The sequence below is a fragment of the Eschrichtius robustus genome, chromosome 6 (genome assembly GCF_028021215.1).
Source record: "Eschrichtius robustus isolate mEscRob2 chromosome 6, mEscRob2.pri, whole genome shotgun sequence".
Classification (NCBI taxonomy): domain Eukaryota; kingdom Metazoa; phylum Chordata; class Mammalia; order Artiodactyla; family Eschrichtiidae; genus Eschrichtius; species Eschrichtius robustus.
In genome coordinates this window covers 46,736,285-46,880,463 of record NC_090829.1, presented here as the reverse complement: position 1 = coordinate 46,880,463, position 144,179 = coordinate 46,736,285, and the positions used below count along the sequence as shown (strand labels likewise).

The following is a 144,179-nucleotide window of genomic DNA, read 5'->3' as shown; positions in this document are numbered from 1 at the left end:
CAATGGGGGATTAAGGTTGCGGATGGAATTAAAGTTGCTAATCAGATGACCATAAAATTAAGAAATTATCCAAGTGAACCCATTGTATTCACAAGGGTCATTGAAAGTAGAAAAGGAAGGCGGAGTAGAATCAGAGGATGATGTGACTATGGAAGAATGATCAGGATACAACTTTGCTGGTTTTGAAGATGGAGAAAAGGGGCTCAGGGTGAAGCAAGGAATGTGGTTGACCACTGAAAGCTAGAAGAAGCAAGGAAATGGACCTTCTCTAGACCTTCCAGAGGGAAATGCAGCTCTGCCAACACCTTGAACTTAGCCATTTGAGACCCATGTCAGATTTCTAACTTACAGAATTTTAAGGTAATATCAATACATGTATATTGTTTTAAAGTCACTAGGTTTATAGTAGTTTGTTACAACAGCAATAGAAAACTAATACACTTCTCAAAGTGAATTTTTGTGTCCTTTGCTTCTCTCCATGAAGGTAACTAATCCAGCACCCAGCATGTTCCACAAACACCACTATTAGTAGGTCATTACTGTATGTGCTACAATTATAATTCTTGAAATCAACAAATCTTTACTGAATACCTATCTTGTCATGCAAGAAACTCAGACTCTGGGGAACATCATGACATCAATCAGACAGAAAGTCTGATATCAGTGGGGATCAACGGGTATAGGCTACCATGCAAATAGATTTGAACCTTTAGTATCTCATGTTTTGATGTTAAAAGTTCGAAAAAAGTTTAGAAAATTGTATAACTAGGCTTTTGGTGTATTATAGTAAATGCTGGCATATATTAAAGAGAGTGCATCTGGAATATCTACTGTAATGAACAATTATTGGTTTTGCCTTCCCTATTAGTTTGCTAGGTCAGCTGAACAAAGTACAACCAACTGGACGGCTTAAGCAAGAGAAATGTATTGCCTCATGGTCATGGAAGCTAGAAGTCCAACATCAAGTTGTAAGCAGGGTTAGTTCCTTCCGAAAGCTATAAAAGATAATCTGTTCCATGCCTCTCGCCTGGCTTCAGGTAGTTTTCTGGGACTCTTTGGCATTCCTTGGCTTGACTTGTAGAAGACTCATACCACTCTCTGAGTTTATCTTCACATGGCACTCTCCCTGTGTGAATATCTCTGTGTCCAAATTTCCTCTTTTTATAAGGACTCCAGTCACATTGAATTAATGCCAACCTAATCATCTCATTTTAACTTTGTATCTGCAATGATCCTATTTCCAAATAAGGTCATATTCTGAGGCTTTCAGCACATGAATTTTGGAAGGGACAAAATTCAACCCATAACACCTTCCCACAATCTGTTCTTCCTGGTTATAGCAACATTAGCTCACTTTCTTTTTAGGAACCAATTTCAGATGCTTGAGTGTGAATGAATCTTATCTACCTCTGCAGAAATGGACATATAATTTAGGCCAGGCTAATCAGTGCTGCATCCCCAGCCACAGTGACTGTTTTGGAGACTGGAATATGGCCAAGCTAAGCTAATAAGTACCATCTCTTGAAGTTTTGCTCAAAGTATGGGGAAAGAGACACTCTCATGTGGTTTGATGTTAGAATGAAATCTTGGAGGAGCTCTTGATTAATTTATTTGTTCTACCATGTGAACACAGGTTGGCTGATAGTGAAGTCAACACAGAGAAAATTGGAGCACTGAAAGAGAAAAATAGCATCATGATACATTTAAGTGTTTGTATCTGTCTGTATCTGAAAGCTTTCCCTTGAACTCTCCATTATAAATAAATAAATTTCCTCTATGTCTTGAAAAAAGTATGATTTGGATTTCTGACATCTAAAACTGAGAAGTGCTCTGCCTAAAATAATTTCCTAAGTGACACAATAACACAAAAACTTACTCAGATAGAATATCTATTCGACAGTGAAAACTCAGTGACATGATTAAATATACAAATATCATTTGAAGTGTTTTTGTGTAAACATTTCATATCCTTTTGATGTTCAGTCTCCTACTCAATTTTCAAAAAAAAAAAAAAATTACATTTCCAAATAAAATGGAGGACACTTGAAGGTCCTTTAATGTACTATATTTTACTTAATTAGCTATTTGCCTAAACTGTTATTATGGGAAAACTAATACTATTCTATTCCCTTACTACGTTGTATATTTTTATATTAACATAGAGCCAACCAAGAATTGCACTTCCTAGAATCTGCTTCCCCTGTATGGTTCTGAGTTATAGTTGGCCAAAAGAAACCTTGCAGAAGATTTGGATGGTGATTTTAAGTAACAACTATTATTTTTTTACACATTTATTGGAGTATAATTGCTTTACAATGTTGTGTTAGTTTCTGCTGTATAGCAAAGTAAATCAGCTATACGTATACATATATACCCTCCCTCTTGAGCCTCCCTCCCACCCTCCTTATCCTAGCCCTCTAGGTCATCACAAAGCATCGAGCTGACCTCCCTGTGCTATGCAGCTGCTTCCCACTAGCCATCCATTTTACATTTGGTACTGTATATATGCCAATGCTACTCTCTCACTTCATCCCAGCTTCCCCTCCCGCCACCCTCTGTGTCCTCAAGTCCATTCTCTACATCTGTATCGTTATTCCAGTCCTGGCCCTAGGTTCATCAGAACCATTTTTTTTTTTTTTTTAGATAACATATATATGTGTTAGCATACAGTATTTGTTTTTCTCATTCTTACTTCAATCTGTATGAAAGACTCTAGGTCCATCCACCTCACTACAAATAACTCAATATCGTTTCTTTTTATGGCTGAGTACTATTCCATTGTATATATGTGCCACATCTTCTTTATCCAGTCATCTGTCAATGGACACTTAGGTTGCTTCCTTGTCCTGGCTATTAAAATTAGTGCTGCAATGAACATTGTGGTACATGACTCTTTTTGAATTATGGTTTTCTCAGGGTATATGCCCAGTAGTGAGATTGCTGGGTTGTATGGTAGTTCTATTTTTAGTTCTTTAAGGAACCTCCATACTGTTCTCCATAGTGGCTAAGTCAATTTACATTCCCACCAACAGTGCAAGAGGGTTCCCTTTTCTTCACACCCTCTCCAGCATTTACTGTTTGTAGGTTTGTTTATGATGGCCATTCTGATCGGTGTGAGTTGATACCTCATTGTGGTTTTGATTTGCATTTCTCTGATGATTAATGATGTTGAGCATCATTTCATGTGTTTGTTGGCAATCTGTATATCTTCTTTGGAGAAATGTCTATTGAGGTCTTCTGCCCATTTTTGGATTGGGTTCTTTGTTTTTTTTTGATATTGAGCTGTACATGCTGCTTGTATATTTTGGTGATTAATCCTTTGTCAGTTGCTTCGTTTGCAAATATTTTCTCCCATTCTGAGGGTTGTCTTTTCATCTTGTTTAGGGTTTCCTTTGCTGTGCAAAACCTTTTAAGTTTCATTAGGTCCCATTTGTTTACTTTTGTTTTTATTTCCTTTTCTCTAAGAGTGGGTCAAAAAGGATCTTGCTGTGATTTATGTCATAGAGTGTTCTGCCTATGTCTTCCTCTAAGAGTTTTACAGTGTCTGGCCTTACATTTAGGTCTTTAATTCATTTTCAGTTTACTTTTGTGTTGGTGTTAGGAAGTGTTCTCATTTCATTCTTTTATATGTAGCTGTCCAATTTTCCCAACACCACTTCTTGAAAATGCTGTCTTTTCTCTGTTGTATACTCTTGCCTCCTTTGTCAAAGATAAGGTGACCATATATGTGTGGGTTTATCTCTGGGCTTTCTATCCTGTTCCATTGATCTATATTTCTGTTTTTGTGCCAGTACCAAACTGTCTTGATTACTGTAGCTTTGTAATATAGTCTGAAGTCAGGGAGCCTGATTCCTCCAGCTCCATTTTTCTTTCTCAAGATTGCTTTGGCTATTCGGGGTCATTTGTGTTTCAATACAAATTGTAAAATTTTTTGTTTTAGTTCTGTGAAAAATGCCATTGGTAGTTTAATGGGGATTGCATTGAATCTGTAGATTGCTTTGGGTAGTATAGTCATTTTCACAATGTTGATTCTTCCAACCCAAGAACCTGGTATATCTCTCCATCTGTTTGTATAGTCTTTAATTTCTTTCATCAGTGTCTTGTAGTTTTCTGAGTACAGGTCTGTTGCCTCCTTAGGTAGGTTTATTCCGAGGTATTTTATTCTTTTTATTGCGATGGTAAATCGGAATGTTTCCTTAATTTCTCTTTCAGATTTTTCATTATTAATGTATAGGAATGCAAGAGATTTCTATGCATTAATTTTGTATCCTGCAACTTTACCAAATTCATTGATTAGTTCTAGTAGTTTTCTGGTAGCATCTTTAGGGTTCTCTATGTATAGTATCATGTCATCTGCAAATAGTGTCAGTTTTACTTCCTCTTTTCTGATTTGGATTCCTAATATTTCTTTTTCTTCTCTCATTACTGTGGCTAAAACTTCCAAAACTGTGTTGAATAGTAGTGGTCAGAGTGGACAACCTTGTCTTTTTCCTGATCTTAGAGGAAATGGTTTCAGTTTTTCACCACTGAGAACAACGTTGGCTATGGGTTTGTCATATATGGCATTTATTATGTTGAGATAGTTTCCCTCTGTGCCCACTTTCTGGAGGGCTTTATCATAAACAGGTGTTGAATTTTGTCAAAAGCTTTTTCTGCATCTATTGAGATGATCATATGGTTTTTCTCCTTCAATTTGTTAATATGGTGTTTCACATTGATTTATTAGCGTATATTGAAGAATCCTGGCATTCCTGAGATAAACCCCACTTGATCATGGTGTATGATCCTTTTAATATGCTGTTGGATTCTGTTTGCTAGTATCTTGTTGAGGATTTTTGTGTCTATGCTCATCAGTGATATTGGTGCCTAATTTTCATTTTTTGTGATGTCTTTGTCTGGTTTTGGTATCAGGGTGATGGTGACCTCATAGAATGAGTTTGGGAGTGTTCCTCCCTCTGCAATTTTTTGGAAGAGTTTGAGAAGAATAGGTGTTAACTCTTCTCTAAATTTTTGATAGAATTCACCTGTGAAGCCATCTGGTCCTGGGCTTTTGTTTGTTGGAAGATCTTCAATCACAGTTTCAATTTCAGTGCTTGTGATTTGTCTGTTCATATTTTCTATTTCTTCCTGGTTCAGTCTGGAAAGGTTGTACTTTCTAAGAATCTGTCCATTTCTTCCAGGTTGTCCACTTTATTGGCATTCAGTTGCTTGTAGTAGTCTCTCATGATCCCTCGTATTTTTCAGTGTCAGTAGTTACTTCTTTTTCATTTCTAATTCTATTGATTTTAATCTTTTACCTATTTTTCCTGGTGAGTCTGGCTAATGGTTTTCAATTTTGTTTATCTTCTCAAAGAACCAACTTTTAGTTTTATTGATCTTTGCTATTGTTCCTTCATTTCTTTTTCATTTATTTCTCATCCGATCTTTATGATTCCTTTCCTTCTACTAACTTCGGGGTTTTTTTTGTTCTTCTTCTTCTTTCTGTAATTGCTTTCAGTGTAAGGTTAGGTTTTTAATTTGAGATTTTTCTTGTTTCTTCAGGTAGGATTGTATTGCTACAAACTTCCCTCTTAGAACTGCTTTTGCTGCATCCTGTAGATTTTGGATCACTGTGTTTTCATTGTCATTTTTTTCTAGGTGTCACTTGATTTCCTCTTTGATATCTTCAGTGATCTACTCCTGGTTAGTTAGTAGCATATTGTTTAGCCTCCATCGGTTTGTATTTTTTACAGTTTTTTCCTATAATTGATATCTAGTCTCATAGCGTTGTGGTCGGAAAAGATATGTGATACAATTTCAATTCTCTTAAGTTCACCAAGGCTTGATTTGTGACCCAAGATATGATCTATCCTGGAGAATGTTCCATGTGCACTTGAGAAGAAAGTGTATTCAGTTGTTTTTGGATGGAATGTCTTATAAATATCAATTAAGCCCATCTGGTCTAATGTGTCATTTAAAGCTTTTGTTTCCTCATTTATTTTCCTTTTGGATGATCTGTCCATTGGTGTAAGTGGGGGGGTTAAAGTCCCCTACTATTATTGTGTTACTGTCAATTTCCCCTTTTATGGCTGTTAGCATTTGCCTTATGTATTGAGATGCTCCTATGTTGGGTGCATAAATATTTCCAATTGTTATATCTTCTTTTTGGATTGATCCCTGATCATTATGTAGTGTCCTTCTTTGTCTCTTGTAATAGTCTATATTTTAAAGTCTCTTTTGTCTGATATGAGAATCGCTACTCCAGTTTTCTTTTGATTTCCATTTATATGGAATATCTTTTTCCCTCCCCTCTCTTTCAGTCTGTATGTGTCCCTAGGTCTGAAGTGGATCTCTTGTAGACCGCATATATATATGGGTTTTGTTTTTGTATCCATTCAGCCAGTCTGTGTCTTTTGGTTGGAGCATTTAATCCATTTACATTTAAGGTATTTATCGATATGTATGTTCCTATTAGCATTTTCTTAATTGTTTTGGGTTTGTTTTTGTAGGTCCTTTTCTTCTCTTGTGTTTCCCACTTAGAGAAGTTCCCTTAGCATTTGCTGTAAAGCTGGTATGGTGGTGCTGAATTCTCTTAACTTTTGCTTGTCTGTAAAGGTTTTAATTTCTCCATCAAATCTAAATGAGGTCCTTGCTGTGTAGAGTAATCTTGATTGTAGGTTTTTCCCTTTTATCACTCTAAATATGTCCTGCCACTCTCTTCAGGCTTGCAGAGTTTCTGCTGAAAGATCAGCTGTTGTTAACCTTATGGGATTCCCTTGTATATTATTTGTTGCTTTTCCCTTGCTGCTTTTAATATTTTTTCTTTGTATTTAATTTTTGATAGTTTAATATTTGTCTTGGCGTGTTTCTCCTTGTTTTTTTTCCTGTATGGGACTCTCTGCACTTCTTGGACTTGACTGACTATTTCCTTTCCCATGTTAGGGAAGTTTTCGACTATAATCTCTTCAAATATTTTCTCAGACCCTTTCTTCTTCTCTTCTTCTTCTTGGACCCCTATAATTCGAATATTAGTGTGTTTAATGTTGTCTCAGAGGTCTCTGAGACTGTCTTCAATTCTTTGCATTCTTTTTTCTTTATTCTGCTCTGGGGTAGTTATTTCCACTATTCTATCTTCCAGGTCACTTCTCCGTTCTTCTGCCTCAGTTATTGTGCTATTGATTCCTTCTAGAGTATTTTTAATTTCATTTATTATGTTGTTCTTCATTGTTTTTTTGCTCTTTAGTTCTTCTATGTCTTTCTTAAACGTTTCTTGTATTTTCTCCATTCTATTCCCAAGATTTTGGATTATCCTATCGTTACTCTGAATTCTTTTTCAGATAGACTACCTATTTCTTCTTTATTTGTTTTTTCTCATGGGTTTTTACCTTGCTCCTTCATCTGCTGCATATTTCTCTCTTCTCATGTTGTTTAACTCACTGTGTTTTGGGTCTCCTTTTTGCAGGCTGCAGGTTTGTAGTTCCTGTTATTTTGGTGTCTGCCTCCAGTGGGTGAGGTTTGTTCAGTGGCATGTGTAGGCTTCCTGGTGGGGAGGACTGGTGCCTCTTTTCTGTTGGGTGGGGCTGGATCCCGTCCCTGTGGTGGGTAGGGCCACATCCGGTGGTGTGTTTCGAGGTGTCTGTGAACTTAGTATGACTTTAGGCAGCCTGTCTGCTAATGCATGGGTTTGTGTTCCTGTCTTGCTAGTTGTTCGACCTGGGGCATCCAGCACTGGAGCTTGCTGGCAGTTGGGTGGAGCTGGATCTTAGTGTTCAGATGGAGATCTCTGGGAGAGCTCTTGCTGATTAATATTACTTGGGGCCAGGATGTCTCTGGTGGTCCAACTTCCTGGACCCGGCTTTCCCACCTCGGAGGCTCAGGCCTGACTCCCAGCCAAAGCACCAAGCCCCTGCCAGCCACATGGCATGGAAGAAAACATAAAAACAAACAAAATCAAAGAGACAACCCCAAAACAAATGGTAAAAGCAAAGCTAAGCAAACATAATCACACTAAGAATCATACACACTCACAAAATGAGGGAAAAAAAGGGAGCAACCAAACAAGTAAACAAACCCACAAATGAAAACAAACACTAAAACCTAAACTAAGGTAAACATAAAACCAAAAACAAATCAAACATAGAAGGCAAACCCCAAGTCCACAGTTGGCCCCAAAGTCCACTGCCTCAGTTTTGGGAACACTTGTTGTCTATTCAGTTATTCCACAGATGCAGTGTTTACCAAGTTGGTTGCGGGGATTTAATCAGCTGCTCCTGAGGTTGCATAGAGAGATTTCCCTTTCTCTTCTTTGTTCGCACAGCTCCTGGGGTTCAGCTTTGATTTTGGCCCCGCCTCTGCATGTAGGCTGCCCTCAGGTGTCTGTTCCTCACCCAAACAGGTGGAGTTTAAAGCAGTGACTGATTAGGACTCTCTTGCTCACTCACGCTGGGGAGAGGGAGGAGTACGTTAGTCATAATTGGGATGTGGGGAGTGCCTGCGGTCACAGAGTCTGGCATGTAGTTGCAAAAGCCTGAAGCATGCCATGTGTTCTCCTGAGGAAGTTGGGTCTTCCTCACGGGACCCTGGCAGTGGTGCATTGCACAGGATCCGGGAGGGTGTGGGTAGTGACCTGCATTCACACACAGGACCCTTGGTGGCAGCAGCAGCAGTGGTAGAGGTCCATGCCCACCTCTGGGGTCCAAGATGATAGCCACGGCTCACGCCTGTCTCTAAAGCTCACTTAGGTGGTGCCCTGTTGTCTGTGGACACATGGAGTAGGAAGCCCCTCTCCTCACACACCCCAAAACAATGGTCTTTTTCCTCTCCAGCAGGTCCAGACTTTCTCCTGGACTCCCTCCCAGCTAGCTGTGGCGTACTAACCCCTTTCAGGCTGTCTTCACACAGCCAACCCCAGTCCCCTCCCTGTGGTCTGACCTCCAAAGCCCGAGCCTCAGCTCCCAGCCCCCACCCACTCCAGTGGGTCAGCAGACAAGTGTCTCAGGCTGGTGAGTGCTGGTCGGCACCGATCCTCTGTGCAAGAATCTCTCTGCTTTGCCTTCTGCACCCCATTGCGGTGCTCTCCTCTGTACCTCTGAAGCTCCCCACCCCCCATCCCCTCCAGTGAGGGGGCTTCCTAGTGTGTGGAAACTTTTCCTCCTTCACAGCTCCCTCCCAGAAGTGCAGGACCTGTCCCTATTCCTTTGTCTCTTTTTTTTTTTTTTTTTCATTTTTCTTTTGCCCTACCCAGGTACGTGGGGATTTTCTTGCCTTTTTGGAAGTCTGAGGACTTCTGCCAGCGTTCAGTAGGTGTTCTGTAGGAGTTGTACCACATGTAGATGTATTTTTGATATATTCATGTGGAGGAAGGTGATCTCCACGTCTTACTCCTCTGCCATCTTGAAGGTCTCTCCAACAACTATTATTATTGGAAGGCTATTACAGTCAGATGCGGTGACAGACCCACAGAGGTATCTAGCAAGTCACACTGTTCCATGTCTTTTCAACTGTCGAATCTGCTTTCCTACAGTGTCCCCAGTTTCATTACTGGATGCTTGGATGCAGATGCACAAAAACAGTAGGTATACAGGGGCATCAACTTCCCATAGATCTTTTTACAAGTTTCCCTTTCTGAATTCATTGCAGGGCATAGAGTGACTGGTGTCTCAGATATCCCTGAAAGTCTTACCTATCTACCCACACTAGTTCTTCAGTTCACCCATATTGACTCATTTCCTGATCCTCCTACATTTCCTTTACCAGATCTTTTCACATCTGTGTAAGGTATAATTTTCATTCTAAATCACTTACACTCATTCACTAATAGTAACCATGCTTTCTTCACTGAACCCTGACTGACAAATGTACTAAAATTCCTGTTCACTGGGAAGACATGCTAAATCTTAATGCTCATGCTCTCACTTAATCACCATGCTTGAGTTATTTGTCTGGTTCTTCTTCCTAATGCTTAGAAGCACAGATATTTGATAAAGCAAGTTTGTTTTAGTTTACATTATAGTTTTAGTTAAATATTAACTACCTAAGGACAACTTTTAGGCCCATGGGAACTGACAATGTCTTGCTTATTCTTTCTTTCTGGATATTTAATTCTGAAGAAAAATTGAAGGCAAGAATTTAGAATATAAACTCAATGAGGCCAGAGGCCTTATTTATATTGTGTATTACTTTATCCCTAATACTTACAGCAGTATCTGGCCTATAGTAGGAACTCTATCATTGTTTGTAGAATGAATGAACCAGATGAGTTAGATTTTGCTAATTTTAAAGTAATTTATTGAAGGAAACTATACACAGTTTAAAAAATACCACTCACTCCCACTCCTAGAAAAAACTATGTTTTTCTTAGTAAAGCTTCATTTCATTACTTTAAACAAGTGATTCATATGTGAGCTACCATAGTCTAGTTATCTGCCATAATTTTTTTATTAAGGCTTGGTTTTGTGACTCAGGTTGAGCTCCACTAAGGTGACTAAAGTTGATTTATCTCAGCAAGTGCAACTGAACAAAAGTAACCAAATCAGTGTGTTCTCCTAGATATTTTATTTTTTTTTACTAAGTAACAGGGGGCATTTGGGTGACAGACATTACATGTTTAAGGTTGTGTAGCTCCCAGAGCCATGTTTACTCCCATGTGGAGGAAGCCTGTTGGCAGTGAAATGAGTAGTGTCACGATATGGAGAAGCAGAGATTAGAGATCATACACTTTTGAGGTGTCCAAAACACTGTTTACAGTTATCCTTAAGGCCCATCTGTGTCCCTACATTCCTTGTAGTTGAGATGATAGACCATTCAAATGAGGTAAACTCAGTATCATTGTGATACTTTTCATTTATTTTACTTACGTTAATTCAAATTAAGTTTCTATCCCTTGCAATTGAAGTAATATGGACTCCATTAGTTAGAATAGAATAAGTTATGCTGCAATAACAAGCAAACCACACTATCTCAGGGGCTTGACCAAGGGCCTAAATTCTCTCCAGGGCACTTCCCTTTCAGGAAGTGATTCAAGTTTTCAAATCATTTCAGTCTTATGGATCAGTACCATCTTAATACATTGATCCTGATATCATTCTGACAGCTGAAGTAACAGCATAGAGAACTGAAAACAGCTGTTATGTACTTGAATTAAAAGTGGCACAAATTACTTCTGTTCAAGGCCCATTGTGTAAAATTAGTCACACGGGACCCAACCTAACTATAAGAAAGACTCAGAAAGGTAGATAAGCAAATGGAAAATTTGGTGGTTCCTAGTCTTTTTTAAATGAAAGGGAAAAGCTACTGTCTTATTTATGTTTATATCTCTAGCATCTAGTGAGATTTTAAAATTTAGTAAATGTTGATGCTTATTGAAGAGCTTCACTGAAATATCTGTAATATAAAGAAAGAACTTTTCCTTTAAAAATTACAACACATTTTAAACATAAAAAATTTTGAAAAAATAGTCATTTTTATGTTATAGTAAGGCTTATATTTGTGTATTTTCACATGATTAAATACATCTGTTTCATAGCCAGTGATTTCCAGTTGAAGATTTCTTCTTCAACTCCCACTCCCAATTTAATATTAAATTAACAGGCCAGCTGACCCCCACCTCTCCCTGGGGGTCTCAGTGAGAACCTTTCACTGCCCCTTTACCTACTTTTTCCTTCTTTAATCTCCTTACCATGATGACTCCACTTCTTCTGTATCCACTAACTTGATTTTTCACTTTGCTTCTCCATCTCTGAAACTCCTTCCCTTCCCCCTTCTACCCCTGCCATACATTGAAGGGGCTTTTGGGGTGGGCTCTGGGTTTAGGGGTCTCAGCGACCCTGGATCTTTGCCCACCTCCTCCCCAGATTCCCCACTGCAGGGGCCATAGCCCTGGTCCAGGGCTGTGTGTGGAGGGAAAGACTGGTTCCCAACCCAGTCTCCCTTTCCAGCTGCTACACATCATAAAAATCTGCCCCACACCCTTCTCTGCCTTTATTTTTTGATTTGTGCAGCTTGTAACTAGGTGTTCATGGAATAAAGGAGAATGGAGAAAAGAAAAAACACAAAAAACAAAAAACATAAAGGTAGGCAGTGTGGGACTTCTTCAGAAAACATATGCCCATTCTGCCAGGGAAGGAGGAGGATGTGGCCTGACAACCCACATTGTTGGTTTGATTGGCACTGCTTAGTAAGCCAGTGTTCCTGAGAGGAGGATGTATTAGGGTATATCATGGCAATCAAATGATGAAGGACCACTTTATTAGGCTGTATATAATTTCATTCCTATGAGAAAATACACGGGAAACCATTAAAATGAATGTGTAAATGGAGAAAAATTTTAAACATTTGATCACAGAAAACAATAACATTAATACTCCTAAACTATACATTTTGAATAAATAATGCTATATTTTATATAGTTTTTAATTGAGTTTTGTGCATTTATTGGATGATGGAAATTTGATTGTTTCTTTGAAGAACTCAAGGATATGTTACCCCATTCAAAGCAGAGAAGAAAAAACTATACTCCCCTGAGTGTCATTCTCTGAGGATCAATTTTCCTCTTAAGTCCCTATTGAGTAGAAATTATTAAATTGGTCATTGGAATGCTATCAATATACTTGTTTCAATAAAAATATTTTATCACTATTTTCTCCATAGAATTTATTTGCATTTAACAAAGCTTATTAATATCTGTGAGAAAATATATATTTCTACATTTTTGAAAAAATTTAAACTTTAATTAATATGACTCTTTACCCTATGAAGAGATTCTTAATGTTATATAAGAATCCCAAGTCTCCCCAGTAAATTGAAAATAATTCATTTTCAAATCATTTTTAGACACAACAATTGACCACTTATTTATTAGGTAAATATATTTCTTTTTTCACTACTATTTCTACAATTTGATGAGGAAGTCCATTACATTATGTGATTTTATTATAATCATTAAAATGTATTTACATGTGTATTTTCATAAGCACAAAATATGAATAAATCCAGAGATGACTCTTTTAAAACTTACAGTTTTGATCAAATAGTATCCATAAATAGGCACAAAGTAAGCACTTAATCCAAGGGAAATGCTGCTCATTGACTTTTACTTCAAGTTTGAAAAACAGAAAATAAAATTGAAGGCAAAAATCTCATTTCTTTCATCTGTTGGTATGATAAAATGATTAAGCTATTAATACAATCCCATGGGCTGGTTAGGTCATATCTAATATTTGGGAGGAAGTAATAGCATTTCAGAGAGTCTTGCTGCCAGCATCCTCAGGCTTGATGATATTTACTCATTTACATTTAAGATAATCCAAAAGAAATTCCAGCTTAATACACAACCTTTGATATTCTGCTATCTTGGCCCAGTGGGTTTATCTTTTTTTTGCATATTTGAATTCATGTATGTCTACATGTCTCTTGATAACCTGCTATCATTGAAACCTGTCTGTTTAAATGAGATAAGCTGGAGAGAATTGATATTCTAGCCTTCAAATAGAGCCTAGAGATGTGGTAAAGTAAAGCTTTCAATAAGTCACAAATTTATTTCCTTAACTAGAAGCGATATCAAGCTCTTCTGAACCTCTATGAAATACAATGAGTAGTTTTCTGATCCGTAATACTTACCTACAAGTAATAGAGCACAGATCACCTTGGTCAAATTCATCTGTTAAGTCTTAAAATTCCACCTGAATGAAACTACAGAGGGGGAGAAATCAGGTGCTTAGTTCACAAAGTCATCAGGATTCCAGAGACTGATTTTTATCAGCCTTTTTTTCCAAAGGAATCTCCTTGAGGGAGATAGAAAGGGAACTTAGAGCTTCATAGCAGAGCTACAAAGCTAAATCTGAAGTATATTTGTGGTTATAATCTGCACAGATCACTTGGTGCTCTAACACCATGCTCTTGATCACAGCATAAATCAGACTTTAATTTTAACCTTTGCAGTTCATCAATAGATTCAATATCAAAAATAATTCAGGACTGACACTATTGGTTTACAGGTAAGTTTACAAGAATGGGGAGGCTTAATGATGTATTAGTTACCTTGTCAAGTGAGGCATAAAGATTCATGACTCTTAACCTATGTTTCCATCACAAGCTCAGAGCTATAAATAATGCAAGCAGCTAGTCAGGCATAGAAAAGTTATATAGCATCATAGAAAATCAGTTATTTGTACTGTTCAAGCTTTTAAACATGTATTCTATGTAAAGTAATCCAGTGTCATAACTCATTAAGGATCTGTGGTATCTCACAACCCATAGCAGTATTTATTTTAAGAGTTTTATTAGTTCCATAGTATAGCATTATTTCTCAAACAGTAACGATATTTTTTAGACAGAATAATCTAGCTTAAAGTTATATTATGACTTACACATAACATTAATTGCTAAGATTTAAAGTGAATTCCAAAGTAATAATTTGTAACTTCTTTTCTTTGTTCATACGTAGAAGTTAGCAAAATAATTTTTGACAGATAGCGAAATGAAATAGAAGCAAATGCAAACTTAAGAGACTGATTGAAAATTATGTAGAGGAGAGGGCTGACAATTTTTTTCTCTGAACCTATATTAGTTTCCTAGGTCTGATGTTATGTAACAAAGTAGGTGGCTTAAATAACAGAAATTAATTGTCTCACAGTTCTGGAGGCTAGAAGTCCTAGATGAAGGTGTTAGCAGTTATTGGTTCCTTCTATGGTTTACGAGGAACAATCTCTTCCATGCCTCCCTTCTACCTTCCGGTAACCTTGGGCATTCCTTAGCCTATAGAACATGTCCTTCTTGTGCCTTCACATTGTCTTTCTTCTATATATGTCTTCCAAATTTCCCCTTCATATAAAGCCACCAATCACATTGGATTAGGGCCCACCCCAATGACCTCATCTTAACTTGATTACCTCTGTAAAGACCCTATCTCCAAATTAGGTCACATTCTGAGGTACTAGGTTTTAAGACTCCAACACAGCTTTTGTGGAGGACACAACTTGACCCATAGCAGACTCCAGTGGGCCATCATATTCTTGAAATATTGTGTTCAGTGAAAACATACATGATACGATTACAAATTCGTCCATCTGAGGAGAGCAGGCAGGACAATAATTGTGGAACCAAGTGGGTATATTTCACATGGGAAGGAGAATGATACTGTTTTCCAAATTTTATTTCAATCCTTCAACAACAATTATCTGTTGGGAGATTGTAAGATCACATCACTTAATTACAGTTTTTGCAAGTTTACTGTTATATAATTTTTATAATGTTTACCTACTGATGTGATAATGAAAAAGAAAAAAATGGAAAGGAAGAAAGGGAGCAAAGAAGGAAGGAATGCAATATATATGTACATGTTGATTGCATTTTGTGATGGTAGTTTTCTTTGTTGAAATTATTTTTTTCAGTGATATGCTAATTTTCAATCTTAGCACTTTACATTAATTATTGTCTAATTATCCCCCATTATCCTATTTTAAAATGTAAAAAATAAACACTCTTAATAGTCTAAACTATTGACAATTTAACTATCTTTCTGAGACAAAAGACTATATATTATTGGGAAAATCTGTACCAAGCCCTGATTAAATTCCAGGCATGGTATTCCCTTCTCCCCATAGCAGAAATACTTGGATTTTTTTTAGCTTAAGCCCAGTCTTGACTCTAGGGCCAAAGGTTCTCTGAGACAAAATACCCTGAGATAATTGCAGTCCAACATTTAAATCTCAGAATTGAGACATGAGCTTTTCCAGCTTCCTCTTTGCATCTCAGAAATGGTGACTGGATTTCAGCATTGTAATGAATAGTGTTATTCAGGATACAGTGTGCACTTTTAAAATTATTGGTGTGTATTCACGAAAGATCCAATTTCAGATCACCTCCTGCACGAATCCATTCCTTACCACTTCAACAACCAAGATTTGGTTACTTGTTATCCTGAAGTCCTGCAAAACCTACCTTCGTCTTAGTTCCATGTGTAATTGTTCTCTTATAGTCTGTCTCTCCTACTGGACTTTGAGCTTGTTAAAGGCAGTGAATGTGCATTAGTATCCTCAGAATAATTAGTATATAATACACTGGATAGTACATGATATATAATAAATCTTTTTTCAGTAGGGCAATTTATTTACTTGCAGATCTTCCCATGGTATTTAAACTTTCTTATATGAACTTAACAAAATGGTAAAATAGACTTGCTTGTGTATGTGTATATATATATATGTATATTTATGTGTATTAAAATAATATATGTTACATATTTAGTACAGTAAAGGTTGTAGGTGGGTTCATGGTAACTTCCTTTCCCAGTGTCACTTTCCTGGGTCTATTTCTTGCCTTATTACTTACAAACTATATCAGACTCTCTAGCTCAGGGCTTTTCCTTACTTTTTGCATATTTCTCCCCCATGAAGAACTGAATTTGTCCTAAATTCAAGTCTGATAGATGAGATACTGTTACCCGCTGCCCCAAACTTATAAATTTCTTGACTCCTAATTTCCCTATCTCTGGGTTCTCCGGTCCTCCTAGAAAACCCTCTATAGTCCTTTGATTTGAACCCTATTACCTTTGACCTGCTTCATCAAAAGTAGCTCTTTCCATATCATTTCATCCTCAACTGAACTGATCTCCTGGCAAAATATACATTTGAAAATCTTTTCTAGATATCTGTCTGTGGACCTGGAAATAGTTCTTGGGTTCAGTTCCCAGATTTTCCCAATTTTCACTGTCCACTGGAATTTTACATGGCCAAGCTTGGTCACATTTCAAGAAAGAGTCCACCAAAAGTTAACTTTAAAATTGTACCTAGACTCTCCATTATCCTTTCTCATTTAAGACATGGAGATACATATGAGAAGTGTAGTTCATGTACACAGTACACAGAAGTGTACTGGGCCCTGCAGTAACTTTGAAGAAAAGACAAAGAACACATGGCTATACAAGTGTCTAGTATTTCATGCAGGAAAGGACTGGAAAAGGAAACAGGTAAGGACTAGTGTGCTGGAATGGGTATGAAGATTTTCATGATGTGCTGGAAGGCGTCTGACACACTGGTTTTCAGTTGGGAATCATTGTATTAAATGAATGAATTGTCCAAATTATTCACACCTATTTATAAAAGATGGCTAACTTTGATATACTATGTATATGAAATTTTAGAAGAATAGGAACCAACATACTTGAGCATTTAACGAAATGCTTCCTGGGCCAGAAGATTTAAACAGAAGGACAGGACATTGACAAGAAGATGCCTGTGAGAAGGAGATACAGACCTCACTACCTCCATCCAGCAATGGGAGACAACTCTCAAATAACTATTTCCAGGGCAACCCTCAATTTCTTTTCCCTGGGCAAATAGGAAAGAGAATAAAGAATTCATAAGTAAACACAGCATCATTTCAGGGACCTACGTAACTCAATAAGGAAAAAAAAAAAAAAAAAAGAAACTCTTCCATACTTGGTAAATTAGAAAGAGAGAAAACCTTTTTATATCCAAAGAGAAGTAGCAGTTTTAAAAGGAAATGCATGTTAAAGTTAGCTTTACCCGAACCTAACCTGGTATTCAACCAACCAACTAAAGGATCTGAGAGCAAAATGTTTTCCTGTTTGATGGACTCGTGATGATGAAAAAAAAGAAGGAAAATGGAATAGTATTTAATGCCATAAATGGTTCTTTCCTAGAATACATAAAGGGCAATGAAAGACAAAACTGAGTCAAAAGATTTGGAGCTGTAAGAGGCTAGGTTAAGCTAACTTATTTTGAGAGCCGATCTCATGGACAGAAAAACACACACACACACACACACACATACACACACAACAAGAAGAATGATAATAGATGTGATATTCATCTGGAATTTAGGGTAAAAATTATTCCATTCAATTTAATTTCTCAAAACATTACTGGAAAATATGTGTTATTATTAACTCCACTATAGAAATGAGAAAATTCAAAGGGCAGAAATCCAAAACTATTGCTGCTTCCAGAGGAGCGACACTACACCCTGGTTTGCTCAGAAAGGTAATGGTTTATGTGTGTTTATGTGAAATTATACAGTAGGTATGAAATACTTGGGAAATAGAGGTTGAGCAGCCCAGCTGTAGAAAGAAAAATATGAATTATCTTGCCAAAATGGTTGTCATTTTCCATAGTTTAAATCAGGGAATGGATCTAAGATTTATAAGACCAGAAATCTATAAAATGATGAAGACTTTTTTAGAAAAATACAACATTATGAGAACAAAATTAAATACAAAGTGAGTATTTTTCTACCTTTGTAAAATAAACTAGAACATTTCAAAGTTTGGCAATATTACATAATATATTAATTTACTATGGGATGCACTTTTACAATAATCACTTTAAATGTTACTGTAATCAATAATTCTGAAAGAGCATACAAAATCAATCTCAAATTATAGCATAGAAAAGAATAATTCAAATAATTTTTAAATTGCTACTATGTTGTTTTGATCTACATAATTCTTAATCTATTAATCTTGTAGTACCTACATTGACTTCTTGACAAATACGTGTAGGAGATTTGTCACTGGAATACTTCTTTCTTCAAACTGTATTACCACACATGGTGGCAATTTGGCATGTTGTTTCGAATAGGCACTCTTCACCACAAAGAGATGCATTAGATACACTAAGATATGATCTGACATGTCGAGATGCAAAATGCATGAAACTCTATACACAGACAATTTTGCTGTTTATAGAACTTCTGTTTCTTCTCTAAAACTCAGTTTTGATAAGCTTTATTTTTTATAATAAACATGTGTGCATGCATGTGTGTCTGTGTGTCCAAATGTGTGACATTTATTGCTATACATTTTATATTCAGAGTATATTCCTATATTCCTGACTGGAGAGAATTTCCATTCTGACTAGATGTTAATGAAAACTGAATCCTCCACTTATAATTTTACACACCTGTTCATTGTAAAAATTTTTCATAGACTTGTTTCTGATTCTTTACTTGTCAAACCTTGTTTCTCCTCCACTCCTCACATTATTCTGATACTTGGCTCTGTAGATCCTGTTCACATTGGAATATGGCCTTTGGCACTTCACTTTCATGGCACGTGATATCAGATATGTCTGAACAGTGTGCAGCAGATTTTCTATGAGTCATTCCTACACCATGAAAATATACGCAAAAGGGACACCAAGGCATCTAAATATAGCTTAGTAAATGTTAAATGTGCTTCCAACTCAAATTCTGCTATATCCCATAATAGCATGTAGCGGATCCAACATCAACCAACAAGAGGAAAAAAGTGGTTAGAAGTGGGAAGAGAAACAGAGATCAATCTTAAAGTATGGTGGGTAAAATACCCTAGTTTTGCAAATTAAAAAAAAAATTGTGAATACATTGTTAGAACTACCTCTAGAACATTGGAAAAGTCAGGCGCAACTGAAAAAATTTGAAGCTTAAGCTTCACTTGTATCACAGAAAACTTGCCACTGAAATAAATCTGCAATTGTTATTTCATTCTATATGTTGATCCTATTTATTTTGGGGGAAAACACTTTTGGAAGCAATGAATTTAAGAAAACAGAAGAGTGAGTTTAATAATTATGCACTAACTATATTTTTTCTCAAGAAATTTGATGATGAAAGTATAATTCGTAATAATGGTATTAATAACCATGTAAAAACTAAAAGACATATATCTATTAAGGAAGAATCACCAAAGACTTCAAAATTAATAGAACTTCAAAGGAGAATGTGTTGGAAGCTGATGATTTAACAGAGAGCTGCAGGAAGCATTTTGACACATCACCCTGTAGAGCATGGCTTTCCATTTAGATCAAAGGATGCTCTACTGAGTACATTTTACTAAACTAGTCCATGGTTTTTGTGCTTTTACAAAAAGTGAAGCCATAGCTGTGAAGTGTTGGCTCTATTGGAAGAAGGGCTTTGCAAACACTTAAAATAGGGCCAGTGTCATCAGGTTCCAATAGAAAATCAATTTATTCTAATAATGGTTCCATCATTTCATACAGTTCATGTACTCAAAATAAAGCTTTCAAATTTGATTTGGTCAAAGAGGAAACATTTGATATTATTATAATTTCTACTGAAAATTCATCTAAAAAATTCAGCATAGAAAAAAATACAAATTTTAAAGGAATTGTGCTCAAGATAATGTTATGTTATGAAACTCAATATAGCATACAATATATATTAAATTGGTTGTAGTACATTAATCATTTATTATTGTATTTAATAAAGACATAATAACCAATCAAAATAGGAGCCATAATTTTCAAAATGCACAAGTATGTGTAACATAGAAAAATAGAACATTTTAATTAGAAAAATTCTGCAGTATATTAGATATTGAATTTGAATGATATGTTTTAGGAGGTCAATATTCACATGGTCTTTTTGCTTCCTATCATCAATACTTTACAAATATTTGGGGGTTTTGACAAGGTTTTTTTCTTGAATATTTTTTCTTATTGGAGTATAGTTTCTTTACAACGTTGTGTTAGTTTCTGCTGCACAATGAAGTGAATCAGCTATATGTATACATATATCCTCCTCCATCTTGGACCTCCTTCCCACCCCCACATCCCATCCATCTAGGTCATCACAGAGCACAGAGCTGACCTCCCAGTGCTATACAGCAGGATCCCACTAGCTATCAGTTTTACACATGGTATTGTGTATATGTCAATCCTAATCTCCCAATTCGTCCTACCCTCCCTTCCCACCCTGTGTCCACATGTCTGTTTTCTATGTCTGCATCTCTATCCCTGCCCTGCAAATAGGATCAGCTGTACCATTTTTCTAGATTCCACATATATATGTTAATATACGATATTTGTTTTTTATTGTTTCTGACTTACTTCACTCTGTATGACAGACACTAAGTCCATCCACATCTCTACAAATAACCCAATTTTGTTCCTTTTTATGGCTGATTAATGTGTTCCATTGTATATATGTACCACATCTTCTTTATCCATTCCTCTGTTGATGGACACTTAGGTTGCTTCCATGTCCTAGCTATTGTAAATAGTGCTGCAGTGAACATTGGGGTACATGTGTCTTTTTGAATTACGGTTTTCTCAGGATCTATGCCCAGTAGTGGGATTGCTGGGTCATATGGTAGTTCTATTTTTAGTATTTTAAGGAACCTCCATACTGTTCTCCATAGTGGCTGTGTCAATTTACATTCCCACCAACAGTGCAAGAGGGTTCCCTTTTCTCCACACCCTCTCCATCATTTGATGTTTGTAGATTTGCTGATGATGGCCATTCTAACCAATGTGAGGTGATACCTCATTGTAGTTTTGATCTGCATTTCTCTAATAATTAGGGATGTTGAGCATCTTTTCATGTGCCTATTGGTCATCTGTATGTCTTCTTTGGAGAAATGTCTATTTAGGTCTTCCACCCATTTTTTGATTGGGTTGTTTCTTTTTGTAACATTGAGCTGAATGAATTGGAGATTAATCCTTTGTCAGTTGCTTTGTTTGACAATATTTTCTCCCATTCTGAGGGTTGTCTTTTCGTCTCATTTACAGTTTCCTTTGCTGTGCAAAAGCTTTTAAGTTTCATTACGTCCCATTTGTTTATTTTTGTTTTTATTTTCATTACTCTAGAGGGTGGGTCAAAAAGATCTTGCTGTGATTTATGTCAAAGAGTGTTCTGCCTATGTTTTCCTCTAAGAGTTTTATAGTGTCTGGTCTTACATTTAGGTCTTTAATCCATTTTGAGTTTATTTTTCTGTATGGTGTTAAGAAGTGTTCTAATTTCATTCCTTTACATGTAGCTGTCCAGTTTCCCAGCACCATTTATTAAGAGACTGCTTTTCTCCATTGTATATTCTTGCCTCCTTTGTCCTAGATTAGGTGACTATAGGTGAGTGGGTTTATCTCTGGACTTTCTATCTTGTACCATTGGCTTATATTTCTGGTTTTTTTTTTTTTTTCCAGTACCATACTGTCTTGATTACTATAGCTTTGTACTATAGTCTGAAGTCAAGGAGCCTGATTCCTCCAGCTCCGTTTTTTTTTTTTTTAATATTTTCTCCCAGTCTGTGACTGGCTTATTCATTTCTTTAACACTAACTTTTATTATTTTTAAACAGCTGTTAAAGTATAATGGACATACAATAAATTTTATATTTTTAGTGTACAATTTGATACTTTGAACATATGCGTGCACTCTTGAAAATACCACCACTCCTGAAGTACTAAAGATGTCTATTACCACCAAAGTTTTCCATGTCTTCTTCTTTTTTTTTTTTTAACATCTTTATTGGAGTATAATTGCTTTACAATGCTGTGTTAGGTTCTGCTTTATAGCAAAGTGAATCAGTTATACATATACATATGTTCCCATATCTCTTCCCTCTTGCATTTCCCTCCCTCCCACCTTCCCTATCCCACCCCTCTAGGTGGTCACAAAGCACCGAGCTGATCTCCCTGTGCTATGCAGTTGCTTCCCACTAGCTATCTATTTTACGTTTCGTAGTGTACATATGTCCATGCCAGTCTCTCACCTTGTCACAGCTTACCCATCCCCCTCCCCATATCCTCAAGTCCATTCTCTAGTAGGTCTGTGTCTTTATTCCTGTCTTACCACTAGGTTCTTCATGACCTTTTTTTTTTTTTTTCTTTTTCCTTAGATTCCATGTGTATGTGTTAACATACTGTATTTGTTTTTCTCTTTCTGACTTACTTCACTCTGTATGACAGACTCTAACTCCATCCACCTCACTACAAATACCTCCATTTGGTTTCTTTTTATGGCTGAGTAATATTCCATTGTATATATGTGCCACATCTTCTTTATCCATTCATCCGATGACGGACACTTAGGTTGCTTCCATGTCCTGGCTATTGTAAATAGAGCTGCAATGAACATTTTGGTACATGACTCTTTTTGAATTATGGCTTTCTCAGGGTATATGCCCAGTAGTGGGATTGCTGGGTCGTATGGTAGTTCTATTTTTAGATTTTTAAGGAACCTCCATACTGTTCTCCATAGCGGCTGTATCAATTTACATTCCCACCAACAGTGCAAGAGTGTTCCCTTTTCTCCACACCCTCTCCAGCATTTATTGTTTCTAGATTTTTTGATGATGGCCATTCTGACCGGTGTGAGATGATATCTCATTGTAGTTTTGATTTGCATTTCTCTAATGATTAATGATGTTGAGCATTCTTTCATGTGTTTGTTGGCAATCTGTATATCTTCTTTGGAGAAATGTCTATTTAGGTCTTCTGCCCATTTTTGGATTGGGGTGTTTGTTTTTTTGTTATTGAGCTGCATGAGCTGCTTGTAAATTTTGGAGATTAATCCTTTGTCAGATGCTTCATTTGAAAATATTTTCTCCCATTCTGAGGGTTGTCTTTTGGTCTTGTTTATGGTTTCCTTTGCTGTGCAAAAGCTTTCAAGTTTCATTAGGTCCCATTTGTTTATTTTTGTTTTTATTTCCATTTCTCTAGGAGGTGGGTCAAAAAGGATCTTGCTGTGATGTATGTCATAGAGTGTTCTGCCTATGTTTTCCTCTAAGAGTTTGATAGTGTCTGGCCTTACATTTAAGTCTTTAATCCATTTTGAACTTATTTTTGTGTATGGTGTTAGGGAGTGTTCTAATTTCATACTTTTACATGTAGCTGTCCAATTTTCCCAGCACCACTTATTGAAGAGGCTGTCTTTTCCCCACTATATATGCTTGCTTCCTTTATCAAAGATAAGGTGACCGTATGTGCATGGGTTTATATCTGGGCTTTCTATCCTGTTCCATTGATCTATATTTCTGTTTTTGTGCCAGTACCATACTGTCTTGATTACTGTAGCTTTGTAGTATAGTCTGAAGTCAGGGAGCCTCATTCCTCCAGCTCCATTTTTCTTTCTCAAGGTTGCTTTTGGTATTCGGGGTCTTTTGTGTTTCCATACAAATTGTGAAATGTTTTGTTCTAGTTCTGTGAAAAATGCCAGTGGTAGTTTGATAGGGACTGCATTGGATCTGTAGATTGCTTTGGGTAGTAGAGTCATTTTCACAATGTTGATTCTTCCAATCCAAGAACATGGTATATCTCTCCATCTATTTGTGTCATTATTGATTTCTTTCATCAGTGTTTTATAGTTTTCTGAATACAGGTCTTTTGCCTCCTTAGGTAGGTTTATTCCTAGATATTTTATTCTTTTTGTTACAGTGGTAAATGGGGTTGTTTCCTTAATTTTTCATTCTTATCTTTTGTTGTTAGAGTACAGGAATGCAAGAGATTTAAAGATCAGAGCAAAAATAAATGAAATAAAAGCAAAGAAAACAATAGCAAAGATCAATAAAACTAAAAGCTGGTTCTTTGAGAAGACAAACAAAATTGATAAACCTTTAGCCAGACTCATTAAGAAATAAAGAGAGAGGATTCAAATCGATAATATTAGAAATGAAAAAAGGAGAAATTACAACTGACACCACAGAAATACAACGGATCATCAGAGATTACTATAAGCAACTCTATCCCAATAAAATGGACAACCTGGAAGAAATGGACAAATTCTTAGAAAAACGCAACCTTCCAAGACTGAACAGAAAGAAATAGAAAATATAAACAGACCAATCACAAGTAATGAAATTGAAACTGTAATTAAAAATCTTCCAATAAACAGAAGTCCAGGATCAGATGGCTTCACAGGCAAATTCTGTCAAGCATTTAGAGAAGTGCTAACACCTGTCCTTCTCAAACTCTTCCAACATATAGCAGAAGAGGAACACTCCCAAACTCATTCTACGATGCCACCCACCATCACCCTGATACCAAAACCAAACAAAGGTATCACATAAAAAGAAAATTACAGGTCAATATCACTGATGAACATAGACGTAAAAATCCTCAACAAAATACTAGCAAACAGAATCAAACAACACATTAAAAGGATCATACACCAGGATCAAATGGGATTTATGCCAGGGATGCAAGGATTCTTCAATATATGCTAATTAATCAATGTGATACACCACATTAACAAATTAAAGAATAAAAACCATATGATCATCTCAATAGATGCAGAAATAGCTTTTGACAAAATTCAACACCCATATATGATAAAAATTATCCAGAATGTGTGCATAGAGGCAACCTACCTCAACATAATAAAGGCCATATATGACAAACCCACAGCAAACATTGTTTTCAATGGTGAAAAACTGAAAGCATTTCCTCTAAGATCAGGAACAAGACAAGGATGTCCACTCTTGCCACTATTATTCAACATAGTTTTGGAAGTTTTAGCCACAGCAATCAGAGAAGAAAAAGAAATAAAATGAATCCAGATTGGAAAAGAAGAGGTAAAACTGTCACTGATTGCAGATGACCTGATACTATACATAGAAAATCCTAAAGATTCCACCAGAAAACTACTAGAGCTAATCAATGAATTTGGTAAAGTTGCAGGATACAAAATTAATGCACAATTATTTTTTAATAAATGTAATTTTACAGTGGCATGGATATTTTCTTAATTTTCCTAAATTTGATTGCAGTTTTGTTAAACATATGCAAAATTTTTGAAACGGACTATTCACTTTATGGAGCTTTAAAAAACTTAATCTTTTGTAGATTCTAGTGAAATGTAATTATTGGAAACAAAGTTTACAAATGGGAAGACCTTAAAATTTATCTCTGCAGAGCAGAGTGAAACCAAATTAAAAGATGATAGAACAGATTGTAGACAAGGTTTAATTTTGCAAATCTATAATTAAACTTTTGAATTTCTCAATATATTGAAAGAATCTTGATGGATCTACCACTCTTTACACATGGTTTTCAACCAAAGGCAATTTTGTCTCACAGAGAACATTTGGCTGTGCCTTGGAGGTGTTTTTGGTTGTTACAACTTGGATAGTGCAACTGCCATCTAGTGTGTAAAGGCTAAGTATGCAGCTAAACATCCTATGATGTACTTAACAGACCCCCATAAAAGAACTACTTTACAAAATATCAACTATACTGAGGTTGAGAAACTCTGTTTTTATTGGATAAATGTATCACCTATACCAGAATTGAGTGAAATTAAGGCCCAAATTTTGAAACATCTAGTGAACATTCAAAAGACTCATACAAAAAGACAACTTATTTGACAAATATTATCCTATAAAAATATTTGTCAGAGACAAATTTTCAAATGGAAGGGTAAAGTTAGTAGCTCTGAATATACTTAACACTGAACTGTTTTCACAATAATATGTAAAAATTAAAATTGATATTTGTCTCCATTTTTGCAGTATTTTCTTTGAGCTTCAGTATATGTGTCTGATTATTTCATTAGGAAAAATACCTAGTCTTGGAATCAGAGTCATAGAGTATAGACATGTTCAGTTTCACCATATCCAGAGGTTTCTCTGGAGGGAAGTAGTCCCCTAAAGCTGATATATTTTCCCAAGTACCTTAGAGTTCCATCAAACGTCATTTTCTCCATATTATGACCACTCATAAGTGTGCCTGTTTTAATCTTCCATTGTTAAGTTTCTGAAAGGCTAAAGTACAAGCCAGGGTTTCTAAATTCTAGTTTATTCCAAGTTACTGACTCAGCATTTCTGCATCTGCAGATCTGGAAGTGAATTTAAATAACTAAAGGCTGATTCCATTTTATTACCTGCCACCTTACTCCATCACTATATAAGAAAACAGGATACTGACATGTTTATTCTACTGAAGGGTCTCTCCACCATAGACTTTCTTTAAAATCTTCCCTACGGTATACCATTAGCATTCTTCAAAATAACTCATTCAAAGTTAATTTGTATCATTTACATATATCTTTATTGATCCATTAGGCCTGTATTATCCAACACGGTAACCATTAGCTACATCTGGCTTTTGAGCACTTGAAATGTGGGTAGCCCAAATTGAGATGTCCTGCTAATTATAAAACTAATACCAGTTTTCCAAGACTAAGAATGGAAAAAGAAATATAAAATATCTCAGTAAAGTTTTGTATTGATTACTTTATGAAATATTTGACATATAGTAATATATAATTTAAATTAATTTAATTTATTTTATTTTACTTTTTTAAAGATACCACTAGGAAATTTAAAATTACCTATGTGGCTTTTAGTATATTTTTATTGAACAATGATGTACTAATCTATGAAGTCCTACAGATTAGGGTCTAATGCCTCAGTCATCATTGTATTCCTCTTACCTGGTAGAGTAAATATCTAATTAAGTCATACATTGAATAAATTACATATAATATAATATGTAATGAGAGAAAGATATAAAATATGTCTATACTACAATCAAACCCAAATCATGGGTTTGTTGAAACATGTGAATACTAAAAATAAGAAGTTAGACTCTTATGTAAGGTCTTATGTAGAGTCTTAAAAAATAGTTTTGAGATTTATAAAAATGGTTAAACAACGGAATGGAACATGCACAGATGGAAAAGAAAAGGAATACAGTATATACTTTAAGATACTTGAGATCAAAAATTTTAAGCCAAATTTTAAAAAAATACTAAAAACTTTTTGAATTAATTAAAAATTAACCACTGTCTTCCAAACATACTGCCATATTTACATTTTATAGTATAAAGATAGGTAGTTTTCTATTTTTATTATCTAATTGATAATACAAATCATCTGTTTTAAATTATAGTGTCAGTGAGGGTCCTAAAGCTTCTTAGCCAGTGGGGTTTCTCTGAAGCTTTCGTCCACTCACTTGAAGTTGACTTCAAATCAAGAAATAAAGAAGAAAATAAGACTCCCTGTTGTGTTTCTCCCTACCCTCCTAGTCTTTAGCTCAGGCATTTTATTTGTGGGAATGAATCCCAGTTGCCTCAAGTTAAGGACTATCTGTGGGCAACACAATAAACTGAACCATATTGGCTAAAGTCAGCATGCCATTATTGCCTACAGACATTGCAAGTTTTACAGCAAAGGAGATTTACATTTTAGTTTGGAGTCTCTTGCTCCCAAAGCAAACACACAGTTCCTGTCAGGAGCTCTGGCTCTGCAAGGAGATATTACTAAAAGCAGCAGATCACAAAAGACAAGAATGTTTTAAAAAATGTGGTTCTACTGATATTCCTTGAGGGAGACTTGATAGAGTAACTTAATCCATAAATGGGGGCTTTTATTTTTGTATCTGTGTAGAAGAGTTTGAGAGAGGAGAACAAAATAAAATTTCAGTTTGTATTATGTGATGGACACTATCCTACATGTGATCTAAGTTAATCTTTAGGACAATCCTATAAGTAATTGTTATCTCTATTTTATAAATAATACTACTGGGTGATCTTCTTGCCTTGATTATCCTCCTGTCTAATTTGAAACTCATCTTCCCTTCACATCCCCATTTCTTACAATAGTATTTTTGTCCTTGGGATAAAATCAGTGTTGTCTCCTAAAACTGAAGAAATGCATTTAACAGCATAAATACTTTTTCTACAGTCTCGTGCTTACTTTATTCCATCTTTCAATCATAGCAAATAGAACTGGCTTCCAGGAGACTCTCTCAGGGGATACTAGCTGACCCCTACCTTTCTGTTGAATGACTTTTCCACTGAAGAGTGGGTGACAGTGTTCCCACGGCCCCAAACTCCCTGTAATATTGTCTTGCTCCCTGTAACATTGGCCTGCTTCTATTATTTAGTGATTTTGACCAAGATCAGCTTTGACTAATTCTATCTTAGTAGTTTTTGTTTTGTTTTCAGTAATTTATTTACCAATCCCCCAAATAGATTAAGTTAACCAAATGGAACAATTTTGCTTAAAAACACAATCAAATTTCAGTGCGTATATAGGATTGCACATTAAGATAAGTGAAATGCATACCGAATTGAAGAGCTGGGTCAACTAAGTCAGAGGTCCGCGGCCTGTTAGGAGCCGGGGGCTGCACAGCAGGAGATGAGTGGCAGGCGAGCGAGTGAAGCTTCATCTGCTGCCCCCCATCGCTCCCCATCGCTCACGTTACCGCCTGAACCATCCCCCTGCGCCACCCCCTCTCCGTGGAAAAGTTGTTTTCCATAAAACCATTCCCTGGTGCCAAAAAGGTTGGGGACCACTGAACTAAATGACACTGGGAAAATGGAGCTCATCCCTGGTTTGGTGCTGGTAATTGTATTAGCCAAAACCATCCAACGATGCATCTGGGAGGTGTTTAATTAAAACTGTCACCAGATATTAGAATATCATTCTAAATGACCTTCAGGCTTAATTGCAACATATGTACGTATTTTAACTACATTTTTTTCTTTTTTTTCTTTCTTTTGTTGGTCTCTATTAATCTTTTGTTCCATTACTATGATGTTGAACAAATTACCCAACGTATATGAATATCTGTTTTATTATTTCTAAAATAGGAATAATAATGACTTACAGGACCATTTGATCATTAATATCAGAATGAACATGTAGAGCCATGGTACTCTGTCAGTAACTGTTAGTTTTATTTCCCCATAAATACCAGTTGCCATGCTTTTTCCATCCTACAACTCACAATTTCTAATTTACATTCATTCTTCAGTTTATACATAGGAACACATGAATCTGTTCACAAGGTTATTTCCTCATTCCAACAAGAAATATTTTAGTATGCATATGTGCTAGCAAAGGGGCATTTCTCAATATATGAAGATCATATATTCTTCATCTATGTACATACAATATTGGTCAACATTTACCATACCCAGCATAAAGCATAATATTTCCATCTTCAATTATATTAAGTCAACATTCAGCCTCCTTATATAGAGAGTTTACATTTCTCCATGGATAAAAGGTTAAAACATGACAATAATTGACAAAACTAGATTAGTGATATTAGACAGTAGTATGGCCATAGTATTTAAAAGTGTGGTTCTGATGTCAGAACAAAGATCTAGATCCAAACCCTGTGTAAACCATTTGGTAGCTATATGATATTGACAGATTGCTTTACAACTTTAAGCCTTAGTTTTCTCAACTGTAAAATGGAGCTAATTATATCAATAACAACAACTGTAATTTATGAATTGGTTATCACATGCCAAGCACTCATTTAATTCTCACAACAATCTTAATAGTACATGTTATTATCGTTTCCATTTTACTGATAACTAATACATAGAGAGGTAGATAATAGTGTCACAAAGTTCATCATTGATAGATCAGAAAATAGAGCATGTGCATCTGACTCCAGAAGCAATCCAATTATAACCACTCTGTTGATTCCTATTGCGTTGGATTGATTGGCTTAGCACACAGTCTGGTACAGAGTAAAAACTCCATGTATAATAATACCAATCAGATTGTAATTAGCACCATCAATGTAATGATAGGATTGTGTAAAGAGCAAAAAAAATCAGAATGAGGAAAAACTGCTACAAGTTCGTAGCATGGAAACAGTACAACAAAGCAAAGATGAATAAAAATGGCATTTTATTAGATTATATACAAATCAGCTCTGAGTCTTTCTGTTGAACTATACTGGGTTGTAAACTGCAGAGTAGGACCAAGTTTTATCATATCCAGATCTATTATTTTACTCAGATCTTTCATTTTTTAAGCATAATCACCCCTCTCCACACTCAGCTCTGAAAAATATACCTTATACCTTTCCCCCATATTATAGCCACTTATATTAAATTAGTCACAAAATATTTAATTATATTTCCAAAGTCTGAGAATAATTTAAGAAATTATAATACTCCTTTGTTTTTTTTAGTGTTAATAACATTGTCTTCATATTAGAATTCTTTGTACCAAACTAACGGTGAAATATGCAATTTACCTGAAAAAGAATTATCAGAATGACATTTAAGTTTTCCTGCAGATGCAAGATCTCCCATACTTCATTAACGCACAAAAGAGAACATATAATCAGCTTCCGAGCGAACAGCTCCAATAATATTAAATAATTCCCTGGATGATAATTCAGTGGAAGTACAATGGAACTATAATTCACATTTTAAAATCTCAGATAACCTCCTACTTCTACATGAAAGTGTCATGTAAACCAACCTCATTGTTAATAAACAGCAAAGCCAGAGGTCCCCAACTGTGTGAGTTTTACTGGGAGGCTCAGCATCCTCATGTCATATTTTAAAATCAGTCTTTTACATTTTTTTCTTCTCTCAAAAAGCTTAACAATAGAGAATGTGTAAAAATAATTCTCACCTTCCACATGATGTTCCTTATTAATGTACTATATAGACATAATGGTTGAACACTGTTTTCAAGCTGATGTCTAGGCACTAGAACACTTTTTCTGGACACAGGCATTCTTAAAAATTTGTTAAGAAACTTTACATTACTTTAGGCCCTATGCACAGAATTTCTACATCACCTGCCTTTACCTAAACTACCGTCATACCCTGAAAAGTCACTATTTGCTACAGTGACTGGTTTTGAGTAATTTTGCACACTCTTCCAGTTTGCAAGGAACAGAATCGTTCCATTTTTTTCTAGAAATGTAGGTTAAGACTATGGATAGCTATGGAAACTTGAGCCTTTGGTTAAGTCTCATAGAGTCTGTAATATCATTATAACACACAGCAATAGTTCTAGCATGTTAATAACAGTTCTACTGATTAACTTCGGAAGAACAATAGTTGTTGTTCCTACAGAAACGTGAAATCCCTTATTGCAAACTTAGTACTCCACCATTAAAATGACTCAACATGCATATCCTTTTTTAAAAAAAAATTTTGGCTGCCCCGAGCGAATGCAGGATCTTAGTTCCCTGACCAGGGATTGAACCCGTGCCCCCTGCAGTGGAAGTGTGGAGTCTTAACCACTGGACCGCCAGGGAAGTCCAACAGGCATATCCTAGAGCCTACTTACTTGTGTGCAAATACAGGTTTAAGCTACTCACTCTTGAGGATGTGGTGAAGGCAATTCCCTTCAGAAGGAATGTGAAACTGCAGAACACAAACAAAATAGACCCCTTCCTAGACCACTGCCAACCTCTGACACCTTAATTCTAAAATATTTTTATATCTCCTGTAATGTTCTAATATGACATAATGTGTCCATTCCAATTCATTATGTTATCTGTTCATACATAGTAATTCTAGTAAATGAGAACTTTTAAATATCTTATGGTATAAAAATTAATGGCCTTAAAGATTATCTCTCATTGACAAACAACAAGACTGTTAAAATATAGAAGTGCCTTGCTAAAAATTATGGAAATACAGAAACAATCTTCTTGATGGCATGAAAATGTTCATTATTCCAAATCAGATTTACTTTGCTCCACTATAAATCTTACAGTTTCAATTTCCTCCTGCTTACTCTTTCCCTTCTCAGCAAGCCAATAGAATATAATTGAAAAGCCATAGCACTAAGTCTCAAAAGTTCACTTGCTCTATAGGTTCTCATGAAAAAAAAAAAAAAGAATAAATTTGAAGATATTTAAATTGCTTCCTTTAGTGAAAAGGAACATTTGCTTTCTTACCCACTACAATTTTTTACAGGTTACATTGAATAAAATTGTTCATTAATTTATTTCTATATTAAACACCATGAGATTACTGAGATAATTAGAGGAATAAATTAAGGTAGTTCCTGCTATTACAACTAAAGTTTAATAAAAGAATGTGTCAAGTTTTTATTTTTATTTTTTAGGGAGACTATTGTAGGCAAAATATATGTATAACCAAAAATATGTTACATTTTGGAAGGTATCATATTTTTCCTTGAACAAGAACTGTAAATTATCCTTTATAAACATAGTATACAGTAAAATAGTCTACTTTTTCCCCCAGACATTAAATTTGTAGAAATAAAAGGCATAGTAATTAATCTTTCTCATCATCTTTTTCAGTAAAGGTGTGTAAATCAATTTAAGCTGATATTTCTTCTAAATGATTGGGTCTTTCAGTAGAGTTTTTCTTAGTTTAAAAGACTCATCTCTTATTGAGTAATGTAGGGGTCACCTATTTTGAACACATGCTCCCTACACCTCCTTGAGCTCATTAATTAGAGATTTCTCACCTTTAGTTTGCAGTTAAATAGAAATGTAGTAAGTGCTATAGAAAACATCTCTCCTTAATATTTTCATGGACAATCTTTGTATAAAGATTAGAGACATCGTTTTGGTGCATTGCTTCTGGGAGGTTCATTGTTCATTATGTGTATAGTGTAATAGTTCTCAAACATTGTGGGGTGGGGAAGAGGAGGTAGGGAATTCCTCTCCAAAATATCTATGTTCATGCCCTTATGCCCACAGAGTATCTCATAATGCCGTAATCATGACGAGGAAGCTGGGGATCAGTGTATTTTGATCAAGCTTCCCAGGTAATTTTAAAATGCTGCCCAGCAAACTTCTCCTGAAAATGTCAACCAAAAGAACCACGAACGTAAAGAGGCAAAAAGATAGTTTATTTGGGGTCTTAGAATTGCAATTTGGGGATCACAGATTTCAGAGGAGCCCAGAATAGTGCCCCACTGCAGGAATATTGGTAGGGGTTTTTATGGGAAAAAAAGAGGAAGGTCATGCAGACTTACACGGTTGTTTTCCAAGAATTTTAGATCGGAGGGTAAATTTGTTCTATACACACGACTGGTTTATCAAGCACATCTCATTGGTTCCTAGGGAAAAGTATGGTTTCCTTAGTTCAGAAAAAGTACAGTTCTCAGGATTGTTCTTTCCCTTTGGCAACTCAGCTAATAGTCAGCAATTTTAACTTGGTGTGTTCAATGAAAGTCCAGTATGGGCAGCAAACATGAAGATCCTTGGGTCACATCTCAGTCATTCCTGACATAGATCTTTTCACCAGAACCACAGCCTTGATTATGAATTATATGAGACAACATTTACATAAGAAAACTATTAACAAACTGACAGATGTTGGTAGTGGCATGGTCAAAGTCTAATCTCTTACTTAGGAGAAAGTAGTGTGCTCAGCTACTTCCTAGGCTCTGTGGTATCTTGGAGTGGCCATGTGACAGAGTTTTGCAAAGGTAACTTAGAGTTGTGGGTGTGGTCAGGGAAAGTTTTTGTGTTCCTGATAAAAAGGGACAGGTGCAGCCATCACATATTTATGTTCTTGTTATTTTCTTCCTGTCTGATTTCTGAAATGCAGGGAGGATTCCTAGAGGCTGGAACAGCCGTATTCTGACAAATGTGTATGGCAGAGAACAGAGATAGAAGGAGCTGTCAAGCCAGCACTGAAGCTTCCACTTGCAGATTGCCTTTTAAGTAAGGAAAATGTGGTCCTTCTTTGTTTAAGACCTTATCAGGTTTTTCTTATGTACACCTAAGTATATTTCTGAGTAATACACCAACAAAATGTTTTTATATCCTTGAAGGATCACACCATAATTCCACTTCATATCAAAATATTGTCAATAGAGTTTATTCCTCTTATATTCTTCACAGTCCTTTTTTTTTAATATCCATTTCCCATGCCAACTGCCTTTATTTGATTTTATTCCACTTAGGTCTTCATTGATGTTTCTTTACAACTAATTGCCTGCTACAGTACTGTTAAGGGGCAGAAGTGAAATGCACAATGATAGCTGAGTCATGTCTACACCTGTAGTCAATAAGGGAAGGCCCAATTAACCTGGAAAACTCTAGATTCCTGGAGATTTTTCTTTGGCTGAGGCAGAAATATTTTCGGTTATCCATGATTGTTAATGACCATCGACATGCTGGAAACACACGGTTTTGAGTACTTTTGGTGGGTGAGGAAATAGGCTGAATGAATAAGGGCTCCCCAAAGACGTCTACATCCTCATCCCTGCAACCTGTGAAAAGGTTCTGTAGGTGTGATTAGGTTAAGGATTCTGAGGTGGGGAGGCTGGGGTTACCCAGCTGTACTCAATGCAATCACAAGGTCTTTGTAAGTAGGAGGGAGGAGAAAGGGGGTTGGAGTGATGCGGCCAGGAACCAAGAAATGCCAGCAGCTTCTAGAAGCTGGAAGGAGCAAGAAAGTGTATTCTCCCCTAGAGCCTCCTGAAGAAATCAGACCTGCTGATACCTTGATTTTAGCCCTGTAAGTTTCATTTTGGATTTTTGACCTTCAGAACTGAAAGATAATACTTTGTGTTTTGTAAGCCACTCAGTTTGTGCTAACTTGTTACAGCAGCCATAGGAAACCGATAGCAGTGGGGGCTGCGTGGGGGGAGAGTATCCAATACAGGAAGAACATTGTATCCTTGTATCATTTAATCCCAAACAGTGTATATTTTTCTATATATATAATTTTATTGACAGGTGCTAATGGGTAACAACAAAAATCATTTCTGAGTTATATAATGTTCATTTATTATCCATACATCTGTTGGTTCAAATAATATTTGTTTCAAACACCTGTCTCCCAAATGCAATTTGCTGAAATAAATATTGTGTTTGGAAGACATACTGGGAAAATCTCTTTTGAGGCTTAATCTCATTTAGCCTTTTTATATATATTCACCACATTTTTGTCTAAATTTGTAAAAGTATCAGGTTTAAAATACAAATACACTTGTTACACTAATATAAGATTTTGTTTGAACATTGACTGCTTGCAATTGATCGGTTAATGTCAATATAAAGTGTGGCTGTGAATCAACCAGGCACGTTTATTGGTGCCTAACAAGAACAAACTCTACACACAGGGTTCTTGAGGCACATTGTTATGATTGTATATTCTCTCCAGTAAAACTAAGGCACTTTGGCAGGCAGCTGACAGAGAGGTTGTCTTTCCTTTGACTGGAGGAAAAGAAAAATTCTAGGATAACCCTCAGGCAGGGAAAATGAGCTCCACTTCCCTTTTCTCTCTGTGACCATGGCCCAGCTGTTGTTACATGAGGCTGTGGAGTGTGCCCTTTTCCTGGGCCCCTCCCCTCAATGCCTGCCTTGAACACTCTTTTCAAAACAGCTGACTTGACATCCAGGCCCTCACACAAACTCACTTAAAGAGTACAGTCAACCAATACATGTACACAGGTGAAAAAATATGGAAGAAACATGAAAGAATACCTACTAAAGAAATGATTCAAGTTATTCAGGAAATATTGTATAAAGGTAATTACAGTCAGATTTTAATGGAGATAAAGACATAGATTAGCAAGTACTATTGATCAGAAAGGTAATGGTTATTTGGTGTTAACCAGAAGTAGAAAAGGCATGCATAAGGATAGAGAGAAAAACAAAAATATGTCTCAAAAAATTTACTTGGAAGAACTTTGCTTTTCTAGTTTTTTAAATATTAAGAAGTTTATTGTTTTTATTATCACCACAGTATTTAGGGGTGTGTGTGTGTATAATCAAGATAGCATAGTTTAATGGTAAAGAATGAAAATTCTGGAGGCAGACTGCCTGGGTTTGTTTCCTAGTTACTACTAACTAGCTGCCCATCCTTTGGCAATCACTTAACCTCTCTGTGCCTCAGTTTCTTCGTCTATAATATGGAGATCCTAATAGTGCCTACCTCACAGGATTATTATATAGATGACCTAAATTAATATTTATAATATTTATAAACTCAAAATGGATTAAAGACCTAAATGTAAGACCAGACACTATAAAACTCTTAGAGGAAAACACAGGCAGAACACTCTTTGACATAAATCACAGCAAGATCTTTTTTGACCCACTTCCTAGAGTAATGAAAATAAAAACAAAAATAAACAAATGGGACCTAATGAAACTTAAAAGCTTTTTCACAGCAAAGGAAAACATAAACAATGAAAAGACAACCCTCAGAATGGGAGAAAATATTTACACATGAAGCAACTGATAAAGAATTAATCTCCAAAATATACAAGCAGCTCATGCAGCTCAGTATCACAAAAACAAACAACCCAATCCAAAAATGGGCAGAAGACCTCAATAGACATTTCTCCAAAGAAGCTATACCAATTGCCAACAAATACATGAAAGGATGCTCAACATCACTAATCATTAGAGAAATGCAAATCAAAACTACAACGAGGTATCACCTCACACCAGTCAGAATGGCCATCATCAAAAAATCTACAAACAATAAATGCTGGAGAGAGTGTGGAGAAAAGGGAACCCTCTTGCACTTTTGGTGGGAATGTAAATTGATACAGCCACTATGGAGAACAGTGTGGAGGTTCCTTAAAAAACTAAAAATAGAACTACCATATGATCCAGCAATCCCACTCCTGGGCCTTTACTTGGAGAAAACCATAATTTCAAAAGATACATGCACCCCGATGTTCATTGCAGCACTTAGCCAGGACACGGAAACAACCTAAATATCCATCAACAGAGGAATGGATAAAGAAGATGTGGTACATATATACAATGGACTATTACTCAGCCATGAAAAGTAATGAAATTTTGCCTTTTGCAGAGACGTGGATGGACCTAGAGACTGTCATACAGAGTGAAGTAAGTCAGAGAAAGAAAAATATTGTATACTAACACACATATTTGTGGAATCTAGACAAATGGTACAGATGAACATATTTGCAAAGCAGAAATAGAAACACAGATGTAGATAAGAAAAATATGGACACCAAAGGGGGAAGGAGGGAATGGGATGAATTGGGAGATTTGGATTGACATATATACACTACTATGTATAAAATAGATAACTAATGAGAACCTACTCTATAGCACAGGGAACTCTACTCAATGTCTGTGATGACCTAAATGGGAAGGAAATCCAAAAGAGAGGGGATATATGTATACATATAGCTGATTTACTTCACTGTACAGCAGAAACTAACACAATATTGTGAAGCAACTATACCCCAATAAAAAAAATTAAAAACTTTATAAAATACTTAAAAGGTTACTGACACACTGAGCACTATATATATATGTGTGTGTTTCTTAAATGGATTTGTATAATTTTTTGAGCATTTTTAAAAGGAAAGGTTACTTTTTCTCAATATACTTCTACTGTTTTATTAAGATGTACTCCAAAATATATTTCCATTTAAAAGGAGAAAATAAGAACCAATAAGTGTATATTATCCCTAATCAAACTAAATATTAATCATAATAAACTTTTATTATAAATTTAGCTAACTTTTGAAATTTGATAAATTGAAACTAAGATTTGTTATTAGAAGTAACTATGGATGATATACTATAATTAAATCAAAAGCCAATTAAGATTCATAGGTCTTTTCACTTTTAATAATGCTAAAAACTGCAAGTTTATGTCAGAGCTTCTAGTGCATTCTTCAGTTCTGAATACCCTGCAAATGTAGATTTTATTTAAAGGAACAAAGAACTAGCAGATGTATGAAGAAGCAGCAGCTAAACAATACTGTCTGTGAATTTCATGAACTTATTTGGTTTAAATTTGTGCCCATTAACTAGAATGTGCTCTTCGACTTTGATTTTAAAAAGTGTGACAGGTGAGAAATCCAGACTGTTTCCTTTATACCAGTTTGAGATGCTGAAATGAGAAGTGGCATTTGGAATAAGTTCAGTGTCATGACCCCTTTCAGGATACAATTTATTGCTCTGTGAATGCACATGTGAATAATATTAAGCAAGCTAAAACCATGCCTCCATAAATAAGCCTACGCAGAAAAAGAAGAGCAATGAACAAAAACTGCTAGCATACTCTAATTCTTATGTATATGACTCAAAGTAATGGTGGATATATGGAAAAGTCAAATGAAAAAGAGCAATATATTTGCCAAACTGAGTAAAGCCAAGTATAATACATTAATACTAACTCTCAGTTTCTGTTTTGTCAAGAACAATACTGTTCCAGAATAGATTTTTGTAGGAAGAGCTTGCAAATACATCAAAGTATAGTTACTTTAATAAGCAAATTGTAGAACAGTATGCAGATGATCCCATTAGTTTGAAAAAAAAAAGACACATATATGCTTGTATGTGAACAAAATAGTATTTTTAAATATAAAATAAATAGGTGAAACTTGAAAAACCTACTAAAAGGAAGGAAATGATAAATACAAAATTTATTTTATACCTGGAAGCTGGGGGATGGGCACAGGTTTATGTCCTTCTAGGATCAGGTAGTGAATGAAGAGGTGTTCATTATGTTAACATGCTTTAAAAATTACATAACTGTTACAGTATTATTTTGTATGTTTCAAATATTCTTCTTAGTAGTTAAAAGACTGAACTTTCACCTCTGGAAAGAAGTAGATGCACTTTTCCCTATTCCTCCCCCTAAGTAGAACTAAAATCACTGGGCATTATACATAAAACAGACATATGGAAACTCTGAAAGGTGGAGAGAAAAGGCATACCAGCGAGGGACCTCAGGATCTGGGGAACAAAATGATGGTGAGTCCTCTGGGTTTTCACTTTTCTTCATATATCCTAGCCTCAATGTTAAAGAAACCAGCAATCTGGAAATACCAGTGGGCTAAAAAGCCCCCAAAAGACTGGTGTGTTTAGCCAAAGGAAAAGGAAGAATAGGTCTGGCAAGACACAAAACTTCCAGGCAGTAACTACTCTATTCCAGCCAAAACACCACAGAAAAAATCATGGCCCCACATCCACCAGCAAAGGCTGAATAAAGAGCCTAGACTTTCTCTCTTGTAAGATTGTTAAAGGCTTGTCACACACTCACATGTAAGCACACACACACAGACACGCATCTGTGGTGCATGAAGGCCAAGTGTGGAACTAGGACTATCATCCCTGCTGGTTGTCAAAAAGCCTCCTTCCACTTTCAGTGCCATGGAGACTAGGTGGGGAGCTTGGAGTTCCACTCTCACCTGCCAATAACAGTCCTCCTGGATGGTGTCAGAAGAGGCCCAGTGGAGGGTTAGGGCTTTCACCACTGCCTGGGAGTAATGGGGCTACCACTCACCATGTCAATGGACATAACACCAAAAGCAGTAAAGAGGCATTCCTACCCTTCTCAACCAGGGAGATATCAGTGGAGGCCAAGGTGGGAGCTTCCACCAGCAGTAATGTGCTCAAGGAAGAAACTTGGACTTCCCCCACATCTATCAGTAATGAGACCACCTGCATGGTCTTTTTTCACCGACATGGTACCAGAAGAGACTTGATAAAATGGAATCTTTAAATAAGAGGCAGAATCTTACAACATAATTCCCACAATATCCAGGATTCAATTGAAAATTACTCATCATTATAAGAACCAGGAAAAATCTAACCTGAATGAGAGAAAAATTATCCACAGATGCCAAGACCCAGATGACACAGACACTTCAATGAGCAATTACACACACTTGAAATAAATGAAAAAATAGGAGGTCTCAACAAATAGATTCTAATAATGAAATATTTTTATTTAGACAATTTTATATTGTAAATTTTATAAATATTTGGTATATAGACTGGAAAGCTAATTACCTTCTTTTAAGTTCTTAATATAAAGTATCTTTAAATTGCCACAATGACCTTGATGTAGGTATCATTATTTCAACATTGAGAATTCAACTTTTGAATGGGTGAGCAGCTTGCCTAAATTACACAGCTGGCCAGTTGCTAGATGTTTAAATATTTACCACTGTGGGATTTAAATTCTAGGGTTTGTCAACTACTCAAGTTGCTTTATCATTAATGATGTTGGAAACATTGTTTACTACATCACACACACACACATACCTCTTCTTGAGGAACTGTAAAATTTATATTATAATTTATACTTAGAAAAGTAATTTGCCCTCATCTTATGGACAGTATGAATTATATAATTCATATTGCTTCCAAATTAACTTTGTGACTTTGTACAGAAAAAAATAATCCAGATCCTAATAAGAACTCTCACTTTAAAATTGTTAAATACTACAGTATGAGTTTTGTGTACCAACTGGCTCTCTAGTTCCTCTTTAGAAAGTTGACTTTAATTCTCCATCATTCAGGTGTTATATCACCTATCTATCTAATCTATTTAATTTATTCTGTTGCAAATACTTGAGTCACATTAAAGACTTTTGTAGAATAGTGGCAGAGAATAAATGAATATGTTCAAACCAGTTAGCTTTAATGTCTGCTATGGACTAATCTATAGTACAACATTATATACTTAAATAAATTAATCCCTAATTTTAAAGAGTACCCTTGATTTTCTCTTAATTATTTATTTCCCTTTTTAACCTCTATACACTTGACTTCAAGAACGTGAAAGTGCTTTTTACTCAACTGCTTAAAAGTATGAAAAGCTCTTGCTATAAATTCAGTTCTCTTGAACAAATGACTTCTTTCTAGATTTTTATTTACATGGGGATAAAAACTGAAAACTGAAAGAACATTATGCAGAGACAACGTAGCAGGGACAGCTATGGTTCTCCAACACTCACTCTCCACTTTCATAGATACAGTGTTTCATAGATACAGTATTCCAAATCTTACCAGTATACATGGCTGTCCAGGGTAAAGACTACATTTCCCAGCATGATTTGCAGCCAGGTCTGCGTCATGTTTGGGTCATTGGGATGAGAGCAGATGTGGTTTTTGAAATGTCCAGGTTGTGTCCTTAAAGGGAAAGAACATGTCTTTCCTTCCCTACTCTTTTATCAGATTTCTGGACCACGTTCTTTGTGGTGGAGACATTTTAGGTCATGTGGACAAAGTATCCGCTTTGGGGATTATAATGACACAATACGGAAGGAGGCTGTATTCTAGTCAATGTTGTGTAGTATGTCAAAATACCATACTTCTAGGGTCTAGACTGTCATATCAGATAGAAATCATTTATATGGTTTATGATAATGCTATTTGGGATCCCTGTTCAATGAAGTTAAAGCTATGTGCTAAATAATCTATGAAGAGACTCTTCAATTTCTACTCAAAAATGTTTTAACCTTTTTTCCATAGCAAGGGTGCAAAATTTCGTTCCAAATGACGTAAGTAGAGGTTTAAATAATGATACTAAGATATTTTTCTTTACATTTTCACCTTAAATCATGAAAAACAATCTATTTCATTTTGATGTGATTTATTTAGCGTCATTAATTAAAGTCTGAAAACTTGAATTTGGTTAGAGATGGAACACAAAGATTGTGAAATTTATTTGCAGAGTTTAATAGGCAAAAAAAATATATATATATTTTGCTTCACTTCTCCATTAGTGAAAACTCCTTTTTGCCATATTTTTTATACCAAGTCATATTCTTAATACACATACTGTGGATCTTTTAAGCATGAATTGTTCAATAGATTTAAAAGAAACATTTGAAATAAAATAGCTTCTTTACTTTTCTAATTTGTCATTGCCAAGCTTGACCAACTTTCTACTTTTAGTTAAATTTATCTACCAGGCTTTATCTAAGGTAAATTATTCCTGGTAACCCATAATCAGAATAAGCACTGGACGACTAGGAGGAATTTTGCAGGAAACAGGTATAAATTGTTTTATGATTTTTGAGTTGCAAGATTTATGGCATTTATTCAATTTAAATCAAACTTGGCTCTGAGCTTCCACTTGCAAAGGTTAGTGAGAAGTCCACCGTATGTGTCCTTTTGGTATTCTCTTTCCCTTAGTTTATACTAGGATCCTGGGGCTTGTACAACAACAAAGTAAAATGGGGGAGGATCTACTGACTTGAGGTAAATGTTAGTCCCTGTTGAGTTACTTTTTGTCCAAGATCATATAGTATTTTCCATGAGAAGGACTCTTTTGGTGGCATCAATTTCTTGTACAGATAAGATTCACTAACCTTTGCTATAGCTCATGTAACAAAATTGGAAAGAATATTAAATGATTTTGAAATTCTTTAGTGGGATTTTGCATTGAAGACGATTACAAATGTTTAATTATTTTCCTGTGTAGTTACTTAGTGATATAGATAAATGCTTCGAATTCTTCCCTTGCATGAGTCTTTAAACTTTGTCAAAAGTTTTGTTTTGTTATATTTTCACATGCCTACTGTATGGGGGCAGGGTGGAAGAAAATAACCAGCTCTGAAAGTCAGGGTATGGACAAAAAGTGGAGTGCTCATTTCTTTTTCAAAATCAATTGGTCATCTGTGCTTACATTTTCCTACTTGGGAATACAGGCTCCTGCTGAATTTCCCATTTTCATTAGCACAGCACTAAAGTAATATTAAAGTGATCTTATGGGATAATGAGAACCATCTTCTCTTGTCGATCTAATGGATTGTTTGTGAAATGTGTTCAATAACCAGCTTTATTGTGAGGAGATATTGTAGATGAAATATATGTAGAAAATAATGTCACTTTTTCACAGTCGAATGGGATACTTTCTTAAATAACAGAATTACACTTAAAGTATTTGCCAAGGAGACACCATACTGTGTCCTTTCTTCTCTTGAACTAAGTATCTGATCAACATATTACCAATCGTATACATTCACACATATGCACTTGTGTACTGCACATATAGTTGAAAGCATACTTGCCTTAAAAAACATATTTGATGTTTGTTTCTGTCAAAATATCACTCTTTATTTACCCTTCCCATAACCTGTCTACTTCTTGCAGTAAAGTCAAGTCTTGCTACTTCTACTTCATTTTCTGGCATCAACTTGCTTATACTAGTAATGTTTACTACTACTAGGTTTCCCAGAAGTTGAGGTTAATATAACATAATGAATATTGTTGGGAGATTCTAGCTTTAATTATTATTGTCCACATACCTAAAGGACTTCTAGATAGGGAAAACCCTTAGTCAAGTGTTAAGAAACCAGATCTTGGCAAAATTAAGATCTTGGGCAATAGCCTGTGAGGAGTCTTGCACGGGCCATTCCATTAGATATTGTAAGTTTCTCATTTTAAAATATGCAAAGAAGGCTTCTCTCTCTACCATGCTAATGAACTCTACTATCAAGGGTTTACATGACTTCCTAGATGCCGAACCAAGTGGACCCTGTGGACCACTTCTTCCAATATACAGTTACCTGACAAAGCCACTGTTGCTCTTTAGTCTTACCCCCTCTACCCTCATTTTATTTTTTTTTTACTTATCTCCCAAACATTTATATTTTTCAAGGGTTCCATTCTCAGCCTTATCTTCTGTCTGTTGTAATGGAAATTAAACCAATTATGTAAATCTCATGACTTCAGCTTCCATCTCTGCCCCCATTATTACTCAGTTTAGTTAGATAGCCCTCTACCCTTCTCCTGACCTCTAGTTCTTCCTTCTCCTCCTCTTTATTCACTTTCTTTCCTTTTCTTTTTCTCCTTCACTTTCTCCTCCTCCTTCTATCTGTGTTACAATGTTTAATTCTGATTATTGCACATTCCTGTGATTCAAAGTGTCCTTATTTAATACCTTATACATGGTATGAAGAACGCTTTATGATTTTACCTTGCCTACTTCATCCCCTGGCTCTATCCTTTCCTATTGCTCTGCACACATATGTTCTTAAGTTCTGCCAACTTTATTATTGGATGTCCCCTAAACACAATATTAGATAAAGCCTTCTGTTTTCTATCCTTGTTTGTTCATTCATACATTCAAATTATATTTTATAAACACAACTTACATATGGGGCTTTATTTTTATTGCTGAATATACAAAAATTATTAAAATAACATGAAATCTTTGCCTTTGAAGAGCACTCATTTTAGTTATGGAGACAGAACATAAATGAAATTTAATAACACTTTTATGTTAGAAGATATAAAATTAGAGAAAATAAATAAAGCAGGGAAGAGGGAGAAGGGTGACTTGGCAGAGTTACAGTTTAAATAGAGTGATGAGGGTGAGACTGGCTGAGAAAGAGATATGAGTAAAGGCATGTGAAGTGTGGTAAAAACCATGTGGCCGTCTATGTGAAGGAAGTTCAAGGCTAGGATAACAGCATATTTAGGGGCCCTAATGGCGTATCGAGTCTGATTTCTTCAAATAATAGTATGAGATCACAAGTGGCAGGATGGGTACAAATAGTAAGTGGTTGAATAGTAGCGAAAGTATTCAGTTATCTGGGGACCAGATTATGTAAGGCAGGTAGGTGATTACTAAGATTCTGACTGACTCTGAATGAGATGGGGTGCCACTGGGAAATTTCAAGCAAAAGATTACACACTCTAGATATTTTGATGAATTCACGCTAATAATCTAAATGAGGAATGATGAGCTGCAACTGAGGTGATACCATCAAAGATCAAGAGAAGTGATTAATTTCTGGGTGTATTTGATTACTTCAACTACAGTTAAATATCCTTTCCCATCTTTCAAAGCCCCCTAAATTTGAATACCACAAAAGAAGCATCCCAGAAATTTTCACTTTATATCTGAATCTCTAATGTTTTTCTCTAATACTCCTTTATAGATATGGTTACTTCATATGCAAACTAAAATATGGAACATCATATCACATGATACTTTGGCTCACATTAGATGTTCAATAAGTATTGGTTACTTTCCCAACTCTGCCCATAATTCAAATACTCTTCTTGAGTCACCCCATAACTATTAATACTTATCATAGGATTTGAATTATATTTAGTTTTATAACTTGTGATTAATTATAAATATAATAATATCATATATTTGAAGTCAGTTCTCAAGCTTTCTAGTCTCAGGAACTCCTTATACTCTGAAATTACCAAGAAATCTACAGAGCTTTTATTTAGGTGAGCTATGTCAGTGATAGCTGATAAACCAGATATCTGAAAAAACAAAAAAAACAAAAAAACAGCCCTGATTTGTAACCTTTGTGATTTGTATGAAGTAAATCTTGATATCATCTTAGATTTCTAGCTGTCATTAGTTTAACAGTTGCCTCTCAAAATTCCAGAATATTAAACAATTAGTTCTCATGTACCAGTCAACTTCAGTATAAGCCAACTTCAGCATATCATTGACTGTATCTATTGATATTTATATATTAGATATTTAAATAATTTTAAATATTTTAAAAATATTAACTTATATAAAATATTAATAAATCTATTACAGGTTGGTATAAAAGACATTTAAAAACTACATTTTTGAAAAACTATTTTTGAGAGAAGTGGCATTATTACCCTTATTTCTGCCTTAATAGAAGACATATTTTCATACCTTCTTTATTCAATCTATGCAGAATGTGTTTTTATGTTTATGTGTATGAAGAAAATCCAACCTTACTCAGAAATGTTACCTTATTAGAAACAGAAGTATTTGAATGACTTTTTTAGGTAACAGTGTATATTCTTCTTTGGTGCTATACCAAAACTTGGCAATTGCTAGCTTCTTAAAAGTTGCAGTGTAAATTATGAAACATTATCAGTGAACTTTTTTTTTGTTTAGTTACATTCAAATCCATTGATCTATCCTGCATTTGAATTGACTCTTTAAATGGATGATTTTAGAATTAATCACCAGTTATTTTGAAAATACTGTTCACTAAGTTATGCATATCTTCTGAATGCTGACATATTTTATTATATAATAACAAAAATAACCATATGTTGATATCACTAGCAATCTCATGAGAAAAATCTTTATAATCAACTATACTTCAATAAAAATAAGTTAAAGACTTTAAATTTTTTTTTGTATTTTTATGTATCAGGCAGTTATCAAGCTAAGGTATTAGACACATGTTTTTCAAAATTACAATTTTCACTTGAAGGCTCAAATTTTATCACTAAAAATACAGTCAGCTTTTTATTCCCTTGAAGTGACAAGCTTTCTTTACTTTGAAGAATGTCTGTTAAATACCCAGTTCTGAAAAATAATTTGTCTGATAGCCATTCTTTCAAATAAATATGGTGTTTCATTAGGAAAAACACAGCTAGTTTAGCTTGCAACTCAAAAAACTGCACAAATGCTTTTTCTCAAATCAATCATCATGCTTTAGTATGCAGCAGAAGCACTTTATGTATACTTCCCTTCTAAAAATGCATGCAGTTTGTGGTTGAGATTTAATAACAGTAATAAGTTTATTGCTTCAAGAATTCAATTTTTTTTTAACATCTTTATTGGAATATAATTACTTTACAATGTTGTGTTAGTTTCTGCTGTATAACAAAGTGAATCAGCTATACGTATACATATATCCCCATATCCCCTCCCTCTTGCATCTCACTCCCACCCTCCCAATCCCACTGGTGTAAGTGGTCACAAAGCACCAAGCTGATCTCCTTGTGCTATGCAGCTGCTTCCCACTAGCCATCTGTTTTACATTTGGTAGTGTCTATATGTCAATGCCACTCTCACTTTGTCCCAGCTTACCCTTCCCACTCCCCATGTCCTCAAGTCCATTCTCTACGTCTGTGTCTTTATTCTTGTCCTGCCCATAGGTTCTTCAGAATCATTTTCTTTTTCTTTTTTAGATTCCATATATATGTGTTAGCATACGATATTTGTTTTTCTCTTTCTAACTTACTTCCCTCCGTATAACAGACTCTAGGTCCATCCACCTCACTACAAATAACTCAATTTCATTTCTTTTTATGGCTGAGTAATATTCCATTGTATATATGTGCCACATCTTCTTTATCCATTCATCTGTTGATGGACACTTAGTTTGCTTCCATGTCGTGGTTACTGTAAATAGTGCTGCAATGAACATTGTGGTACATGACTCCTTTTGAATTATGGATTTCTCAGGGTATATGCCCAGTAGTGGGATTGCTGGGTCATATGGTAGTTCTATTTTTAGTTTTTTAAGGAACCTCCATACTGTTCTCCATAGTGGCTTTATCAATTTACATTCCCACCAACGTGCAAGAGGGTTCCCTTTTCTCCACACCCTCTCCAAAAAGTCTACAGACAATAAATGCTGATGATGGCCATTCTGACCAGTGTGAGGTGATACCACATTGTAGTTTAGATTTGCATTTCTCTAATGATTAGTGATGTTGAACATCCTTTCATGTGTTTGTTGACAATCTGTATATCTTCTTTGGAGAAATATCTGTTTAGGTCTTCTCCGCGTTTTTGGATTGGATTGTTTGTATTTTTGATATTGAGCTGCATGAGCTGCTTATATATTTTGGAGATTAATCCTTTGTCAGTTGCTTCATTTGCAAATATTTTCTCCTATTCTGAGCGTTGTCTTTTCATCTTTTTTCTGGTTTCCTTTGCTGTGCAAAAGCTTCTAAGTTTCATTAGGTCCCATTGTTTTATTTTTGTTTATATTTCTTTTCTCTAGGAGGTGGGTCAAAAAGGATCTTTCTGTGATTTATGTCATGGAGTGTTCTGCCTATGTTTTCCTCTAAGAATTTTATAGTGTCTGACCTTACATTTAGGTCTTTAATCCATTTTGAGTTTATTTTTGTGTATGTTGTTAGGAAGTATTCTCATTTCATTCTTTTACATGTAGCTGTGCACTTTTCCCAGCACCACTCATTGTAGAGGCTGTCTTTTCTCCACTGTGTATTCTTGCCACCTTTATCAAAGATAAGGTGACCATAAGTGTGTGGCTTTATCTCTGAGCTTTCTATCCTGTTTCATTGATCTATATATTAGTGCCAGTACCATGCTGTCTTTATTACTGTAGCTTTGTAGGATAGTCTGAAATCAGGAAACCTGATTCCTCCTGCTCCGTTTTTCTTTCTCAAGATTGCTTTGGCTATTCAGGGTCCTTTGTGTTTCCATTACAAATTGTGAAATTTTTTGTTCCAGTTCTGTGAAAAATGCCGTTGGTAGTTTGTTAGGGATTATACTGAATCTGTAGATTGCTTTGGGTAGTATAGTCATTTTCACAATGTTTATTCTTCCAATCCAAGAACATGGTATATCTCTCCATCTGTTTGTATCCGCCTTAAGTTCTTTCATCAGTGTCTTGTAGTTTTCTGCATACAGGTCTTTTGTCTCCTTAGGTAGATTTATTCATAGGTATATTATTCATTTTGTTACAATAGTAAGTGGGAGTGTTTCCTTAATTTCTCTTTCAGATTTTTCATCACTAGTGTATAGGTATGCAAGAGATTTCTGTGCATTAATTTTGTATCCTGCTACTTTACCAAATTCACTGATTAGCTCTAGTAGTTTTCTGGTAGCATCTTTAGGATTCTCTCTGTATAGTATCATGTCATCTGCAAACAGTGACAGTTTTACATCTTCTTTTCTGGTTTGGATTCCTTTTGTTTCTTTTTCTTCTCTGATTGCTGTGGCTAAAACAATCGATTGTCATTCATTTCTAGTTTTTTTTTATTTATTCTTTGATTTCTTCAGTGATCTCTTGGTTATTTAGTAACGTATTGTTTAGCCTCCATGTGTTTGTATTTTTTACAGTTTTTTTTTCATGTAATTGGTATCTAGTCTTATAGTGTTATGGTTGCAATAGATACTTGATACAATTTCAATTTTCTTAAATTTACCAAGGCTTGATTTGTGACCCCAGATATAATTTATGCTGGAGAATGTTCCATGAGCACTTGAGAAGAAAGTGTATTCTGTTGCTTTTGGATGGAATGTCCTATAAATATCAATTAAGTTCATCTTGTTAATGTGTCATTTTAAGCTTGTGTTTCCTTATTTATTTTCCTTTTGGATGATCTGTCCATTGGTGTAAGTGGGGTGTTAAATTCCCCTACTATGATTGTGTTACTGTCAATTTCCCCTTTTATGGCTGTTAGCATTTGCCTTATGTATTGAGGTGCTCCTATGTTGGATGCATAAATATTTACAATTGTATATCTTCTTTTTGGATGGATCCCTTGATCATTATGTAGTGTCCTTCTTTGTCTCTTGTAATAGTCATTATTTTAAAGTCTATTTTGTTTGATATGAGAATTGGTACTCCAGCTTCCTTTTGATTTCCATTTGCATGGAATATCTTTTCTCCATCCCCTCACTTTCAGTCTCTATGTGTCCCTAGGTCTGAAGTGGGTCTCTTGTAGAAGCATATGTAAGGGTCTTGTGTTTGTATTCATTCAGCATGTCTGTTTCTTTTGGTTGGAGCATGTAATACACTTACATTTAAGGTAATTATCAGTGTGTATGTTCCTATTACCATTTTCTTAGTTGTTTTGGATTTGTTATTGTAGGTCTTTTTCTTCTCTTGTGTTTCCTGCCTAGAGAAGTTCCTTTAGCATTTGTTGTAAAGCTCGTTTGGTGGTGCTGAATTTTCTTAAATTTTGCTTGTCTGTAAATGTTTTGTTTTCTCTGTCGAATATGAATGAGATCCTTGCTGGGTAGAGTAAACTTAGTTGTAGTTTTTTCCCTTTCATCACTTTAATTATGTCCTGCCAGTTCCTTCTTGCTTGAAGACTTCCTGCTGAAAGATCAGCTGTTAACCTTATGGTGATTCCCTTGTATTTTATTTGTTGCTTTTCCCTTTCTGCTTTTAATATTTTTTCTTTATATTTAATTTTTGATAGTTTGATTAATATTTGTCTTGGCATGTTTCTCCTCTGATTTATCCTTTATGTGACTCTCTGTGCTTCCTGGACTTGATTGACTATTTTCTTTCCCATATTAGGGAAGTTTTTAGCTATAATCTGTTCAAATATTTTCTCAGTCCCTTTCTTTTTTCTCTTCTTCTGGGACCCCTATAATTCAAATGTTGGTGCATTTAATGTTGTCCCAGATGTCTCTGAGACTGTCCTCAATTCTTTTTCTTCTTTTTTCTTTATTCTGCTCTATGGTAGTTTTTCCACTATTTGGATAAAATTTGGAATAAAATTTTAATAAAATAAATAAATAAAATAGTGGATAAAATTTCCACTATTTTATCTTCCAGGTCATTTCTCTGTTCTTCTGCCTCAGTTATTCTGCTATTGATTCCTTCTAGAGAATTTTTAATTTCATTTATTGTGTTGTTCATCATTGTTTGTTTGCTCTTTGTTCTTCTAGGTCCTTGTTAAACGTTTCTTATATTTTCTCCATTCTATTTCCAAGATTTTGAATTATCTTTACTATCATTACTCTGAATTATTTTTCAGGTAGACTGCCTATTTCCTCTTCATTTGTTTGGTCTGGTGAGTTTTTACTTTGCTCCTTCATCTGCTGTGTATTTCTCTGTCTTCTCACTTTGCTTAGTTTACTATGTTTGGGTCTCCTTTTCACAGGCTGCCAGTTCATAGTTCCCTTTGTTTCTTGTGTCTGCCCCTAGTGGGTAAGGTTGGTTCAGTGGGTTGTGTAGGCTTCCTGGTGGAAGGGACTGGTGCCTGTTTTCTGGTGGATGAGGCTGGATCTTGTCTTTCTGATGGGCAGGGCCGCATCTGGTGGTGTGATTTGGGATGTCCTTGAACTTAGTGTGATTTTAGGCACCCTCTCTGCTAATGGTTAAGGTTGTGTTCCTGTCTTGCTAGTTCTTTGGCATGGGGTGTCCAGTACTGGAGCTTTCTGGTCGTTTAGTGGAGCTGGGTCTTAGCGTTGAGACAGAGATCTCTGGGAGAGCTCTCACCGACTGATATTGTGGGAGGTCTCTGGTGGTCCAATGTCCTGAACTCTGCTCTCCCTCCTCAGAGGCTCAGACCTGACACCCAACCGGAGCTCCAAGACCCTGTCAGCCACACGGCTGCTAGTGTTGCAGGGTCTCCTGCAGAGGCGCGGAGTGGCTGTGGCTCACTGCGGGGACAACAACACTGGCCAACAATTCATTCTTAAGTGAAACTGACTTTTCTCTTTGTGTGCACATAAAGAAGAAAGTAATGACAAGTAGTTAAGTTTTGTACTTCTGCATTATTTGGATTAAGACACCAAAAATTTGCCTATTATTGCCTTTTTTCCATCATTGAAAATCAAAACAAGGAAAATTAAAAAAGGAAAATATTGTTTGGTATTATAATGAAAAAGAGAATTAACATGCAGATCCCCTGAAGGTACATTGAGGACCCTGAGAGCTGCACAGGCCACAGTTTGAGACCCACTGTTCCAAGTGATAGTTGCTATCATTTATTGAGGATTTCTCATTTTATGAGAATGAACTCATTACTTTTTCTTTCTATAAGCTAAATGACTTCTTCCTTAATTTTTATTTGGTCGATAGCATTATCCCTCTTTGGTTAGTGAGGAAACTCAGAAGCAGTAAGGAGAAATAAATTGTCTGGCTTTACAGAGCTATTAAGTGGTAGATTCAGGTTTGAACTCATGCAGTTTAATTAAAAAGTCTGCCCTCTTACCATTATGTTATATTGCCCCTCTAAATGTTCGTATGTCTGTTTCATAGTGTTTCATTGTAAATTAGGACCACATAGTAATCTGTACCAATCCCATGTACCAATAAAACATAGTAAGACCTCAGTATATGTTGATGAATTACTTTAAATATATTTAGCAAAAATCATATAAGTACAAAAATCTGAGCCTTCCCAGAAAATTAGAGGAGAGGAAAAGGTGAAACTTTAGACCAGAAAGATAATACCACAGGAAGAGATATTACTGATACAGTTGAAAATCTTGGCTGCTACTTTAGGATTTATGACTACTCACTGTATCCATTATCAAATGTTTTACTATACTCTTCAGAAAGACATGGCTCTATAGTTGTTGTTGTGTTTTTTTTTTTTTTCTTTGCTTGTTTTTGTTTTTTGCCTGAGCACCTCTCAAAGCTTCTGAGGATAAAATATTGGACAGAATTTAATGTTTTAAAGCCACATAGAGTTGTCTTTTCATATACTTCTGGAAAAACTACAAGTTTCTTTAAAGATAAGCTGTGTAACAAACCTCAAATGATTGAAAAATAAGTAGTTCAAATAAAAATACACCATTTAGAGGTCTGGTATTCAATATTAAAATTTAACCTATTCATCAGTTGGTAGCTGTTAATTTATGTATAATATCTGTCCTATTTTCACATAGTATCAAAAAGATGAATGCAAGCTACCAAAGTGTTTCTTCCTATGAAATACTTCAAAAGAAGATATCACCTCCCAAACTTCTAAAGCTTGTAACCAGTTGAGTTTAGCTATTCAGATAACAAAAACTTGAAATAGAGTGGAAATGGGTGCATTACAGTCCTGGGATCGATCACAGCAATGTTTTCACCATAGATATAATGTAAAATATTTACCAAAAAGAAAAAATAAGGCAATAAGGAAAGCAAAAATATGTTCCAAAGCATACATACAAATTATCAAATGTATGAGAAGAAAGAGGTTGTCATCAGTTTCATTAGCACTCAAATTTTGTCCCATTACTCTAGGTAAAAAATGATATGTTGTTCCCACTTATCCAGCACATTTTACTTCATCTCTTATGCTCATATTTGCCTTAAGAAATTCAGGTTCTGAACTACTAAATTTTAGTAAGAAATATAGTGCTACTAAGAAAATTAGCAAAATGAAGATAGATACAAAGTGATTAACCATAAATATCTGTATGCAGTTGCTGACATTAGAGCTTGTTTAATTTTGCTGGCATCAACTTGATATTTCATAGCAATGCACAGTGGCATACAACTGAGTAGTAATGCTGGGATTACTCAGTTTGTATGATATAGACAAGCAAGCAGAAATGTTTGAATAAGTCACCTTGAAATTAACTATAGTATATTAATTTCCCATGAATTTAAGCATAGATGCAGATCTCATGGTTTAAAATGGAAGAATAGGGGATATGGAAGAATTTCATGTTTTTTTATACTATCCAAAATTATTATATCCTATCAAATTACCCTCAATAGATTTTATATATATGTATATGTATATAAATTAGTAGAATAAAAAATATTTAAAAATAAAAAATAAACAATTCTGAGACTAGAACAATAATTTGAGCCTACTTATTAGGAGGCAGCATCATCTATAAATTACTAAGAACCCAGTTATGCATGGTATCAAATATATATATATACATATATATGTATGTATATATATGTATATATGTGTATATATATATATTTGGCTGCACCAGGCAGCTTGTGGGATTTTAGTTCCCCAACCAGGGATTGAACCCAGGCCCCCGGCAGTGAGAGTCCAGAGTCCTAACCAATGGACCACCAGGGAATTCCCCACCTTCCATTTTCAAAGTGCATCATGTGGAGCTCTGCTTCTGCTGTCATGTTTCCGCCCTTGGTACCAAATATTTTTATTTAAGAAAAATTCTCTCTGATGCGGACAAGTATGCATAATTTAATCTAAACTGGAAAAGGGTCAACATTTTTAAAATCTCATTTACCACTCAACAACATTCAGTTTAAATATTTCAGTTACATAAGAGGAAAAATAAAAGAAAATATATAGGAAAAGAGGTTAAGTTTGAAGTAAAATATATCTACTATGAAAGAATTAAAATAAATGAAAGCCTTCAGAAAAATGGATGGAAGAGAAGTGAAGTCCAGAGTGTGCAGGTGCCGCCCCTGCCCTAGGAATTGAATAGGAATGGGCTTGAAAGAGCTTGAGACCAGAGGTGACAGCATTGGGAAAGCACAAATTTAGAACGAGAAGAGAGTTGAAAGGAGAAGATCTCTTGAAGGTTTGGTGGTGACAAACAAAACAAAACAAAAACCCGGAGAAGCATGTGATGAAAATTGTGGATCCTACAGAAACAGTTGCATAAGGTAAAAAAAACTCCCAATACTTCTCCTTCAATAAAAACATTATCTATTGATATTTAAGAAATTATACTTCTTTATACGAACAGAAAAGTCTGCTCTGAACTAAAAAACCTAGTAAGCCACCCAAAATCAACACTCTTGCCTACTTAGAAACACCTGTTATTATTGGCTCAAGAAAATATAGAATCTTTCAAAATTAACTAACTTCTAAAGAAAAAGGCTATTTTAAAAAGAAAGGAGAAATCAGAATTTAAAAAGATCTGCAGATGAAACTATTTTCCAAAATACTAACCACCAAAACAAAAGCAAAAAAGCATAATATTTTATATAAACTAAATATTCTTAAGCAATTAGATATAAGCAAATACATAGTATCATAAAGCTAAACAATAATATGGAAATGGCATAAGACACAGAATGAGGCAAAATGAATGTCGACAACTCTCAAAAGTAAACTTTTACAAAATTAAAATGAATTTATCTAAAAACTGAAGACTAATTTCAAGTTGCTGATGGGAGAAGAAATATGACTGAATATATAATGAGGACCCTTGAGGAAAGAAATGAAATGAGGAGCCTTGAGGAAAGGAATGAAAACTTCCAGGAGAAAGAAAACAAAATAATAAAAAATTATAAAGATTTGCCAATAAATGGACAAAGAAGATTCAACCATTATAGGAAGAACTAACAGGAGGAAGAGGAGGAAGAGAAGGGAAAGAGGGAGAGGAAGAGGAAGAGAAGGAAAGTGAAACAAGGTACCACAGTCCAAGAAAGCTTCCAGGATTAAAAGAAAATATGCATCTTAGTATTTCAAGAACCAATTATTTGCATGGAAATATTAACCTAAACCAGTAATTTTTGAATGTATTCTAAAATAACTATTAAAATTTTAGGACACAAAACTTTAAAAGTTCCTTGAACTAACAGTGAACGAAAGAAAATCACTTACAAATGAAAGACAATCAGTTTGGCATGAAACTTCCTGAGAGCAATATGGAAATCATACAAGAGTGGATCATACTTTAAAGAAAAACCTCAAGAATGTGTGATTCAAGGATTTTATATCAGCTAAGCTGTCTTTCAAGTATAATGGCTGTTGGAAAAGTCTTAAATGTTTAAGAATATAGGGAATAGTGTAATCATGAGCTCTTCTTGAGAAATCTACTGGAATATAAACTTTCTTCAACTAAGAAATGACAAGGGAAACTTACAAATAGACTGACCATGAGTATTTTATATATTTAATTATCTATATAAGGGTAATACCATTGATGGGGATGGGGGAGTAGATAATGACGTGTGCATGATGTTCTCTAATAGAAGGATATAGCTTAAAAATGGAAGAAGAAAGAAAAATTCAAGTCTAGTAAACTCATTTATTGCTGAACTAAGGATAAGTAGGATTCATAGCCTATCTTTTAAAGCTGGCAAACCAACAATTACATGTCTAGGTGATAAAAAGGGCAAAGGCATTACAAAAAGTATGGGTATAAAGATAGACATAGAGCAAAAATAAAATCTTCCCTATAAAACAAAATAATATATTGATATAAAGAACAAAGAACAAAATGCATACAGAAATAAATACAGTAACTAACATTATACACATAGTAAATATATGATAAAATAATATGACAAATTGGAGACTAAACATGTCAGTGCTATCAATAAATGTAAAAAAATCATATGTCTACATTTTTGTTAGAGTATAAACATGTATTCATATATATCACTCACAAAATTTCTTATAATATGAAACATTGTGATTCTAAAATACTTAAAGTTGTTATGATGGAGAAAATGAGAGTAAGAAAGCTTTAAACCTGAAATACGGTATTAATTTTCTCTGTGGGAATACCAATAATAAAACTGTTTCTGTATTTTACATCAAATATACAGAAGTGCTAGTAATGTACTCAAAAATTCAAAAGAAAGTATAAATTCATTTAAATTTAATGCAGAAATAAAATTGACAGTTTAAATGATCTCCAGCCCACTTTACAAAACAAAGCTATAGCGTATTCAAGTAAAGAACTAATTGAGAACCAAATTTTTGAATGTCATACCAGTATTATATGGTCAAATATGATACACTAGTTTATGTTCATTAGATCTGATAATTTTTAAGGCTTCCAATAAAAATCAATGGAAACCACGTTGTATAATATTTAAGAGGAATATATTTTTATGCCTTCAGTCTTATGGATGTTTCATTTAGGCCCATGGGTGCTGATATGCTGTTTAGAACAACAAGTTCATCCAAATTATACTTAAAAGACAATGGTCCTAGAAGGTCAATGTTACTTAATTCCTTTATTTTCTTCTGATGTTTTTACAGAACTATTGATAGATCTACAAAAAAAGATGTACAACTTTAACAACATTTGGGAACTAGTAATACTGATCCATAAGGTGGCAAGCAGCAGAAGGAATGACCTCTAAAAAATCTTAAGTTGCCTTGAGTCAAAATGGAAGACCATATAAGGGTCAAAATGGTGTAATATTTCTACCTATTACCATAGAGACATAGAAATCTCATTTGACAGGGAGGATATGAAAACTCTGTTGTCTGAAAACTGTCTTTTAGTCTAAACAGAATTAGAATATTCTACCGGTTTTTCTACATTAATACTATATTCTTTACTTTCATAAATGGAAAAAAATTCAACACATCTAGCTACAGAAGTGGGTACAGGATACTACTTTAAATCTGGACATATGAAACTGGCAGGAAATAGCGTAAAGGCTATAAGAATAAATGATTGGAATACTCTTTTTATTTTTATTTAAGTATAGTTGATTTACGATGTGTTAGTTTCTGGTATATAACAAAGTGATTCAGTTTTATATATATATATATATAAACATATAAAATATATATAAATACATATTCTTTTTCATATTCTTTTCCATTATGGTTTGTTACAAGATATTGAATATAGTTCCCTGTGCTATACAGTAGGACCTTGTTGTTTATCTATTTTATATATAGTTGTTTGTATCTGCTAATCCCAAACTCCTAATTTATCCCTCTCCCCACTTCTCCTTTGGTAACCATGTTTGTTTTCTATGTCTGTGAGTCTATTTCAGTTTTGTAAATAAGTTCATTTGTATCATATTTTAGATTCCACATATAGGTGGTATCATATTACATTTGTCTGTCTCTTTCTGACTTACTTCACTTAGTATGATCATCTCTAGGTCCATCCATGTTGCTGCAAATGGCATTATTTCATTCTTTTTTATGTCTTGGCTGTGGTATTAAATAGTGTTGCTATGAACATTGGGATGCATGTATCTTTTTGAATTAGTTTTCCCCAGATATATGTCCAGGAGTGGGATTGCTGTAACACATGGCAACTCTAGTTTTTTAAGCAACCTCCATACTGCTTTCCATAGTGACTACACCAATTTACATATTCACCAACACTGTAGGAGGGTTCCCTTTTCTCCACACCCTCTTCAGCTTTTATTAATTGTAGACTTTTTAATGATGTCCATTCTGATTGGTGTGAGGTGGTACCTCATTGTAGTTTTGTTTTGCATTTCTCTAATAATTAACAATGTTGAACATCTTTTCATGTGCCTGTTGGCCCACTGTATGTCTTCTTTGGAGAAATGTTTATTTAGGTCTTCTGTCCATTTTTCAATTGGGTTGTTTGTTTTTTTGTTATTGGGTTGTACGAGCTGTTTGTATATTTTGGAAATTAAACCCTTGTCAGTCACAGCATTTGCAAATATTTTCTCCCAGTCCATAGGTTGTCTTTTCATTTTTTTTATGGCTTCCTTTGCTGTACAAAAGCTTGTAAGTTTGATCAGGTCCCATTTGTTTATTTTTGCTTTTATTTCTATTGCCTTGAGAGACCTAAGAAAACACTGCTACGACTTATGTCAGAATGTTTTGCCTATGTTCTCTTTTAGGGGATTTATGGTGTCATGTCTTAAGCCATTTTGAGTTTATTTTTAGGTAAGGTGTGAGTGAGTGTTCTAACTCCATCAATTTGTATGTGGCTAGCTGTCCAGTTTTCCCAACACCACATGCTAAAGAAACTGTCTTTTCTCCATTTTATATTCTTGCCTCCTTTGTCGAAAATTAATTGACTGAAGTTGTGTGGGTTTATTTCTGGGCTGTCTATATTCTGTTCCATTGATCCATATGTCTGTTTTTGTGCCAATACCATGCTATTTTGATTAGTGTAGCTTTGAAATATTGTCTGAAGTGTCAGAGGGTTGTGCCTCCAGTTTTGTTCTTTTTCCTCAGGATTGCTTTGGCAATTCTGAGTCTTTTATGGTTCCATATAAATTTTGTGATCTAAGATGATTCAAAGAAATGGAAAGATATTCCATGCTCTTGGATTGGAAGAATTAGTATGTTAAAATGGCCATACTACCCAAAGCAATCTATAGATTTAATGCGATCCCTATCAAATTACCCATGACATTTTTCACAGAGCTAGAACAAATAATCCTAAAATGTATAGGGAATACTCTTGATATTAGGGTTATACCTTCACTCTTTGGGGCAGGATAAGTACTCTGACTGCTATAGAATAAATGGAACTTGCCTTTGTGTGGAACAGGGTCCCCTGATCTCTCCTTGCAACTGCACATGTGTCAAAAATAGACAAGTGGATGAACAAATAGACCATCCCTATAAATTATTATTTTAAATGAATGTTCACTAGCTCCCAGTAGGTAGTGATGGTTGAGGAGAATATATTCACTATATTCCCAAGTACCACATTGAACAGAAAATAAAACCTCCTTAATCAATGTTGGATCAACAAAAACATTTTAAAAGTTAATAAGCACAATAGACCAATGGGAAAAATTAATCTTATTTAAAAAATGCTCAAGATACTGAAGAACATAAAAAAAAATAACTGATAGTACTTAGAGAAAAGCCCTAATCTTGTCCACAGTATGTATCCATAGAGTTTAGCATTTTCCTAGGAGCTCAATAGGTATGAACTGAAGAAATAATAAATTTAATCTGTTGCTGTTCGCTTTGTTCTACTAGTCTGATTTAATATATTTGAGCCAATAAAACACTCATTTCGTTTACTTTAGCATAAAAAACACTTTAGTATCTGGTAGATCAATTCCCTCCAATTATTTTTCTTATTAAATTTTCCTTAGCTATCCTCAACCATGTATGCTTCCAGATGAAGTCAAAATAATTTTTGTAAAGTTCCATTTTTATCAGAGTTTTAAATAGAATGAATTTACGTTTGTATGGAGCTTTATAGGAAATTAATGCCTTTATACTATTAAGTCATCTTATTCAGGAACATAATATTCTGTCAATTTCTTAATGTCTTCTTTTATGTGCTTGACTGGCTAGTACACCTGTCAAAAATGTGCGAAAGAAGACACAAAGTTCACATCCTCAGGATTTGTCTTGCAAAAACACAGGAGGGAAACTATTTTTAAATCATTCTTTCATGTTGTCTGGTAATTTTTTTTGGTTTTTTTTTTTCCTTCATTTAATTACTTTATAGATCTACTTATTTATTTGAATACCCTTATTTATACTATGAATTATATCTTTTTTCCTATTTAATTTTTAAAATATTTGTCAATGGCATTTATGAGAACGAGTAATTTTGGTAAGATATTTTGAATTAAGTCACTTATCTGAAACACTGTCTTATAGGAAACACGATTAGGTGTTGTGTGTCATGAGTATTGATATTGCCTAGAGTTGGATTAAAATCTCCTCCTTGCCACTTACTATGTAACCTTTGGCAAATAATTTAACTTTTGGGGTCGTAGTAGGAGAAATGGCTTAAGGACCAACTTGACTATCTTTTAGTAAACCCAGGAGGATGCCAGACAGCAATTTAGCGCTCCATTTAGATTAGATGATATGTAACATCTGTTATCAATAATGTATTTGGGTGAAATTATGAGATAAAGAAAGAATACTCCCCTTTAATATTAAATTCCACTGTTCATAAGCCATGAACAGTGCACTGCATTCATTGATATACCTAGTTTGATCAAGGAATATTATTCTTTTACCATGATGCTGGATCAAATGTGCTAGCATCTTGGGACTTCCCTGATGACGCAGTGGTTAAGAATCCACCTGCTAATGCAGGGGACATGGGTTGGATCCCTGGTCTGGAAAGATCCCACATGCCACGGAACAACTAAGCCCATACACCACAACTACTGAACCTGTGCTCTAGAGCCCGTGAGCCACAACTACTGAGCCTGCGCTCCACAACTACTGAAGCCCACGCGCCTAGAGCCCGTGCTCTGCAACAAGAGAAGCCACCACAATGAGAAGCCCGCGCACCGTAACGAAGAGTAACCCACGCTTGCCACAACCAGAGAAAGCCTGTGCACAGCAATGAAGACCCAACGCAGCCAAAAATAAATAAATAAAATAAAATTTTAAAAACTGTGCTAGCATTTTGATGAGAACTTTTGCATAATCTTTCTTTTTTGCACTATACTTGTTAGATTTTGTTAACAGTTTGTTTCTTTCATATAATGTTTTTTAAAATATGTAGAGAAATTTCAAAGCTATGGAATTACATACTTTAAAGCTTAAAAAAAGTCAGACATTAAAGTTATATAAAGTACTTATAAGATCATGTGAATTTGGAACCTTTTTTTTAAGAAATATATTTCAGTGTCTTTCATGGTAATACACTTGTCTAGAGTGTTTAAATCGACTTTACTAAATTTTAATATCTGAGGTCTAGCATTGATCTTGGTTCTAGCAATGGGCAGTTCTTTATCTTGACTTCACAAGGTTTCCCTTTCCTTTCTCATATATTAACTATTTACCTTATGGTTATGGAGCTATTCACCATTATTAGTGGCTCTAATCTTTCAGTATTCATGGTAAGGTTGCATACCCCCTCTGTTTTGATGTTAGATGAGGACACATTATTCGTTTTGACCAGTAAAATAGGAGTGAAATTAATGCATGGACTCCAGGAACAAACCAAGAAAAGAAACATGTGACTTTCTATGTCTCCATACTCTCTTTGTCCACCCTGCTGTGTCTTACTGGTAATATTTCAGATAGTCTGAAATGTTTCTTTCACTCTGGGTCCTTGTGTGAAACTGACATGGAAAAGAACCTCCTGCTGATATAAAATAAATATGCAGTGTGAGCAAGAAAAATTCTGACTGATATGCTTATGTAACCCTGATAGAAGTTGAAAGAGGAACAACACAGCAAAAAAAGCAGTACTCTTTCCAGAATCCTAGTCCTTGACTTCCAAAATGCCATTGAAAATACAAATTTACAGTTTTTTGAACATTCATTTATGTATCTAATATAAATCTAGGAAAAATCAAGTTATTGGGAGATAGTACATTCTTCGTTCAGTTTTCTAATAGGGATTATGTCAAGATACTATGGAATTACATCAGAGGAGATAACTGTTATATGTATATTCCAATGTTGACATATCAGTAATAACTTCCAAGATATATTTGAAGTGAATTTGAATAACTAGTATGTGATTTGGTTTCACAAAAGAAGTAAGGAAGGATTATTTTAAAAAAAAAGATGGATATGTTATGTAGAGTAGTAGCAAGGGTTTTTACCAAGGGAATTATGATAGTTGGTTATATTTTATAGATAGATGTCATTGATTTAATGTCTAAATACTAATTATGTTAAATATAATAGATGAAGCTATAAAAGAACTATATTATAGGTGAATATTTAACCATGCAAAAATGTCTTGCTTAGCATAAATGCTAAGAAATATATAAATATAAATTTGATAGATTTGTATAGTTATAAATTAACAGATTCTACAGTCCTAAAATAAAAAAATTAAAAGGCAAACAACTAACTTAGCAAATATATTTATAATGTATTATAGAGGATTAAAATCTAGAAAATATCTAGTACATAATTTGTTCTGACAGATTAGTAATAAAATCATTATTTTAAAAATGTAAAAGGGCATGTATAGAAAACCTGCAAACTATCATACAAATATATCTGACACATTGTTTACCTTTGTAAAAAATCAAATAAATTAATTTTTATAGTGAGTCATTTTGCCTATTAGCAAAGAGAGAAATATGTCATTTATACTGCTGAAGAGATGTGCTGAAACAGACATGATTATCCTTTGTGAGAGGATATGTGTACAACTGTTTGGAGAGCAGTATTTGCAGAGCATAACAAAAATCTTAAACATATCCATATTATTTCACTCAATAATTCAACTTCTTAGGGTTCTACCCTTAAATAATTTGAGAGTGTTATCACAACTATCATTGTAATTATCTTTTTAATTATTATTTATGAAAGCAATTTAAAAATGACTTGCTTTTAAAAACAGGATTATCTAAATAAGTTTGAAATATTCAAATCAGAAAATTTTCTATAGCAAAGAAACAGCATATATTCTAATGAATCAAAATATAGGCAGATTTCCATGATATAGAGCTTTGTGGAAAGACAAGGAAACAAAATCTAAGTTCATAATATAGCTTGCTTATATTTTTTAAACAATCAAATATGATCTATATGATACATGTATATATAAATTCATACATATATCTCAATTTTAGAATTTTAGAATATTAACCAAGATTCTACTCTATTACTTTTTGCACATTTTTTTAAAAACATTGTGACTTTTCCTATGAAGTCAAAGACATGCACTGCCTCAGGAGAAGAAATATTCAGAAGTCATACATCAAAGATCCAAATTCTTTGTGTTTTACATACCAAATAAACTCTTAAGACTCATGAAAGAGATGGTGATTTTGAGAAATTTCCCTATAATGTTTATAAAATTTTTCATATATACAGCAATGGTGAAAGTAGTTTGCAATGAACACCTGCATATACCTCTCCTAGATTTTACCACTAATATTGTACTATATTTCCTTTATCACAAATCTATCTGTTTATACTTAACTCTACTCATCCTAATTTTGGATGCCTTTCTAAGTAATTTGCAGACATCAGTATACTTTATTCTAAATACTTCAGCATGTGTATCATTAAAAAGGAAGCTGTTGAGTTTAAAGTCTAAACTGTGGAAGAGGCAGAGCCTGTTGAGTCATAACAACAGATTGGTAAGAGATGGGGAGACTATAGTGCTTCACCCCCCACTTTATATAAATGTTATGTAGGCACATGAAACAGATCCTGAAAGAAGAGCAATAGAAGAAACATTGATTTGCTGTTGGTCCTTATAAACGTTCTAAGACCCAGTGGAGGAGGAACACATGCAGTCAGAACCCCGGGTATACAAAAGGATTCGATGTCAAGCAGACTGCTTTGCTTTTATTTCCTGTTGAAGCTTGGGGAAACTACAAACTTCTCAAGGAAGTTTGTTGTACCAAGATGATCACCTGAGTCTCGTCTCTACAGAGAAAAGTATGAGAGAGCATCTAAATGTTTCCAGAAGGGTGAAGAATGACTAAGAAGAGCACCAACAGATGTAACAAGATAAGGAAAAGGAAGAGTTCATGGATCAATGACCAGGGATGGCTTTGGGTCAGACACTCCTTCCCCACTGATATATGGAGTTCACATAGTTCTAACCTATATGCCATCCTTGGGAAGACAAGAGGGTGAGTGGAAATTTTGATCTGAACTACATTAAACATGAAATGACTTAGAGAATACTAAATTTATCAAGTCTCTATAGAACTGACTCATTTGTATGTTCTACTGTCAAGGGGACGTGAGTGTTGAAAACTCAGAAAAGGCTGTAGACAAAATTTACATGTATTTTATGACTGATTATTTTTTGTTCAAAAATATTATGAACAGACTAAATTCTTAGATATATTGTTAAAAAAATATGTTCTATTAAAGTGGGGAAAAAAGACATATTAAGCTTGGAAATGTGTTTTTGTTTTTATTGATTCTTTGGAAAACAACCTTTTGGGGTCTAGCACATAGAAACTGTTTGTATTTGGATATTTAGTTATGCAAAATAAAACCCAATCTTAAATGGAAAGGCACTGGTGTTAAAATTCTGTGAATAACCATATCTAGTAGAATGTTTTAAGCTATCCTTAAAGTTCCTTTTTTTATCCCCTAATCCTTTAGGAACCTTGTTTTCCCACGTGAAAGAGTCTTGTCTTAGCTATGTAGAAGAGCATTAGCTGATGGGCCTTTATTCATGCTTGATATAAAAATCACAGGGGAGTAGTAGCTACCTGAGTAGGCTAGATGAATGATTTAAGGAGTGAAAGAATAGACAAGGACGCATTCGTGGAATATCTAAGCATAAGCATTCCGTGAGGTTTCTCAAGGTTAATGGAATAAAATAATCTGTAGTCAAGCAGGGTGGAGGCTTGCATAATATATATGTATTTATCCAAAGAAAGAAATATAATATTCTTTTTCCTGTCTTCAAAGGATATTCTCCACAATAGTATTTTCAGTTAATTTAATCCTGAGGGACACAGGTGATGTTTATTTTCTTCTGTTTTTGTTTCTGTTTCTTTGTTTCCAAATAATATACAATTAAATTGTGTTCACTCTCCGTGCTCCAAAACTGATTAAAATACTCTATGGCAGGTTAATAGCTTCACCTTTTTACTTATTTTGACCATGAGAGTTATTGATAAACGTTTTTAAGATAAGAAAAAAGATTGTATCAGTCAGGATTTGCACTGGTGCAGTACAGCAACAAATAACCTCAAACTTTCAGTGGTTTATATCAACAAATGTTTATTTTTTACTCGGACTACATGTCTAATCATATCAACCTCATTTTGCTCTATTGCATCTTTATTCCAGTGTCCAGCCTCTCTTTGGGTACATTCATTCATTGTGAGTGAGAGAAAAAAGACATGGAAAATCACACAGTGACTTTAAAGCTTCTGCCAAGAAGTGACATATGGCACTTCTACTCACATTGCATTGACCAAGCCAAGTCAACCCTGAGATCTCCAGAGCAAGGACATATAATCCCACTTCAGAGAGGAGCACAACAGGAAAAATAAATAAATATTTATCAAACATTAGTAAAACCTATCACAAGCATATATTTAATTTAGCATATAATAAGTATATTAACTTCATATTTAGGTAATTTTGAATTCAATTAATATGTATCATATACATCCTTTTTTTTTACTAACTCTGTGTAAGAAATTGAGAAATTTGTTTTCTGGTCAATTACCTTAAATGTCTTACTAAGGTGAACATGTGCTGATTTTGCTTATCTAACAACCTTTCCATTTGCTACTGGTAAGAGTGCCTGAAATGTCTTTTAGGAACTACGTCTTACCCATTGTGGGTACGTGTATTTTAGATGGTGCTACACGTATAACTAACTCCAAGTTTGTTGCATGTGACCCTGCCCAGGGTCAAAGAACACAAATATTCACTAGACACAGTGTGACATATCCTTTTCCAAACAGTGCAGTTTGATCACTCTGGCCACATTAATCCATGTCAGCTTAAATATACCCGTTAAAATGTTTCAATCAGAATCAATCCTGGACATGAGTAAAAGCTTGTCAGAAGAAACAAAACTGAACCAAATCTCTTTCCTTTTTATTGGACCTGGGAGGATGTAAGCCTAACTGCTGGCAACCATTTTTCACCTTGTTCATGTAAGTGTAATTCACTTAGGGTGACAGCTGATGACATGTGGATGTGTGAAGAATGAGCTGTATCTGAAAATGGAAAGAGATAAAGGAGGAGGAACAAAAGCAAATGGCAAGGAACCAGTGTGGAATATGTAACCTATGAAAGTATGTGATCTATGAAATAAATGCCCTTTTCTTTCAATAGTCAGTTGGAAGTGATCTCTCTGGCTACCTGCAAACAAAAGTCCCAATTGATTCAAATACTATTCCAAATAGCACACATGCTTCCTGATTGAGGTTTTACTGTTTCTATAGCTGCTAATTTACCCTAATTGCCAAGGTTCAGGCCTTCTCTCTTGGCAAAGGTATAATAGACCTGACTTGCATGAAAGAAAACAGTACAATTTATTCATGTTGATCCTGGAGGTAAGGCAATATAAATAGGCTTCCAGAGCTTTATGAAGGATCAACACCAGTTTAATAGGATTCTAAAAGTCATGAGTAGAGAGAATTGAAGAAAATTATTATTTGAAGAGATAACAACACATGATTTTCCAAGTTGGCTAAAGACATGAATCCTCAGACTTGGGAATCACAATGAATTCAAGAAAAAATAAATAACTTTTCAATGAAAATCCCTATCAATAAGTACCTATGTTTTAATCACCAAGATATCACTTTTTCTTTCCATAGAATGTGATGATGAAGGATGATGACCTCATGTCTAGACAAGCTTTTAATGCTGCTGCTCAGGGGGTTCTAATGTGTTTCAAAAGCAATCAATCACATGCCAGAAGCTGCCTGGATAATTACTTCTGAGATTTTTTGAAAATTTTTAATTTTTTTTGATATGAATATAATTTCAATAAAATCCTCTCTTCAATGCATCAGGCAGGATTTGGGTATCTGACTTCTATTCAATAATCTATAAAACCTCATCAAGAGGATGTTTTTTTTTATCGTGCTTGTCAAAGAATTTAACAATCAAATATATATTCTCAATCTTTAAGCCCTTGTGCTCTGAAAAATCTACTGGGGACTTCCTCACTTCCTTTATAAGAATATAAATCCAGAAAAATAAGATGTTAAACCAGTTTTACCACCTAAAGAACAATCAAGATTTTATTAAATTTTTTAAAGTAATGCATTGTCCATAAAGTATTTCCTGTTAATCGGTGCACACATTTTTAAAAATATGATTTAAAATAAATTTTAAATTATTATGTTATTATGTTATCAATGTGCCAGAAAACTAGTCAAAGTAGAATCAAATTCATATACAAAGTAAGATCATCTATAATGTAATGCAGAGTTGCTCTGTATAACAAGGAAAATTAGGAAAATATCAACTTGGAATTGTAAATAAATCTCTACCTATTTCATATGCCTATTATATTGTTGAATATAAGTTGTCATCAAGTGATACAGCATATGATTTGGGGTTTTTTTTGATGGCGTGGGGTTAATGGAGAGGTGGGAAGAAGAAGAGGAAGTGAAAATGAAATGACAGTGCAAGGGTTGTTATCCTAGATTGAGGATTGTTAAATTTAACCTTTAGTAAAATGTTTAGGGATATTCTAAAGTACTGAATTCTAAAAATAAGAATGATTTTTGATCTGGGCCACCAGAGATACTGAGTTATTAACTGGTGATCACATATTTATAGTACAAGACTACATATAGATTTATTCACCCTTTTTAATGAATGAAATAGATGTTGGGGCTCAGGAGTTCACTAGATGTTCAAGTTTATCTAACTCAGTCATTCATCAGGTTGTGATAATAAAGCTGGTGCAATAGTTATATTGCTTCAGGAACCATAGGCTAGGAATTGTTTGTATAGTTTCAGAGTCTTAGGTGTGTATCGTGCTGCCAAATCATACATTTAAAATTGGCATCAGATCTTTGAGGATAGGGGAGATGAAATGCCATAGCTTTTTGAACTCCCTTATAATTCCCACGTTGCTACAATTAGTGCAAAGAAAAATTTGTCCTGAGTAGTGTTAATAGGTAATCTTTTAAAAATGTCATTCCCAAAGTAGGGCTTATTTTTATTTTTCAAATGATTACTACTAAAATGTAAGCAGTATTCTATTACAGGGTATCTCAGGTCCTTTAATCAGCTACTGTTTGTTGGGAATCTATGAGAGGGAGATATAGGAGCATAAGATAATCTGCAGTATTTTACTTTGACCCTTTGTTTTGTTGTCAAAGCCTCTAATAATATTGCTTTAAAACTACCTTCACCTAAATATGCCTTACGAGCCCTAGTTTATATCAATAACATACCTATAAATCATTTTGTCAGTTTTGTAGTAACATTTAAATTTTATCTTTCTATTTATTAATCATCAATCACTCCAGAATCATATAGCATGATTTCATTGAAAATATAAATACAATTGAGAAAAATATCAAATAAATCACTATACTCATCAAAGGTAAGATAATTAATGCATACTTTTTCTATTTCTTCTTCTACAAAGTTATAAATAACCTTTACATATCACTGAAATAGTGCATATAACACCTGAATTTATAGAGTATTCAGAGTGATCATATAGTAACTTATATTTTTGAATCCTTAAAAGTTGGTGAGAGGAGTGCATGAAACTTTATATTTGGGTACTTTTTTATTTATTACTTATTAAATGCTTTATTATATTCAAGAAGTCAGCTTACATTTCCCCCTTGATCTAAGCTTTCTCATTGATACAATGAGAGCTACTCTCAGGTATTAGTTCAGCTAATTTGAAGAACAGTCAAGTGTACAGCCAGAAAAATCAGAGGATGTGAAACAAAACAGAAAAGAGGTTCTGAATTTCACATCCCCAGGGATAGATACTTAATGCCCTTCTAGGATCAAAGGGAAAAAAGAATCAATTAAACACCATGCAGTTGTATTGCATACAAATTCTAATAGAAATCTTTTACATTTTCTATACAAATATTTATCCAAAAATTTAAGAGAAAACTTAGTGTTCTGAACTCATCATTTTAAGGTAAACTTCAAATACATCTATGATATTCCTTGAACATCAACAAAATCAGCAAATGATCACAACTGGCATTTGTAATAAGCACTAGTTATGGTTGATGTATGAGATAATTACAATGTTTTGCTAGAAAATCTAATAAATCCCAGAATTGTTATTTTCAAAAATCTATTTTTATGGAAACTAGAGCCTGAATATCCCATTTATTACAGCAAGAGAACTATACAAGTTTTTCTGACAGACTCAGTCAAAAATTGTGTCAACTCATGAAAAGTAATTGTTTCTGAAGACTGGGATAAAATGCTTTATTTTCTAAAAATGAGTGGCTTAATGTTAAAATGTAGCAAACATAATTTTCACAACAATGATTTTTTTAACATCTTTATTGGAGCATAATTGCTTTACAATGTTGTGTTAGTTTCTGCTGTATAACAAAATGAATCAGCTATACGTATACATATATCCCCATATCCCCTTCCTCTTCTGTCTCCCTCCCACCTTCCCTATCCCACCCCACTAAGTGGTCACAAAGCACCAAGCTGATCTCCCTGTGCTATGCGGCTGCTTCCCACTAGCTATCTGTTTTACATTTGGTAGTGTCTATATGTCAATGCCACTCTCTCACTTTGTCCCAGCTTACCCTTCCCACTCCCCGTGTCTTCAAGTCCATTCTCTACATCTACATCTCTATTCCTGCCCTGCCCCTAGGTTCTTCAGAACCATTGTTCTTTTTTAGAGTCCATATATATGTGTTAGCATACGGTATTTGTTTTTCTCTTTCTGACTTACTTCACTCTGTATGACAGAATCTATGTCCATCCACCTCACTACAAATCACTCAATTTCATTTCTATTTATGGCTGAGTAATATTCCATTGTATATATGTGCTACATCTTCTTTATCCATTCATCTGTTGATGGACACTTAGGTTGCTTCCATGTCCTGGCTATTGTAAATAGTGCTGCAATGAACATCGTGGTACATGTCTGTTTTTGAATTATGGTTTTCTCAGTGGGATTGCTGGGTCAAATGGTAGTTCTATTTTTAGTTTTTTAAGGAACCTCCATACTGCTCTCCATAGTGGCTGTATCAATTTACATTCCCACCAACAGTGCAGGAGGTTTCCCTTTTCTCAACACCCTCTCCAGCATCTATTGTTTGTAGATTTTTTGATGATGGCCATTCTGACCGGTGTGAGGTGATACCTGATTGTAGTTTAGATTTGCATTTCTCTAATAATTAGTGATGTTGAGCATCCTTTCATGTGTTTGTTGCCATCCTGTATATCTTCTTTGGAGAAATGTCTATTTAGGTCTTCTGCCCATTTTTGGATTGGGTTGTTTGTTTTTTTGCTATTGAGCTGCATATGCTGCTTGTATATTTTAGAGATTAATCCTTTGTCATTTGCTTCATTTGCAAATATTTTCTCCCATTCTGAGGGTTGTCTTTTTTATGGTTTCCTTTGCTGTGCAAAAGCTTTTAAGTTTCATTAGGTCCCATTTGTTTACTTTTGTTTTTATTTCCCTTTCTCTAGGAGGTGGGTCAAAAAGGATCTTGCTGTGATTTATGTCATAGAGTGTTCTGCCTGTTTTCCTCTAAGAGTTTTATAGTGTCTGACCTTACATTTAGGTCTTTAATCCATTTTGAGTTTATTTTTGTGTATGGTGTTATGGAGTGTTCTAATTTCATTCTTTTACATGTAGCTGTCCAGTTTTCCCAGCCCCACTTATTGAAGAGGCTGTCTTTTCTCCTTTGTATATTCTTGCCTCCTTTATCAAAGATAAGGTGACCATATGTGCGTGGGTTTATCTCTGGGCTTTCTATCCTGTTCCATTGATCTATATTTCTGTTTTATAACAAAATGAATTTAAAAGAGTCAGATACCTGTTTTGACCTAGAACTCAAGAAAGTAAGTATATATAACAATACTTCAAAATATATTTGAAACATTTTCAAAACATGATTCACTTACAATGTAATGTTTTCTTGAAATAAAATATTTTATTCAGGTGGATGCTTTATTGCTTTTTCCCCACCATATCTAAATGCTTTGTGATTAAAAAAAAAAAAAAGTTGTTTTTTTTTTTACTGTTATTTAGTGTATGGATTAAATAAGACTATAAAAGACTATTCAAGATAAACTATTTTAGAGGATTTGATTGAGTTCCACATAAAGTCAATCATTTGGTCTCAACCAAGTTGAAACTGTGTACCTACTTTTTGATGAATTCAATTGAGCCAAAATTTTTCTCAAAATGCTAACATTAGCTCAACTAAGGTCAGAATTTCAAGTTTAATTACGAAGTATGTATGCAAATAACATAGGTACATGAAAAGTTATTTGCATAACCAATTGAGTTTGGACCTCTTAGCTATTGATACATTCAATCTTTCCTGAAAGATTTTTAATATATTTCTTAAATTTGTTCAAATTTTAATTAATACATTGTATAAAAAGTGAAAAAGGAGAAGCTTTTATTCTTCCTGAATTTTTTGAGATAAGATTGATAAATAACATTAGTTTCAGATGTATAACATAGTGATCCAACATTTGTATATATTGCAAAATTATTCTTCTGGTCTTAAACTCTTAACTACACAGTAAATTTTATATATACCTAAAATGTTGGCTTTTTTCACTCAGTAATATGCATTTAAGGTAACTGCATGTCTTTTCATGATTTGATTTTGCTCATTTATTTTTAGCACTGAATAGTATTCCATCTTCTGAATGTGTCACAGTTTATCCATCCACTTACTGAAGGACATCTTGTTTGCTTTCAAGTTTTGACAATTATGAATAATGCTGTGATAATCATCCATGTTCCGTTTTACGTGAGGACATAAGTGTTCAACTCCTTTGGGTGAATACCAAGTTTTATTTGAATTGTTATATGGTAAGTTTTGTGAGAAACCACCAAACTGTCTTCCAAAGTGGCTGTACCATTTTGCATTCCCACCGCTTTACACCTCGCCAGCACTTGGTGTTGTCAGTGTTCTGGGTTTTGGCCATTCTAATAGGTTTTGTAGTCATATATCATTGTTGTTTTAATTAGCATTTCCCTGACGACATATGATGTAGAACATCTTTTCTCTGCTTATTTGCTACCTGTATATCTTCTTTGGTAAGTTGTCTGTTAAGGTGTTTGGTCTATTTTTTAACAGATTGTTTTTTTATTGTTGAGTTCTAAGAGTTCTTTGTATATTTAAAATAATAGTTCTTTGTCAGATTTATCTTTAATTGATATATAATTGGCATAAGGCATTGCATAAGTTTAAGGTGTACAATGTATTGATTTGATACATTTATATATTGCAATATGATTACTAATGTAGCTAACACCTCTGTCACATCACATAATTATCATTTTTTGTGTGGTAAAAACAAGAGCAAGTCTCACAGCAGCTGTGAAGTTTTTAATCCAGTATTGTTGACTGTAATCACTATGCTCTGCATTACGTCTCTGGAACTTTTTTATGTACTAGTTATAAGTTTGTACCCCATAACACCATCTTCCCAATTCCCCCACACCCCAGTGCTGGTAATCACCATTCTACATTCTGCTTCTTTGAGTTCAGCTTTTTAAGATTCCATGTATAAGTGATGCACAGTATGTCGTTCTCTATTTGACTTATATCGCTTAGCATAATGCCCTCAATTCCATCCACAGTGTTGCAAATAGCAGGATTTCCTTCTTTCTCATAGCTGAATAGTAGTTCATTGTATATTGGTGTGTGTGTGTGTATATTTATATATATATATAGTGTCCATTATATATTGGCATATGTATATAGGCATCTATCTATCTATCTATATGTATACATATAGATATATAGATATAAAACATATACATGACGGTTTATTTCTGGGGTCTCTATTTTGTTCCATCAGTCTACAGGTCCATTTTTATGCAATTATCATACCATTTTAATTACTGTAGTTTTGTAGTATAGTTTGAAATTAGGAAGTGTGATGCCTTCAGCTTTGTTCTTCTTTCTTGGAATTGCTTGGACTTAAGTGGAGTCTTTTGTGACTCCATATAAATTTTAGGATTTTTTTTTTCTATTTCTGTGAAAGAAGAAAGCTATAGACCAATATCTCTCATGAATATAGATGCAAAAATTCTCTAACAAATGTTATCAAAATGAATTTGACAACTCATTAATAAGATCATGCAACATGACCAAGTGGAATTTATCCCTAGGATGCAAGGATGGTTCAACATATGCAAATCAATAAATGTGATGCATCACATTAATAGAATGAAAGACAAAATGCATATGATCATCTCAATGGATGCAGAAAAAGTATTTGACAAAATACAACATCCTTTCAGGATAAAAACCTTCAACAAATTGGACATAGAAGGAACATACCTCAACATTATAAAGGCTATATATAAGAAATCCACAGCTAACGTCATTCCCAATGGTGAAAGGTTGAAAGCTTTTCTTCCAAGATCAGGAGTAAGACAAAGTTCCCCATTGTCACTACTCTTATGCAGCATAGTACTAGAAACCTTAGCTAGAGCTAGTAGACAAGACAAAGAAATAAAAGACATCAAAATTGGAAAAGAAGAAGTAAAACTGTCATTATTTGCAGGTGATATGATCTGATATATAGAAAATCCTAAAGTCTCAACCCAAAAAAACTATTGGAACTAATCAACAAATTTAATAAAGCTGCAGGATATTAAATCAATATACAGAAATCAGTTGTGTTTCTATACACTAACAACAAAAAAGCTAAAAAAGAAATAAAACTATCTCATTCACAAGACAGTAAATTACTTAGGAATAAACTTAACCAAGAAAGTCAAAGATCTGTGCAATGAAAACTAACTCATGAAAAAAATTGAAGAAGACACAAACAAGTGGAAAGTTATCCAATGTGCACAGATTGGAAGAATGAATATTAATATATCCATACTACCCAAAAGCCATCTATAGATTTAATTCAATTCCTATCAAAATTCCAATGGCATTTTTCACAGATGTATCTTGCATACTTTGTTCAACTTTGTAGTTTACCTTCTAATTCTCTGGACACAGAGCAGAAATTTTCAATTTTAATCAAGTCCATCTGACCAATTATTTTTTTCATGGATTTTGTTTTTGGTGTCATATATAAAAAAGTCAGTGCCATGTTCAAAGTCATCTAGATTTCCTCTTATGTTATTTTCTAGGACTTTTAAAATTTACATTTTACATTTAGAACTGTCATCTACTTTGAGTTAATTTTTGTGAAGGATGTAAGATCTGGGTCTAGAGTCATTTCCTTTTTTCTTGTTGTTTTTGTTTTTGTTTTTTGCATGTAAATGTCCAGTTGTTCCAGCACTATTTTTTGAAATTTTTTTTTTTTTTAATTTCCCAAGACCGTTTCTTGTGCTGGAATTTCCTTTCCCTAGAAACTTATTTAGTGCATACAATATCAAAACAAATGAAAAGTCTTATTTGATAATCAGAAATTATGTTTGTTTCCATGTTCTTTGAATAATTGACATATCTAAGGAGTACTTTCTTCTATGTATTGTTTTTTCCCCTTCATTTTGCAAGCTTTCCTCAGGTGTCTTGTGATTCTTGATTGCCATATAATTTACAATGAAAGAGTACACTTAATTGTAATTAGGCATCTGATTTTTTATAATTGAAAATGTAAATATTTGTTTTGGAGCCTATAAATAGATAAATTGGGAGATATGTTCCCTGGGTAACTAATGCCCACACACATTATCTACACAGTTTCTTCTCAGAGGCTTTATTCTCCTTCTGTAAAAATGAATGAGTGAATGGGCATTCATCTCATGATGTTATGTGTGTGTGTTTGTGGTGTGTTGGGGGAGGGGGTGGGGGATGTTCCATTTATAGATCTTTAATTGCAATTGCAGACTTATATCTCACTCCTGCCATCTGTCAGGCTTACAGTTTCTTAGTACCTGGGCTCCTGCAGCTTCTGCAGAGCAAATGAGCTCCTGCTTTTCATATAGATTTTGACTTCCTTACCTCTGTCTCAAATTTTACCGTCATAGTCTTGTATATGCCTTTCATCTTACAAATTGCTTTTGAAATATTTCATTCACTACTAGACCCTTTCAGTTCTTTTTATTCTTTCAACTTTTACCTTTTTATTACATTTTCATCATCTTAATGGTGTGTTTGTAAGGGAATGTGGGTGAACACGTTATGTCCATCATCCTAAACAAGAAATACCCTATGGTCATTATATCTTAATTATCTTTAAGATACTGCTATTATCCGCTTATTTTTCTCTTTCTTCATTTGTTCTATTCGTTGCCTAATTGCATTTCAATCGCACTTTAAAGTCAGAAAATCTCTAATAGAATTTCTTTGCTCCAAATAGGCTCTTTGTATTCATTCACATTGTGTGTATGTGAAGCTACTCAATTTTTAATTCTCTGCTTTCCTTAATCTCTTTCTCATAAATATTCCCCAGTCTCTTTTATTCTCTCTCTTTAGTCTTGAAACTCCAATCACTTCATCGGAAACATACTTTCCATGCACTGAATTGGTCAATGGAACAGTTATTCTCTCATACAATGGTAAAAACCAATTAAATATAAATGAAAATGATGTAAATCACCAAATTACTTGGCCATCTTCAGAAGTGCACATAGATATTGTAATAAAAATTGAATAGTTGTATAGTCAGTGGCGGAATGTCAGGGATAATAGCAGCTGTAATAAGGCTTCTGGTTTGTTTAGATTTCAGTGTGTAGTGTTTTCATATTTACTCAATTTCAAGTACCTAATACTCTAGTGGTTCCATGTTTAAAATAAGAGCTGTTTTTCTCTGGAATTTTAATTAGTTATTAACAACTTCAAGTAGCTTTCAAAAATCATTCTCTTCTTTATTGCTTACCAAATAAGACAAGAGAGGATCACATGACAGATGTTTCATATTCCAGTAAATACTCTTCAACAGTTACGAGTCTTTTACCATCTCATAAAATAGAAAAAAAAAATGTTATTTATCCAATAACACTCTGGTATGAGTATATTAATACTTTTGGTCATTTTAATTCAAATTTTAATAACTTTCTTTCGTGACTATCTCAATTGCATTCACAAAGTTTCTCATAAGGTGGTTTCTATATCATTTTTACAGTGCTGCTCCCCCAGTTATTCATGTAGCTCACTCCTATCTTCAGAATCTTCACTTGAATATCATCTCAAAAAAGCCTTCCTATCAAAGATTGTTTTCTTTGATTCTTCCTATCAAAGATTGTATGAAAGAATAACTGTTCCACTGACCAATTCAGTGCATGGATAAGCATGTTTCAAATGAAGTCTCTGTCAAAGATTGTTCTCATCACTCTAAATACATCTTATTGTTTTTCATAGTAATTATTGCTTACTGATATTATAGTATATATATATATATATATTTTTTTTTTTTTTCTCTCTCTCTTTCCCCTACTAGAATAAGAGTTCTCTGTGGGTAGGAACTTTGTCCATTTTGTTTAATACTCTACCCCTAATCACAAATGCTTGACAAAGCTTCTCAATAATCTTTGTTAAACAGATGAGAAAAAGAAAAGAAACTAAACTCTTAGTTTAGTTTTATAATAATGTTTAAGGTAAAAAATATATTGTATATCGCATAACTATAATTTAGGAATATGTTATAGTGAAGTGTGTGGGGAGGTGGGGTATGGAATCAATTCATTTTGACTTTTTTTTTTTTTTGAAATGTTTGATTTACAATGTTGTGTTAGTTTCCGGTGTACAGTAAAGTGATTCAGTTATATATATGTGTGTGTGTGTGTATATATTCTTTTTCATATTCTTTTCCATTACAGTTTATTACAAGGTATTGAATATAGTTCCCTGTGCTATACAGAAGGACCTTGTTGTTTATCTATTGTATATATAGTTTTTTGTATCCTCTAATCCTAAACTCCTAATTTATCCCTCCATGCTCCCCTTTCCCCTTTGGTAACCATAAGTTTGTTTTCTATGTCTGTGAGTCTGCTTCTGTTTTTAAATAAGTTCATTTGTATCATATTTTAGATTTCACATATATTTGTCTTTCTCTGTCTGACTGACTTCACTTAGTATGATAATCTCTAGGTCCATCCATCATTTTGACTTTTTGTGTTGACTTCTATGGAGGGAAGTAACAGCACACAAGAGCACCTACCATATTTACTTTGTTTGTATAAGAGTGACAGATAAACAGGTGTGCTAAATACAATTACTGTTTTTTAATACAGTTCAGTACCTCAACACTATTTTATTAACTCTATATACGTTGACATCTTTCTAAAGTCTGCATTTTGACGAGTCTTATGCAGTAATTTACAAGGTAGATGTAGTTAATAGTTAATAAGTGTTCTGCTAATGCATGAATTAAAAATATTAATTTCAACCAATATAACATAGATTAAACATAGTACTATCTGGTTAAATAAAACATTTGTGAGGAAATTTTTTTAAATCTTCCACTTTTTCATGGAATGTGTCCAAGTAGAAATGGATGAATTTTGTATACCGAAAATCCTGATAGGCTATTCATTCTATAAATATGTGCCAGGCAGTATATTATATCCTGGTGATGTGTTGTCCAGGAAAGGTCATTTCCTTATGTACCCAGTAGCTTAACAGGGGAAAAAAGTCCCTGAACAAATAATTGCATGATAGTTGATCATTTCATATGAGAAGTATAGAGCAAAAGTAAAACAAACAGCAATCACAACAAATCATTAATCTAAAGCCTAAGCAGTACTCAAAGAATGGCTAAACATTAACTAACCAAAGGCATGTCTGGGTAGCAAGCCAGGCAGAATAAAAGAGCATACATGTAAAGAAAGACTAAAGAGCAGTCCAATATGATGAATGAATAAGGCTGAGTCTTCCCAAATGAGGTTAGATACATAAAAACCACTTCATGCAATGTCTTTCAGGATATTTTAATTGTTTTGGAGTTTTTTATTCAGATGAAAATAGAAGGCATTGAAAGGTTTTGGTCAAAGTAAGGACATGACAAGGTGTATTTCTTTATATTTATTTAAACTTAAATTTTAACAAGTATTCTTTTCTTCAAAGTAATTTATGGACGTGTATGGTAACTTTAATTTATTGATCCTTCTTCACTCCCCTATATGAAATTACAATGTACACATCCTTGTCAAAATCTCATAGTGGAATGTACTGTCCAGCTGCTTGACAGAGGCTGAGGTTATTTGTCTTGTTCGGGCCAAAGGAATGTTTGCGGGCATGATGCTTGTAGAGATTTATGCTGTGCTTATATGACTGGCATTGTTCCCTTGAGCTTCTGTCATCTCAATAAGAAGGAAGCCATGGGCAGCTTCTGACTACAATTTGGCCTCCACAGTGAGACACATTTAGCCCAGCAGGGCCCAAGGTTGAGTCACACTAGCTAAACTGCAACTGTGTTAGCAAGAAATAAGTGCTTATTGTTTTCATGCCACTTATTTTGCAGGTCTTTGTTATACAACATTATGGAAGAAAGTAACTAAGTGATATAACATGGTTAAAAAAAAAAAATCTACCCACAGTAACTTAAACTTAAAATAGGGATCGATTACACCAACATTCCTAAATTCACTCTTTTCCCAGTGAGTCTCCTTGCATAGCTCTAAATAATGTTTATGAATCTTTTTCTTGATTTTGTTAACTATAAATATTATTTATTAATGAAACAGTAGGATAGCTGCAGCTTTCTCCTATATAACTTTCACTCTCTCCATATTTTATAGTTATATTGGCCTGTTATTTTAAACTCTTTTTTAACATTTCATAATATATTTCAAGTTTTATATTTTATTCTGCTAGCTTCAGACACTCTTGACCCCTTCATCTATGATATATGGTTATTATCATCCTTGATTTCTCTTCCCCCATCTATTCCCCACTTCTGTTTCACAGTTTCAGCTAACTGCATTATTATTTTAACATTGATAATATTAACAATATATGTATTCAGCTCTCTAGGTTGGTCTTACTAAAAGCTAGGGATGCCTAGGATGCATTTTTATTCAGCTGGTCTCAATCTAGGCATTCACAAATGTGCTGAGTTTGGTTTGAATTAGTTACCTGCCATATAAGCAGACAAGCTCAGCATACCAGTCAGGATGGGCCAGACGGGTAGAAAAAGAAAACCTGAGAATGGCAAAGCAGAGTTTTTCAATGTACTTGATGGAACCAGATGGTAACTGTCATCTGTGGTCTCTTAAGTGGTTCCAAGAGCCATGGAACCTGGTACCTCCAACTGAGAGTATGCACATTGCCTAGCTTTGTGTAATTTCCTCTGTACATGTAGATAATTCATACCCTTTTGATTTTAATCTTTTAATAAAAATACTTTCATAGACATAAATAACTTTGTCTTCTATTTTTCTGTCATTACTGTTGCTGAATGCCAGCACAGAAGCCATAATTAAATACAAAATGATGTTTTCCTATAGATTGATTAAAAATGAAAATACATGATTATTGCTATGTAAATATTGTCCCCAACCCCAGTGTCAATATTCTGATTGAAAGCATTAAGAGGATGTTCAGTGTTATATGGATTAGCTTCTTTTACATTCTATCAATTGTGCAAAACCATAGCACATTTTAATTTTCTTCCTGTTTGGTCATGATTCTTTTGTACATTTTTAAATCTTATTTCTAAGTATTTTTTTGATGTTTTTGTTACTGTGTTTCATTGCTATTGATAGAAGATGCCTTGGTCATATCCTCAAGTTTATCTGCATCATCAGTCTTATTCTTTAAATCATAAGATTCATATTCTCACCAAGGTGATCCTCCTTTTGGACACTTCTTGCTTTCTGCTCCAGTTTGGAGCAGACTTGCAGAAGAAGACTTGCTTCAAAACACTAAGCTCAGCATTTTGTTTTTCTATACTATAATTCCATATTAGATCTACTATTTTCCAGTTCTCCTATTTCCCTTTTTCTTGATTGCATCTTTTATTTGCTCCTTTGTTTATTAATGTGTATGTATATATGTATGTGTATGTGTGTGTGTGTATATATATATATATGTACACACACACATATGTATTATCTCTCAAGGGTGAGATTGTATATAAATATAATTTACATTTTAGAATTCTAGATAGAAAATAATTTATGAGAAGACTGATGCTAATCTGAGTCTCATTCTTTTCTAGCATATCCTCCTTTTTTTGTCTTGATTAATTTCACTTTTTTGATCTTTTAGCATTGTCTATTTTATCCTTGGTGTTCTGCAATGCCACAGGTAGTTTTATTTTTGTTAATTCATGCTGCTCAGTAGATGGTTTGAATTTTAAGGTTTTTTTTTTTTTTTTTTACTTCTTTGGTTCAAAAGAACCTTTTTTTAAAACTGTTTCATTAATAACTTCCATCTCCCATATTATCTGTTTTTCTTTGCTGAACTATTACGTAGGTCCCCCTATAGCATTTATTCTTCCCTTGTATTTCCCATTTCTTTGCTTGTTTGCTATATTCTAGACTCTTTAAGTCAACTCTTAACCATTTTAGTCAACACTTTATATTACAAATGACATTACTAATGTCAGATAGTTCTTATTCTATTCCTCTTCTTCAGAGTGTCATTGTTTTGTTAACAGATTTCATCTTTAAAAATATTGTCTGTGGATATTAATTACTTTTATAAAAATTTTCCTCAATTGAATTTTCACTGTTCATTTTGGTATTTTCTCTTTAATATTGTATTTTTTGTGTATCTGTTGATACTTGTTTTGGACATTATACTTCAAATGGAAAGAATAGGCTGGTTAAAATAGCAGTAGGCAGGAGTCTCCTTTGTTATTATATCCTCCAACAGTTTTCGAATTAGTAACTAGCTAGAAGTTTAATACCCATCTGTAGAGTATTTTCCTCAGCAAGTTTCATTTTAGGTTCTATGGGGAGGTGCCCAAGGGGCAAACTGGGCCCTCCAAGATGTAAAAACAGAGAGAGCTTTTACTCTGCAGTACTCTCACTAAAATCCTTGCACCCCAGAAGTAGTTTGTTCAGTTTCCTCAGAGACTTTTGCCTAGAGATCAAAAAGAAAACTGCTGTGCTGGGAAGGAGTGGGGTAAAGATAAAGTTGTTTCTGCACGCATCTTCAGCTAATCACTCAATCTGCTGCCTTACTTTTCACTTCTCTTTGCATCTCTTGAATCCAACCCTCTCCAGGATTCTGAAAAGACATGCTCCAAATTCATTTCAATTCTCTTGCTTTGTTTCATCCACCTATACACTCACATCCACTGTTCATATTCCTAAAATTTGTTTAAAATGATACTTTTTAATAGTAACATTCTAATTAGACTATTGTAGATTTAATTTTGTGTTTATCTTATTATTTATATGGGATTTTAATAGAAAAAAAGATAAAATTTTATATGCCCAGTTTGCCATCTTGAATTGGAATCGTGTATGGATAAAAAGAACTCTCATAATAACTTCTCACTCTCCCCTCCCCATCACAGGGCCTGCGGCAAAGGACCCATGGTATATTTACTCAGTTACAATCACTATTCTTTACTTGTTTTAATCCCTTAATCTTTTGCCCTAAAATGTCTGTCTTCTTTTTAGAAGTATGCCTTCAATAAACATTGATGATTGTTTGGACCATTTTCTTCTTGAGTATCACTTACTTGATATTTTTATCTTGAACTACTAACAAACCATTTCTCTTTAAAATTCCAACACACAGATCCATTCTTCCAAACCTCACTCTATTTATATCAAGAATGAATATGGCAGGAAATGGTTATAAGGATGATGTGATGGTCCATTCTAGTTTGAAGTCAGTGGGAATGAAGAAAATGATATCAAAAAATATTAAAGGGTGAAATAAAAAAGATACATGGGATTATTTTTCTAGATCATAAAATTAAAGTAATGGAACTATCATCTAATAAGCTACAGAACATGATGAGTAGATTTGAGAGAGACATCATAAGATCAGTTTTGACCTTTTGTATTTTTAATTTCTTGCAAGACATACATGAGGATGCAAATACAAGCATTTGTTCTTGTATAGTGAGAGTTTTGGACCTATGGGTAGCAATTGTGGTAAAATTAGGAATGAGTCATCTAGGAATAAAATATAGAGGGAGAAGAAAAGATGGACTAAGACAGGGAGGGCACTGGTAAATTCCATCATGTAATAGTCTGCATAGAACATGAGAACTCAGAAAAAGAGAATAAGTCGGAGCATCAGGAGAAGCAGAGAGGAAAAAAAATAAAACAAGTGTTTAGGGAACTGCCAGGAGAAGGGAGCCTAAAGGAGCCTGAAGATCCTGTCCTGGCCAGCAAAGAAAAGCATAGGCAATTTCCTTAGTCAACAAACCATTTTCAGGTTATTATATATTCTATTATATTCTAGGCTTTGAACTAGACCCTGAGGATGCAGTGGAAAAAAAATAGTCCATGACCTCAGAAAGCTTAAAATGTAGCATGAAAAATGGCCATTGCACAATTGAAGTGTAATAAATACCAAAAAAGGCAAACATAGTAATGCTGTGAGAGTGTGTAAGCATAGTTTGGGGGTCATTTATGCCATTTTGGAAAAAAAGTAATGCTTAAGCTGTGACTAAAAGATGATCAATACATGTGAGTCAGAGAAAGTTGGAGTTTATACAGTGGCATAGAGTAGAGGAAGACAAAAAGAGGAAAGTAGATGGGAACCCTCAGAGAAAACAAGTTTTAGTTTCTCTGTCAACAGTTTTAATAAAGAAATGAAATATTAGCACAAATTTCCAAATGTCCTAGCAATCTACATGCACAGTTGAACCTGTTTTTGATGTGTTGGAGACAACAGAGGAGAGGTATAGAACCCGTTTTCATGAAATGGCTTGCTATTAGAACATAGGCACTGTGCACTGTACAGTGAGAATCAGATGGATCACAGTCTGAAGTTTTTCAGTGATTAAAATTATTGGTGGATCGCAGTTTTAAAGATTTGATAACTAGATTTAAACTCCATTACAGTCTGGTATAATATATGAATTTAAAACCCTGACAGTAAATTTAAAATGATTTAGTTTTGAATTTTCTAAACCCCAGTTTCAATGACACTTTCTTTATTCTTGCAAAAGAGAATATTCAAATAACTCTCAAAAAGTTTCAACAATTCCTATAAATTGAGGAATATGCACCATCTTAGTGCATATTTTCTTAATAACATTTTAAATGTTATTTAACATTTAATAACAATAAATAATATCATTTTCTTAATAACAGCTCTTAAAATTAAGTTTCTATTCAACTTCTTAAGGGATCGCCATAGTTTTCTTGACCTTTTAGTAGACAAAGTTTTCTGGGAAAAGATCATCTTGGTCAGTTCTTAAAAGTCAAAAGGGAATCTAAAGGCTATTTTTAAGAAATGGAAAAGGCCAAAGCACTTCAAATCTTGCAACATTCTGTTTTTTAATCACACTACAGAAACTGCCTTAAAATGGCAGTTTCAGAATGAAGTCATTTTAAATTTGTCACTATGCGTAAGTTGCTTTTTAAATTCTTCAATGGTATATGCATGAAAATGGGTATTATAGTCAATATGAAGAATTTTCAGCTGATGAACTAAAAGAGAAAAAAATGTAACTATGGCCAATTTATGTGACATTCCTTTGGGAAACCATTTTTCATTGGTCAAATAAAAGTCTAAAATATTCAATGACAGATTATTTGTGTTAAAAATAGGAAATATGCGTATAAATGTGATAAAGGAAATATATTTTTGACAATAGTTATACAAGATATTTTTGAAGTAAGAATTGTTTTGTAAAATTCATTAATAAACATATAAATTTTTCAAAGCACAGAAATAAGTTCCTAGAAGGAAAATGTAGCCACTTGACAATGTCTGCCTGAAGGATAATTCTCTCTTTTAAGAAGATGTATCTATTGTTGACAGTACAGATACTGATGGAGAAATGGAGCAGGCAACTATTCAACTAGATCAGAGTGTTTAATCTACTGATCAAAGAGAATGATACATTTAGAGTAGAGGAGACCTCACACTTAGTCTTCATTTTGTATATACTTTAAATGCAATTTCTTGAAGGTGTTTAAATAATTTCATTCAAAGTGTACCTATGTGAACATATGTATTAACTTTTATGACTTGATATGTGGTCTATAAATGTATGTTGGATAGGATATTCCCTACTACTTTTCTTTAACTTGGGAAAAAATATTTTCAGATGAAAAATAGTTGATAGATGGAAAGATCAATTCAGCTGAAAAATAATATTTTATTAGAAAAGGAAAGACATACAAAATTAATTCACTGTACTTAATTTTGATTTTTTTATACTTTTTAGTTTTAGACTATATTTTTTTCTTCCTTAAGAATGAAACTGCCTAATATATTCTTATTTAAAACATGGTTATTAAGTTAATCCAATTGATAACTTAATCACTTCTATTATCCATTTGTAATTCTGGCTTTCAACTTATCCAGTACATACACAGAAAAGGGCAACTGTCAAAAATATAAATTAGAAAATAATCACTTTTCCAGGATATTTAAATTCATCAAATGTTTGATGAATTGTTCTACTTTTCTGCTAGTTTTTCTTTGTTTATTTTATAATACAGTTCTGGGATAGATCCATTATGTCCTGCAGTATACCTAAATTGGCCAAAGACTAATAACATCAAAATAATTTTTGAAATCAAAAACTTGTATGTCGATAATTTTGTATGATTACATTATTGGCATATGACACAAAACTATAATTTCCTAGATGGTTATGGAAAAAAGTGCCCTTTATGGGTTTCAGGTTAAGCCTCAGGGACAATGTCAAAAGTATAATATATCTTACTCAGGATTAGTAATGTAGATGACTTGGAAAACATCTAAGAACAGGGATCATGCTAAGAGTAGAAAAGAGCATACAAAGTCTACATAATATGCCAGAATATTGGAGTGTATGGAGAAAGATGATTGTCTTAGTTCAGGCTGCTCTAACAAAATACCATAGACTGGATGGTTTAAACAAAAAACATTCTCACAGTTCTGGAGGCTGGGAAATCCAAGATTAATGTGATGGCAGATTCAGTTTGTGGTGAGAGCCTTCTTCTTGGTTTGCAGATGGATACCTTACTGCTGTACCCTTCCATGGTGGGTGACAAGGGGTTGGAATGAAGGAGAGAAAGAGACAGAATCTCCTGTCTCTTTCTCATTTTATAAGGGCATTAATCCCATCAAGAAGATTTCACCCTCATGACCTAGTCTAACCCTAATTAGCTGCCAAGTTGATTAAGGAATTGTTATAAGCATTGGCGGATAATATTAAATTTTTTATAGTTTGTTTTTCTACAATATACATTTCCTCTGTTTATACAACCTTATAGTAAATCCTGTTCTGTACACATACCTTATAAGTTCCCCACTACCACCATCACCCAGTGGAAATCAAAAAAAAAGAAAACATCTGAGTTGACATGGAGCAAAGAGTGTAGCAGGAGGAGATAAACTCCGGGTTATAATAACATCTCATTGAGGCCATGGATTAAAATCCTTGATGTTCAGGTAAAAATAGTAATGAATTTTCTTGAAAAATCCAGAAATTGTGGATTGACTTGAAATTTCCAGAAGTTGTGGAAATTCCTACAGGTCATTGGATAAAAGACTTAAATTTAGCTAATATTTGTCTCAAAGTATCAAGCTAGTATTTGTCTCACAATATTTAGTTTATATTGACATCTTAAGGTTGAATTTTATAAATACATTATCTTACACTAACTTAATCTTACATTAACCTGCTTTTTAAATCATTCTCAATGCTTTTAAGATATGAAAATTTTATTACTTATTGTGGACAATAGTATGCTTTGGGAACGTTTTTTCTAACAATTGGTCTAACGTGGTAAAGGCTTTCAATCCATAGCCTAAGTTCTGTTTAGGAATATTTTAGATGGGGGATTTGAAGCAAACTATGTGGTAGAGATATGAAATATTTGTGAGAATTTGGATGCAAAAGACTAAAATTTGCAGGCAAGTAGGGAGATGGTACTTACAGAAATCTGAATAGCTACTCAGATATGTCCTCAAAGAGTCATGTCATCTTCATGAAGTCATTATAGTCTCAGTTTTGATCCCAGCCTTGTAGCTTCATAAATTGTTTCTTGTTAGAGTCTTTGAGAGTCTTGCAGAATACTGATTCATACTAACAAAACCAACAAAGGACTGAAAATATACAGACCATATATTGCATATTTTTAAGCTAAATTATAAATATAAGACCTAAGAAATTCGTTCTGTGACTGTGCTCGAGTATGATGTTTTCTGAGCAGGTTACTTTACAGAAAAGGAAATTATCAAAAAGTCCCTTGGTGAGAAAAGACTTAGAGTAAAAATTATTAATTACTTGATTTAATTGTATGTGGCATTGATCTCTGATAGTAGGATATATCCAAAACAGAGGTAAAAGTAACCTTCATATCTTTCTGGTGGATTCTTTATTTCCCAGAAGTGATCAGAAAAGATTTTTTTTTTTCACTAAGACCACTTTTCTGCTTTGTTTCTTGGAACCAGAATGGTGGTGTCGAATATGTTTGTGGAGAAGTAAAAAAAGAGGGGACAGGGTTTTGTACTAGCTCTCAGTTTATATCCCTCGGAGGAGAGAGCTGTACCAAATGGATCCATATCAATAAAGCATAGAATAAACAGAGAATTCTACTGTCAGCACAGAGCAGATCAGCAGTGAAAAGGCATGAAATAGTCCTCCTTGACCTCTCTTAATTCTCATGGTAGCATGGAATTTATGCATATGTTCCCCAAAGCCCCAGAGAATGAAAGATAGTACAACTGAGATCCAGCACCATGCAGGAGAGTCCCTATGGCAGAAGGAGAGGTACCAGGCTGCAGAGGCTTTATGAGGCACTAGCTACCCCATAGATTGTATGGAGAATACGACTGAAAGGCAAAGGTGTCTTTGCTTTTTCACACTCATTTCAGTAGCAGATGCCAACAAGCAATACAGGAATCTGAAAAGGCACTAATGTGGAAGCCAAAGGTCAAAGAGGAAAACAGTTGAACCCTTTTGTGTGGGTCCCAGGTGTCCCTACTCTTTCCAGTGCAATTTCATGCTACCCTGAGTAAGCCAAATGTCCTTATAAGGAGGGAAAGAATGTCTCAGGAAAAAATGGATTTTCACCTAAGTGAGTACTTAAAATAGACTATTTAAATTAGAAAAGATTGACACACTACTTTATTTTATCTAAGAAACCACAATTTGTAAGACACAATCTAATTTTAGAGATGTTAATTTGTAAAAAAAAAAAAAAAAAAAAAAAAGTACTGAAATATTGAGGAAAAGACTATTAATAAATACACTTAAAATAACCTGTCACCCTCCACCCTGTTCAAAAGGGTATTATTCCTGGTTCTCTTGCCTGGACTAAATTAAATTTAAATGGGACCTCTCACCACTTTGAATAATGATCTGTAGGCATAATTTTCTCTTCAACCAGGAGTTATTTCATCAGTCTAAACAATTAACCTGAATTAAAAACTATTTTTATAGTTTTCTTCCTTTTCTATATTTATTTTCTGAAATGCCCTGCTTCCCTTACCGCATATGTATCTGAAGTCACAGACTACAGTGAAGTTGTATTATCCAGTTTGCTTTAAATGCATGGGAAGGTGGCTCTGTCGACACTACAGAGGGTTGGGATATATTAAGTGTACTTTAACATCAGAGCATTTGCTAAGATAGTTATTTGTATTTATGGTACAATTATCAGTATGAATCTGGAATTGAAATATGTGTCAGAGAACACTTAGTCGCTTCTTTATGAAGCTTCCCCTTTGAAATATATATAAATGTAACAGAAGGGTTTTGTGGGTCTATGTAGTTGAACTGCTAATTGAGATCATTTCCAATTAATTTTTATTTTTTCCTTTGCTGTCCTTCTCTTATTTAGATCAATGAAGTTATTCATTGTTACATTTTTCTTTTATATTTGCAACAGCCAGGTGTATACCTGATGCTCTGAGCGTATTCTACTTTGTAGTTTGGGGACCCTCTGTACTCCAGGTTGCAAATATTTTGAAATTCTAGTTTTACCCTTTATTAAATCATGGAAATACTTCCTATATAGTTGTAAGTATTTCTTGATGTAGATATACCCAGATTCCCTTCAAGTGACTGAGTTGTTCTCAGGCTTACTGTATGTTTAAATCAGTGATTTTCACATGTGGTTTTTACTGTCCACTAGAAAGGCACTTTAAAAATTTGTGTAAGTGTTTTTGTTTCTCAGAATGGTTGTGAGTTCTTCTTATATTAAATAATCAGGGAACAAGGATGCTAAACATCTTGGTACACATTAAAACTGTCTTACACAGGTAAGCACTATGCCTCAGGACTTTCAAATGGACTACAAAACAGAATATGGATGATAAACCTGTTTATAGCTTATCTCAGCCCAAGACTTAACTCTCTCATATATTAATGAAAAATATTTTACATAATTTCAAATACACTGATCTTTTCAAGATGTAAGTACTGAAGGAAAAGTATATGACACTGTTTATAGTAGTTCTTTTCAAATTTTACCAAGATTTTTTCATTAGAGTTGCCAATATAACGTATCGGTATCCAACTCCATCTGTTGTTATTGTACATTCATGCCTATGTATTTATGTATGGAAATAGACATTTTATTATAAAGGAGCTTCATTTTAGGCATGTTATTTATTAATAAAACTTCCATTTATTCATAGGATTAGTCAGTTATTGCCCCAATAATGCCACATTAGAAATCACCCCACAAACTCAGTAGTATGCAATCATCTGCATTAATTTCTTGCTTTCCTGTCAACTGATTGGGTAGTCAGGGTTTTGGACGACTTAGGGTAGATTTGTCTACAATCTGAAAGTTAAGTTCAGGTCTGCTCCAACAATCTCCCATCCTCCTTTGACCAGGGACTGTCTGAGACATGTTTTTCTTTTTGTTTAAATGCAGGAGCATAAAATATATAGCCCAAATGAGTGAGCACAGTTCAAGTTTGTGTTCATATGGTGTCTGTTAATATCAGTTGTCCAAAGCAATTCATATGGCCAAACCAAAAAAATAAAAAAGTTTGAAAAATGAGATTTTATATCACACAAACACCTTTACACAAATGTTCATATCACATTTATACATGATAGTCAAAAACTGGAAACTGTCCATACATGCTTCAGTGAGTGAATGGATTAACAAATATTGTCATATCCATGCAATGGAATACTACTCAGCAAGTAAAAGGAACAAACTATTTACACATTCACTACTTTGGATGAATTTCAAAGGCATTATGTGAATTATAGAAGCCTGTCTCAAAAAGTTATGCACTGTATGATTCCATATATATTTTGACATTTTTAAAAGACTAATCTATAATAATAGATGACAGATCAGTAGTTACCAGTGGTTAAGTATGGTGCTGGTTGTGACTATTAAAAGAGAACATGCAGAAATTTGGGGAAGGTGATGGAATGTCTCTGTATCCTTGTAGTAGTTACACAAATCTATACGTGTTAAATTTTGTAGAACTGATGGCAAGCAATTGATAAGATGGTTTCCAATGATCTCAGCTCCCAGGTAATTACACCCTTGTGTAATCCTTTTTCCTTGAATGGGGAGTGGCCTAGTAAGTTGCTTCTAATTAATAGCATACAGCAAATATGTGGATGTCACTTGCATGGTTAGGTTATATAAGATCACAACTCCGTTCTGATAGCATGTTCTCCCCCTTGCTGCCTTTTGAATTAAGTCGATGTGTTGGTGAGGGCCATGTGGTAATAAAATGAGGGTAGTCTCTGGGCAATAACCAGCTAGGAACTAAGGCCCTCAGTGCAATACACCTGCAGGAACTGAAATTCTGCCAACAGCCACATAAGCTTGAAAGTGGATCTTTCCCCACTTGGGTCTTCAGATAAGTCCCCAGCACTGGCCAACACCTTGAGTGCAGCCTTGTAAGACCTTGAAAAGAGATACAAAGAAACTGTGAGATAGTAAATGTGTGTAATTTTTAAGCCACAAAGTGTATAGTAATTTGTTACACAGTAATAGAAAATTACACTAAACTGTTCACCAAAAGAAAAAAATCAATTCTACTGTGTAGATAACTTTAAAAAGTAAAATAAAAAACAAATTGTGATATAATTTTTGGTAGGTCTTTCAATACATTTTTATTGTGCTAAAATGTGTATGATATAAAATTTGCCATTTAACCACTTTAAGTGTACAATTCAATTGCAAAATTACAGTCAAGCTATTGTGCAACAACTACTACAATCTATTTCCACAAGTCTTTCATCACCCCAAACAAAATCTCTGTAATTATTAAGTAATAATTCCCTTTTTCTCACTCCTCCCAGCCCCTGGCAACCTCTAAGCTACTTTCTGTTTCTATTAATTTATCTATTCTAGATATTTTGTATAAGTGGAATCATACAATATTTGTCCTTTGTGCTTGCCTTATTTCACTTAACATGTTTTTGAGGTTCATCCCCATTGTGCATGTATTGGAACTTCATTATTTTTATGGCTAAATAATATTACATTGTATGTATATACCACATTTTGTTTATCCATACACTTGTTGATGGACATTTGGGTTATTTCCATCTTTTGGTTACTTTGAATAATGCTGCAATGAACATTCACTTACTAGTATCTGTTTGAGTCCTGTTGGAATAATTTTTGGTTATATATGTAGGACTACAGCTGCTGGGGCATATGGTAATTCTGTCGTTCGCTTTTTGAAGAACTGCCAAACTGTTTTCCAAAGCGGTTGTAACATTTTTCATTCCCACTAGCACTGCACAAACATTCCAGTTTCTCCACATTTTTGCCAAAACATGTTATGTACATTTAAAATTTTATGGCTATCCTAATAAATGTGAAATGTTATCTCACTGTGGTTTTGATTTGCATTTCCCTAATGACTAATGATGTTCATGTCTGTTCATGTGCTTATTGACTATTTGTAGATTTTCTTTGGAGAAATATCTATTTAAGCCTGTTGACCACTTTTTATTTGGATTGTTTGCCTTTTTGTTGTTTCATAGGAGTTTTTTTTTATATATCCTGGATATTAGACTCTCATAGGAAATATGACTTACAAATATTTTATCCCATTCCGTAGGTTGTCTTTTCACTCTCTTGATCATGTCCTCTCATGCATAAATTTTAATTTTGATGAAATCCACTTTATTTTTTCTTGTGTTTCTCATGCTTCTAGTGTAACATCTAAGAATCCATTGCAAAATCCAAGGTCGTGATGAGTAACCCCTATGTTTTTCTCTATGAGTTTAATGGTTTTAGCTCTTAAATTTAAGTCATTGATCCATTTTGAGTTAATTTTTGTAAATAGTGTGAGGTAGGAGTCAAACTTCATTCTTTTTCATGGGACTATCCAGTTGTTCCAGCACCATCTGTTTAAGAGACTGTTGTTTCCCTATTGAATGGATTAGACACCCATGTCAAAAATCAGTTAGCCATGGAGGTATGAGTTTACTTCTAGACTCTCAATTCTATTCAGTCAATCTATATGTCTATCCAAGATCAGTACCAAATTTTTTCAATTACTGTAGTTTTATAGTAAGTTTTGAAATCAGGGAGAGTGAGTGCCCCAAATTTTCCTCTCAGGATTATTTCACTTATTTGGGGTCCCCTGAAATTCTGTATAAATTTGAGGATACATTTCTGCAAAAAAATTATGTTTGAATTTTGAAAGGGATGGGCTGAATCTTTGGATGGCATTGACATCTTAACAATCTTAAGTCTTCCAATCCCTGAAAATGGAATGTCTTTCCATTAGATTTTCAACAATGTGTCTAGTTTTGTTGTCTGCAATGTTTCAGTGTACAAGTCTTTTACCTCTTTGGTTAAACTTATTCCTAGGTACTTTATTGTCTTAGATGCTATTGTAAGTGAAATTGCTTTCTCAGTGTACTTTTTGGATTCTTCATTCCTGGTGGCTAGAAACACATCTGATTTACGTGTGTTAATCTTGTATCCTTCAATTACTGAACTCATTTATTAGTTCTGGTAGCTCTCTTGTGTATTCTTTAAGATTTTCTACATATGGAATCATATAATGTCAAAGTGGGTTATCAAAGTCTATTTTACCCTTTAATTCTGTCAATGTTTGTTTCATATTTTTGGGACTCTGTAGATTGGTGAATATATATTTATAATTATTACATCTTCTTAATGAAATGAACTTTTTATTAATATATAATGTCTTCTTCTTGTAGCAGTTTTTGTCTTAAAGTTTAATATTAATAAAACCAGCTATCTTTTGGTTACTATTTGCATGGAATATATTTTTTCATTTTTTCACTTTCAAACTGTTTTTATCTTCGATCTAAAGTGAGTCTCTTGTAGAAAGCATATAGTTATCTCTTATTTTTCTAATACATTCTGCCAATCTTTGCCTTTTGATTGGAGAGCTTAAAGCATTTACACTGAAAGTAATTTCTGATGATGAAGGACTTATGTTCTCCACTTTGCTGTTTGTTTCTGTATGCTTTATATATTTTTATCCCTCATTCCCTCCATTACTGCCTTCTCTGTGTTTAGTTAACTTATATAGTGAATCATTTTGATTTCCGTCTCATTTCCTTTTGTGTATATTCTTTAGGTGTTTTCTTTATCATTACCATGAGGATTACATTTAACGTCTTAAATTTATAGCAGTCTAATTTTGTGTATACAGACTTAGTTACAATCACATACAGACACTGCTCCTCTACAGCTTCATCGCCCTCACCTTATTGTTGTCACAAATTACATTTTTATATTTTATGCCCAAATAGCATTAACTTATAATTATATTTATACATTTGCTTTTTAAAATCGTGTAAGAAATAAAAATGCAGTTACAAACCAAAATTATAACAATACTGACTTTTATATTTGACCATGCATTTGCCTTTACCAGAGAACTTTATTTCTTTATACAACTTCAAGTTACTGTCTAGTGTCATTTTATTTCAGCTGGAAGGATTCCTTTCAGAGTTCTTGTCTAAATGGAAATGAACTACTTCAGCTTTTGTTTGTCTGGGAATGTCAAAAATGTATCCCTAATTTATGAAAGACAGTTTTGCCAGATATAGAATTATTAGTTGATAGTTTTTCTTTCAGTACTTTTAAATGTATTATCCTACAGCCTTCTGGCCTCCATGGTTTCTGATAAGAAATTAGCTGTTAATTTTTTCTGTACAGTATGAGTTACTTCTCTTCACCTTCTTTCAAGATTCTCTCTTTGTTATGGCTTTTAACCAATTGCTTATAATTTGTTCAGGTATAGATCTCTGACTTTATCCTACCTGGAGTTCATTGATCTTCTTATATTTCTAGATTTATGTATTTCATCAAATGTGGGACATGTTTGGCAAATGTTTTTTCAAATATTGTTCATGTCTCTTCTCTCTCTGTTTTTCGTCCAGGGCTTCCATAATGGATATGTTGTTCTGCTTATTGGTGTCTCACAGGTCACTTAGACTGTTTCCTTTTTCTTTCTTCTCCTCAGACTCAAAAAATTAGATTGTCCTATCTTCACGTTTACTGATTATTTCTTCTGCCTGTTCAAATCTGATGTGAGCCCATCTTCTAAAGTTTTCATTTCAGTTATTGTACTATTCAGCTCCAGAGCTTCTGTTTGGTTTCTTTTTATAATTTCTATCCTTTTATTGATATTCTCATTTTGTTCGTACATCATTTTCCTGATTTTATTAGATCTTTGTCTTGGCTTTCCTTTAGTCCTTTAAACACAATTAAGATAGTTGTTTTAAAAGGATTTTTAAAATAAATCTGATGTTTGCTTCCTCATGGATGATTTTTATCAATTTATTTCATTTCTATGAATGGGCCATATTTCCTTGACTCTATGCCTTATGATTTTTTTATTGTTGAAAAATGTACATTGAAATATTATAATGTGGTAATACTGGAAATAAAGTTCCGCATTCTCAAGATTGAGGATTTTTTGAATGTTAAAAAGCTGTTTTAGTCCATTTGTATACTAACTTTTAAGAACTATTTTTACGAAGACAGTACTTCTTGTCACGTGTAGTCATTGAAGTCTGTTCCTTAATTCATGGTTTAGCTAATGTTTTCACAGATATTTCCTTGACAGGAAAGAGCTAAAAAGAAACAAAACAAAACTAAAAATGGCAATAAAAATACCAAAATAAGTGAAAATAAAACAATAATAAACAAACTCATCTCCCAGTCTTTGCAGATTAGCTCTATTCTGGTACATTCCTTCATTGTTTAGGTAGGTTTGAGCCTAAGGATCAGCCCAGAGTAAAACTTATGTTCTTCTCAGTTGTTTTCTGAGCATATATATTGCCCTGCGCATGCATGTGGCTTTCTAAATGTCCCTGAAAACTCAGTTGTTTTGAATGTCCTGATTTCTCTAAGAATCTCCCCCAGCTTTTCCTCCCAGGCCTTAGTTTGTCTAGTGTATATCTTAATCCTAAACATCTGTAGGTTGTAAGTTTGCCTGCCAGCATTTGTTAAGCAAGGCCTGCCACCTCTGGCCTGAGTTCTAAGTTAGGCAAAACAAAGTTGAGTGCCAGTATTAGTCCTTCAGGTAGCTCTCAGACAGGTTATTATAAACATTTACAGTAATTTGTAAATAAGATCTTATGCTCCCTCCAAAACCAAGGATCCATGTTCCACACTAGGAACACAGTCTGTTGCCATTTCAAGACAGCTATCACACTGGAAATCGGGTGGAGCAAGTGAAAATGAAAACATCCACAACTTTCTTACTCTTTTCAAGTTGCTTTTTTCTTGATTCAGTGTTTGCTGTGTTGCTGTAAATCTTTGTTTTTCAGAGTTCTGACAGGATTCTGACAGATTTTGCCATATATATATATGTGTGTATATATATATATATATATATATATATATATATATATATACATATACATATACATATACATATATATATATATATATATATATATATATATTTGTGGAAGATGAACGTTTAGAGTTGCTTACTCTATCACTTTTCTGATGTCCCTATCCAACACATTATTTTGTTATTTTTAGGGCAAAATAGCAGCCTCATATGTAATGATTCCTTTACTAGGGGATTTTTTTGGCAATTTTGTAAAGAGAAGCTGAGGCTATTGTCTTTGACCTTTAATACTGTCTTACTTTTCCTCAGTACCACCTTAAAATTCAGAAACATACTAACACTTTTGTTACATCTGTGTATATGGTTACTATAGCATTTGTCATTAGGTTTTACTGAGAAACAACTGACACATACATGCCTTTTTTTTATGCTAAGTACCACTAATGGTGTTCTGATAAATATAGAAGATAATTTTGTATATGTTATTTAAAACTTTTTGAGAAGACTGAATATGTTAAGATCAGCTATATCTTTTTTAAGGAAATATCATTGTTCATAGGATAACGATGTATTTTTATTTAATTTGGATATTTCTACACATCTATCCTATTGAAAATAAGCTTTATTTTTAATCTTATTTTTGAACCAAACGAAAAAGAAAGGAAATATGGTGGGTTCTTTGACTGAAAAACACTCAGTTCTTCACGGCATCAGTCTAAAAGTATCAAAGGGGCAGGTGTCAGAGCATGATTTCAATAGGAAAAATAAAAATAGAGCCTAAGCCTTTGTGACAGATGTCAAGCATGCTGACAACTGTTAAAAGAAAAATCATTTTGCTGATCCTTTGCAAGGAGACAGCTTGTAAGATTAAAGATGTATCTCTTTATCTATGTTTTTGGCAGATCATTTCTACTGAATAGGGCATGAAAGGTACTTCAGATGGAGAAAAGGACTCCAGGAATTTTCATCATCCCAGCCACACAAAGAGTATAATGAAAAGTCAGAAAGTAAAGAAACATAAAAAATAAGAAAAAACCTAAGCTGAGAAGAATTTTCTGTATGGTTTTAAGCCCAAATATTAGTATGATAAGTTCTTTCTGGTTTAAAAATCCTTAAAATGCTCCTATGGTCGAGAAATAAACAACCAAATAGTGAATAACATATAATCAATGCTTAATAAATAGTTGGGTAATTCTTTGTATTTTTATTATGATTTTTTAAATTTAACAGTACATCTTAGTAATGTTTTCATAGTAGTATACATAGAGCTACACAAATTCGCATAGTATTCCAAAGTATGGATTAACCAAAGCTTATCTGTATTCCTACTGGTGGGCATTAGGTATTTATGTTATTTTTGCTGTTGCAAATCCTGCTGCCCTGCACATTCTTGTGTATGTTTTCTTGCACTTGTTGAGTGCTTCCCTAATGTAAAGCTGGCAAGTAGAAATATTGGGCTATTAGAAATACACATGTAAAATTTTAATTTAAATTTACCTCATCTTGTATACATTTTGCAATGTATTTCTTTTTTGTTAATATTACGGTTACTAACATGGACACTTATCCACTTTCCTAACATGTCTATTTAAAAAATGGACATTTTTTTCAGATAAGAAGTTAGAACATCAATAAAGGCTGTTCTTTCTCAACCTTTGTACATCTCATATTTTCACTAGGTACCTTCTCTAGCTCAGGAAGAAGAATCTGCTTATTATACCTTGACTATCTTTTGTAACTTTTCCTCCCATGTTAGATTTTTTCCTCTTCTCTACTCACATGCATCATTTTATTTAGGCTCATTTTGAAGTTTCTAGCTTATCTGAAGGTGTCTCGTCCCATAAATAACATGATTTCCTACCCTCAGATTTCTCTCTTCCAAGTATGCAAACCTTGACTTCCTAAATGTCAAGCATACTGTTTGTATACGATCAATATACATGTATATGATCAATATACATATGATCAATATACATACATAATATATGATTAATTGTAGTTAAATAAATATGTATTAAGCCAAAGGTATCTTTAAAACTGAGAGCATTTAGCTGGATTAGTTTTCATTAGTTTTGCTAATGAATATGGAGGTAAAGATAAAAGACCAAGTTCATTTGGTATTTTGGCTACTCTGTACGAAAACACTTGAATACTGAAATTATTTTTATAAATAATTTGCAGGAAAGGATAGTATTCTGTTTCATAACCATGAAAGTCAATAAGAATTTTTAATCTCCGACTTCTCTTTTTGTGATTTAAATCCACTACTTCCTGTCTAAATGTCAGTGAAGACTTGGGAAAGCCATCTACTAGTGTACATGTACTATATTTGAAAAATGCCAAATACTCCCACCATTGTGGTTCCCCATTCAATTCCTATATTCTTTCCAAATGGAGATTATTCTCTATGCTGATCTGAAACCTTTCAGAATCATACATTTACCATGTAGAACAAATTTAACATTATAAAATCTTTCAGTGGAAGTTAGCCTTTGTGACTTACTCACTGCTATTCTCAAATTCAACTATTATGTTTGTTTTGGATTTGGTTATAGTGACCACTGTTGGGTTTAAACTTATTGTAAGTGAAATGGAAATTCTCAATACACAGATATTTCCTCTAATTACCCATTTTCTGTTGACATTTTAAGCACAGAGTACAATGACCAGAGACAATCACTATAAGGAATTATGCTGATATAGATATATTGAAAAAGTTGTATTGAAAGAGCCACATTAATACTTATTTTGTGTTTATTTGACCACTTATTTGGGGGACACAGACGTTTATCTATTCACTAACAATAGCAATATTCACTTGTACTCTTTTACAACACCAGAAGAGTAGATTATTTATTGAAGGAGAACCATACTATACTTGGATTTTACCTGTTCCATTTATCCCTTTTTATAAAAACACTCCTTGTTCATGTGCTAAGTCTTTAGTATCTTCGTAGCTTTGTAGTTTGTACAACACCAAACAGTGCCTTATAATCCTTAAATATGTGTTATAGGCTGAAGCCCAGGCATAGCATGGCTGGGTCTTCTGCAAGGCTGCAGTTCAACTGTTGGCCTTGCAGGCTGTCCAGATGAGGACCTCACTTTCTTCTGGCTATCAGCTGGAGGTTTCTCTCATTACTTTACCATGTGGATCTCTTCCTAGGTACCTCAAAACATGTCAGCAAGTTTTTTCAAAGACAGGAAGGGAGAACCTGTTTACCACAAAAGTGTTTCCTTATTTTCACTTTAAATGTGAAGAACATATTGTTTATATGGAATTTGTGTCCCTAGCATATGACGTAACTCCCAGGAATCACCTAAACCACCAGATCCATTAGGGAGATACTGAGTTGTTCCTGAGATTCTCCACTAAGAGAGAATCGACAGTGGTGCTTCTGAAGGAGCATGGAGATATTAGACATGGTGGTGATATTTGTAGTAGAGGATAATTATTTCTATCTATTTAAGGTTTGAAAACACAGTGGATTTATCTATAATATTGTTGCAGACACTGCTGCTTTTCTACTCTAAAAACATTTCTAAACACGTCTCTTACTACTTCCTTCTATATTACCTAGAGAGCCATATACTCAGTTTCCTAGTCTCCCTTGCAGCTAGTTTTGGGCAAATTACCCAGCTTTAGCACACAATAAATAAGCAGATAAGTTTTGGGATGGAGGTGCTTTGGGGAAAGATTCTACTTTTTTTGATTTAAACAAAGCCATGCCTGGTATATTCCTTCTCTCTTTTCTAGCTTAAAGGCAAAAAACCATCTTGCAACATTGCTGAATATTTAAGATAATCAGAGAAATATCAGTAGTAATGCTGTTGAGCAGCTGAAAGAATGGCAATAACTTTTTACTTCTGTGGGATTGGGTTTTCTGATTCTTGCAACTAAATGAAATCTTAAGTAATAGAGGAATTTATAATGTAAACCATAGAAATAACACTAAGCAAAGATAGCATTGAGACAATCATGGATTAAAATAAGTGATAAATACTGACCTTTAAATTATTAAAGATGTCTCCTATACATTTTCCCAATAGGTGTCTTCTGTTTTCCAGGGCTTCTTAAACTTTAATGTGTATTTGCATCACCTGGGGATCTTGGCAAAACGCACATTCTGATTCTGTAGGACTGGCATGGGGACTGATATTCTGCATTTCTCACAAGGTCCCGGGTGCAAGCTCTATAGCCCTCATTTTTCCTGCTATCTGATTTCTATTCATAACAATAAAAAAGCTACTACCCATCTCATGGAGGACAGGGGCTTGGTCTATTTAATTCATTGCTGTATCCTTATTGTCCACAATCTTTTCTTGTAAGTAATGAATGCTGGATAAGTGCTTGTTTAAGGAATAAATGTGGATAGTCTATACAATAATGAGCTGTTGCCTTATTGGGCATAAAAACCTAGTGATAATGGGTTTAGGAGATAGTGGGAGCTAGGTGGAAGGTCTGTGTATGGAAAAGCTCTATGCAGATATTTAGGAGAAGTATGTGGTGGAGAGGTATTAGGATCGAGGGAGGGTTTTTTAAGGTGAGAATTTACAGCATGTTTGTACTCTGATGGGAATGATCCCATACAGCAGAAAACTGATGTTACAGAAGTGAAAGAGAAACTTGCTAAAATATATCGGTGTCATATTGAAGGGATTAGATAGGCTATAGTAAACAGTTAGAAAAATTTTTTTAGAAGCAAGCATAGTTCATTCATAGGAACTGGAGTAGAGAAGAAATATGTGCACACAGATACAAATAGTTTATTGTGATGGGAAAATATTTAAATTCTCTTTTAATTTCTTCAATTTTGTCTATGAATGAAGATACATGGTCAGTTGTTTAGAGGAAAGAAAGGGACTGAGATTTTTTAATAAGGAGATAAGGTAAGAGTTAAAAATTAAGAATAAATAGGCAGAAAAGGGTCTATGGGAAAAATGCAATATACAATTTCTCCCACTATTAAGATTATTATCATTATTTATTTTTGCCTAGTTATTCTGCATTTTTCATCTTGTATAAGTGAATATCAAATTCACTCAGACTATAATATGAGTGACCAATATCTGAGTTTGTACTATATAGGGAACAAATCAATTGTAGAGTGGCATATTCATTATTATATTTAATTTTTTCTTTTACAAAATTATGTCACATTCTAACAAGTGTTGTGTATATTAGTTATAGTACTTATAGTGCTTTGAGTAGCATAGGATAAAGATATATTTTAAAAATATATTCGGAATAAAATCATTCTTTCCCTATACTATTCTGTTCCATTTGTCATAAGCTTTATTTGTGTCACAATTTTTAATTGCATGCTATATTAGTTTGCTAGGGCTGCTATGACAAATACCACAGACTAGGTGGCTTAAACAACAAAAATTTTTTTTCTTACAATTCTGGAAGGTAGACGTCTGAGATCAAGGTTTGGTTTCTTCTGAGGCCTCTTTCTTTTCATGTAGATGGCTGTCTTCTCCCTCTGTCTTCACATGGTCTTTTCTCTGTGTGTGTCTCTGTCCTAATCTCCCCTTCTTATCAGGACACCAGGCATATTGGATTAGGGCCCACACTAATAACCTCATTTTAACTTACTCTTAAAAAAAACCCTATCTCCAAATACAGTCACATTCTGACGTACTGGGCGTTCCGTATTAAATATATGAGTTTGAGGAGGAACTCAACTGACCCACAGAAACAGTGAGAAAATAAATGGGACACTGTATATGTGTGTTTGTGTACATGTGGAACGCTTTTTCCAAACACAGTGGCTTTCAAAACATGTCATATTTTTCCTTGTTTGGATAGGTATCATCCTAGTGATATGCCTCTTAATTCAAACCTAAAATTAATCGAGATTTGAAGGTGTGGAATACATGCCTGGTAGTTTCAAGAGTAAGTTTAAAAAATTGTAAACTTCCATCATGCCACGTGGCGCAGGGAAAGAGAACATTTGGTAGGTGCTTTTTACGTCCAGTAGTTGTTTCACTTAATTTTTTGTTTATAACAGATGATTCTATTTTTTTAAATGGTCTGCTAAAATTGCTTTCAACTAATAAGCCATTACAGTGAACTTGTCAATTTTATTTTTGTCCCACCTAAGAAAGAGATCATTCCCCTGAATCAACATTCAGACCATCTAAATTGCAAAGCTTGCTCTAATGTTTTTTTAAGTCACCTGTTCTGATTAAGTCCTTAGCACTATCACTATTTACCTTTATTAGGCAGAAAATGGAAAGGAAATATTTTCAAACAAAAACATTTTGTGGCCTCAGGGAAGTGTGAACCATAAAGACAATGAGAATACAAATCAACAAAATGAATGCTCAGATTGTTATGTTGTATCTGTTTAACAAAGAGCTATTCCCAGAAATGAGAAAGGAACTAGCATTTTTACATATGGAATATAATTCAGGAAATTAAATACTTCAAATTTTCCATGATCTCATTATTTAAATTATTTTGTGGCAGGAATTCATTGTGCACACTCATGCTACACATCAATAAAAATACATTTTTCAGCTATGAATAAGAAAACTTTGGATTATTCACCATTGAGTATCATCGCTTATATTTATATCATGAAGTTACTCATTCTCTCCAAAGCTTAAATTCAGTCCTTCTTTTTCTTTGACATTATCCTCATTTACAACTGTGACACCAAATCTTTCTCATAAATAGCACTCAAAACTCGTGGAAATTCCCACCTGTAATCTGTTTATCTCACTGTATGAGGTTCTTTGAGAGCAGTGGCCGTGGCTAGCGTATTGATACTTGTATTTCTAAACTAACAAAGTGAATGCCCAACAAATACTTGTTGAATGGCAGAATTCTCTCAGACTAGTAGGATTCTAAAGCTAGATTAGTATTTTGATCATACATCTTAATTCACAAATTATTAAATTAGTCCTTGAGTTAATTATTTCTACAGGTGTCTAATTTAGTTTCCCAAGAAAGCTTACAAGCTTATGTATCAATACATAATTAACCTGTAGCATTTTTACTCATGGATTTTGAAATTCATACGTGTTTTGGAGTAGCACAGCAGCATACTAAAGGAGGTAAGAGGGCTCCAAACAATGAGCAGTTATTGTAGGGTGGGAGGGAAGCATAGTCTGTAGACCATTTAAAAGCAATCATAAACCTGCTGATTTCAGTTTGCTTTTTATTATCACCATATTTATCAATTCTAAATAATGTCAATGATAAAATTTTCTTCCCAATATGCAGACCACACCCACAGCTCCTGCCTTGGTAAATTACTAAAGAAGAAATCAATAAATAATAATTGTTGTATAGTTCGTTTGTAGAATCTTATTTGTATCACATTCCTGAAGGAAAGTGTGAACTTTTCCATGAGGAACAGACATTCATAAACTAAAGTCATGAACAGTTTTAATTAGATGATGACAAGACAAAATATTGAATGAGTAAGTAATCAATAAATAGCAATTTTGTAATGTAGTTATTTTTTCAAATTTACAAGGAAAGAAAACTTTTATGTAGCATATGCAGTCTGATAGCTTGGTAAAATTATTAGAACATGTAAATGAAACTCAGTATACTTGTTTGTCATTTTCTAGTTTATTATTTATCTTTAATTATAATTTTTTATTCAATGGCTAGTCATTGGGTGCTTTTTTGTAATTTGAAAAATATTTTATTAAAAAAATAACATAAATATCAAGGTACAAATACTAAGCTTACTAATACTATACAATACTAGCTTTAGAAGCCATGGAATAGCTATTGGGCTATTTTTTATATCAATTTAATACCTTCCTGTATATGTTTTACCAATTTTAACTATGATTGTTTTCATTTTTCATACATACACTCATAGCACTCAGCTCATGCTCAACCTCATCAAAAGGCCCTATTACATTGCTGCAATGTACATGTCTGACTCCTCACTTAACCATAAATACATTGAGAGTATGTCTGTATCCCTCTTGGGGACTGGCATAGTGCAACACATATGTTGAATAAATATTTACTGAATGACTGTTAAAAAAAAAAAGTAATGCACTCTCATAGGAAAAGTAGAAAATAAGGATAATAAAAGTGAAGAAAAAGAAAGTCACAAAATCTCTGACTAGAAGAGAACACTCTTTTTATACATGTCAGTACTTATTCTTCAGATGTTATATTTATGCATATGTTATAAAAGGATTCAGGGTGTGGATACCATTTTATAAATTGTGTTTAAAATTTTAACATACTATTTTTCCATCATTATTCCACAAATTCTACAACAGTCACATTCAACATCTACATGTTATTCTATTGTAAATATGTACTATATGCATTAAGCTCATCTCATTAAAATATTATTTTTGCTATTATAAACAATGAATATTCTACAATAATTATATTTATAGACAAATTATTATACTTATTTTTTATCAATTATTTAGTATAAATTTTTATAGGTTGACTTTTCATAGCAAAGGGTATGTATGTGGCCATTTTATGTATGAAATTTTATGGTCACCTCACATATATAGGCACCTAATTCCCATAAGATTTTTAAGGGTCTGTGAAAATACTTGAGTCAAAAAGGGAATAATGACTTAGTTAAAAAAAAATGTTTAAAGCAACAAAATCAAAATTAATAATTACCTTAAAGGTAACATTGTTAATTTAATAAAATGACTACATTTAATATTGCTAAAATTTCACTGTGTAGACACACTTTATTGCAGAAAGTTTCTTACTTCATAAGAAATTTTAAGTAGGCATAATAGTTGCATTCCACACAGGCAAGCCAGTTTACTAGTAACATCTTAAGATTATTCAAATATTTATAGCAGAAATATTATCATTAAAGTAAACATGGTTGTATTATATTTGATATATTGTTGAATATATTTGATGTAGAGTAGGATCTCTAAAAGTAAGATTGATTATAGTCTACAAAGTTTTTGTTTAATTTATTTTATTGAAGTTTAGTTGATTTACAATGTTGTGTTAATTTTGGCTGTACGGCAAAGTGATTCAGTTATACATATATAGGTTCTTTTTCATATTCTTTTCCATTATGGTTTATCACAGGACATTGAATATAGTTCCCTGTGCCATAGAGTAGGACCTTGTTTATCCAAGGTCTATGCAGTTTTTATAGTGGCCTAGGGCATGTAGATTTTTTTTTTGGGGGGGCATGTAGATTTTTAAGAGGGTGATATTTGTTATCAGAAGGTTGTACTAATTTGTAAATATTTCAAAAAATCTGACACACAAATCAATGGAATGAATTGCAGTACTACATTAGATCCGGACCTCTCTTCAATTTCCTGATGGAAATTCAGAAGTTGACCTCCATGTCAAAGAACAATACCATTTTAAGATATTTTACTGTTGATAATGAAGCAACACATTCTCCTTCAGAGGGATGATGATAGTTCATTTAAAAGAGTAACACTTCATCTCACTGATTTATTTAAGTGAGATACCCCCCCCCCCAAAAATATCATGTGCAACTTCAAATAGCAAAGAGAATAAAAACATAAGAGGGATGGGGAGAGAAACTAGTTTGTCAAGACGTGTGTCCCCATACCAATTTTGTTTTTGCATGGGATGAGAACTCTTAGGATTTCCTCTCTTAACACCTTTCATATATAACACACAGAGGCACATCTTCTTTATCCATTCATCTGTTGATGGACACTTAGGTTGCTTCCATGTCCTGACTATTGTAAATAGAGCTGCAATGAACATTGTGCTACATGACTCTTTTTGAATTATCGTTTTCTCAAGGTATATGCCCAGTAGTGGGATTGCTGGGTCATATGCTAGTTCTATTTTTAGTTTTTTAAGTAACCTCCATACTGTTCTTCATAGTGGCTGTATCAATTTACATTCCCACCAACAGTGCAAGAAGATTCGCTTTTCTCCTCACTCTCTCCAGCATTTATTGTTTGTAGATTTTTTGATGATGGCCATTCTGACTCGTGTGAGATGATACCTCATTGTACTTTTGATTTGCATTTCTCTAATGATTAGTGATGTTGAGCATCCTTTCATGTGTTTGTTGGCATTCTGTATATCTTCTTTGGAGAAATGTCTATTTAGGTCTTCTGCCCATTTTTGGATTGGGTTGTTTGTTTTCTTGATATTGACCTGCATGAGCTGCTTGTAAATTTTGGAGATTAATCCTTTGTCAGTTGCTTCATTTGCAAATATTTTCTCCCATTCTAAGGGTTGTCTTTTCATCTTGTTTATGTTTTCCTTTGCTGTGCAAAAGCTTTTAAGTTTCATTAGGTCCCATTTGTTTATTTTTGTTTTGATTTGCATTTCTCTAGGAGGTGGGTCACAAAGGATCTTGCTGTGATTTATGTCATATACAATGGAATATTACTCAGCCATAAAAAGAAACGAAATTGAGTTATTTGTAGTGAGGTGGATGGACACAGAGACTGTTATACAGAGTGAAGTAAGTCAGAAAGAGAAAAACAAATACTGTGTGCTAACACATGTATATGGAATCTAAAAAAAAAGGTTCTGAAGAACCTAGGGGCAGGACAGGAATAAAGATGCAGACATATAGAGTGGACTTGAGGACACAAGGAGGGGGAAGGGTAAGCTGAGACAAAGTGAGAGAATGGCATGGACATATATACACTACCAAATGTAAAATAGCTAGTGGGAAGCAACTGCATAGCACAGGGAGATCAGCTCAGTGCTTTCTGACCACCTAGAGGGGTGGGATAGGGAGGATGGGAGGGAAACTCAAGAGGGAGGAGATATGGGGATATATGTATATGTATAGCTGATTCACTTTGTTATAAAACAGAAACTAACACACCATTGTAAAGCAATTATATTCCAATAAAGATGTTAAACACACACACACACACACACACACACGCAGCAGTGTTCATTATATTTATAATGTTGTACATTACATCCCAAGGACTTATTTACCTTATAACTGGAAGTTTGTACTTTTGACCACCTTCATCCAATTCTCCCTCCCCCAACACGCTGCCTCTGGTAGCATAAGATAATTATAACACCATCCTAAAAATAACTCGTTAATTTCTCTTACATTTAATTTCTATGACCTATCAATTATTTTGTTTCCTCTTCTATCAATGGCAGGTCTGAGGAGATCTGAAAGAGAGATCATGCCAACGCCTACTTCAGGAGCAGAGATATCAAATGCCTATCTAGGAACAAGGTAGGGGGTGAATGAGGTAAGAAAACTGACAATAAGTGCAAAGGAATGCACCTACTGTATGTGTGGTGAGGATAGACTAATGGGCACATGCCAGTTTCTTTAAACCAATCAATGACTTTGCTTAACACTTAGAATGATATTTAAACCCTTTTCTCTTGCCCTGACTGTGTCTCCAACATTAGTTTGAATTACTTTTGATGTTCTAGCCACATTGTCTATTTTATGCATCTTTGTCTTTACAGTATAGATACCTGGAGTTCTATCCCTCACCTTTCCTACACAATGAACACCTTCCCATCACCTCTTCCACAAGTCACTTCCTGAAAAATTCCTTAATATTTCTATATCCATTACTTTGTCCCACTGCATCCAGTATATATTTCTGTCAAAGCATCTAAGTCAGGGTTACTCAACCCTGGCACTATTGACATTTTGGACCAGATAAAGCTTGTTTGGGAGGACTGTCCTGTGCATTGTAAGATGGTTAGCACCATCCCTGGCCTCTACTCTCTAGCATGCCTGTAGCATCCCACCAAGTTCTGGCAACCAAAAGTGTCTCCAGATCTTGCTAACTACCCCCAAGTGACAACACTACCCCTGGTTGAAGTCACTGATTTAGGTCTTTTTTTTTTTTTTTGGTCTCTCTGAGGAGCATGCGGGATCTTCCCTGACCAGTGATTGAACCCACGCCCCCTGCAGTGGAAGCATGGGGAACCAACCACTGGACTGCCAGGGAGGTCCTAGATTTATTTTTTCTATTGCACTTCCTTGCTCAGAGGCTTATCATCCCCTCTTATGGTATCTTCCCTTGAGAGTAAACATCACCATGTCTGACTTATCTCTATATCCCCCACACCTATCCTGGGACCAGACTCTGAGAAAACACTTGAGTAAAGTATATATTATATAAAAATGAATTTATCCTAAAATCATATTGGCTGTTGAAGGCTCACAGTTAAATTCCTCCCCAGGAATTGCCCTGATTGAAGGACACCCAAGGATACCCTTCTCTTGGTAGCAGCCTGCATCTGTTGATGTTGATGTACAAAGGCCAAGCATGTCTCAGAGGTCATACCAGCTCCTGAACTTGCAGGATTGGCTGGCCCTCTGTCACAGCTGCATCACAGTTCACTCTCTCTCTGAACAATTCTGATTTTCTTATAACCCCACAGGTGTTGTTCTCAATTGCACTCCCTAATAAACCTCCTTCACACATCTGTAGGAAACCCATCCTGCACAGAAGGTAGCCTCTTACTTTGAAAAACAAAAAAGTCAGATGCTTTTTTGTCCCCCTTAGTATGAAGATGATCAATGAAAGGAAACATTAAAAAATATGCCACTGATTGTCATACCAGTAGAGAGATATAAAATACCCTTCTTAGAAAAAACATATTTTATTGAGTGTAGGGTATTAGAATTTTCAATGTAAAGAAAAAATTATTAGTGATCAGAAAGAAAAGACATTTTCTTCTATTCACACATTAAGTCAAAATATTTCCTTAACTCCTTTAGAGCAGGATGTTTACTATGTTAGCTTGAGTTGCTTTGTTTTTTCTTTTTAATTGCCTAGTAATAAGTACACTTTAGTCTAAAAAAAAAAAAAAAAAGAAAGAAAAAGAAAGAGAAAAACTTCACCAGCCAGAATTCTTGAGTTTGGCCACAATCTAGCACAGTAAGGTATTTAAAGAAATAAAACTAATTTCATTTTCACAAATATCATTTATATCCATACTACAAACTCTGTTTCATATCTTAGTCATGATCACAAGTTAGTCACAATGTTGTTTCTAACATAAAATCCAATTCTGGTATTATCTTTATTTCTTTTCCTAATTTTAGAATCATTTCCTGGCAGTTTTGACATTTATAATTTTACATTGCTTATTCTTAAAATTTAAAATATATCTTCCTGGAAGGAAAAAACATTCAATATCCCACCAATGCTAAGCAATAAAATTAACATTTAAAAATGTTATAGCAATTGCAAAGCAAGAAAAAATATGAAGTTGGGAATCATTAAATATAGTGGATCTTCCTTGTTGAATATTTTAATGATGAACTGTTATATGGATTTGTATTTACTATTGTTCAAAGAGTACCCAGAAAATTAAATACAACAAAAGGTGGATAAGGCTTGACCAACAGGATGAGGAATTAGACATATTTGTTGGTGGTATCATTATGTAAGGGATTTTATTATCATTATTTTTATGATTTGATCATAGGACATAAGACACAGTCAAACTGATACTGAAGTAGTAAGAGTTTTTACAATTTGTCTTTTTTTGTTTTGTTTTGGTGTATAACCCTCCTATGACCCACACTGATTTACATGTATATTATATATGTAATTGCATATATGTAATGTATAAAATTCTAGGAAAAATAAGTAAAAAAAATTTGAATCTCTATCATTTTATTGTCATGATTTTAACATACATTTAATAAAAGAAGATAAACATCAAACAACACTAGGGCTTATAGAAAGGAAAAGAATATGTATCTAAAACAAACAAACAAAACAAAGAGGACTGTGTATCTAGTTATTGATCAGTCAAATGGTAGTAAAGGAACAGAAAGTTAACCTTCGATGATAGGAGAAAAAGAAAAGAAATTAACATATGTGGAAATAAAAACAAAACATCATTTCCATTTAAAAAAAGAGAAGAGAGTAATTTAATTTTAAACTTAATGGATTTATTATAACTTACTTTTGCTGATTATGAAATATTAGTTAATGATATAGTCCTCATCTATACGAAAATCTGCTCTTTTTCTGGTAGAGTTAGTCAATTATTTTTTGAGATGTGGAATTTTACAGGATATAGTTTTCTAGAGTGAAGCTTTTTTTTTTGCTTTTTCTCTTATTATGATGACAGATTTGTGTTTTCTTAGAGATTATCTGTATGTGGGTCACCAGTGTTTCATGAGAATGTTTGTTTATAATTCATTATACCTAACAACAAAAGCATGAGGAGACCTTACAGGTGGTTATCCAGAAGGAAAAAAGCCAAATAACTTTTGCAGAAGGTAAGTGGTAGCAGTACAAATGCAAATACAGTCAATAGAAACTATGTATGTAAGGTCATTTTCATTTTATATCAATCATTCATATACTGGAGCTCATATTTACTTTTTCATAATTCTTTTAAAATAAATAATGACAATATTTTTGAAGGAAAGCAAAATTCCATTTTTTAAAATTCTGTTTTAGAATTAATACGGTAAGGCCAACCTTTTATAAAGTATTTTTTAAATTTAATTTTTTGTTGATACTAATCTTAAGTAATTTCAGCCAATATAAAATATATTTCAGAAAGATCTCATTAATGAATACATTTTAATGAAGAATTAATTCTAGAACAATTGATTGAATTTGTCCTATGCAGAGTGGCGTAACTCTGCATTCACTTGCATTTACTTTTTTTCCTTCCTATGTCTAGTGGTGAGAAACCAAGAAAATGAGGTTGAATGAAACAGCATTTATATTTTAAAGCCTTGCCAGTCTTCACAATTAGCTGCTTATCATCATGTTTCAAGAATAAGCAAGAAATTTGAAGATACCCAGTGAAATTCCTCCTGTGCTGGCTATTTTCAAATGACTTTTTGATTCTAAAACTGATTAATGTGATGATTTTGTATTAAAACACCCAAAATATGTTTCTTATTTATGTCTATTATGTTAAATAAAGAGACAGGAGAGATATTTCAAAATCAAACTATTTGCTTTGCTGAAGCTCATAACCTATGTTGTAGTTGTTGATGTAGTAGTTGACTGGGGAAACAGTTTATGATAGCAACTCTAGATTTCTTTACATCAAAAATCCTCACAAATTCAACTAGCAGTTTGTAACAACTTTTTATACTAATTTTGTTGATGTTCTGAAATATATCATAGTTATTACAACAAGGATGTAATTTAGATTACAAAATCATGTCGGTATAGTCAGTGTCTAAAACGGAGCCATGTTTGAACATTCTGGGCTCTGTCTAAAACTGCATCCCGCGATGTAAAATATACCCTCTCTCCTCTCGATCTCTCTCTCTCTCCCCCAGATCTGATTAAGAACTTCTGATAAGGAAATTGGTATAGATCTAGCCTATGATAAAACTTTTAGCAAAGTACCTGGTGTATATTTCCAGCAACATCTCTGTACATCAATGTTATAGGCAGAATTTGTAAACAACTGAAATTATTTCTTTTTTGTACCCTTGGTCAGCCTAATTAAGCATAAAATGCTCAGGCTGACTCCTCTACTAAGTGATAACTTACAATCTCCCACCTTCCTAAATGTTCAAAATTCACTGTTTCCAAACTGCTTGTGGTTTTGTCTTTTGAATCTTTTATTCCTTTTATAAATCTTGTTTTTGCCTTTGTTGTACGAAAATGTCACATATATTGGTGTTCCTTCCTGTAGGTATAGGGTTAATATCAGCTGCTCTGTGGCAACCTGGAGTTTATCGCAGGGGATGCCTAAAGCCATGGTGCTGACCTTGGTCAAACGTGATTGAAACAAACTAAATAATGATTAATATAATCCTATAGTGAGGTCTGAGAGATCAGAGGGCAGGCTGAACCAGCTTGTCAACATTGTTTGTAGAAAATATACACATTCATAGTTTTTACATGGTTTCCATTATGATCTCTTGGTTACTGCTATTAAGCATGGTCATGAAGGCTGATGTTAGCTATGTGACCAGATGGGACTAAGAGACCCCTCCCTGTGTATAGGACTGTGATTGCCTTTAAAACAAGGCATCAAGCGTTTGTCTTGATAGTTGGAAGACAGAATGCATCCTGTGTAGTTGAGAATGGGCCCTGGTAACTCAACAGGGCTTCTCTGATATTTGTCTTTGCTTTATTTCTCTTGCTATACCACATTCTTTTTCTTTATTAAAACTTTACATGAGTATACCCTATGGAATCTCATGAGTCCCTTCAATTATCTGACTGTGTAATAGATGCCCCTTGTATTTAAGTAAAAAGTTCCAGATAATTAACTATGTCCTTAAGTTATTCTTCTGCTTAATAAATAACTTAGTTTTCTGAACTGTGCTGATAAAAAACAAATTCATTGTTTTCATGATACATCCCTCATAAACATCTGAGGACAGAACCTATTAAAGGAGATTTTCTATATATATGCAGAGGGTATCAGCATCTATAGTAGTTGTCACCTTTGTATCAAGAGGTTTCAGGAAAGGGTTGGAAGATTTGTAAAGGCCAAATTTTAAAATAGCTGAAAGATAAGGCTGGTGTCCTTTCTTGTAGTCCATCTGGCAGCACCATTTAAATCCTATCACAAGTATTTTATATAGCTAGTATGGTAAAGATTATTGTGATCCCCATACATTTCTGTACTTTGTGTCTTGTGAAATTGTGAAAGAACATGATATATATATGATATATATAATAAATATATATAGATCAATAGATCAATATATGATATATGTATATATTAATTGCTGTGGCCCAGATCAAAATCCCATAGTTACAGTTTTCTCACAATTAGGTGTGACCTTGGTTCAGGTAGCATACTGATCTACTACAGCAATACTCTGCCCTTTCAGAGACATAAATGATTCTCTGCTTATTTACAGTAGTCCTCTACAGTCTACAGCCTGTGAATTTTACAAGAACACAAGCCCATTTTATATGTCACAAGCCTGTGACATAGCAAAACAACATTTGAAGAAGAAAACTATGGGCTGAAAAAAGCTCACATTGGAGTGCTGGTAGTAGAAAGTTCCAAAGTTTGTGGCCCTCTGCACAAAGACAAGTTTCTTTTAAAAAAATATTTTCTTCAAGAAAAATTTAAGCTGAAAGAAAGTAATGATTTTCTTTCTCTCTGATAGCTGTTCTGCCTTTATAAACTGAGTGGTTTCACTATCTCTTATTGTTAAAAGGGTCTGTGGGGCACCTGGTGTATTTCTGGGACATGCCAAGTTTTGTTCAGTGTCAACGTTAAGTACCTGGTGGATTGGGAAGGTATGGCAGAGCTTAGCATCCCTCTGGCCATAAGATATGTAACCAGGACACCCCATTCCTAGGGCAGCTGAAAATGACACTTGCTCTGGACTGTGTGAATAATCATGCCTTTAGCTGAAGCTACATAATAAAAAATCCTTTTAATACAATTATTACAATATTAAATTCCTGTGCCTGTGAACCACTCTGCACAATTCACTCATAAATTAAACAAGGTCATTTGAGAGCTAACACAGACCTCAGAAATTCTGAAGAAACACAGAAACATTAGAGGGGCATGGTTAATTTTGTCTGGAAGAGTTCAGTATGAATTAAAGCGTAACAAAAGTTCTCGTACATCTGAGAAACGACACATCACCAATAGCTGCCTCGAGCTGTACTAAAAGGTGGAGTTCAAAACTGCCTCATTGTCCCTCGAGGTTGAATATTACTCTTCAGAAGTTAATTATATGCCAAAGAAAGATCACCATTTGTTTCTACTAAATGGCCACCAAACATTTCTTTTTCTTTTCCAAACCTCATCAGCTTAGCTTTATATAATACTCTTCCCCCAAAAAAATTGATGAGAAACTCACTTTCCTCCAAATCTTTGGATTGATCACTTACCTAAAACTTCTTCTCCTTTCTATTGTTTATCTCACCCAGATATAGATGTAGGAATGTTTTTGTATCTGTTTTTTAAATTTGAGTATCAAAATTTTATTATTTTCCTATAAGATATATAATTCTTTTTATTGTTGTTCTTTTTAAGCCCTATCTCTTTTTAAAATAATACTTTTTAAGCTAAGAGATCTAGGAAAGTTGCAGAGTTGGTCAAGATTTTCAGTAGTCTCTCAAGACCAATGTACTAGGTAGAAGTTCAGGATCTTCCTTATTCCAATTAGGGGATCTTAAGTTTCCTGTATTAGTGATTATGTCACATAAATTATTTCATTTATCTGAATCCAAGCTAACTTTTCTATCTTTTGCTGGACACCCTTTCATCCAGTCGTACACACACATATAATTCCTTAAAAACCACTAAGACCTTTCTTGGGCTATTTCAACTTTTGGAAATCTATACCCTTGAATGGTTAGAAAATTTTTATTACTCTTTTAAAGTCTAGGAAAATAAAACTGAATTTTTGAAGCTTTCCAAGATAATCATAGGGATACCTTTTTTGCACTCTCGTAGCATATAACTGTGGACAATTATAGCTGATGCTAATGCTAAAATAATAGATAAAATTTATTGAATACTTATTATTTGTTAAGCACAAAAAAGCATTATCTCTTTTTAATTTTAAAGATAGTATTATTGAATAGCTGAACTTATTATGTGTGTAAGTGGTAATGCTACCATTTTAATCTGGGTTTATCTGATTTTTAATAATCCTGTACAGTGTCCCTATGTAACAGTTCCTATTACACATTATTTTGAAAATTTATTTCAACAGACTGAAGTAGACTAAAATCCTAGAGCAGAAATCTTATCTATTATGGTTGACTACTAGTTTTTAAACTATTGCTGGACAGATAGCTTATACTTAATAATTAACAAATGAATGAAAGAACAATGTAATTGATTTCAGCAGTACCAGAGAACGAATTGAATATTTCATTTGCAAGAGTTCATTTGAAAACAGGGTCATTCATGGAAGCTTTAATTCTAACATCAAAATGTATTTATTATCTTTGTGTTCTTTCCAAGATATTAAATTCTACATTAATATACAAAATAAAAAGTATTTTCTTAGGTAATCAATTTATGACCATAAAAGGTTTTAAAATTATTATTGAAACCATGAATTATTTCAGTCCCTAAACTGGAAGATTAGACAAAGAAGCAGAACAGTATATGCTTAGCAATGTGAAATTGAGGTCTTAACCATTTATGGTCATTGAGACTTTTCAAAGGAAAAAACAAAAACAGTTTCAAAATCCTATGTATGTTCCAATTCGTGAAATCTCCTTCTACTCAACTAAATTTCTCCTGAACTTTCAAATCTTCAAATGGAATTACTTCCTGTGCTCAGCTGTGGAGAAATTTGCAGTATGGCATTATACAGCTGTCAAAATCCACCCACGGGACCTGATTTGGCAGTTTACACAAGCAAAACTTCTACTGACACTAGGGACAGTTACCATATTTAGCATTTGTTGGGAATGTAGGAAAAGAATTGCTTCATTTGGAAAAATCTTCTTAGAGATTATTCTACACGTAAAAAGGGAAAATATAAGAAGAATCAACTGTGCTTTTCAGAATATATTTTAAAAAATCAAAACCCAGAACACATTTGTTTTAATTGCAAAAATTCATGAAAATACTAAAGATATTTTTATATTATACCTTATAGTCTAGTCAAATATCAATAATAACTTTCTTATAACATGCTCTAAAAAAAACAAAACAAAGTAAATGACTCTTTGAATTTGAAGTGAGTCCTGAAACAAAACACAAATCAAAGCAACCACTTTTGAAATACATTCAGGGGGAAGGGTTAAAAGAAATGAAAGGCTAGAAAGCTATTGTAAAATTTTAAAAGAGAAAATGGTGAGTCAGCAACCTTATAAGTAAGTCTCTACTCAAACTTATAACTCTTCTTTACATTTACAACAAGATAAAGCTGGTTTATGAGGCTAAATGTTGACAGTTAGAGAAAAAAGTTTTCAAGGTAAAGACTTCGTGGGGAAGTCTCGATTCTGAGAATGAAGTGGAGAGGTTTTATCACACAGCAGTGTTAACATCGCATTGGCCTGAAAAGAATTCGCTGATGGAAGATCAGGTGTGTCAGAATTCTTCTCCCTACTTCCTCTGTTTGGAGAAGTAGTAGATTTGGCCAAAACGGAAACTGAGAATATCGTATCCAAAGATAGTGAACAATATGCTGGGAATTTTGCCCAAAATGAAGATGAGTGTGGTGCACTCTCCCTTTCATACTGTAAAGGCATAGTGGAGAGGCAGACTGCTTACTCTTCTCTGTCAACACCCTAGTCAGTGAGACCTCCAGTCTACATTCCACCCACATCCCTAGATAGCCAGCAGACAGCCTTTCCTTCCAATGAAATACACTTAAAATACCTTTTGCAATTAATATAGTCCTCTCCTAATAATTTGAACACAAATCCAAGAACTGTCAGACACTTAAGGAGTACCAGCAACAAAAAACAAAGATTCAACATTTAAAAAATAAAACAACATTGGAACCCACCTCCCCCACCTTGCCGATCCCCTTTACAATACATAAGCCGGCCTTGCCCATTCCCAAGTCCAACCCTCCAGTCCTGACCTGGATCCCAACTCTCTGATGTACTTAGAGATTTTGCTCTTGAAAGTATCCCCTTTCCCTACTGAATAATTAATTTCCCCCTCAGTTATATCATTCCCCTATACAAGCACACTGTAATATGCCTTACTGCAATACAAAACCAAAAAAACTCCCTGGGACTTTTTATCTTCCGGGCAAATGCTCAGTTTCAATTTAGAACCAAACTCCGTGAGAGGCTTGTTTGCTTCCTGTTCTCTAAACATCCAGTCCAATCAGGCTTTTAGTACCACCATGTCTCAAAGGTCATCAATTGGATCTGCATTACCAGCCCCAGAAGTCTATTAGGACTTGAAGACTGGGAACCCTGTAGCTAGGCAGGGACACCCAGCGAATGCCCCCAGAAAATAGAGGCAAGTGGTGGCCTAAATTGTGCCCGTCCTCTCTGGTGCTGTCTATGCAGCTTCCTGGTGGTGGCGGTGGCAGCTGCAGCTCTTGCTTCCTCCAAGACAGCTAATTCCTCTGTCAGTCACTGCACTAGAGCACAAAAGGAGAGCTGTCACTTCTGGGAGGAAGAAGCTCTTCTTTGACACCCATACCTTAGTGTGTTTTCTATTCAGCAAGCAGAAACGCACCTTCATTCGAGTGGATCATATATGACAACAAGGATGTCACCTACAAAGATGTGATCACCGAAATGCAGCAGATGGCTCTTCAGAAAATGTCTGGGATTGCTACTCTGCAAAAGGATATGATTATTTTGGAGAATAGTAAGTTTTTAGCCCACAAAGCAGAAAATGAGAAAAAATAAAACTTAAATGACGTCAGTTAAAACAGCAAGTAATGGATGAAGTGATCAAAGTCCAAATAGATAAAAAATTAAACTTCAGTCTAGGAAAGAGTTGCATTAAAACTGTATTCACTGAATGAAAGGAAGCTACATGAAACGAGGACAAAGTTGGTAGCATCACATGCCCAGCAAGGTGGGGCTCTCAACAGACAGGAGTGACACTGAGAGTGCTGGCCTTAAAACCTTGTAGATTCATGCAAACTTTATAATACTCAATATTTATCAACCTGTATTTACATGCTTAACACTAGCTCTGAGATTATATTGGCTATGGGTATAATACAGTTCCTATTTAAAGAATCTAAATACTAAAAAGTAGAATACTGTCTTTTTCCCCTTCATTTCAAAGTTTAAACTTGCTTTTGATTTTATGCAAATTATGAATATATAACCAATGAAAATATGTCATGAACTTCATAACAATCTCTTTTCCATTTGGTTGGCTTTGTAATGCTGAATGTTGCTGGACAGTATTCACTCAGCTGTACAGTAAACTTTACCTCACCAGTGGTGTGCTGCAATAGTAAATACTTGTATTATAATCTGCAATTTAATGTAATTTGCGCATATAGGCTTTGGGTGCTCCATTTAGAAGACACAATGCTTTTATTACATGAACCATTCACACTAAACAAGAACTCCAAACTCTCTTACCCAACGCCTAACATCAGCTATTCCCTGTACCACATTTTTGGTTTCAGGGTATTTTGTTTCAACTGTAGCTGGTTGGTGTGATGGATCTCCGGTGGCCTTGGCCTGCAGTGGCTTGAAGCAGGGTTTTGGTTCCTGGCCAGAGACTGAGGTCAGGTCATGATGATGAGAGCACTGAAACCTAGTCACTAGACCAGTGGTCAGTGACAAGGGCCTGGCCCTTCGTCTTTGCAGAAAAGAATTCCCACAAAGATGGAAAGTAGTGAAACAAGTAAAGTGTTTATCAGGAGAAAAAGAATACAGTATGTGTGTATAGACACACGGGTGGACTAAGAGAGAGAGTTGTGCCCTCATGGTAGTTTGAATCACTTATATGGGGCATTTCTTCCGGGTTTTCTTTGGCCAATCATTTTGATTTGCTTGGTTCAGAGTCCGTATTTGGTATATCTCAGGATCCTCCCATGTGTGCGCACGCATCTCTCAGCCAAGAATGGATTCCACCGAAGAGGCCTATGGGTAGGTTGACATCACTTACTATGGGGTGGTGCCCCCTCTTTTTTTGACCTCCATGGAGCCTTTCTGCAGAGCATGTGTAGTCAGGGAGGTCTCCTTGATTTCAAGAATGAGGAATATGTGGTCTCTTGTCTTCTATCTGGGCAGGGTCCAGCCTCCTCTCTCAATTGTCCTGCTATTCTCATCTTGGAGTATCGGTCCATAGGGAAGGAATCTCTAATTGCTTTCCCTTGGCCTGGGGGGTGAGGGTGGGGCACCTACCTCCTGCCTCATGATGATACAGCAGGATTTCTGCAACCAAAGTAGTTTTTCCCTCACTGTCCTAGTAAATTATTCTTATGGTTACTTTTTATGTACCTTCCAGTAAAAAAAAAATTTAAATGTTGTTGCCTAATAAAATATTCAAACTTAAAAGCTTTTGCACAGTGAAAGAAATCATAAAATGGGGAAATCTACTGACTGGGAGAAGATATTTGCAAATGATACATGTGATAAGGAGTTAATATCCCCAATATATAAAGAGCTCATACAACTCAGTATCAAAAAAACAATTTTAAAAATGAGCAGAAGACCTGAATAGACATTTTTTTCCAAAGAAGACATACAGATGGCTAACAGGCACATGAGAAGATGCTCAACATCACTAAGAGTTAGGGAAATGCAAATCAAAACTACAATGAGATATCACCTCACACCTGTCAGAATGGCTATTGTCAAAAAGACGACAGATAATAAATGTTGGCGAGGATGTGGATATGGAGAAAAAGGAACCCTCCTACACTGTTGGTGGGAATGTAAATTGGTGCAGCCCCTCTGGAAAACAGTTCCTCAAAAAATTATAAATCGAACTACCATATGATGCAGCAATCCCACTCCTGGGCATACATAATATAATGGAGAATTTTCTTTTACCTTTTTTAAAACACAAGATTTCTTTCTCCTGCCAATGATTTTAGAAGTATGCCTACTGTCCATTTGTGGAATTATACACTAGAAAATTTGTGAACCTTGCTCGATGGCTAGACAGAAATCAAAACTCTTGCTGGGCTACTCTGCGTTATAAGGATTCAGATCATTTTAAACATTAGGCAATAGCACTGAGGAGGCAAAACACAAAACATCTGCAACAACTTTGGTCCTAGCACACAGGGAAATTAGCCATAGCTTGATGCTCAAAATATATCTTTCTAGACACAAATGAAAAAACATCATTGCCAAATGCCTAAAACAATATATCAGATGAATAAATGTGTTTGTTTTTCCATTTCATCCAGTAGTCAGTCTTCATTCTTGCTGAGGGCTCTTCTGCTATCTAACATTTCTCTTTCCTCCATCTGTTCCCCACCCTCTATCTTTTTTAAAGCTGCACTAACACCTTTACGTTCTTACTGCTTCATTAATAATCATGACCTGTTTTTGTGTGTCAGGGAGGAAGAAATTTTTCTATACCTTTTTAGGTTCTTCTGGCTGGTCTAGGATTAATTTGACATGAGACAGATTAACAGAAAAAAAAAAAATCAAACAAAAGTTTAATAACCTGTACACATGGGAGAGATCCAGAAAAACTGAGTAACTTGCCAAAATGGCTGAAGACTTCACTTTACATATTTCCTTCAGCTAAAGACTAAAAACGGATATTTAGTGTGGAGAGAGTCAGTTATGGGAGGTTGCCAGGAAAAGCACAGTAAAAAAGGGTAAGGTTGTTAATGCAGATTTAATTCACTGCCTTCTCCATTGATAAGAGTTTCTAGAGATTTGGTCACCCTCCTCTTCCTGTTACAGAGAGGAATACACTCTTGCAAATGGAGATTCCTCTTATAAATGTAAGTGATTCTTTACAAAAGGATCATTCCCACTTGATTTGCAGAGTTTCTCCCAGGTCTGCTGTTTCTTAGAAAATAACCAGCTTAAAAAATTAATATGCCAAAGAGATGTATTTTGGGGTGGCAAATTCTGCTCCCCTACATGTATATGTTCTTCATTAAAAGCACTAATTTTTATTTTGGTGCTAGTTTCATTATCTTAGATTGGTTTTCAGCTTAATATCTAGCAAAAATGAAACCTGAATGTACTCATTTTTTCCCTTGACTATACTTAGTGCCTTTGCTGAGAAATCACAACACTTGAGTCAAACCAGAAATGTTGCTGAAATTTATATCTGAACCTTTTAAAACCAGGCCCCTGATAATCAAGAGGTATAGTTGCTGTTGCATAATAAATGGGTGGGTCAGGGAGGAATCAGTTTTCTTCTAGGTCATCACTTGGACACCTCTTAATACCCTTTGCCTGCTTTTGATGATAAATAGACAAGTTCAGCGGTCATGGCCTAAGAATGGCATAGTGGCCAGTGTCTAACACCCCTCAGAGAAGAGAGTTTGAGGTTATAGACCCCAGAGGTGCTAGCTGAGAGTGAGGGGAATCTAAAATGGATAGTAAAGATAAGTAAGAAAAAGTCTAGTTTTGACTGTGGCCTCAAGACCAGCTATCATGACAGGTGCTGTAGTTTGTCCCACCAAATTCCCACTTGTAAATTTCCCCCAGGAAAAAAAGCCCATCAGAATCCTGTAGTTGCTTCTTCTAGAAGTTTTTATTTAAAAAATGTTTCCAAGAAGTGCAAAGGGGGCTGTCATTGACACTGTGACCCACTCTCTGGATGCCCCTTCAGTAATTACCTGAACTTATTCCCCCAGATGTGACAGTACTCCAGGCTGAGTGCCTGTAGCTGTAGAGCTTTCCAGGAATTTTCCTCTGCTAAAGAGAGACATCTCATTCTTGGTCATGCTGCCTTCCCAGGGGGAGACTATATCCAATGACTGCTTGATGTGGACAGCACAGAAAATTTTCCTGTCGGGACTAATAATTATTTCTGTTTTTAATTTAGTTCATTAGCAACCTACAAGGATAAAATATAAGTTTAGAATCTGAACTTAGAAAACATAACCTATCTCTCCTCCCAAAAATTAGAAGTCTGTGACCCTACAGAATCCTTATAAAACGTAATCTGAGAAGATGTAATACAAATATTGAGTGTAATGATACATAACATTTTAGAAATAGTAAATTTTAACTCTAGGAACTATTGGGGAGCTTGCCCAATAGTTTGTTCTTTTCTCACAACATTATTTTGCTACATCTTGTTTCAAAAGAAAGAAACTCTGAAATAGAAATCAGTCATTTACAACTATCTTTGCTTTAATTGGTATAATAGTGGCACTCAAGTAAAGGACAGTTTTGTTTTACATAGGATTATGCTAGATTAAAAGGAAATGTGGATTTGTTTTTAATCTCACAGCTTTAGAAGTAGCATCAGTGTGTATTGAGAAGAAAGGCTGGGAAAGAAAGGCGGAAGGTTGTACTGAGGGAGCACAGAGCAGGGATAGCATGCGGTAATCTTATGTATATATTCACCTGCCAACTGATGAGGGGAAAAGTGCTTGGCCTACCTCTCTTAGGTTAAGAAATGCAAAGTAAGTGAGCCCCAGATTAATGGCAGGCAATGCAACAGATTGGCTGAAGCTGACAAGTACAATGTTACTCAAATGTAATGCAAAGTTTAAAAGTTCCGCATATAGAAAAGCTTATATGCAGAATCTAAAAAAAAAAAAAAAAAATGATACAAATGAACTTATTTACAAAAACAGAAACAGACTCACAGACTTAGAGAATAAATGTATGGTTACCGGGGGGGGGGGGGGGGAAGGGTGGTGGGGGAGGGATAGACTGGGAGTTTAGATTTGACTACTTGGCATATACCCTGAGAAAATCATAATTCAGAAAGAGACATGTACCACAATATTCATTGCAGCACTATTTACAATAGCCAGGACATGGAAGCAACCTAAATGTCCATTGACAGATGAATGGATAAAGAAGATGTGGCACATATATACAATGGAATATTACTCAGCCATAAAAAGAAACAAAATTGAGCTATTTGTAGTGAGGTGGATGGACCTAGAGTCTGTCATACAGAGTGAAGTAAGTCAGAAAGAGTAAAACAAATACCGTATGCTAATGCGTATGTATGGAATCTAAAATAGAAAAGGTACTGATGAACCTAGTTGCAGGGTGGGAATAAAGATGTAGACCTAGAGAACCGACCTCAGGACACTGGGTGGGACGGGGAAGCTGAGGCGAAGTGAAAGTAGCATCAACATATACACACTACCGAATGTAAAATAGATAGCTAGTGGGAAGCAGCAGCATAGCACAGGGAGATCAGCTCGGTGCTTTCTGACCACATAGAGGGGTAGGATAGGAAGGGTGGGAGGGAGACACAAGAGGGAGGGGATATGGGAACATATGTATGCATATGGCTGATTCACTTTGTTGTACAACAGAAACTAACACAGTATTGTGAAGCAATTATACTCCAATAAAGATCTATAAATAAATAAATAAATAAATAAATAAATAAAATGGATAACCAACAAGGACCTACTGTATAGCATACGGCACTCTGCTCAATATTATGTAACAACCTAAACAGGAAACTAATTTGAAAAAGAATAGATACATGTATATGTATAACTGAATCACTTTGCTGTACACCTGAAACTAACACAACACTGTTAATCACCTATACTCCAATATAAAACAAAAAGTTAAAAAAAGTCAATCTACATGTGACAATCCATTGATTAACTGATTTTTCTTTTTGAGTAAAAATTTTATAAAAGAGTATAAGGATAGTGTTTACAACTAATTATTTTGAACACTCCACCCTTATTTTAGTAAAATGTAGTCCAACCTCAACAAAAAGAAAAATAACATAAAAGAGGAGTCAAAGTGAAGAATAGAATGGTAAAATAAGTATTAACTAGTGACATAAAGAAGTTGTTGATGATGTTTTAAAAAAGACAATGTATTGAATGGAGAAGAAAGCAGTGATTTGTCACATTATACCACCTGCTTTCTGGAGTGATATGAAATACATTCCTATGAAAAATTCACCCTTCCTATACAAAGAAAATATAATTAGTTGTATCCTTTGTTTAGTAAAATCCATTGGTAGAAACAGTGTATTTTTCCTCTGGTTCACAAAATAAAAGATCCAAAGAAACGCTGTAAAAGAGGAGGTAGAAAAATTGAGGCAAGCAAAGAATTTTGGCCAGAAAGGAATGCTGGAATGTAGAGCTGAGACAGTTATAATCACAGGCTATTAGAGCTAGAATGGCCCTTGGAGATAATCTTGTCCAAAGCATTCAATGTTTTTGTTAAACCTAAGAACTGAAGTGATTTTCAGGGTCACAATTACTAAGTGAAAGAAAGAGAACCAGAATTCTTATCTCTTGATTCCCAACTCTGTGCTCTGGTCTCACACAACTTGAAGTCCAAATTGCTCCAGTTGTTCTGGGAGGTCTGTGGAAAAGTGGAAAACATGTATCTAATTTGCAAAGTACACGATCCAGTGAGTCCCTGTAGATTCAATACATTATCCATTTCAATCTGATATTCTCTGTGTCTTGCAATAGAGTTGCAGGAGGTTGCCACACGCATATTCTAAGGGCCAATCCTAAAAGATTTTAAAGTTAGCTTCAAATATTTTTATGCTATTATGTCTTAAACCACCTCTCTTCTGTCAGTGCTATCACTGTAGTATAACATGGGCAATGCTTTCTCTCAGGAATAACATCCTCAGGATGAACTTCAAGCATTTTTTCTGGGTCCATTTTCCATGTCTCACTGAATCTTCACACAGATGATCAATAGGAATTTTAGAGCTACATCCCAAAGACATTTTATTTACTAGGGTCTTACTATAATTATATGTATGAGATCTGGGCTGTAAGTTTTTCTGTTGGTAAATTAGATACTATAACAAGTATGATTTTCATATTTTATGCTCTGTATTCCCTGGGATAGTATCCCAAATTAATTAAAATCCATTACTGTATGAAATATAAGTTGAAATTGTAGGAGAATGTGTTAGAATATTTCCTTTCTTCAATGACTTTAACCATCATGTAGAGACATAACAAGATTTTATATATATATATATTAAAAGAATATATCAATTAGCATATAATTTTTGTCACAGAGTTGAGGAATATGTAGTTCATGATTTAATTCAAAACTCCTTTAAAATAGACTTATTTGTTTATAAAATGATGAAGGTTTATAGTTGTATCTAATAATTTAATGTATTTCAATGAAGTATAAAATAAATTTCCACACAAGGCCATGAATATGTTTATTTTTAGGTAGAATTTAAAGATTAATAGTAACCTAGGGCTTCCCTGGTGGCGCAGTGGTTGAGAATCTGCCTGCCAATGCAGGGGACACGGGTTCAAGCCCTTGTCTGGGAAGATCCCACATGCCGCGGAGCAACTGGGCCCGTGAGCCACAACTACTGAGCCTGCGCGTCTGGAGCCTGTGCTCCGCAACAAGAGAGGCCGCGACAGTGAGAGGCCCGCGCACCGCGATGAAGAATGGCCCCCACTTGCCGCAACTAGAGAAAGCCCTCGCACAGAAACGAAGACCCAACACAATCAAGAATAAATAAATAAATAAAAATAAAAAAAAAAAATAGTAACGTATTGTCAACATATGCACAATGTATGAGGAATTTCTTAGTGTTTCCAAATATCCATTCTCTCTTCCTTTCTCTCTTTCTTTCCACTTTGATTTTTAGCAGGGCATATTGCTTTCAAGCTGGTGATGACACCTTCCAGCCTCCCTTGCAACTACATGTAGCCATGTGATTAAATTCAGGCCAATGGAACTGAGCAAAAGTGAGGTATGCAACTTCCTTGAAAGTATGTGAGGTATGCTTTCACATCCTTGAAAGCAAAGTTAGTTGCCTCACTCTCTCCTTCCACTTCTTACCCTCTGGAAAAAAAAAAAAAATGGGTACCGCAGGAACATCGTCTTTGATCACAGAGATGACAGATGTTTATTGAGAATGGTAGGTGCTCTTTTGAGCTTAGAGCAATATGGATAATAGGGAGGTGTATTTTAAGCGTTTTCAAAGTTCCCTTGTCAACCAGGAAGATAAAGATTTACTTTTAAACATAGACAGATGTACTTTTAGATGAAGAAATATTAGAAATTCATATATATTTTATATAACTGTGATAGATGATTTTTTTCTTTTGAAAATGTCTAAAAACAGGGTTTAAGCCACAGATTTATATGAAGACGTGATTCCGTGAATCTATAAGCAATTCTAATAGAAAAGTCAGGGCCACTCCACTGATAAGAACAAATCTAAGTGCTTTCAGAAGTGACCTCAACACTGCAATTAGAAATGTCCCAGGAATGTTATTTAAGGGACACCTTAGTTCAGGAGCTCAGCAATGTCCTCAGTGGACTCCATTTTTCCAGTTTATGGAACTCTAAAGCCGTATAGCTTCAAAAGACTCAAAGTGTCCAGAATAATCATTCAATTGGGATTGTTCAGCCAAACACAGTCAAAGTTATTTTGGAGTTTCCCCTGTTTCACCTGTAGGAATATTGCTTCTAAGTTTTTATAATGATGTTGTCACATGGAGAACTTTTAAATGCATCAATAAAAATCTGCTAACGCTTATTTTTAGAAAAAAAGGGAATGATTTATAAGTTTCCTCCTACTTTTGAGTCATGTCATGAATCATTGTGTATGCCAGATCCATTCTTGTTTCACTTCATGCCTCTTTCTTTCAAAATCACTCCCACAGACAGCAGCTCTAGTAGAAGATGTGAATTTATACTTCTATATTAGATTACAGTCAAACATATTTTATAAAATTTTGCATGCCAGATTACCTAGATGGGATCAGCAACTTCTCACATTATAAATTATGAGGAATTATTAATATCTGGGATAGTAGCTTAGACTGATTTTATAATGTGCTGATAAACGTTTGTTAAAATATATGGAACAAAGAGCATAACTGAGATATCTGTAAAAAATAGAGACAGTTTCTGAATTGGGACAGTGGATCAATTTTGATAAAGTCATTGTACCACTAGGTTCTATTCAAAAATAAAAGAATGGCAGTGCCTGTATTTTTTTTTTTTTTTTAACTAAGATGGTACTGAGAACATGTGCTTACTAAAAATGATGTAAATTCTAAGTAGTGAAATATAAAATGTCTGTGAAATCGGTAGCGATCTTGTGGAATATTTTTATAACTAAATGCATTGTTATGCACAGATTTTAGTTGTGCATGGAACACCATATTATTTTATTCTCAATTGCATATAGTATTATTACTCTTATTAACAGATTATTATCACATAATATTATTCAATCTGCACAACTCTAAAGAAAAAAATGTACATGTTCCCAGATGTTTCAAAAATTTGCTAGTAATGTGACTAAAACATTTTCTCACTTATCTGGAGCTTATGATTTGTGGTTCTGTGAAGTATAAAGGTCTATCTAAGCCATTTCTTCAACTGTAGTGGATTCCCAATCTCACACTTAAGAGAAGAGTTGGTTCTATATAATTGGCTTGCTTTTCTGATGTTTATTCTTTTTGTTCCACCAGGTCTGTGTAAGCTACTTTGGTTGCTATACCTTGAGGCCAATCTCTGTATCAATAGTGTTTTCTTGCCATCGGTCTTGTTTTTTTTATTATTATTATTTTTTTAACATCTTTATTGGAGTATAATTACGTTAGACTGTTGTGTTAGTTTCTGCTGTATAACAAAGTGAATCAGCTATACGTATACATATATCCCCATATCTCCTCCCTCTTGCGTCTCCCTCCCACCCTCCCTATCCCACCCCTCTAGGTGGTCACAAGGCACCCAGCTGATCTCCCTGTGCTATGCGGCTGCTTCCCACTAGCCATCTATTTTACATTTGGTAGTGTATATATGGACATGCCGCTCTCTCACATTGTACCAGTTTACCCTTCCCCCTCCCTGTGTCCTCAAATCCATCCTCTATGTCTGCGTCTTCATTACTGTCCTGCCCCTAGGTTCTTCAGAACCATTTTTTTTTTTTGGATTCCATATATATGTGTTAGCATGTGGTATTTGTTTTTCTCTTTCTGACTTACTTCACTCTGTATGACAGATCTAGGTCCATCCACCTCACTGCAAATAATTCAATTTCATTTCTTTTTATGGCTGAGTAACATTTCATTCTATACAGGTGCAGCATTTTCATTATCCATTCATCTGTCGATGGAAACTTAGGTTGCTTCCATGTCCTGGCTATTGTAAATAGAGCTGCAACGAACATTGTGGTACATGGCTCTTTTTGAATTATGGTTTTCTCAGGGTATATGCCCAATAGTGGGATTGCTGGGTCATATGCTGGTTCTATTTTGAGTTTTTTAAGGAACCTCCGTACTATTTTCCATAGTGGCTGTATCAACTTACATTCCCACCAACAGTGCAAGAGGGTTCTCTTTTCTGCACGCCCTTTTGAGCATTTATTGTTTGTAGATTTTTTGATGATGGTCATTCTGACTGGTGTGAGGTGATACCTCATTTTAGTTTTGATTTGCATTTCTCTAAAGGTGAGTGATGTTGAGCATCCTTTCAAGTGTTTGTTGGCAATCTGTGTATCTTCTCTGGAGAAATGTCTGTTTAGGTCTTCTGCACGTTTTTTGATTGGGTTGTTTGTTTTTTTGCTATTGAGCTGCATACACTGCTTGTATATTTTGGAGATTAATCCTTTGTCAGTTGCGTCATTTGAAAATATTTTCTCGCATTCTGGGGGCTGTCTTTTCATCTTGTTTAGGGTTTCCTTTGCTGTGCAAAAGCCTTTAAGTTTCAGTAGGTCGCATTTGTTTATTTTTGTTTTTATTTCCATTTCTCTAGGAGCTGGGTCAAAAAGGATCTTGCTGTGATTTATGTCCTAGAGTGTTCTGCCTATGTTTTCCTCTAAGAGTTTTATAGTGTCTGGCCTTACACTTAGGTCTTTAATCCATTTTGAGTTTATTTTTGTGTATGGTGTTAGGGAGTGTTCTAATTTCATTCTTTTACATGTAGCTGTGCAGTTTTCCCAGCACCACTTATTGAAGAGGCTGTCTTTTCTCCATTGTATACTCTTGCATCCTTTATAAAAGATAAGGTAACCATATGTGTGTGGGTTTATCTCTGGGCTTTCTATCCTGTTCCATTGATCTATAGTTCTGTGTTTGTGCCAGTACCATACTGTCTTTATTACTGTGGCTTTGTAGTATAGTCTGAAGTCAGGGAGCCTGATTCCTCCAGCTCCGTTTTACTTTCTCAAGAGTGTTTTGGCTATTTGGAGTCTTCTGTGTTTCCACAACAATTGTGAAATTTATTCTTCTAGTTCTGTGAAAAATGCCATTAGTAGTTTGATAGGGATTGCATTGAATCTGTAGGTTGCTTTGGATAGTATAGTCATTTTCACAATGTTGACTCTTCCAATCCAAGAGCATGTTGTTTCTCTCCATCTGTTTGTATCATTAATTTCTTTCATTGGTGTCTTATACTTTTCTGCATACAGGTCTTTTGTGTCCTTCAGTAGGTTTATTCCTAAGTATTTTATTCTTTTTGTTGCAATGGTAAAAGGGAGTGTTTCCTTAATTTCTCTTTCAGATTTTTCATAATTCATGTATAGGAATGCAAGAGATTTCTGTGCATTAATTTTGTATCCTGCTACTTTACCAAATTCATTGATTAGCTTTACTAGTTTTCTGGTAGAATCTTTAGGATTCTTTATGTATAGTGTCATTTCATTTGCAAACAGTGACAGTGTAACTTCTTTTTTGATTTGGATTCCTTTTATTTCTTTTTCTTCTCTGATTGCTGTGGCTAAAACGTCCAAAACTATGTTGAATAACAGTGGTGAGAGTGGGCATCCTTGTCTTCTTCCTGATCTTAGTGGAAATGGTTTCAGTTTTTCAGCATTGAGGACAATGTTGGCTGTGGGTTTGTCATTTATGGCCTTTATTATGTTGAGGTAAGTTCCCTCTATGCCTGCTTTCTGGAGGGTTTTTATCATACATGTGTGTTGAATTTTGTCAAAAGTTTTTCTGCATCTATTGAGATTATCATATTGTTTTTATCCTTCAGTTTGTTAATATGGTGTATCACATTGATTGATTTGCGTATATTGAAGAATCCTTGCATTCCTGGGATAAACCCCACTTGATCATGGTGTATGATCCTTTTAATGTGCTGTCGGATTCTGTTTGCTAGTATTTTGTTGAGGATTTTTGCATCTGTGTTCATCAGTGATATTGCTCTGTAGTTTTCTTTTTTTGTGACATCTTTGTCTGGTTTTGGTATCAGGTGATGGTGGCCTCATAGAATGAGTTTGGGAGTGTTCCTCCCTCTGCTGTACTTTGGAAGAGTTTGAGACGGATAGGCGTTAGCCCTTCTCTAAATGTTTGATAGAATTCGCCTGTGAAGCCATCTGGTCCTAGGCTTTTGTTTGTTGGAAGATTTTTAATCAGTTTCAATTTCAGTGCTTGTGATTGGTCTGTTTATATTTTCTATTTCTTCCTGTTCAGTCTCGGAAGGTTGTGCTTTTCTAAGAATTTGTCCATTTCTTCCAGGTTGTCCATTTTTTTTTTTTCCTCAGGTTGTCCATTTTATTGGCATATTGGAAGGTTGTGCTTTTCTAAGAATTTGTCCATTTCTTCCAGGTTGCCCATTTTATTGGCATAGAGATGCTTGTAGTAATCTCTCATGATCCTTTGTATTTCTGCAGTGTCAGTTGTTACTTCTCCTTTTTCATTTCTAATTCTGTTGATTTGAGTCTTCTCTCTTTTTTTCTTGATGAGTCTGGCTAATGGTTTACCAATTTTGTTTATCCTCTCAAAGAACCAGCTTTTAGTTTTATTGATCTTTGCTATTGTTTCCTTCTTTTCCTTTTCATTTATTTCTGATCTTACCTGTATGATTTCTTTCCTTCTGCTAACTTTGGGGTTTATTAGTTCTTCTTTCTCTAATTGCTTTAGGTGTAAGTTTAGGTTGTTTATTTAAGATTTTTCTTGTTTCTAGAGATAGGATTTTGTTGCTTTAAACTTCCCTCTTCAAACTGCTTTTGCTGTATCCCATAGGTTTGGGGTCATCGTGTTTTCATTGTCATTTGTTTCTAGGTATTTTTTTTTATTTCCTCATTGATTTTTTCAGTGATCTCTTGGTTATTTAGTAGTGTATTGTTTAGCATCCATGTGTTTGTATTTTTTATAGTTTTTTTTTCCAGTAACTGATATCTGGTCTCATAACGTTGTGGTCGGAAAAGATACTTGATATGATTTCAATTTTCTTAAATTTACCAAGGCTTGATTTGTGACACAAGATATGATCTATGCTGTAGAATGTTCCATGAGCACTTGAGAAGAAAGTGTATTCTGTTATTTTTGGATGGAGTGTCCTATAATTATCAATTAAGTCCATCTTTTTTAATGTGTCATTTAAAGCTTGTGTTTCCATTTTTGTTTTCATTTTGGATAATCTGTCCATTGGTGAAAGTGGGGTGTTAAATTCCCCTACTATTATTGTGTTACTGTCGATTTCCCCTTTTATGGCTGTTAGCAATTTCCTTATGTATTGAGATGCTCCTATGTTGTTGCCTAAATATTTACAATTGTTATATCGTCTTCTTGGATTGATCCCTTGATCATTATGTAGTGTCCTTCTTTGTCTGTTGTAATAGGCTTTATTTTAAAGTCTATTTTTTCTGATATGAGAATTGCTACTCTAGCTTTCTTTTGATTTCCATTTGCATGGAATATCTTTTTCCATCCCATCACCTTCAGTCTGTATGTGTCCCTAGTTCTGAACTGGGTCTCCTGTAGACAGCATTAATACACGTCTTGTTTTTGTATCCATTCAGCCAGTCTATGTCTTTTGGTTGGAGCATTGAATCCATTTACATTTAAGGTAATTATCAGTATGTATGTTCCTATTATCATTTTCTTAATTGTTTTGGGTTTGTTATTGTAGGTCTTTTCCTTCTCTTGTGTTTCCTGCCTAGAGAAGTTCCTTTAGCATTTGTTGTAAAGCTCGTTTGGTGGTGCTGAATTCTCCTACCTTTTGCTTGTCTGTAAATGTTTTGAATTCTCCGTCAAATCTGAATGAGATCCTTGCTGGGTAGAGTACTCTTGGTTGTAGGTTTTTCCCTTTCATCATTCTAAATATGTCCTGTCACTCCCTTCTGGCTTTCAGAGTTTCTGCTGAAAGATCAGCTGTTAACCTTATGGGGATTCCCTTGTACCTTTTTTGTTGCTTTTCCCTTGCTGCTTTTAGTATTTCATTTAATTTTTGCTAGTTTGATTAATATGTATCTTGGCGTGTTTCTCCTTGGATTTATCCTGTATGGGACTCTGTGTGCTTCCTGAACTTGATTGACTATTTCCTTTCCCATAGTAGGGAAGTTTTCAACTATAATCTCTTCAAATATTTTCTCAGTCCCTTTCTTTTTCTCTTCTTTTTCTGGGACCCCTATAATTCGAATGTTGGTGGTTTAATGTTGTCCTAGAGGTATCTGTGACTGTCCTCAATTCTTTTCATTCTTTTTTCTTTACTCTGCTCTGCATTAGTTGTTTCCATTATTTTATCTTCCAGGTCACTTATCCGTTCTTCTGCCTCAGTTAGTCTGCTATTGATTCCTTCTAGAGAATTTTCAATTTCATTTATTGTGTTGTTCATCATTTTTTGTGTGCTCTTTAGTTCTTGTATGTCCTTGTTTAACGTTTTTTGTATTTTCTCTATTCTATTTCCAAGAGTTTGGATCATCTTTACTATCATTACTCTGAATTCTTTTTCAGGTAAACTGCCTATTTCCTCTTCATTTGTTTGGTCTGGTGGGTTTTTACTTTGCTCCTTCATCTGCTGTGCATTTCTCTATCTTCTCATTTTGTTTAACTTACTGTTTTTGGTGTCTCCTTTCTGCAGCCTGCAGGTTCTTAGTTTCCATTGTTTTTGGTGTCTACCTACAGTGGGTAAGTTTGGTTCAGTGGGTTGCGTAAGCTTCCTGTTGGAGGGGACTGGTGCCTGTGTTCTGGTGGATGAGGCTGTATCTTGTCTTTCTGGTGGGCAGGACCGTTTCTGGTGGTGTGTTTTGGGGTGTCTGTGAAATTAGTATGATTTTAGGCAGCCTCTCTGCTAATGGGTGGGGTTGTGTTCCTGTCTTTCTAGTTGTTTGGCATAGGGTGTCCAGCACTGTAGCTTGCTGGTTGAGTGGAGCTGGGTCTTAGCATTGAGATGGAGATATCTGGGAGACCTCTTGCCGACTGATATTCATGGGGCTCGGAGGTCTCTGGTGGCCCAATATCCTGAACTCAACTCTCCCACCTCTGAGGCTCAGGCCTGACACACTGTCAGAACACCAAGACCCTGTCAGCCACATGGCTCTTCTGTAGGATGATACCTCTCTACTTTTCTGTTTCTCTTTCTAACACTGCAACTGCTGCTCTGTTTCCTGGGTTTTGTTTTCCTACTCCTTTTGCCATCTATCTTTTGCTTGAAGTTAATTCAAAGGGAGGCACCAGCGAGAGAGTAGAGGGAAGGAAGAAAAAGAGGTCATGCTATTTATTCACCAGCTCTGCCCATTCCAGAATATACTTTTTCAAAATGTTTGGTTTATACATTTTTGGCCTATATTCAGTCATATTTTCTGGGATAGTAAACCAGTTCAGAGACACAGCAACACTTAAGGGTCAGACCACGTTTTTTTGAGAATGAACTCTGCAGTGCAAACACTAAAATGTACACTCTAATTCCTCCTTTTAGTCTAAGCTACCCCCACAGGGAATGTTGGCTACATATCAGGGTGACTCTTCCCTCTGGAAAGGAAAATACTCAGACCTCCTGTCTTTGAATTGACATGATTTCCTATTTCTTGGGAAACCAAAATGCTATGGTCTTCTAGTTAGAGTGGTGTTAATGGAATTCAGGTGACTGATGGAGTCTGAGTCTCAGTACATGTCATAGAGGGTTTGGTGGGATTGTAGAATTAAGCTGTAGTTTTCTCATTCCAAAATGTGTAATGGAGATACATACTTATTAACTGAGAAATCTCACAAGGATAGTGAAGGCTAATTTTGTAGGCAGGGCCAAGTAGAGCTTCTTCCCTTCTCTCACCAACATAATGAACAAAATCAACACTGAATACTTGAGAATATTATAGTTGTTAGTGCAATAAGATATCTGAATTATGCTGGAGTGATAATTCCTATCACATCCATGTTTAATTTGTCTATTTGACCAGTGCAAAAATTGGATGGATCTTAGAGAGTAACTGTGGGTTATCACAGATTTATTCAGGCAGTGGCGCTAATTACAGCTGTGATTCCAGATGTGGTATCATAACTATGGCAAATCAACACATCCCCTGTTTTGCTGCTATTGAATTAGTAGATACTCTCAATTCAGTTCAAGAACTAAGAAGAGAAATTCTCCAAGTATTTGCCTAGGTGATCGATCTTGATTATAAGGAGAGAAGTGGAGGCAAGTAAGACTATACTTAGGATTCTGGGCATTCTCTGGGCTGCCTCTTGTTATTCTTGTCCTGATAAAGCATACCCAATAGCACTCCCCAACACACCAAGAGGCTAATGAGAGTAAGGGAACCTGGAATCCTGGTAGAAGGACTGTTGAATATAATCTTAGACCTTCAAGACGAAGGACAGAAGTGGAGGTTGTAGCAGTAATAATTATTTAAAATCTACTTTTTCCTGCTACCTTACCTGAAATCTACTGGTGATGATATTCCCTTGCAAAAAATACAGAGACAGATGAGATTTTTATATTTCCTCTGAGTTGTTGACCTGATTTTTTTTCTGTCTAAACAAAGGACAAGAACAGATTTTTCCCCTTCAAATCCATCTTCCTCTCTGACCTGCTCTGTGCCCTGAGAGGTTCTCCTCTATGAACTTAATCATTCAGACTCATTTTTCCCTCTGACATCTGATTGGCTTTGACGAATAGGGGGCATAAGGCACAGAAGAAGGAGGTATATAGTCGTATCTCCCTACCTCCATCCCCCTGTCTTGGCCTGCTCCTCTACCAATGGCCATGTCTTCCACTGAGTAGCTTTTCTCCCATTGGTACAGCTCTTTCTAGACACTGTTACCATCCAGGCTGAAGTGACAGTAAGAGACACTGGTGTGAAAAATATTTGGATATTTCTGATCCTGGGTTGCTTAACTTTTCCTTGTTGGTTTCTTTATCCTTTTTTTTTTAATTTTTATTTTATATTGGATTATAGTTGATTAACCATGTTGTGTTAGTTTCAGGTGTACAGAAAAGTGATTCAGTTATACATATATATGTATCTATTCTTTTTCAAGTTCTTTTCCCATTTAGGTTATCCTTGACTACAACAGATAAGCCTTGACTGTCAGGTCCCTGACTGATACATTATTTGGGTAAGAAGAAAACAGTATTTCATTTAGAGGCTATAGATTGTAATATTCAAGGAAACTTTGAGAAGTGTCAGGTAAGATAGTATATAAAACATTGTATAGAGATGGTATTTTTGGAGAGATACTGAAAAACATATTAAATGGCTGCCATTCCCAAAATGTAAAATAATATGAGAAATGAACATAAAGTTATGTAAAGTTTGACAATATCATTGCCAATGTAATTTTAATTACTTAATAAAAAACCTTCAACAAGACAATTTTAGGACATCTTTTATGAAGTAAATTAGTAAATAGAAAAACATAGTAATTAAAGAAAAATAGGAAAGCCTAATTTCTAGTATGTTATGGAAGGTTTCATATAAATTTTTGAATTAATTTAGATGATACACTAATAATCCAATGTCTTTTAAAACTATAAGTCTTCCTCATAAATGTACCAGAAAACACTGATAATACTAAGCATGTCTGCATGACAGCTTTACAATCTGAAAAATAAAATATACTCTCACCCAGTTTTCCCCTTTACCCTTATCAAAGATACAACTTCTATCTTTTCATTTTTCTGTTACATAAGGATAGCTGAACTAATAGGATAATTTCCCTTTCTCTATAGAGTCTAGAGAAGAATTGTGCTGAAACTTTCAAGTGTAATCAGTTGAGAGGGCTGGTTCAAAATACCACTTTCTGGGCTTCACCCAGGAGAGTCTGACATAATAGATGTCGATATGTGGCCAAAGAATCAACCTTATTAAAACCACGTGATATCAGACCACAAAAGCACTGTGCAGATAGAAAATCAAATGTCTAGAAAATGTGCAAAACAGAAATAGAGACACAGATGTAGAGAACAAATGTATGGATACCAAGGGGGGAAGGGGGTGGTGGGATGAATTGGGAGATTGGGACTGACATATATACACACCACTATGTATAAATAGATAACTAATGAGAACCTACTGTATAGCACAGGGAACTCTACTCAGTGCTCTGTGGTGACCTAAATGGGAAAGAAATCCAAAAAAGAGGGGATATATGTATACGTATAGCTAATTCACTTTGCTGTTCAGCAGGAACTAACACAACATTGTAAAGCAACTATACTCCAATAAAATTTTTTTAAATAAATAAAGAAAAAAGAAAATTAAATAAAACAACAATGGTTGTAAAATTCTAGGAATAGGTAAGTAAAAGATAAACACAAGGTAAGAAGGAAAAATTGGTTATAGACATCCAATACCTGCATATTTTAGGAACTGGAGATTTTCTCTCCTTGAATAATATCCTATGTGCATGTGTAAGTACAGACTATATTTATGAAGCCATATCCCAGATTGTTCCCTTAGTCTCCAAAATTTACAACAGGGAAGCAGGATTACTGTATTTAAAAGATTTTAGTGTTAGAAATATCCACCCATAATCTGCCCCTTAAAATATTTTATTTTGTTTTTATTAAGATGACTGTCAACTTTTTAAAAGCAACATTTTAACTTAGGAATTCCTATTTAAAAATAACTACAATAAAAGCAATAACACTACCATTACATCATTGCAATATGATTCCTTCTCTGTTTAGAATCACATTCATATACACTATCCCATTGACAATAATGTATACTTGGCTTATTAATCACCTACCTGCACATAATAAAAGTGGCTATTAAAAATAAGTCTTCTTGCTGTTCCAGCAACTGAGCAAAAATAGAAAATAACGAAGCTAACAAACAAAAAATTCTAGGGGAGACAGCAACAGATCAATATTTAGTCATTCACCTTTTCTTTTTAATTTTGTGAAGAGGATATATACTATGTATATGTACAAATCTATCCATGTTATTTAATTTTTACAATGGGATTTTTTTGCTTTTTTTTTGCCTTTGATTACAATGGGATTTGAAGGAAGAAGGTTGCTACCTGCAGGTAGCAAAATGATTAGTGAAATTATTCTGAAAAATGCTGTCTATTTATATAAGAGTTGTTTATCCTTCCAATATTAGTGAAGACCCTACAATTTGTAGACTGCTTTTGTACACTTTGTGTACTCGTAGGCTGTCAAGAAAGGGGAGAATCAGTCTCTTCAAAAATTTTTATCAAATAGTCACCTGATTCTTGACCTAGAATATGAAGGAGACAAGGACTAACTGCTTAGCTTGGGCAACGGTTGGCAGAGATGTAAAGCAAAGCACAAAAGTGTGATAACTCTTATTTCTGAACATGAAGAGAGTATAGAGAGAGGAGAGAATGATTCAGTGGGATGAATTAAGAAAATAATTATTGAGGAGCAGACTTGACATTTATTTAGAAGGGCAAGCAGAAGTTAAAGAAGAAGAACTAGCATATATACTTCAGGGGAATTAAATTGTATGAATAACATGTACCTACATAGAAAATAAAAGAGAAATATGAAATATTTTAAAAGAATGACAATATTATGAATAGTTACCAGGAAAACAGGAAAAAATATACATTAGATTATTTATAATTTTCTTTCTGATTATCTCATCTAAGGAGAAGATAAAGAGTATAATCTGTTTATGAATTGCAGAGACAATATAGCCTCATTTAAAGTGAATGCTCATAATACATACATCAAATTATGACAAACTTCCTCAAAATCTTCAAACTATTACATATTATTTTTTATGATTCTGGGGGTCAAGAATTCCTGCAGGGTTCTGCTGCACACAATTTATCTGGGCCATGCATGAGGATTTATGCAACTTACAACTTGACTGGAGCTTGGTGTCCAGAAGGGCCTCATTCATATGCTTGGCAATTGATGCTGGCTGTGAGCCTTGATTTCCCTCTTCATGATCTCTCTTCCTCTAGAAGGATAGATGGTCATCTAGCAGAAGCTACCAGACATCTTATGAGCTATGCAAAGAATAGGAACATTGTCACTTCTGTCCATTTTAATGGTCAAAACAAGTTCAATCCAGATACAAGAAAAAGGGAAACCAACTCCATCTCTTGATAGCACACAGCACATGTAAGTACAGAGAAGAGAGGAATATTAAGCAGCTGACTTTGGAGAATGTAGCACATTTGAAATACTGTATTATAGGTCTACCATATCTCTTTTTTCACAAAGTTTGAAATAATTCAAATGCAAATTTTGTTTGAAAATTCATCTGTAATTGCATAACCTAAAGATTGCCAGCCCAAATCATTAGAAGCTGCATATATACACTATTCCCATATGAAGAATCAGCTTCAGCTGGCAAATGTAAAATGGCAACCAAACTACGTAAATTTAGTTTGAAACAAGTGCTGTTTATATGAATTAGAATTTCTGCCATGATTTTAGCACAATTTTTACTATAATATTCTTTCTTATAATTTAAAGTCTTTTTCCAAATTATAAGCATTTTATTTCTATAACAGTCAACCAGTCATAGTGCTGAAAAAGGAACCCTGAAAACAATCTAAAGACTTTGGAATGGAAGTTAGATGATATCATACACTATGAATAAAGTCAAACAACCACCCTTATATGAGAAAATATCTGTGACAAAATAGATAATTTTAGTGAAATAAGAAACTTCAATAAATTAACAAAAATAATCTGCAATGGTATAATTTTTATGAGTTCTGGGGAATCCCCTTTTCCCTTCTCACTATACATACTTCACAGTTAGTTCTATGGAAAAATCTGACTTGAAATAGAAACTAACCATGTCCGTATCATACAAGTGAACATCCTGAACTGTAAAAGAAAGAAAAATTTACGTCCTCAATTTGATCATCCAGTGTCAACTACAAGAATATTCCATTTTTAAATGTTAATAAGATTGTCTCATTATGCAAGTAGAATTGAGCAAATAAGAAATAAGACCCTACAAAACAGTGTAAGCCTCAGGAATAAATAATTAAATAAACCAAGAGTAAATAAATTCCACTTCTTGGTTGAATGCACTAGGGACTAATAAGTTACCAATTCAGAAACAGGCATGCAATAGAGGACTGAATCCAGTTGCCATATAACCTTATGTGTTCAGATGATGACCAGAAATAGCTTTCCACTTTTGAATGAAACAACTAAAAATAAGAACCCTGTGCAGTCAAGGCATGATCTAACAGAATTCCCTAATGTTATATCTATTACCATATCTATCCTGAAGAAGAAAAGATATCTATGCTAAACCAGACTGCAAAATCACCTGACTTTGGAACCAAAGGTAAGAGATATGTGAGGGAATAAAAGGAGGAAGTAACATGCTTTTCTTTTTGTCCACTATACACACATAAATCTTCCTGCTTTCTTTATGTAAAACTTCTTTTAGAATGAATAAATTGATCAGTGTGCTTGAAACAGCTTATACAGTAGTCAAATAAAGAATATCATCTCGGGTTACACTAAGGAAATTAGACATTATCTTGATGGTTGGAGGGAGTCACTGAAAGTTTTAAAAGGGAAAGTAACAAGATTTGGAAGGCAACTCTAACAGCATTGTGAAAAAATAGAGTAACAACAAGATATTCTGCATAAAAATCCATTGCAGAAGTTAAGGATAAATAGAAAGGATTGGATGAAGGTGGTAATAAAGGAAATAAAGAAAGAATGAAACCAATAAAGATTAAAATGGGAGAATAAAAAGGATCCAACAATTTATTGAATTAAAAGGGTGATGTAAGACAAGCTGGCAAGTTGGTTAAATGTGGATGAGGTGTCATTAATCAAGATTCATAATATAGGAGGAAAACTAGTTTGGGGGAAATGAGTCCATTTTCGGATGCAGTGAATATATTGAAAGGAAAACAGGATGTTTTGTTAATATCCTTAGCAGCAACAAAAAATTACTATTTTCTTCTAAATAAAACAACAAGATTGTGATCATTGCACTGCTTCTTTAATGTTTGTTGTGGGGAAAGGAATTTATTCACATAATAACAGCTATCAAATACACACTGTGTGTTTTCACTGATTTACATCTGTACCATTATATGGTTGGCATGATTTTACCTGATTATAAGAAATGATTGAGATTTTTTGCCTTATTTGTTTCTACAAACTGGAAAAAGTAAGTCAGTAATCCTAAGAGATTTCTTTCTGAACACAATATGAATCTTATTTCTTCTGCAAACTAAAAACTTCAACTGAAAAATTAAATTTACTCATAAATTTTGTCCTGTAAATGGTCCACTGAATATAGTCTCATTGATCTTGTTTTAAATAACCTTACCAGTATATGAAATGTATAATTATTCTAACTAGCCAAGGAAAACCTCACAGACTGCCATAGAAAAAAAAGTGATGAAAGTAGGGAAATCAGTAAAATTACCCAAAATAGAAGTGAAAAATAAGAGGTTTCTGATAAAGAGCCAAAATCAGTCTTATACATTTTGAAAACTATGTTTTAGTAACTCTTCAATCAAAGACATATGTAAAGTTTTGCTTCATTTTTTCAAAATAAAAATTTTAATATTGTAGTAATATTCTTATCAGAAGGAGAATGCAAATTTACTATATGCGTTCTACATGAGAATGTAACTTAGTTGAAGTTTGCTCTTTAGGTTTCATAGTTACATAACAATTCATTGGAGTTTTGAACCACCATTTTGTATGAATCGCATTTTGGTAAATTCTACTAAATTTAAATATATGTGAATAATTATATAAATTATTTGCAGCATCAAATCTTCAGATTACATCTTTAGAACTTCAAGAGCATCTATTCTCAAGTATGCAGTATTTTCAAAATTTCTGATGTCCAATTATTTTTAAAGATTAGCCACAGTCATTGGAGATATTATTTTTTAAAACGGGTTTACTATTGTTTTAAGCACTGTGACAGCTGTGGAAAACAATAGTGTACAAGGGACCAGTGGTTTCTACCTCCACAGGTGAATGTTTTAACAGGAAAATTATGTTTTTATGAGTGCAACTAGGGTGGGAATTATATACAAAAATTTGCTCAGAAAGAGCGACGTTGAAACTGGTACAGGTCAGGTGAGCTGAGACACTAAAAAAAAAGGAGAGGTAAGATAAAGTTCCACACAGGGAAAAGATACACAAAAGCTCAGAGGTAGGTGTGAATATGGTGTATTCAAGGAATGAAAAGAGTTCAGCATAGCTAGAACTTAGAGTGTGAAGAGAAGGGAGTCAAGCTGTAAGAGAAAATAAATGGATAAGAATGAGATATTAGAAAGCCTTCTAAACAGTAAATGAGTTTCGTTTTTATCATAGGGTCAATAGAAAGTCATCCAAAATTTTTAAGCAGGGAAAAGTATTTTCAACTTTGCATAGCAGTAAGGTAACTCACTGCAATGTGGAAGACAACTAGACACAAACAAAAACTGGAGGCAGAAAGTCTTGTTTGGATACTCTTTTTAGTGGACAGAGAAGACAAGATAGAGGCAGATGTGGTAAAGAGAGAAGTAAATAAATTAAATCAAATAGAAATAAAAATGAGAAAAAGTAAATAAAGCAAAATTAATAAAATAGTTGTGAGGGGCAAGACTGGGATTTTTTATTCTGGACCTCTGTCTATAAGGATATAATGGAAACACTTCTTTCATAGAGGATAGTTTCCCATAAGTTAAAAATTGCAGCAGTTATACTGATCCCAGAGCTCCCTAGAAAAAAAGAAATATCTCTCAAGAAAACCAACCTATCCAGAGTTTTCTCTATTATTGGAAACAGCTCAGTATTTCAATGAAACATGTTTGCTCTAATCACTGGGTGTTACAAGGGAATCCTGATGAGATTAAGAGCTAACTTCTCAACAGAAACAATGCAGGCAAGAGGAGAGTGGCATAACATAGTCAAAATTCTCAAAGAAAAAAATCTCAACTGAGAATCCATATCCAGAAAAGCTACCTTTGATAAATGAAAGCAAAATAAAAACTTACATAGTTAAATAAAAACAGAGAATTTGCTGGGAGCAGAACTGCCTTACATGAAATACTAAAGGAAGTTTTTCAGGCAGAAAGCAAGTGACCCCAGTGGTAATTAGGAATCCACATCAATAAGGAAAGAACACATGTAAAGTTAGTTTTGTACTTATAAAAGACACTAAAAATACCTTTTCAAATATAGCATAAATCTGAAGCTGGTAAGCTAGGATATATATGGGAAATCCTAGAGCAATCACTAAAAAACAAACAAACAAAAAGAAAAGCAAAAAAACAAAACAAAACAAAAAAATAACAGTGAACAAATCATTAAAGAAATTAAAATACTACATTAGAAAATATTCACTTAACACAAAATAAAGCGGCAGAGAAGGACTAGAGGTACAAAAAGACATGAGAACAGCAAACATTACCTAAAGCAAGCACAGGAAAAGAAATAATAAAGATTAGAGCAGAAATTAATGAAGTAGAGAATAGAAAAACCAAAAAGAAAATCAGTGAAACCAAAGTTTGTTCTTTGAAAGGATCAACAAAATTGACAAACCTTAGCTAGATTAACCAAGAAAAATAAAGAGAAGTCTCAAATTACAAGAGTCATTAATCAAAGAAGTGACATTACTTGGACATTACAGAAATACAAAGAAGTATAAAAAATATTTTGCACAATTGTATATTTACAAATTAAATAATTTAAATGAAATGGACAAATACCTAGAAAGACACAAACTACCAAACAAACTTAAGAAGAAATAGATAATCTGTATAGAGCTATTGTAAGTGAAGAGATTAATTAGTACTCAAAGCCTGTTCACAAGGAAAAGCCCAGGTCTGAATGTCTTAACTTTCTTTTAACATTCAACATGCACCTACCCTTTGACTCAGCAATTCTATCCCTAAGTATTTAGCCAAGAAACATAAATACGTATATTGACAAAATAACTTGTATAGAAATGGTTATAATCATTTATAACTGGAAACAATCCAAACAACCATCAGTAGGGGAATGCATAGACAGATTTTGATAAATTCAGGGAGTAGAATACTATCAAGCACTTAAAACAATGCCTAATACACAACCACATTAATGGATCTCACAGACACTATACTCAACACAAGAAGCCAGGCACAATAGAGTATATGATTCTATTTTTATTAATGCCTAGAAAAGAGACAATTTAATCTATGATTTAAAGAAAAGATCAGTGGTTGCTTCTGGTAGATGAATTGACCAGAAAGAAAAAAATATAAGGAAATTTCTGGGAGTAGGAGAAAAAAAATGTATATGTGTGTTTGTGTGACTGTGTGTGTGTGTATAAATATATATATATACATATATACATATATACATATATGTATATATATACACATATATACATATATGTGTATATATATATATATAAAATGTGTATATAAATATGTGTGTGTGTGTGTCTCTCTCTCTCTCTCTCTATGTATATATATATATTCTGAGAGGATTATTGATTACTGAGGGTTATTGATTCCATTTGTCTAAATTCATGAAATTTTACACTTAATATTTATGCTTTTCAGTATATGCAAATTTACTGCCAAAATTAAAATTCAAACAATCAAAATAATAATAATATCTATATTTTAGGGTTGCTACGAAAATTGAATATTTTATTACGTATGAAACATTTACTAGAATAGCCAAAATATAGTAAACATGACAAATTTTAAATGGAAGAGGTAAGACTAGTTTTATTTACATTTTCACACTTTTGTCTTAAACTTAGAATTAAGTGAAAAATAATTATTTTCCCTGAAGGACAAACAAATCAGCAAAAAACTATAACAAAGTAAAAATATCTAAAAATTTAAGTCAAATATAGACAACATAATTCTCTTAGGCTATGTCTGTTCCCTATTCTTCTTTGTAGTCCATTCCCTAGTCAAGACTAGTTATTTTAGAAATGCCAAATGCACTATTAATGCTTCATTATCTCAAAATAATGGGCCTTATTTTAAAATAAGTAATCATATGAATTCCAATTTTAAACTCTGTTGTACAAATCCAAATACTGAAAACACTTTAACCAATTCTAAAAGTGGTTCTATAAAAAGTGTTCTTTTTATAGAATTGAAGTCATCAACACTGTTTTTAAAAAATGAAATAAATTTTTATATCTACATTTCAGAATGTCTCCATTGAATGCAATTACATGTCTAAATTTTACAAGAAATATGATATATAGATGTATAGATGCCCTATAACAAGGACTATATTATGATTAGATTATGTCACTATTCTTAAATATTTACTTTAAATTTTATGGACGTTCCATTATGAAGAAAAAAATTAGCTACAAATTATAAAGATGGAACAAACATATTAGCTATTTCATGACAAAAACTATGATCATAATAACAAAATTACTTTCTGAGAGTATAAGATAAGTATATTTAACCCTACCCTGCGCCTTAATAAATAGTGAACTCAGTCACTTGAAGTGTTATTTTAAACTTTACAAATTGCCATCTTTTAATATTACAGGAAAAAACCCTCTTCATTGTTTTGCCATATCATCCTTTGTGTGCACAACTGAAGAGGCTACTAGGAAGTGAATAAAACTCTTGAAAAGCCTTCACAAAATCCTCTTACACACTTGTATTATTAGGGAGAGCAAAAGGAATACTCTTACATGAAAGACCTTTAGTATTAAAGGGCTTAAAGAAAAGAGACCAAATTTACATAACTCTATAGGGCACAGAGAATAACAGAATTCTCTGGACTTGACCCAGTGTTTTCAACTTCATTAAGATCATTCAAACAAATTCAATATCTACAGATTAAATAAGATAAAAAAGATAAAAAATAATGCTATCAATAACAATTAGCCATTTATAGTGTCTTCAAAACAGAGTTCCGTGACAGGTGGAAAATTACCAGTGAACTTTCAGCAGATCATGATCATCTGTTCAATGCTACAGGTCTAAAAATTAACTAAAGAATTTAAAATGTTTATAAATTCTCAAAGATAATTTTGCGAAGATTCTTTTCTTTCAAAAAATGTAAAAAAAGAAATCAGTGTTCAGTTTTAACAGTTATCAAGATAGTAAGTAATTAAGACAACTTATCTATGTAAGATACCAAATCACGATTAATTATAAATTTTCCAAAGTTATTCTTCCTTTAAAGGAGGGAGTAATTGATTATAGAAATCACTTTAGTTGTTTGAGAGAGACAAGTTTGAGAAATCAAAACAGTAATCCCCATGAATTATCAATGTTTCTTTAATTGACACCTCAGACCTAATTTAGTATCTGCTTTACTTCTGTTGCTGAATTATTTGCTCTCTGCATGTCAGTCTTTTTAAGAGGGCTATTGACTGGTCTACAGGAGACAAATCTCTTCAAATAATCTTTTGCAGGTAACAGCTGCTCTGGCAATTCAAACAGCTGTGAAAAGCATGAACAATTGTCATCAAGCTAGGGTAATGAGAGTTTATAGCAATGTTCCAGAGAGTCACCAGCTGCGTCTTTGGGTGTCACAAGCTTCTCAAGTTTTCTGATATCTTTTCATCACCAACCATTTTTTTTTTATCATTTGATCTCATTTATAAGATGCTCTTTACTATGAATTCCTCTGAATTATGAGTTTTCAAAGACTATCTCACTTAGAATTGCAAAGAGGCAGAACATTCATTCTATATTTTTCTAGTATTCTTCCTTTTTACAAGATAAGGTCTCTAAATATGATAATCAACAGATATTTTCCAATGCAAAATGCTGAATAGGAGTTTCATGACAAGCACACAAACACACACACATGCATACACAATACTTTTTGTCTGGTATGCATTTCTCATAATTCATATTCAAGGCAATATTTGACAGTGGCAGCTTCTTGTGCATGTTTCCAATCCACATTTACTTTTCCCACAATTTAGGTATTGGAAACTTTATCATTTCTTGTGCACAAATTTACATGTCTACTTTACCTATTTATGTTGCACTTGCAATAATTTGAACTAAATTTTATC

The 144,179-nt window shown here is 34.3% G+C and overlaps 1 pseudogene; it reads left to right on the top strand.

Annotated features, from left to right (window-relative positions):
* The first annotated feature begins 34,810 nt into the window (after positions 1 to 34,810).
* LOC137765866 (mitochondrial calcium uniporter regulator 1 pseudogene) lies at positions 34,811 to 116,060 on the top strand (annotated as a pseudogene).
* Positions 116,061 to 144,179: the final 28,119 nt, after the last annotated feature.